At 42.6% G+C, this 144,179-nt stretch overlaps 5 protein-coding genes, 1 non-coding gene and 1 pseudogene across 6 annotated transcripts; 5 read left to right on the top strand and 2 right to left on the bottom strand.

Moving 5' to 3' along the window:
* Positions 1-5,446: 5,446 nt before the first annotated feature.
* LOC128331035 (vomeronasal type-2 receptor 26-like) lies at positions 5,447-24,021 on the top strand (annotated as a pseudogene).
* Positions 24,022-36,158: 12,137 nt separating this feature from the next.
* On the top strand, positions 36,159-47,003 carry LOC128331034 (vomeronasal type-2 receptor 26-like). The gene is made up of 6 exons (XM_053264400.1): positions 36,159-36,220; positions 36,884-37,175; positions 38,705-39,856; positions 42,854-43,261; positions 45,615-45,741; positions 46,105-47,003. Exons 1-6 carry the CDS (start codon positions 36,159-36,161, stop codon positions 47,001-47,003), a joined length of 2,940 nt encoding a protein of 979 aa, XP_053120375.1.
* Positions 47,004-60,308: 13,305 nt separating this feature from the next.
* LOC128331033 (vomeronasal type-2 receptor 26-like) lies at positions 60,309-70,339 on the top strand. The gene is made up of 5 exons (XM_053264399.1): positions 60,309-60,530; positions 62,073-62,939; positions 66,154-66,381; positions 68,951-69,077; positions 69,441-70,339. Exons 1-5 carry the CDS (start codon positions 60,309-60,311, stop codon positions 70,337-70,339), a joined length of 2,343 nt encoding a protein of 780 aa, XP_053120374.1.
* Positions 70,340-78,139: 7,800 nt separating this feature from the next.
* On the top strand, positions 78,140-92,126 carry LOC128331032 (vomeronasal type-2 receptor 26-like). Its single transcript, XM_053264398.1, has 6 exons — positions 78,140-78,159; positions 82,081-82,372; positions 83,891-84,757; positions 87,972-88,379; positions 90,738-90,864; positions 91,228-92,126. The coding sequence occupies exons 1-6, from the start codon at positions 78,140-78,142 to the stop codon at positions 92,124-92,126; spliced, it is 2,613 nt and encodes an 870-aa protein (XP_053120373.1).
* An 8,307-nt stretch (positions 92,127-100,433) lies between these two features.
* On the bottom strand, positions 100,434-107,389 carry LOC128331031 (vomeronasal type-2 receptor 26-like). Its single transcript, XM_053264396.1, has 3 exons — positions 107,312-107,389; positions 105,570-105,696; positions 100,434-101,332 (listed from the first exon to the last, which is right to left on the bottom strand). Exons 1-3 carry the CDS (start codon positions 107,387-107,389, stop codon positions 100,434-100,436), a joined length of 1,104 nt encoding a protein of 367 aa, XP_053120371.1.
* Positions 107,390-116,927: 9,538 nt separating this feature from the next.
* On the top strand, positions 116,928-117,038 carry LOC128332236 (U6 spliceosomal RNA). The gene has a single exon (XR_008310639.1). It is a non-coding gene; the product is annotated as a U6 spliceosomal RNA (small nuclear RNA).
* Positions 117,039-126,289: 9,251 nt separating this feature from the next.
* On the bottom strand, positions 126,290-142,976 carry LOC128331030 (vomeronasal type-2 receptor 26-like). The gene is made up of 7 exons (XM_053264395.1): positions 142,753-142,976; positions 141,400-141,691; positions 139,420-140,304; positions 135,786-135,881; positions 133,660-133,887; positions 128,445-128,571; positions 126,290-127,188 (listed from the first exon to the last, which is right to left on the bottom strand). Exons 1-7 carry the CDS (start codon positions 142,974-142,976, stop codon positions 126,290-126,292), a joined length of 2,751 nt encoding a protein of 916 aa, XP_053120370.1.
* Positions 142,977-144,179: the final 1,203 nt, after the last annotated feature.

Below are 144,179 nucleotides of genomic sequence, written 5' to 3'. Positions count from 1 at the left end.
GGGAGCCACTTCCTCTTCCTGGTCTGCTGAGGCTGCATCCCAGCAAGCTCCTTAGTGATCGCATCACCAGACTATGGGCAAGGCATTGGAACATCTGCATGGCATCAGCCATTGGCCACAAACTTCAAGGGGGGCGTGCCTAGCATGACTGTACCTTTTCTGAATGGACCGCCTGCCCTCAGCAAGGAATATGCATTGAAATCTAGGGGTGTGCATTTTGGAATTTTCTCATTTCAATTTATATCCGAATTGAAACATCCCCATTTTATTTTGTACCCGAATTTTCTGGATCCAAATCACCCTTGTTTTATTTTGTAGCCGAATTTTTAGAATCCGAAGCTGAATCGATTTGGATTTTTAAAAAGGGTCCCAGGGCAAAAGGTGTGGGTGGTGGTGGTAGTGTTCAATGGGTAGAAGCTACCACCCAAATTTCAAAGGAATTGGGCAAAGGGCTGATTTTTGTGTGTATTTTTAAAGTTTATGCTTCTTTAAGAATTTTCCCATAGGGAATAATGGGGATTCCAGCAAATGTATCGCTTCACATCAAGGGGAAAGGGGTGGCCCAGAGCAGAGTGTGGTGGGTGGTAGTGCCCAATGGGGGCAAGGAAGCTACCGGAATTATTTCAAAGGAATTGGGTAAAGGGCTGATTGTTTGTGATTTGTTGAAGTTTACATGTCTTTTTCTCCCATAGGGAATAATGGAGGTTTCAGCAGCCCCATAACCACTTGGGGGGCACTGGGGTTGCCCAGAGTGAGTGGTTGTGTAGTGCACATAGGGTGCCAACCACCCCATACCCACAAGCCCATGGGGTACTGGATTTTGTTGTTTCTGAGGTGTTCAGTGTAGATTCTTTGGTAACATATGAGATTTTCAGTGAAAAACAAGAATGCACTCTCATATGCTACCAGAGAATGTACACTCAGAACACCACAGAAGCAACAGAACCCAAAACACCATGGGTTAGCAACCCATGGGGGTGGTTGGCACCCTATGTGCACTACACCACTACTCGCTCTGGGCCACCCCGGTGCCCCCCCCCCAGTGGAGTTATGGGGCTGCTGAAACCTCTATTATTCCCTATGAGGAAAAATCTCAACGACGTGTAAATTTTAACAAATCACAAATGTTCAGCCCTTTGCCCAATTCCTTTGGAATCTGGGTGGTGGCAGACTGGCAGGCACCCATTAGGGCATTACCACCCAACTCACTCTTCTGCGCCTGAATCCATTCCCAGGGTGATATGCAGTAGCCATAGCAGGCTGGGCTCAGGCTGGCAATGAGGCAGGCATAGACAATGGCATGGCATCATGGCAACTTGAGGAATGCAATGCTGCAAACTAGTTCTCTCTCTCTCTCTCTCTCTCTCTCTCTCTCTCTCTCTCTCTCTCTCTCTCGGCAGAAATGCAGAATGGCGACTACTAACTTGCTGAATGAATTGAAAACCCCTCCTTGAACTCCTCCCACCCTTGCCCCTTCTTCGACCCTTCCCCTGGCCAATGTGGGGTCAGTAAAGAGTGGCAGGAAGCAAAAGAGCCAAAGGGGAACAAAGAGGGAATTGTCAGCAGGTCAGCCCATGCTTTAGGTCACCGATTGGAAGGCTGGAAGGGCAGGAAATTCAAAGAGAGGTCAAACACAAAATGGAGACTGACTCAGAGCTCACCACAAAATGGAGGTCTGAAACAACAAAACTTTTGTAGCCAAAACAGGGGTGTTTTATTTTGTATACAAAATTTTTGGATCTGGAAAATGGGTGTTTTGTTTACAAAACACCCGAAACGGGCTGTTTTGGGTACAAAACGTTTTGTATCTGAAACATTTCGCACATCCCTATTGAAATCCCTTTAAATGGCATTCAGGTCCTTATTCTGTTAGTTATTGCACCACTGCCCTTGTAAGAACCCCACACCAAAACAGTCTCACACAAGCACCATGTTTCTGTTACTCCAGGAAGTTGTCATGATGACTTCCTAGGAGAAAATATGTATATGAGGGATGGCAAAGGATTCTGGGGTCTAGTCTACTGTGACCAAGGATGCTCTTGTGGCAGCAGACCTGGGAAAAACACTCCTGTCCTTATGTCATATTGCCGGCCAGGGTTTAGCCTGTTCGTGAGAGGGCCAGCCCACTGGGTGGACCAGAGGCTCCAAGACATTTGGTCCTCTGTGGGACTGCACTTTCATGAGTTAGGCCACCCAGATCAAGGGGCCCCTGCTTGTGTGTTCCCCTCACTCTCTCAGGTAAATATTAGAACTTATACACTGTAACCCCCCCTCCTCTCCAGGGAACCTTTTCATATTCCCAAGGAGTAATGGCTGCTCATCAATAACCTGCGCTATGCTGATGACACCACTCTGAGAGCTGAGAATGTGGATAATCTGCAAGCTCTAGTAATGAAAGTCAAGGAGCACAGTGAAAAAACGGGACTACAATTTAATGTAAAGAAGACTAAACTGATGACAACGGGTACAGCAACCAGCCTCAGAATTGACACTGAAGACACTGAAGTGGTGGATAGGTTCTGCCTTTTAGGATCGACTGTCAACAGTAAAGGATCCAACAGTCAAGAAATACACCAAAGACTAGCATTTGGTAGGGTTGCAATGAAGGCCTTGGAAAGGATATTTAGATGCCATGACGTGTCTACGCCTGCAAAGGTTAGAATTGTTGGGATAATGGTTTTTCCAGTGACACTCTATGGATGCAAAAACTGGACTTTGAAGAAGCAAGATAGAAAAAGCATTACACTTTCAAACTTTGGTGCTGGAGAAGACTTTTAAAGATACGATGGAGAGCCAGGAAAACAAACGAATGGATCAGAGAACAAATCAATCCAGAATTTTCACTTGAGGCACAAATGACCAAGATCAAACTATCATACTTCGGACACATTATGCGAAGTCCTAGCTCCCTTGAGAAGTCCATAATGCTGGGGAAAGTTGATGGAAAGAGGAGAAGAAGAGGATGACCAGCAGCAAGGTGGATGGACTCAATTACAACAGCAATGAATGCACTAGGGATGTGCGAAACGTTTTGGGCACAGAACGATCTGTGCCCGAAACGACCAACTTCGGGTGATTCGGAGCCGAACCGAATCACTCCCGACAAGTTCCGATAAATTTTGGACTCGAAACGAATCACCCCTGTTTCGGGTCCAAATTGTTCGGGTGTTTCTGGTCTCCATTTTGTGCCCCAGAAAAGTGCCAGCCTTGTCTTCTTCTTCCCCCTCCATTTTCAGTTTGACGTCTCTTTGAATTTCCCGCCTTTTTGCCTCCATTGATTACAATGCAGAAACTGCTTTCCTTTCACTTTAATTGAAAAGGTCCTGGGGCCAAAAGAGTGGGGTGGGGTGGTAGTGCCCAATGGGTGGAGGCTACCACCCCAATTACAGAGTGATTGGGCAGAGGGCTGATTTTTGGTGATTTTTTGAGAGTTTTAGTGTCTATTTGGCAGATTGGGGGCAGAAAGTGGGATTTGGGGCAGAAGAGTGGGGTGGGGTGGTAGTGCCCAATGGGTGGAGGCTACCACCCGAATTCCAGGGGGATTGGTCAGAGGGCTGATTTTTGGTGAATTTCTGAAGGGGGAAAGGGGTGGCCTAGAGTGGGGTGGGGTTGGTGGTAGAGCGTGGTAGGGGCAAGGAAGCTACCTGAATGTTTTCGAAGGATTTAGGCAGAGGGCTGATTTTTGGTGATTTCATTTGTTGGAGTTTTGTTGCTTCTGAGGTCTTCTGAGTGTGGATTCTGTGATAGCAAATGAGATTTTCAATGACACACCATGAATCCACTCTCATCTGCTATCATAGAATCTAACCCTTAAAGACATGTGAACTTCAACAATTCACCAAAAATCAGCACTCTGCCCAAATCCTTTGAAAAAAATCAGGTAGCTTCCTTGCCCCTACCCGGCACTACCACCAACCCCACACTGCTCTAGGCCACCCCTTTCCCCCTGAAGTGAAGCGATACACCCTCCATTCTACCTAATGGGGGGAAACCTTAAAAACCAGTAAACTTCAGAAATTCACCAAAAATCAGCCCTCTGCCCAATCACTCTGCAATGGGGGTGGTAGCCTCCACCCATTAGGCACTACCACCCCACCCCACTCTTCTGGCCCAGATCCCACTTTCTGCCCCTGATCTGCCCCAAAGACACTAAAACTTCAAAAATTCCCAAAAAATCAGCCCTTTGCCCAATCCCCCTGAAATTTGGGTGGTAGCCTCCACCCATTGGGCACTACCACCCTACCCCACTCTTCTGGCCCCAGGGCCAGTTTTTCTAATCCAGATCAATTCGGATTCGGATTTGGATTAATTCGGCTCTGAACCGAATCGGGGGTCATTCGGGTGGGACAACTGGGACTTCACCTACTCTCTGCTGATCTCTCTGCTGCTTTGCTTCCTCTGCTTGTTGCTATTCATTGGCCAGCCTCTAACAGTGACCTGCCATTTATGACAAACTGCTTTTGGCATCATCTTCTCAGTGGTTGTTGCTTCTGTTTTGGCCAAAACCATCACAGTGGTTCTGGCTTTCATGGCCACCAAGCCAGGGTCCACAATGAGGAAGTGGACAAAGATTGGCAAACTCTATTGTTCTTGGTTGTTCCCTGATTCAAGCCAGTATTTATACTGTGTGGCTTTGCACTGCTCCTTCCTTCCCAGATTCTGACATGCACTCTCTGTCTGAAGAGATTATACTGGAATGTAATGAAGGGTCAGTCACTATGTTTTATTGTGCCCTGGGGTACTTGGGCTTTTTGGCCATTGTCAGCTTCAGTGTGGCTTTCCTAGCCAGGAAATTGCCACATAGTTTTAATGACGGAGGTGCATGGCAGCTGGGTATGGTGGATAGAGCCAGTGAAGATTAACAGGCATCTCGGCTGCTTTGTTTTTTCTTTGGGTGGGGGTTTCATTCCTCACCCCAATTTGGTTTCTTCCTGCCCTAAGTTGTTTCAGGCAGACAGGGTTAACTTTTCTCTCTCGGGTTCTTCTGCATTGTTCTTGAGGATTTAAGAAGAGGTTCCACTCTGTAATTATGCGATCTAATGTGTCTTCTCCTTTCTGGTTCAGCTCTGGGGACTTTACACGGAATACTTTAATTACCTCAAATTGATAGGTTACATCCTTCATCTTACTGAACCACAGAGGGATTTCCTGATGCAATAAACATAATAATATATATCAACATCTTCATTTTTATATAAGATATTCCATTGCCATTCATTGCTGGAGTTCGACCCTCTGAACATGTGGGAATGCATCTGGCTCATCATTATCAGTCCCCCTCTATCAGAATGTCCCTCAAACCTGGCTGAATTCAGATGAGAGATGAGCGAGACACTGGATAGTCTGAAAGAACATTTGCTCCAAGATGGGAAAGATACTTCCACTGCTGTTGCTCTTTCTGTGGCTTCAGAAAACTGGAGAAAAGGCACACAAGGTTATGCGTACCATGACTGATCTCCTCCAGATCCCATGTGAATATATTCAGGCAGGGGATGTAATCATTGGCATGATTTCTTCTCAATTTGCCTGTGCATTTGATGAAACTTATTTCAGGGAACATCCCAAATCTAAGTTTATAAATGAAATTAAGTAAGGAAATCCCCTACCCCATGGCATGCTCTGGGCTGAATGTCAAAGCGAAGCAGTAACATGTTTACATAGCCATATGATTGTTTTTATACTTTATAATGCTCTAAGTACTTCCTATGACAAGTTGTTCTCAGTATTTTCTTCATTTGGCTTTCATAGTGGGCTTCATTGCTCAGATGAAGATGAAATAAGAAAGAAGTGGTAAAATACATAGACTAATGTGATGCTTCAAGTGAAAACGTGACATATAGAATGGGCAAGGGGAGGACCTCCTGCCCATTCTATATGTCACCATTTCATTTGTGACATACATTACATTAGTCTATGTATTTTACCATGTATTTTTCTTTCTTATTTCATCTTCATTTGCCCACTATGCACCATTTCCTGCACTACTAGCTTTCTAACTTTGTTTCCCTAAAACACTAGAAATTTCCCCCATCGCAGTTCTTATTCACTGTCATTTATTCCATCAGTCACAAATGTTAAGCAGATGCTGACATTTCATTTCTTTTAATTATACTGAGCAGTTTTAAGTCACATAACGCATGGGATGTGTACCTGATATGAAAAAAAAGCTGCATAGAATAAGGTAGATCTGGAATGCAATATACGAACTTGTAATGCATTTATTAGCTAGAAATTGATGCTCATCATAGTATTGTGATTTAGACATTTTGAAACTTTTAAGAGTGTTTATCTGAGTCAGCAGTTACACATGGTGTGTGTTTTTATTGGGCTCTGTATTAATGTCTTCAGGGTGTTTATCTTAGAAGATTATTTAGTGGATTTTAAAATTTATATTAGAATTTATAGTTTACAATACTAGAGCAGTAGCTAAAAAATACATTAAATGTTTTTATATTGTATTCTTGATCTTACTTATTTGATAGAAAAAACCAAATAGCAGTTTTAAGTTCTTCTATATGCTTGCATATTTGACAATTGGGCTGCTCAGTGAGGCCCGTCTGCCGCACAACTTTTTTGCCCTAGCCTTTTTTAATGCATGGGGCATGGGGCTAGACATGCTACTGGGACTGGAAGAGGCTGAGCTTACGCGTCAGTTGTGGAAACAACCCCCTCCTGCCCATATCTGAGTGTGTGGGCTCTGCTGGTCATCCTATTGGGGGCCAGGTAGGAATTTTTTGGTCCCCTTGCCTGATCAGCTTTTTGCTGGGTCCTCCCACCACCACCTCATACTATAGTTAGGCTATTTCTTGGTCACAATGGCAGTTACAGTGTGGATTGTAGAGTTCAGTGAGCACATGTCTAGTGTAAAGAGGCAGCCAGGCCAGTCCTTAAATGCTTCATGGCTCTGGGAGCTCTGGCTTGAACTTACTCTAGACTACTGGACCATAACTTGAAAGGCTTGATGGCTTTGTGAAGGTGTGATGCCTGTTTCAGATGCTGGGCATTAGATCAGCTAAGAAGGGCAAAGTTAGCCAAAAGGCAATGAGGCTGCCTGGAGCCAAGGTGTGTTGCCCATGGTGTTTTGGGCTGCAGCTTGCACCATTGGTGGCATGCCTCTAGATGCCACACTATAAGGGAGTGGAGAGCCAATCCCCATCTGTTCCAATTAGTGTTCATTAATAAAGTTGTGGCCCCTTTACTACCAATTTATGAATCATGGCTTCATTGGTCTGGGTCTGCAACAATACATCTTTGATTTTTGATGTAAGCAAAGATCCATTCTCATCTGGTAAGCATGGTTTTCTTTTCTTTTTTAAATTTCACATTTCGTGTCAAATGTGAAATTTGACATGAGATGCTCAATGATAGGGATTAAGGAAAAAAGATGTGGCCATGGACAGTTTCCATACTCAGCTGCAGCCCAGAATTCAAGAATGAGAGGAACCCACTGTTTTCTAGCTTTACTCTCTCAGGAATCAGATGAAAGGACCCATGTTTTTAGACAATATTGGTGTCTGTGCACTTAGTTTTTTTACAGAAATGGACAGAAATGCTCTGGATAATTTTAAAAAGTAAGGATTACATGTGAGGTGGAACTGTCACACAGATCTTTACATATATTCACCTTCATTGTGAAAATATTTTCTGAAGGGGTGAATATTTATCTTGCATACTGTGCTACTTTTCCTTTAGCATCTGGCCAAAGAACTACCAGCATTCCTTGTCCTTGGTATTTGCAGTGAAGGAAGTCAATGAGAACTCCAAGTTCTTACCAAATGTCACCCTGGGGTTCCACATATATGACAGTTATTTTAATGCAAAATTTATTCATCAAAACACCCTGCAGCTTCTCTCCTCCCAAGGCATGATTATCCCCAACTTCAAGTGTGACAAACAAAAATATCTGATAGCTGTCATTGGAGGACATGATCATAAAATCTCCCTTCAAGTAGCTACTATTTTGGGTATCTACAAGATTCCACAGGTAGGATGATTGAACATAACATATGAATATAAGAACAGCCCTGCTGGATCAGGCACAAGGCCCATCTATTTTTTTAAAATAAGATTTTATTATGCATTTGTTAGTAATATAAGTAAAAACAGGAAAAGTTACATCTCTGAGAGAATACATGATTACAGACTAGAACATATCCATCATAAGAGCCTCCTCTATATGCAAGATACATTTGATAATTGTACTGTATATATTCATGTATATATGTGCATATAATTATAGAATAAGAAATGGTAACATGAGATTTAATCTTACCATCAGGAAAATTAGAAATCTAGCAGTTAAACAATATAAAGAGGGGAGAGACAAAACGAGCAACAGCAGCAACAACCCCCCCCCCCAACATATACATGAATATTATAATTGATTCAGGCACTGAATCAACTGTGGCAACTCATGAGTAGACCCCTGACCAGGAGGCTAAAAACCAGCCTCCTGGCTTGGAGGTCTCTCCAGCATGCCCTGCGCACTTGCGCAGGGCATGCTGAAACTTCAGGGGGCCGCACAGACCCCCATCCCCTCAGCCCTCACTGGCTCCATGATGGAGTCGGTAGTCGTGTGGGTGGCCAATCTGGCTGCCCAGGGCTCTGCGGGCGCTCGTCTGCTCTCCCTGCTTAACCCCATCTGGCGGTTCCCATTGATTGTGAGAACTGCCTCATACTGTATGTGGGGATTTAAGTGATTCAGCTGTCATCTGACAGGCAAATTTTTTTATAAGATGTTGGGTTTAGGGGTGTGCACGGAACCGCAGAGCTGCGGTCCGGCACTGTGTGGGGGGTTCCTTTAAGGGCGGGGGAGGGTTTACTTACCCCTCCCGCCGCTTTCCTCACTCCAGCGCGCGGATTCTATGTAGTAATTGGGGCGGCAGGATACCTCCCTGCCGCCCCTTCTCCTGCTTGAGTGCAAAAGGCTGCAAGGAGCCTTTTGCGCACGCGCATGTCACGCACACGCTTCACGTCTCCCCGTGCGCGTGCGTATCCTAACTTTCTTAGGATAGTACCCTCTGATAGTACCCTGTTTGAGGTTGAGGCAAGGGTGATTCTAATGCAGTTCCAGCAAAATATTTCTCTGTAAATGATTCAGTATGGTGCATAGGAACATAGGAAGCTTCTTTATAGTGGTTCAGCTCAGTATTGTCTGCGCTAACTAGTAGTGGAGCCTTTCTTGTGGTAGCAAGCCTGACTTGTCCCCTTAGCTAAGCAGGGTCTGCCCTGGTTGCATATGAATGGGAGATGATGTGTGAGCACTGTAAGATTTTCTCCTTAGGGGAAGGAGCTGTTCTGGGTAGAGTATCTAGGTTCCAAGTTCCCTCCCTGGCATCTCCAAGAGAGGGCTGAGAGAAATACCTGCTTGCAACCTTGGAGAAGCCACTCCCAGTCTGTGTAGACAATACTGAGTTAGATGGACCAAAAGTCTGACGTAGTATATTTCAGTTTCCTATGTTCCTATGTGTGTGATTTACTCCAAAACTTTTAAAAAAAAAAATCCATGGAGCACATTCCAGTGTAAAAATTAGTGTATTCGGCTAATTTGTGGCAGGATTGTATCTGCAAAATTTGGTATCTGTAGGTCATCAGGAAGTTTGTCATTGGGAAGTATGACTTTAGTCCCCACAAGCAAACACATCCTTCAATATATATAATAGATACATTGCACATTGAAGATCAGCTATAATGTATATTAAAAAATGCCTCACAGAAATCTTGCTATTTGCATGAAATTGAGCTCCAATATGGAACTCCAAACTGGGAGCCTCCAGATGTTGCTGAACTACAACTCCCATCAGTCCCAGATACAATTTATTGTGGCTGGGGATGATGGGAGCTGTAGTTCAGCAACATCTGGAGGCTCCTAGTTTGGGAACCACTGGACTAAGGGGATCCCCTCACAGCAGAAAGCACTCACATGTAGTCCCCATCCAAATACAAACCCAGGCAAACCCTGCTTAGCACAGGGCACTATTTATGTTTGCTACCACAAGACCAGCTTAATCCTCAAACTAATCCAAAGGAGGAATGAATGAAATATCCCCAGGTGGGGTGGCGGGGACCAAGTTGCATTTTGGTTTCTTCTTTGCAGAAACTGAGAATAGTAAGTATAAGGCAGGGCTGCACAACTTTGCCACTCCTGCAGATATTGAGCTACAAATTCTGCCATCCCAGATTCTTGGCCACTGTGATTGCAGATTATGGAAGTTGTAGTTCAAGAACAGCTGGAGGCCCCAAGTTGTGCAGCCTTGATCTAAAAGCATCATAATTTGCAGTTACTTTTTCCCTTGCTGCTTTCCATGGTCATTGCAAATACTGGTCAACAGCAGAAGGTGTATGAACTGGTGACTTCTGATGCCAGTGATGCACCTAAACAGAAACGTTTGGGAAAATGGGATAATGCATGATTGTGAATAACAACAATAATAACAATATTACAAAAACAGGTCATTCCAAGGAGAACGGATGGAACCTATTTTTCACTTTTTAAAACATGATGACATGATAACACTTTTTAAAAACATGTCTGATAGGACACCTCCATATATGCTGTGAATTTGGTTTGTATCTGACTATCAGCAGAAGAGTTATAAAAGAGTTCAAATTAAAGTTGCCTATAATTTGAATGGCCACCATTGCTAACTAGGCAAAGAGGCACTTTTTAAACATGGTGATTCTCTTTATTTAGCAGGGGGAGAGCAACTGGCCCTATCCACCCCCAGCACAGTACCCCTCCAGTGATGGTTCCTGGTGTCTATCTTATGTTTCTTTTTAGATAGTGAGCCCTTTGGAGACAGGGATCCCTCTTATTTATTTATTATCTCTCTATGCAAACCACTTTGGACACTTCTGTTAAAAAGCGGTATACAAATCGTTGTTTGTATTAAACAAGATGACACAAAACTACATTATTTACATTTGCCCTAGGTTTTAGAGCTGCCTATATTTGGAATTAATTGCTGTACTTTAGCATTAGTTCTGCCCTTCTTTATGGACATTTCTTTTTGCTTAGATTGCCTATGTTGCATTATCTCCAATGATCAGTGTTAAAACCCAGCTACCTTCATTTTATCGGATGGCTCCTAATGAAGCACATCAGTACAAAGGGATTGTCCATCTCCTTCTGCATTTCCAGTGGATTTGGATTGGAATCATCACAGCAGACAATGATGATGGAGAAAATTTTCTGCAAATATTGACACCAATGCTTTCTAGGAATAAAATATGTACAGCTGTCATTGAAAAATACCCAGAGCCATCAGATTTTATAGAGAAAATGAGTTCAGTCGAATCTCTTCGGGCTATGGCCATTTCATTAACCAGTTCCAAAGTCAAGGTATATCTTATATATGCGGATATTGTGACCATTGCATCTTTTAAATGTTTCATCTATTTCACCACACTATCTGAAGGTATTACAGAGAGTGCTTTGTACAGAGTGTGGATCATGACTGCTCATTGGGATTTTTCATCCAATGCCGTGCACAGGGCTTTTGATATACAAATCTTTGGTGGTACCTTGTCTTTTTCAACTCACTCCAATGAAGTCTTGGGGTTCAAAGAATTCCTCCAGCTCCTACAACCTAATGTGCCCAAAGGAGATGGCTTTCTCAGAGTCTTCTGGGAAAAGGCATTCAACTGTTTATTTTCTGATTCTAATATGCACAAGGAGAGTGATGATACCTGCACTGGTGAAGAGAAGCTGGAAAGCCTGCCTGGGGCTCTGTTTGAAATGAGCATGACTGGCCGAAGCTACAGCATCTACAATGCCGTCCATGCCATAGCACATGCTCTAAAACAAATATACACATCCAGGCCAAAACCCAGAGCAATGGCTGACAGGGGTAGATGGGATCTTCAGAATCTGCAGCCTTGGCAGGTAATATTTCACATCCACAGCAGCTTTCTTGTTACAGCTAGTCCACTGTATGATAGCCATAGACGTTGTGCACACAATGGCGGCATGAGCACGTATGGGCAAACCGTGGGTAGATGAACCCGAGGTTTAATTTATGTAATCATTAATTGCATCACAGATGTTTGTCCAACTATAGCCCAGCAACCTCTGGTTTTAGGATAGGGTAGCCCCTCTCACTTCCTAGTCCACTGAGTTTGCATCCTAGCAAGCTCTGTAGCACTTGCACCTCCAGTCTGTGGGCAAGGTGTCAGAACGTCTGCAGGATGGCAATGATCTTCAAGGGTGTGTGCCAACTGCGATTGCGCATTTTCATAATGGACCATCCACCCTCATCAGGGAAGGGGCATTTAAATCCATTTAAATTCTGGCTGCAATTGCACAGCTGCCCTCATAAGAGACCTGCACCAAAACAGTCTCGCACAAGCACAATTACTGGCAATGGGGGGATGCCGATGGGCACTATTTTCCTGTTACTCTGAGAAGGTATCATGATAACTTCCCAGGTAGGAATATGTATATGAGGGAGGACAAAGGATCCTGTGGTCTTCTACTCTGTGATCAAGGATGCTCTTGCGATGGCAGACCCAAGCAAAGCAGTCCAGGAACAACAAGCATACTACTGCCCTTATGTCAGCTTGCCACCAGGATATTAGTCATCTCATGAGTGGGCCAGTCCACTGGGGAGGATCAGAGGCTCCAAGATGTTCAGTCCTCCAGCAGACTGCTCTCTCATGAGTAAGGCTATCCAAATCAAGGGGGGGCACTTTTGTGGGGCTCCTATTTTCTCTGGTAAATAATACAAGGTGTACACTGTTACCTCCTCCTCTTTAGGCAACCCTTTTATACTCCAAAGGAGTGAAGAGAGCCAGCATAGTGTAGTGGTTAGAGTGCTAGACTAGGACTGGGGAGACGGGAGTTAAAATCCCCATTCAGCCATGATACGTGCTGGGTGACTCTGGGCCAGTCACTTCTCTCTCAGCCTAACGTACTTCACAGGGTTGTTGTGAGGAGAAACCTAAGTATGTAGTACACCGCTCTGGGCTCCTTGGAGGAAGAGCGGGATATACAATGTAAATTATTATTATTATTAGTATTATTATTATTATTATTATTCATAATAATAATGGCTGCACAAGAACAGGCACTAAGAACAAATGCAATAAGAGCAAAAGTAGAAAAATCAACCACAAACAGCAAGTGCCGCCTTTGTAAAGAAGCAGATGAAACAGTGGACCACCTGATCAGCTGTTGTAAGAAGATTGCACAGACTGACTACAAACAAAGGAATGACAAGGTAGCAGGGATGATACACTGGAACATCTGCAAAAAATACAAGCTACTTGTAGCCAAAAATTGGTGGGACCATAACATTGAAAAAGTGGTAGAAAAGGAAGATGTAAAAATATTATGGGACTTCCGACTACAAACAGACAAACATCTGCCACACAATACACCAGATATCACTGCAGTCAAGAAGAAAGAAAAACAAGTCAAAATAATCGACATAGCAATACCAGGGGATAGCAGAATAGAAGAAAAAGAAATAGAAAAAATCACCAAATACAAAGATCTACACATTGAAATTGAAAGGCTGTGGCAGAAAAAGACCCAAATAATCCCAGTGGTAATTGGCGCCCTAGGTGCAGTTCCAAAAGACCTTGAAGAGCACCTCAACACCATAGGGGCCACAGAAATCACCATCAGCCAATTACAAAAAGCAGCTTTACTGGGAACAGCCTATATTCTGCAAAGAAATCTATAACAACAGCAACAACATTGACAATAAAATTCAGCCATCCCAGGTCCTTGGGAAGGACTCGATGTCTGGATAAAACAAACCAGTCAATAACACCTGTCTGACTGTGTAAACAAGAAACAACAACAACAACAATAATAATAATATGAGGCACCCACAGTGAGGCACTACCTTGGCATGGTTGTGGGGCTTGTGTGCTCTGATGAAGGTGAGAGCTATGCCAGAGGTCCAACCATACTGGACAGGTCTCACCAGAGGAGCCAGACAAAGAGTGCTTCTCCCATCAACAATATGGTGAGATGTAACTTTAATAAATCTATACCGGATCGGTCATCACCCGGGTCAACAAGGACCACGCCAGATGCTATAGTCCCTGGACATCTGGTGGCAAGTGGGCAACAGGACTCAGGATCTTCAGTTAAGCAACCAGGCCTGGAGACAGCAAAGTTACTGGAAGAAACGTCGCTTAACCGAAAAAAATATACGAAAAATGCCAACAAGGAAATAATGATCTGCTATTACAAGTCTAGTCCAACTAGAAGAGGTTATTTAAAAAGAATGTACCAAATTTGGAAAGAGAAGCATCCAGATACAGAAATAACAGAACAAAGGCTAGCAGACCAGAGAAGATTCATAATAAGAAATAAAGTATTCACAGGAGTTGAGCTGGAAGAACTGCAAAGAGCAACACAGGCTCAAGATATGGAAGAAGAATTATCACCAATTGAAGAAGTTGCTCAGGTGCAGGTGGAGGAGGTGCTGGAAATAGAGGATACCACTGTTGCTGAACTGTTTCAAAATAAAAACCAGGCAACGTCCCCTTTGCCTTCACCTCAAAAACCTGAATGCCGCTTAACAGAAAAGCAACAAGAAATAAAGCAAAAAATAACTGAGCACATGAACCAAACAACCACCAGGGTTCAACTTCCAGCTCTAAAAACAGTTGCCAAAAAACAACTTGCTCAGGCATTAAAAGATGTCAATGCTGCACTTGCAGAAACAACAACCAAGAATTTGCAAGAAACAAACCAACTAATGTACAGTGCAGCAACAATAACAACACAAAAGCTCGGATATAAGATCAGTGGACCTGTCAAAAAAGAAAGCAGTACATCACCTAAATGGAAGATTAGATTAGAAAATAAAATCTCCAGGCTTAGATCAGATGCTAGTAAATTGAAAGATATGAAAGACAAGAAGCTGAAGAATGAAAACACCAAACAGTATCTGATCCAAAAATACCACCTCGATTCAAGGAAAATTAGAGAAGTCCTGGAAATAATAAAGCAGGCAATAACAGCAGTGTCAAAGAAGATTAGCAGGTATGAAGCCAGAATTACACAACACAGGCAGAATCTCCAATTCCAGTCGAATCAGAGATGTTTCTACCAAAGCATAGAAGGAGAAACTGCAAGAAACCTAGAAACACCAAATAAAGAAGAAACAGTGCAATTCTGGGGGAAATTATGGGACAATCCAATAGATTATAATAAAAAAAAGCAGGCTGGATGAAAGAGGTCAAAAAATGTAAGCAACAAATGCAAGATATAATAATAACACCAGGATTAATAACTGAAAGAGCAAAGAAAATTAAAAATTGGACTGCGCCAGGCGACCATGAACTGCATGGCTTTGGGCTTAAAGACCTAACAAGCCTTCATAAACAACTATCAAAACAGTTCAATCACATTATGAAAGGTGGTGATATTGGACAATGGCTAACAACTGGGAAAACTCATCTCATAATGCAAGACCCAGCAAAAGGTGCAGTTCCAAGTAATTATAGACCGATAACCTGCCTGCCAACCATGTTCAAATTATTAACTGGAATAATAGCAGATGAAGTGATGCAACACTTATTAACTAACAAACAGCTTCCAGTTGAACAGAAAGGAAATTGCCCGAACATCAGAGGCACAAAAGACCAGCTGCTGATTGACAAAATGATTTTAGAAAACTGCAAGAGAAGAAAAACAAATCTAAGTGTTGCATGGATTGACTACAAGAAAGCCTTCAACTCATTGCCTCACACATGGATACTAAAATGTTTAGAAACAACGGGTGTCAGCAAAAACATTCAGATATTTATAAAAAAAGCAATGAGCATGTGGAGTACACAGTTAACAATCAATGGCGAGGCACTTGGACAGGTTAGCATTAGAAGAGGCATTTTCCAAGGGGACTCACTATCCCCTCTATTGTTTGTAATTGCCATGACCCCACTTTCACAAATACTAAACAAAACAGGCCTCGGATACCAAACATCTAAAACATCAAGTCAAATCAACCATCTGCTGTACATGGACAATCTGAAGTTGTATGGAAAGTCCCAGTCAGAAATCAAATCACTGCTAAACACTGTCCGTATATTCAGTAGCGATATAGCAATGGAGTTTGGACTAGACAAGTGTGCTGCATTAATAATGAACAGACGAAAAATGAGAAAAACAGAAGGCATAGAACTGCCCAATGGAAGCAAGATCAAGAACCTGGAAGAGAAAGAACGTTACAAATACTTGGGCATTCTCCAGGCTGATAACATCACACACACTGAAGTTAAAAGAAAAATTGGAAGTGAATACATCAGGAGAGTTAGAAAAATCCTCAAGTCCAAACTCAATGGCGGGAACACCATACAAGCCATAAATACCTGGGCTATACCTCTTATCAGATACACTGCAGGAATAATAGACTGGACCCAGGCAGAGCTAGAGACGCTAGATCGTAAGACCAGGAAAATCATGGCCATCAATCATGCTCTGCACCCCCACAGTGATGTAGATAGGCTCTACCTCCCTCGCAGCTCAGGTGGAAGAGGAATGCTGCAAGTCCATCAAACAGTAGAGGAGGAGAAAAGAGGCCTTGGAGAATATATAAAGGACAGTGAAGAAGATGCACTTAAAATGTTCAAGAACGAGAAACTATTCAACAACAATGAAACAAAGCAGGCCTACAAGAAAGAACAAGTCAAGAACCGAACAGAAAAATGGAGAAATAAGCCCCTGCATGGTCAATATTTGCACAATATAAGTGGAAAATCAGACATCACCAAGACCTGGCAATGGCTTAAGAACGGCAACCTGAAGAAAGAAACAGAGGCTTTAATACTGGCTGCACAAGAACAGGCACTAAGTACAAATGCAATAAGAGCCAAAGTCGAAAAATCAACCACAAACAGCAAGTGCCGCCTTTGTAAAGAAGCAGATGAAACAGTGGACCACCTAATCAGCTGTTGTAAAAAGATCGCACAGACTGACTACAAACAAAGGCATGACAAAGTAGCAGGGATGATACACTGGAACATCTGCAAAAAATACAAGCTACCTGTAGCCAAACATTGGTGGGACCATCAAATTGAAAAAGTGGTAGAAAAGGAAGATGTAAAAATATTATGGGACTTCCGACTACAAACAGACAAACATCTGCCACACAATACACCAGATATCACTGCAGTCAAGAAGAAAGAAAAACAAGTCAAAATAATCGACATAGCAATACCAGGGGATAGCAGAATAGAAGAAAAAGAAATAGAAAAAATCACCAAATACAAAGATCTACACATTGAAATTGAAAGGCTGTGGCAAAAAAAGACCCAAATAATCCCAGTGGTAATTGGCGCCCTGGGTGCAGTTCCAAAAGACCTTGAAGAGCACCTCAACACCATAGGGGCCACAGAAATCACCATCAGCCAATTACAAAAAGCGACTTTACTGGGAACAGCCTATATTCTGCGACGATGTATATGACAATTGACAATAAAATTCAGCCATCCCAGGTCCTTGGGAAGGGCTCGATGTCTGGATAAAACAAACCAGTCATAATAACACCTGTCTGACTGTATAAACAAGAAGAAATAATAATAATAATAATAATAATAATAATAATAATAATAATAATAATAATAATAATGGACACTCCATGTGTCTGGGTGGAACTGGGTGGGCAGACTATGGAAACATCAGAACTGGAGATAGAGCTTTACTCTCATTTGAATTTCTGGCTTTGGATTGCTGTTGTGGCATATGCAGATCGGCTGCCATAGGGAATCACAAGAGAAGGGAACCCTGATTATCTCCAATGCCAGGAAAGTGGGGTTGCTGTTCAGGCAAAAAGAAATATGTATTTGTGCCAATGGATGACCAGAGTCGCAGAGGGCCTGCTTTGACAGCTTCTTCACAGCAGTTGCCAACACAGGGAAAGGTGTTGCTGGGGTACTCATCTCTGTAGCTTTCTTGTCTGGCCTGCATGCATGTCTGCTTGGCCTTTCACGCTTATGAGTGAGCAGTCCTTTGGAGAAGGGATATCGTCCCAGATTATTAGCAATTCAGCCCCAGCCCTGTGTACCCCAGGATGATTCTTCTCTTGAGTTGTGCATGGGTGTCTCCATGGCCTTTCACGCTCATGAGGGAGTGTTTCTTGAGAGAAGGGGCATCATCACACAATATTAACAATTCTGCCTGGTTCCTATGTACTCCAGGATGATTCTTCTCATGAGTAATGCCACAGAGTGCATTCTTGCATGCAGGGGAAGGGGCTGGTTCCCTTTCTCCAACTTTCTTGTACAAAAAATAGAGCAGAGACATTCAAGAACCCCTGGGAGGAGCTGTCTTTTAAAGTTGCCCTGCCATGTGTTATCTTTTCTAATTGAGTTGCCCGGTTTATGGTGCTACCGTGGCTTCATGTGCTTATGAACATACTGTTTTATCAACTTATTTTTGGTGACTTACATACATAGTGCCCATCCTTCCATCCCACCCCCATTCTCTTCTGGTTGCTGGAGGAAGGGACAAGAGACATAGTGGTAAGTGGGCACCCCCCCATGTGACTTTAGAAGCTATGTATGGGAAAAGATGGTGTCTCTGTTGCTGGGCAATGGCTTGAGAAGTGCAGAGACAGGGGGTGGGGCAAATGCTTGGAGAGGCAGCCAGCAGGAAACACAGCAGGCATGGAGTGGCTGCATTCGTTGGAGGGTTTGGGCTGCCCTTTCTATAATTTCAGCTCCAGAAACAGCATGAAACCCTGGTTAGGGTGGTGACTGCATTCAGACGTAACGTTGCCACCTTCAAATCTCAGGTTGGAGCAGCAAAACTCAAATTTGAGTTTGTTGAGGGAAATAACAGGTTGCTTTTGCCACAAAACCACAGCTTCACATATTCAGAAATACACAAATTCAAACCTCTGCCCCATTCAACTCCGGTTTGGGATTACGTGCGAATGGGGCCACTGGTACCCTTTCCTTATAGACTGTCCTGTTCTCAGATGTTTCTTTTTCTTCACACTCCACTAGGAATGGATTGAAAATACAAAGAAAGCTATGTGGGAAATTGCTGTAAGAACAGCTCACTTTATGAGGCTCCAACCCCATATACGTTCTATTCTAGGAGACACTGTATTTAATATTGCCTGAAACATTATTGCTATTGGGTTAGTAGCTGACATTCAGAACAAGGAAGTGCTGGTGCGGTGAGAGCAGTAAACGGTTTTGGATGACCTCCCATTCCCAGGGAAGCCCTCTGAGCCACCTGAAAAGATGCCCTGTGGGAACTTTCAGACTAAAAGTTCTGTTAGGCTGCTTTCTTGCTGGACCAGTGCTTCCATGCACGAATATCAACCACTTATTTGTAAAATTATAGAATAGCACTTACATTTATATACCGCTCTATAGCTGGAGCTCTCTAAGCAGTTTACAATGATTTTAGCATATTGCCCCCAACATTCTGGGTACTCATTTTACCGACCTCGGAAGGATGGAAGGCTGAGTCAACCTTGAGCCCCTGGTCAGGATCGAACTTGTAACCTTCTGGTTACAGGGCGGCAGTTTTACCACTGCGCCACCAGGGGCTCTTTATTATAGAAGATATGCTGTAAATATGCTGAGAACGTTTTCTTCACCATGAGCCCCACCACTTGTTGAGATCATCTAGAGAGGTTCACCTGGAGTTGCTGCCAACTCGCTTGGCTGCTACTCGGGAACGCGCCTTCTCTGTTGCTGTCCCTGGACTTTGGAATGCATTCCCCGTTGGAGCAAGAGCCTCCCCATCTCTGGCAAATATTAAAAAGGTGCTGAAGACACATTTATTCACCCAGGCTTTTAATTAGATTCATGGTTTAAATTTTTAATGCTGGTTTTAAATGATTTTAATGTTAATGGTTTTAATGTTTAAATGATTTTAATTGTTTGATTTAGTTTTGATTTTAACTGTTAATTGATTTTAATTGTTTTTATTTGTTGTAAACCACCCTGAGCCATTTTTGGAGGGGTGGTATATAAATCAAATGAATTCATTCATTCATTCATTCATTCATTTTAAAAAGAAGCATACATGCAATGAACCCTAAGGTAATCACATTTATGATATAGATTTTTTCTCTAGAGCAGGAAATCCATATAATTCACGTGACATGTGCTTGTAAATATGAGAGTGGAAGATCAACAGACACGCATACACACAGTACTTGTATCCATCTCTTTGTAAGATCTGCCTTTGCCTCTTTCAAATTCTGCCAAACTAATCTACTAGGGGGCTCTTCGCTCTTTTTGAAATCTCGTCATATGAATCCTCGAGGGCCTTTCATTCATCATCTTGAGCCCTGCTCATAGCCCCACTACTGACTGAAATTCAGCTGGTGGGGACAAGAGACAAGGCCTTTTCAGTTGTGGCCCTATGGCTGTGGAATGGACTCCCAGTAGAACTTCACCATGCTTCCTTCTGTAGGGTTTTTAAGAAAGATCTTCAAAACCCACCTGCTTAGACAGGATTTTAAACATCTGTTAACTATAGTCTGATGGCAGAGGCAGCCCTTGAGGGGGGAGTTTGAGTGGGTGGTGAGGGCTGGCAGGATGTACCTTTGAAAATCATTAACAGTACCACTTGTGCCATTTAAGAGTCTCCATGAGCAGCGACGCCCCACATGGCATCTTGCACCAAGGCTGCTCCACCTACGCTGCTCTTCTGGCCTTTGTGCACATGTGGCAACCATTTGCATAGTTGCTGCACATGCACAGAGGCCAGAAGAGCGCCTTAGGTGGGGCAGCCTCAGCATGAGACGCCAGACAAGACACTGCTGCTTGTGGGGGTTCGCAGGTCTGAGCAGTACCAAGGTAATGATTTTTAAAGCTACCTCCCGCTGCTCCTTGCTGCCCACCCTGATGCCACCCTCATGGGCCACCTCTGTCTGATGGCTATTATGTAGGGTTTTCATTTTTATTTGGTTTTTAAAAAATTGATTTTAAACTATGCTCTGTTTTATTTGTTTTAACGTTTCAAATTTTATATTACTGTCAGAAACCCTGAGCAGTTCTGCACTGGAAGGGTGAGATATTTATATTTTAATAAGTACACACATTTCTGTCTAGCTTCACCCGTTCCTGAGGAGCATCTCATTTAACAACAACGCTGGGGACACTGTGTTTTTTAATGAAGATGGTGAACTATTAGCTGGATTTGATGTCATAAACTGGGTTACTTTCCCAAACCAATCTTTCTGCAGAGTGAAAGTAGGAAGGATGGATCCACAGGCTTTACCAGGCCAGGAATTCACCATTAACCAGGAAGTCACATGGCACAGCATGCTTAATCAGGTGGAAGCCGACTACCAGTATGAAACAAATGGGAAATGTAACAAAATGTTGAATCCTCTCAAATTTAATACCCACTTCCAGGATATGGAATCAAGCAGGACAACTCCTCCCATGAGTTTTGTCTGTTTTTTACCAACTGCTAGTTTCAACATTCTTTATATCCTGGATCTACTAAAAATGGATAGTGGATTCAGGATATAAAGAATGTTTCATCACTAAAAATGGTTAATTCCTTTTGGTTTGTTCAGTGGTTTTGTTCTCTCTTTTGCTTTTAACTTACAGCTTCTGCATGCCTTAGGGTCACGCATACCCAGAAACAGAATTTGATGTTAGGATCAAGGAATTGTATACCAAATATCCAAAACAATTTGAACATGTTTTCCCCCTCTTTGAAAATCCAAAGTGAAGATCTATTCACTTGTCTTATACACTTGTTTGGGATCATAGAACTGTATTCCAAACTATGGCCAACTGAAATAAGTTAGTAATTTTCAACCAATCGATATTTGAGGGAGACCAGTTAGAAACATGTCCATCATTGTGAACTGTGTAGCTAACAGACATTCGTATCTTGTATGTGGGCATACAAAGTTGCACTAAAATGGAAAAAGCACGGTGCTACTGTCAGGGGTGCACCTAGGTAATTTTGAAGCCCGGACCTGAAGGGAAGCCCCCCTCTCTGCTTGAGGGCTTGGGGGACAAGTTTTTTTTTTAAAAAACTTTTAAACATCCATTACTGCGTGGCGGGGATGGCCACTCAAGGGGAGACCAAGGTGGGGGAGGTGGAGGCAGCAGCAAGAGCTCCCTTCCTGAGCCTGCCTTCCAAATGACAGATCAGGCCATTTTGGGCCCATTTCAGGCTTTTGCGCACATGCGTGCATGCGCAGAGAGCCCCTAAATGGCCTGATCTGTCATTCCTTTGTCTGTGAGAGGGCTGAAGTGCAACAGATGAGGTTTGACTGCAGCTTTTTCAGAGAAGATGCCCTTATTTGGACAGGAAACATATTCCAAAGCCCTGTGGGGGCCCACAAAGAAGGCCCGGTCCTGAGTTGCCACCAAATGAACTGGTGGCAACCATAACCACACATCCAGATGATCTTAATAGTCAGCTGGCTTCATGACAAAAAGGCGCTGTTACGTGGAGGTGTTAATTTGATAATTGTTTTATCCTTTTTGAACTGAATGCATTGAAAACCCAAATTGAAGCCTTCTCCACTTGTCTTATTCACTTATTTCCACTTCTCAGCACTGAATTTACAAAATCAACTAAGTGTTGGTCCTTACCATTCTGTTATAGCCCTCCCTCCTCCCATGAGAAGGAACTTTAGTGTTACCTCCATAGAGTATTTTGTTGACAAGATTTCTTCCTCTCTCTGAGATAGGTGCTGCCCCTTGCTGTGTGTAATGACAACTGCCATCCAGGTTACAGAAGAAAAACAAAGGAGGGGGAGCCATTTTGTTGCTATGGTTGTGTTCCTTGTCCTGATGGAGAAATTTCAGATCAGAAGGGTAAGACACATGCAGTCATTCTCCAAAAGCAGGTACACTGGTTAACACTGGCCAGCCAAAAAGAGATATCTCCTCTTGGCCAGTCTGAATTAAAATCAATGCACCCAGGACAACACAAGGCTGCAGCAGCCTCCCTTCATCCTATGTGTGCTCTGTTTATTCCTGGCTAATGAGGAGGGGGCCTCTTCTGGCCTTCGAGCATTGTGTATTAAGAGTAGAAACAGTAGAGCAGAAATCAATGTAGTTTCTGTTGGAAATACCAAACTCTAGACACAGGGTGATATTCTGCATGTAAAACAAAAAGAAGACAGGATTGTCCAGGGATTGATTTGACATCTTCTTTATCTTTCAGACTTGGATGACTGTTTCAAATGCTCAGCAGATCAGTTTCCAAACAAGAACCAAGATGGGTGTCTTCCAAAGCGACTACATTTCCTCTCTTTCTCAGAGGATTTGGGGATTGTTTTGGTTGCCTTGGCTCTGTCTTTTTCGGCGATCACAGTCTTGGTGATGACTATTTTCATTAAGAACAAAAACACTCCCATTGTCAAAGCCAACAGTCGAGAACTCACCTATGTACTGCTCATCTCTCTACTCCTCTCCTTCCTCTGCTCCTTGCTATTCATTGGCCAGCCTCAGAATGTGAACTGCTACTTACGACAAACAGCTTTTGGTGTCATCTTCACAATGGCTGTTTCTTGAGTGTTGGCAAAAACCACCACTGTGGTTCTGGCTTTCCTGGCCACTAAGCCAGGGAGCAGGATGAGGAAATGGGTTGGGAAAAGACTAGCAAACTCTGTTATTCTTGGTTGCTCCTTGATTCAAGCAAGCATTTGTACTGTATGGCTATGTACTGCTCCTCCATTCCCAGATGTGGACATGCACTCTCTGGCTGAAGAAATCATTCTGGGATGCAATGAAGGCTCAGTCGCTATGTTTTATTGTGTTCTGGGGTACCTGGGATTCCTGGCTATTGTTAGCTTTGCATTGGCTTTCCTAGCCAGGAAGTTACCAGACAGTTTCAACGAAGCCAAATTTATCACTTTTAGCATGTTGCTCTTTTGCAGTGTCTGGGTTTCCTTTTTCCCATCTTATCTGAGCACCAGGGGGAAGTATACTGTGACTGTAGAGATCTTCTCCATTTTGACCTCTGGTGCTGGATTACTGGCTTTTATCTTTTCCCCCAAATGCTACATAATGCTCCTGAAGCCTGGCTTGAACAGCAAGGACCAGCTAATTAGGAGAAAATAGAATCAAAGCCTACAGTTCGAGATGCTAAAGCATTTAGATTTTGAGGTGACCTAAGTTGGCTTCTTGCTCAAACCTGTGTTCAGTCCTGATGAGCAAAGGAAGGTGTTTACAACATTGTGCCATGAGGCACAATGTTCCACTGTCAATCAGCTCTTACAGTTCTTGACCTGCCCTCAGGAGTAAATGTCACTTCCTTCTTACAAGTGACAATTCTTCAGATGTTTTAAGGCTGTCAAATTTCCTTCAAAATCACCCTGAAACCTTGCTTGAACAGAAAGGACCACATATTAGGAGAAAATAGAGTCAAAGTCTACAGTTCTGGACACTGAAGCATTTAGTGTTTGAAATAATCTTAGGTGTCCTTTAGCTCCAACCCCTGCCAGGTTCTGGATAGTTGCCTTTTGAAATTCTCAAGGAATGGTATTTATTAACATGGCGACATGAGGCAGACTGTACTACTGTCAGACAGGTCAGACAGTTCTAATCCTGCCCTTAAGAGCAAACAAGAACATGCCAGTTGTGGACATTGTGGACATTCTCTAAACCAGAATTAGCATTTGCACAGCTAGAAAAAAAGGCCTTGGCCTTGATATTTGTGGTCACAAAATTCCATGAGTTTTCTACACTTAATTCCCTATGATTGGACATTCATGCTTATTACAGATCACAGGCCTTTGCTTCACAAGCCTCTGCTTCAGATTTTAGGCCCCAAAGTAGGAGTCCTGTCATTGGCAGCTGTTAGATCACAAGTTGGATCCTATTTCTGGCTGCCTGTTGGCAGGCGCGTAATGATGATCGGGCAAGGGGAGACAGTTGTCTGGGGGCCCCACAGCTTAGGGGGCACCCGAGAGACATGTCACGTGCCTCCCCCACCCAGCGCTGGCCCCAGCTTCCTTGATTAAGTGTATTTTTTAAAAATGTTTTTTAAAAATTCCACCTTTGTTCCGGAGAGCCGTATTTCCTGCCTGCTGCTGCCTCCGCCCGCCCTCCACCCTTTTGCTTAGTTCTGTGGCCCGGGGGGCTCCTCCTCCTTCCCCACCCATTGGCTGCTGCTGGTGCAGAGAAACGCGCATGCTCAGCTGCTGCTGCCGCCTAGCGCATGCTGCCGATCAAGGAAGGAAGAGGAGGTCGCCGAGCGTTGACTCATCTGCTGTGCTGTACTTCGAGCTGCTGCCTGTGTCTGCGTGCGTCTGCCCTGCCCGTGATCCCAGCTTGTTGCTAGCTGCTGCTAGTAGCAACTACTTATAATCTCTCTCAAGTGTCCAGAAAAAAGGTAGTCAGTCAGTTGCTTCACTTGGTTCCCCTGCCTTGAGTCTTACAATTGCACCATGTGTGTGCTGAGTGAGTCCAACCTGTGGGAGGCGCGGCGGCGGAAACCCACTCCATTCCCCCCCCCACGGTGGGGGTGTTGAAAAGACTCTTGTTTTTCTGGATTTGTGTGTTTTTGTTGTTTTTCTTTTTTTAAAAAAAAGGTTTGTTTTTTTAGGAGGCGGTGGTGGGAGGGAGGGAGGGGGTTGAGGAAACGGTTGGGGTGGCAGGGGGCGGCGGGTGACCTGATTCCTCCCTCCCTCCATTTGCTAATGAAATTGCCATCTCTAACCATCCAGTTCCGCCCCACCCCCAGCCCCTCTGCCCTCTCTGCTTTGTAATGCGCATAGACTGGAGGGACAAAGGAAGAAGCTCTTCCATAGGGGACTCTGAACAAAGAATCGGGCGGGTGGCGTGGCGGTGCACTCAACTCAAGGAAGCCCAGCGTGGCAGCCTTCTCTTTGCTGGTGAGCGGAGCAGGCACATGCGCCGAGTTGGAGAGTTGCTTAAAACTAACTCTCCTCCCCACCCCAATGCAGTCTCCCGGTCAGCCATCTCCTCCCACCCTCTGTGTGTGTGTGCTGAGCTGATGCTGCTTGATTTTTCACTTTGGTTTCTCTCTGGATCCTTCCTCCTGAGGGAATAAGAAACGAGTCCTGGCCTCACCAAAGTGTAGTGGGGTGGGGGTGGGGGGTGGAGCGAAGAGGGAGAGACTTTTTCTTTTCTGAGAAGATGACGATGTTCCTGCAGTTTCCTCAGGAAAGGGAGTCAAGTTTCTTATTTTGAAAATGTTTTGAGAAACTGAAGTGGTATCTGACTGGTGCTTTAGCAGGCTGACGCTTCCCCCTGCCCTGACCGCCCCCCGAGGATTTTATTTTAATTTTTAAAAATGTATATACAATGAAAGAAGGAAGTTGAAAGAGAACAGCCTCGTGCTGATGTCAGGACGTAGGGCTGGCTCATAAGAGGATGTGTAGAGTTTGGCTGAGCTTAGGCAGCCCTCTACCTTCAGTTTCTAACTTCCAGCGTGCTGCTGAGACGGGCTGCAAGCTGTTGAGCGAGCACATCCACCAGTGGCGGTGGGGGGCCCATTTTAAAATCTTGTCTCTGGCCCAAGCCGACCTTGTTACGCCCCTGCCTGTTGGTATGACTTGACCTTCAAACCCTCTGCCCAGCATGCAAATGCAGATGCCTTGTCACATCTACCTGTGCTAGGAGGAGCCCCACCAGTCAATATGCAGTGTCGGGTGGATTTTTTGGACCGGTTACCCTTGTCTGCCACGGAAGTGGCAGATGCTACCCAAACAGCCCCTGAAGCTCTTCTCACGATTGGCGAGAAGAGCTTTTTCTGGATCTGCGGGGAGAGCGGGCTTAGATGATCAAAAGGCAGGCCTGGGCGACTGGATTGGCTGCCCACACAATTGCCGGCTCTGCCACGGAGCCGGCAGGGGCTCTGGGGATTGGGGGGCCATATGACCCCCAGAAGTTCCAGGATGCCTTGCATGAACGTGCTGGGAATCCTGGAGAGGCCCCTGAGCCTGGGAAGTTCTACTCGGGGGTCTACTCATGTGTTGCCGCGCAGGTTGACCTGCTCATGTGGTTGGTCTGCTCATGTGACTGAAACCATGTTCCCAACTTTTTTTTTTTTTAAACATAAAATAGGAAATAATGGTAGAAAGGGGGTGCCTGCTCTGGAGATTTAGGACAGTAATTCCGATTGTGTGAATGACCTCACAGTATTCCTAAAGGAGTCTGGTCACTACAGAAGAAAGTATAACTATCACATCTCATGACACTATGCTTCTGTTAATGCAGCCCAAGAGTATATTAGCTTTTTTTGAAGCTGGATCATACTTCTGGCTCATATTCAAATTGTGGTCCAGTAAGACACCATAGTCTTTCCAGATGTACTGCTGTCCCGTCAAGTCTCCACCAACCTAGACGTCTGCATTTAATTTTTCTTACCTAAATGTAGGACTTCAATGTAGGACTTCACATTCATAACATTTACTTTCATGCTTATCTGAAAGTCAGCTTCATTGAACACATTTGATCTTAATTCGGAATTAAAGTGCACGGAGATTGATAAAACATATTTGGGGTTTAACTGGAAGCAAACATTTTTTCACAGACATATTCATGGACAACTTTCCCAGTTCACTTTTACTAACTTACCCAACACTTTCTTTAGTCTGGTTTATTTGTGCATCCATCATATTATGATTTATGCTTCAGCTCTCTTTCATTCAGATTATATTCATCAAAAGCCAACTAGGAGCAGTCCTTTATATGTGTCAGTGGTGACTACCTTCTTTCCCAAATGTTACATAATAATCCTGAGGCCTGGCTTGAACAGCAAGGGTCAGGTAATTAGGAGAAAGCAGTAAGAATCTATGGTTGCAATCCTAGACACACTTATCTGGAAGTTATCTGGAAGTGAAACGGAACAAATGTGTTCAGTTTCCCTGAACACATTTGGACTCCCTGCTGGGTTAACATGTATACAAGTGCAATGCAATCATTTCAGATGTTACTTTTGTATGCTCTTTACATTGTGATATTTAACTCAAAGTTCTATCTATCTATCTATCTATCTATCTATCTATCTATCTATCTATCTATCTATCTATCTTTCTATCTGTTTAAAATATTTATACCCCACCCTTCCAGTACACTACTGCTTGGGGTGGCTCAAAACAATAAAATATTTACAATATACAATAAAAGCAATGAAATTAACCAAATGGCGTAAACAAGTTAAAAATCAGGTTAAAAACCACAATTAGTATAAAATTTATTTTTAAAAAATGTAAAAGCCAAAAACTGAGCGTTGTAAAAACTAAAAACTAAAGAACGCAACAGATAGCATATGCATATGCTTTTGAAAGCATATGTATAGATATTTCCATTTTCTCCAGTCATTCTTACCATTCTGGCTGATGCTTCCTTTCCTATAGCTTATGGATGTACATATAAATATAATATATAAATATAAATCAATCAATCAATCAAACAAACAAACAAACAAACAAACAAACAAACAAACAAATAATATACACCATATCACAATTTCTGCTTTATTTCTCTTAAAGATTATGCTAGTTAAATGTCAGCTAGGAAGCAGCCTTTTATTTGTTGTCTGTGGTGATGGCTGAGATTTCTGTGGTAAATATTTTCCAAAGTTAAAGAAGTCAAGTAGAGAAACTCTAATCAGAAACCCAGCCTCACAACTGTTCAGTCTTCAGTCTGGAGTCTTGACTTAGAGAAACTTCTACTAAAATGCTTGCTAACATTTAGGAGTAAATGTTAGATACCAACAGTTATGCATTAAATTCACAATGCTATCCAAAAGTCCCATTATGCTGACATATGCTCTTTGATCCTATTCACTTCTACCAGAAAAGCCACATACAAAATGACACCACTTAAAAAAATACACATAGCACAGTAACCAAAAAAGATACTCTTAAATATCCATGGCAACCATCTAACAGTCATGAGTGGTTCAAGGCATGGAGAGAACCAATCCACAAAGGTGATTATGCTTCATTTCCATGATGTCACTTTATCCCACCATATAGGCAAAGCACGAGTTGTAAGACGCAGACCCATCATTGCTCACTGAGCAGTGGCCAAGGCCATAGTCAGCTTTCATTGCCAGGTGTGTTTCTTAAATTTCTAGGAAGGAATTGAAAGAGATCAGTCCAAAACTAATGTTTTCCTTCATCATCTATAGAAACATTTACAAATGGTACAAAAAATGGCATCCAGATTAGCCTCTGGGGCAACACAAAGAGACCATATTATTTTATTTTATTTTATTTTATTTTATTTTATTCTATCTATCTATCTATATATCTATCTATCTATCTATCTATCTATCTATCTATCTATCTATCTATCTATCTATCTGTCAAATTTTTACACCACCCCAAATGTTCGTCTCAGGGCAGTTAACAATAGCATAAAAACATATAGAAAAAACTTAAAACAATTTAACAATTTAACAATAAACCAGCAATTAACCCCTCCCCTTTTTTTAGGAGCTGAAAAAGCTTGGGCAAAAAGATGGGTTTTCAGGTGTTTTTTGAAAACTGCCAGAGATGGGGAGGATCGTATTTCAGCAGGGAGCGCATTCTACAATCTCGGGGCAGGGACTGAAAAGGCCCATCTCTATATAGCCACCAAACGAGTTGGCGGTAACTGGAGACGGACCTCCTCAGATGACCTCAATGGGCGGTGGGGCTCATAGTGAAGAAGATGCTCTCTTAGATACCCAGGGCCTAAGCTGTTTAGGGCTTTATAAGTTATAACTAGCACTTTGTATTTTGTCCGGAAACCTATTGGCAGCCAGTGTAACTCCATCAGTAAAGGAGTAACATGGTCTCTCCGAGAAGACCCAGAGACTAACCTGGCTGCTGCATTCTGAACCAACTGAAGTTTCTGGACTACGTACAAAGGCAGCCCCACATAGAGCGCATCACAGAAGTCAAGTCTGGAGGTCACCAACAGATGTACCACCGCTTTGAGATCATTAGTATTAAGAAACGGGCGCAGCTGGCATATCAGCCAAAGCTGATAAAAAGCACCCCTGGCCACCACCTCAACCTGAGAAACCAGGGAGAGATGTGAATCCAGAAGTACTCCCAGACTGCAAATCTGTTCCTTTTGGGGAAGTGTGACCCCATCTAGAATAGGGAGATAAAAGTCATCCCTAGAGTTCTGACCCTGCACAATAAGTACCTCTGTCTTATTTGGATTCAGCTTCAGTTTATTCTCCATCATCCAGCCCATTACTGCTTCCAGGCAGGCATTTAGGGAGGATATGTCAGCTCCTGAAGAAGTTGACATGGAGAAGTAGATCTGGGTGTCATCACCATACTGGTAACATCCAGCTCCAAATCCCCTGATGATCTCTCCCAGCAGTTTCATGTATATGTTAAAAAGCATTGGAGAAAGAATGGAGCCTTGAGGGACACCATACTTATGCTCAGATTTTGAAGAGCAACAGACTCCAATTGACACCATCTGGAATCTATCCGAGAGGTAGGAGCGTAACCACTGTAAAACAGTACCTCCCACCCCCAACACCCTCAGATATTCCAGAAGGATACTATGGTCAATAGTATCAAAAGGACCAACAGAATCACACTTCCTCTATCAATTCCCAATTGGAGATCATCCATCAGAGAGGAGAGCTGGTCTTGTGGTAGCAAGCATGACTTGTCCCCATAGCTAAGCAGGGTCTTCCCTGGTTGCATATGAATGGGAGACTTGATGTGTGAGCACTGCAAGATATTCCCCTCAGGGGATGAAGCTGCTCTGGGAAGAGCAGAAGGTTTCAAGTTCCCTCCCTGGCTTCTCCAAGATAGGGCTGAGAGAGATTCCTGCCTGCAACCTTGGAGAAGCTGCTGCCAGTCTGTGAAGACAATAGTGAGCTAGATAGACCAATGGTCTGACTCAGTATATGGCAGCTTCCTATGTTCCTATGTTCCTATCAGGCTGACCAAGGCAGTCTCCACCCCATATCTGGCCCGAAAACCAGTTTGAAATGGGTCCAGATGATCAGTTTCCTCCAAGACTGCCTGGAGCTGAGAGGCCACCACCCTCTCAATTACCTTGCCCAGCCATGGAAGGTTGGAAACAGGCCTATAATTGCTCAACTCTGAGGGATCTAATGCAGGCTTCTTTAGAAGAGGTCTAATGATTGCCTCCTTAAGACAAGGAGGCATCCTGCCCTCCCTCAGAGAAGCATTTATGATTTCCACCAGGCTGTCTACAACAACCTCCCTGCTAGCTAGAACAAGCCATGTTGGACAAGGGTCAAGAGAAAAGTGGTAGGCCTCACCGTTCCAAGCAGCTTGTCCACATCCTCAGGAGTCACAAATTGAAACCGATCCAGTCGAATCACACAAGAGGAGTTGTTTGGCACCTCCAGCTAAGGCATCAAATTAATTGTAGAGTTTCCATCTAGGTCGGCCCAAGTCCGAGAGATTTTATCTGCGAAAAACTCTCTAAACACATCATAGTGGGTAACCAATGACCCCAAATTCTGGTTCAAGGGAGGGCAAGCAGATACTAGCCCCCTCACAACCCTGAAAAACTTGGCTGGACATGAACTCACAGAGGCAATACTGGCAGAAAAGAACTGCCTCTTTGCCGCACATATTGCCTGAGCATAGATCTTTAGATGTGCCCTGTGTCACAATGTTTGCTATTACTCCCATCATAAAAGAATTGCACTGGTTGTAGGTGTGTGCATGGAACTGGACCAGTTCGGTCTGTGCCCCATCGAAACACCTCCCCCCCAGTCCAGTTCAGTCCCGGAACCGTTCGCAATTTTTTTTTTTTAAAAAAAATTGGAATTTATTGTCAAAAAATACCTTTAGCCCTTCGGGTGGCTTGTTGTAGACCGCGGGGGAGGGAGTATGTGTAGGTTCCCCCGCCACCGCCTGCCTTCCTCATCACTGCCACAGCCAGGTACGTGTATCCTTTTTGGCCCTTTCGGGCCTCTGTAATGATGAGCAGTGGCCATTCTGGCCACTGCCGCGCATGCGCAAATGCTGTCTGCGAGGCCAAGAGGTCCTCAGCCTCGTAGGGCCAAAAAGGATACACTTAGCCAGCCGTGGCAGTGATGAAGAAGGCCATCGGGGGAGGGGGAACACTCGTGTACACCCGCTCCCCCATGGCCTACAGCAAGCCTCCTGAAGGGGCTAAAGGTATTTTTTGACAATTACATTTTTAAAATAAAATTCATGATCCGGTCCCAGTGGTTCAGTTCCGATCCGGACAGACCAGGGTGAGTGGGGGTTTGGTTCCATCTCGAACCCGCAAACCTCCGGACCGAACCATCGGACCCCTGGACCATTTGCACATCCCTAACTTGGTTGTTGATATGTTTCCAAGTGAAATAAAAAGTGCTGGCAATTACCTATAAAGTCCTAAACAGATTAGATGCAGGGTATTTGTGGAAGAGATATGGTCTAGTGGTAACAAGCATGAACTGTCCCCTTTGCTAAGGAGCATCTGCCATGGTTTTCATTTGGATGGGTGACTATGTGTGAATGCTGAAAGATTCAGCATCCCCCCCTCCCCAAGAAATATCTCATGATATTTCTGACTTGGTATAAGGGAGCTTCCTTTCTTCCCATGCACACCATGTCATGCCCCTCTCCAAACCATATGGATTTGTTTCAGTGGGGGAAAGGATAAAGTTTTTCTTTTCACCCACCTTTCCTGAGACAATGCTCTTCTCTGAAAGCTCCTGAAAAGGCTACAACTGTCTTCTTTCAGTATGACTGGATCTATGATCAGAGCACCCTTGTCTCTGGGGATACAACACATTGCTTTGTTATGGATTCCTCATCTCTCATTACATGCGTGTGCATAATGTTTCGAACATCTGACAGATTGGCTGATGTCACTGAAAGCTTATAACACAGATTTGTAACCCTTTACGGTTCCACAAGATACTTGACTCTCTTTTTTACTCCATTGAAAGTATGCTGTACTATTCTAATCCTTTCCCTGTGGTAGAGAGAATGGAGAACGTAGTAGTGTACTAATGCTTCACTCCCTGAACCCTATTGACCAAAAGGTTGTGTAATCTCCTCTAAGTTCTGGAGTTTGTATATGTCCAAATGCATGAAACTAAGTTCTGGTGAAGTCTAACAAACATGGTTTCTCCCCCATTCTGCTTTCAGTAGTGTCTTGAACACTTCAGTGCTCCAGGGACATGACACTGAACCGTGAAATCATCTCACATTGCTAGGATTCAGCTTTCATGTTGTCGGTCCTCACATCAGGTAGCCATTTGAGAGAGATGGAGGTCAGAAGTAGTAATTCTCTCCCTGCCTTCATAAGTTTATTATTCTCCTTAGATTTCCGTATCTGGTCCTTATTAAGTCTACATGTCCAGGTTCCACTATGTAATTTTCAATCTAACCTGTTTTGGTTTTCTTTCAGATTCAAGTGGTGACTTGCAAGGACACAGCTTTGGAGACCTTTCACTGAATGCTGTAATTACCTCAAGGGATTTCTTGAAGCTATAAACATATTGTCTCAACATCTGAAAGCTTATATAAGATATTCCACTGTTATTCAAAGCTGCAGTTTGGCCCTCTGAACACGTGGGGTTGCATCAGTCTAACTATTATCATGTGAGGTTCCACCCGTTTAAACATGATCAGTTCCCGTCTATCAGAATGTCCCTGAAACCTGGCTGAATTCGGATGAGAGATGAGAGAGGCGTTGGATATTCTGAATCAAGATTTCCCCCAAGATGGAAAAGATACTTCTGTTACTATTGCTCCCTCTATGGCCCCAGAAAGCTGAAGAGAAAGCACTTACAGTTATATGTACCATGACTGATCTGCTCCAGATCCCGTATGAATATATTCAGTCAGGAGATTTAATCATTGGCATGATTTCTTCTCAATATACCTATGTATTTGATGAAATGTGTTTCTGGGAACACCCAAACTCTAATTTGATAAATGAACTTGTGTAAGGAAATTTTTCTTTCTGATACAGCATGCTCTGGGCTGAATATCAAAGTGAAGCAGGGATATGTTTAGATAGCGATATGATTGTTTATATTTTTTTTCTATAAATGTTATAAGCACTTCCTATGATAAGTTCTTGTTTTTCCCCTAATTTGGCTTTCCTCTTCCTCTTGCTCAATCTACATATCACCTTTTCACTTCACACATCACATTAGTCTATCTGTTTTGCCTCTTCTTTCTTGTTTCATCTTCATCTTCCCACTCTGCACCCTTTCCTACACTACTGGTTATCCAAGATAAGTGCCTTGAAGACATTAATACAGAGTCCAATAATAGATACAACATGTATAATTGGTGGCTTAGATAAAGTCTCTTAGAACTTTCTAAATATAGACACACTCTCAGGTTATTTTATTAATCTTGAAGATCCTTTTCTTTTAAAACTTGCAAGATGAGACTAAAGCGTTTCAACACGTGGGCCACATTTGCATATAAAACCAAACTGGAGATGAATGGGGCAGAGGTTGGAATTTGGATATATCCAAATGCATGAAATGGTGGTTTTGTGGCAAAAGCAACCTGTGGTTTACTTCGCCAAGCTTCAGTTTGAACCTTCAGTTTGTAGTGAGTTTCGCTACTCCAACCTGAGGTTTGAAAGTGGTAGCATTAGGTCTAAATGCAAAAAGAGTTTGAAAGCAGAGTTTTGTGTGGTTTCTGGAACCGAAATCATAGAGAGGGTGGCCCAGACCTGCCCAGCAACATGCCAGCTACATGTCTGCTGTGCTTCTTGCTGGCCCCCGCTCCAAGCACTTGCCCCGCTCCCTGTTCCATATTCCTCAAGCCGTTGGCCAGCAACAGGGACTCCAGGCTGTCCAATCCCAAGCTTCTAAGCATGTCAAAGGGAAATGTCGCATTGTGGGGTGCCCACTTTCCACTATGCCTCTTGTTCCCCCCTCTGGCAATCAGAAGAGAAAGGGGACAGGATGGCAGGATGGGCACAAGGTGTTTTGGTCTCCAGAAATGAATAGATAAAGAAGTATATTCATAAGCACATGTGGCACCATAAACCAGGCAACCTGATTAGATGGCTGCCAAGATAACATAGGGCAGGGCAGTGATACCGGAGGTCGGGTTAAAAGACAGCCCCACCCAGGAATTCTTGAATGGCTCTGATCTAATTTTTGTACAATAAAGTTGTGGAAGGGAGACCTAGCCCCTTCTCCTTGGGTAAGAGCATGCAGTCTCTGGTGTTACTCATGAAAGGAACCAGCCAGCAGGAGCAGTATTGCCTCAAGTCACAGGAGAGATTCCTTCTTTGTGATTATTATGGATGCTGCTTTGGAGGAGACCCATGCACTGGTCTCATTTCCTACCAGAGAATCAACTCTCAAAATACCTCAGACATTGAAAACAACAAAACCCAGTGCCCCATGGGCCTGTCATTTTGTGGGTGTTTGGCACCCTCTGTAGACTATACCACAACCTGCTCTGGGCCACCCTGGTGCCCCCCAAGTGGTATTATGGGGCTGCTGAAATTCTCCATTATTCCCTATGGGGGGGAAGCTTAAAGACGCACAAACTTCAGAAAAAATTTAAAAAGCATCCCTTTCACCACTTTATTTGAAATCTGAGCAGTAGCAGGCATCCTTTGGGGCACTATCACCTGACCCACTCTTCTGTCTCCAAAACCCCCTTTCTGCCCTGAATCTGCCACAAAGACATGCCAACTTCATATTTTTAAAGAACACCCCTTTGCCCAGTTTCTTTGAAATATGGGTGGCAGCTTCCTTGCACCCATTGTGCACTAGCACCCACCACAACCCACTCTGGGCCACCCTGGTGCCCCCCACATGGAGCTATAAGGCTGATGAAACCTCCATTATTCCCTATGGGGTGAAGCTTAATGATGCACCAACTTCAAAAAAATATTTTAAAAGTGCCCCTTTGACCAATTTCTTTGAAATGAGGGTTTTAGCTTCCACCCATTGGGCACTACCACCCACCCCACTCTTTTGACCCAGAACCCCTTTTTTGCCCCAAATTGATTCAGATTTGGAAAATTCGGGTACAAATCAAATCTGACGTGATTCAGGTGGGGGCAGATTTAGACCCCAAACAAATCAGGGCTGATTCAATTCATGCACATCCCTAATTTTCCTGGGAGCAACAGGCAGGAGAGGTGGCATGCCCTCACCTCTTGCCTGTAGGCTTCTCAGATGGATCTGGTGGTCCACTGTGGGAAACAGAATACTGGAATAGATAGGCCTTTGGCCTGATCCAGTAGGGTTGTTCTTATGGCTATGTTCTCAGTAGAGAGTTCTATTGATGAGTGACAGCAGAGGTTGGTTAAAAAAGTACAGTTGGACGAGGAGCAGGATTGCTGTGAGGTAAAACAGAGGCTAGGAGAGGATTTCTAAGGAAGGAATTGTATCAAGGAATTGGGAGTTGACTGAAGGAGAGTGTGGGATGAATATTGTTCTTAAGAGAATTTATGGAAATATACATTGTAAAATTAACAGAAATGCTAAGTCTGTTTGTTGATATTTAGTAAGAGTTATGGAAGTTTCTCATGATTAAGAAATCTACAGATGAAATGCTAGAAATGCCCTGTTTTAAACGAAGAAGAAAATATTCAATTTGGCTTGAGTACAGAAGACAACTAATTCCAGAGGCTATAGACACTGGCCTTCATTGATTTGAAAGGAAACTAGAACTGAACTTGTAAATAATTTTACATGTTTATTTGAACTGGGGGGAAAATCTTGGTCTAGAAAAATAAATTTCAAACCTTTTCATTCAGACCGAGATCTCTGAATGGTCCTTTCCTATGCATTGTGCCATTACCCACTACTTAGAAGGACAAAGGGGTACAGAACAGTTTGAAGAAAGTAACAGAGATATAAAGTGGAAGTACTCTGGAGAATTTTAAAAGGAAAAGATTACAAGTGAGGTGGAAAAATCACATAGATCTTTACATATCTCCAACATCATGTAAATATTTTGTAAAGGGGTGAATATTTATCTTGCACACTGTGCTACTTTCCCTTTAGCATCCGGCCAAAGAACTACCAGCATTCCTTGTCCTTGGTATTTGCAGTGAAGGAAGTCAATGAGAACTCCAAGATCTTACCAAATGTCAGCCTGGGGTTCCACATTTATGACAGTTACTTTAATTCAAGGCTTACTAATCAGAACACCCAGCAGCTTCTCTCCTCTCAAGACATGATGGTCCCCAAATTCAAGTGTGACAAGCAAAAACATCTGATAGCTGTCATTGGAGGATCTGACCATAAAATCTCCCTTCAACTGGATACTATTTTGGACATTTACAAGATTCCACAGGTAGAATTATTGTGTGGGCTATTACACGTTTCAAACAGTTATCCTTTCAACATCTCCTCAGCAGATTCACAATTTTCATTATTATTTTTTTAAGACAAGAGGCTGGAACAAGAGATATACATAACATAAAAAGGAATATGGGGAGCATCCAAACCTAGGGTGCTATCACATTCAAACTTTTCACACATGCTGCACTTTAGGGATATATTGAGGGAGGGGTCATTGAGGTAGCAGGTGGAGTGGGGATAAGGGGAAATGTGCAAATGAGAAAGAGCCTAAGTAGTTTCTAGAAGTTTTGAACCCCCCTAGGATGTCCTGTATGTTAACATCATTCTTATTCAAAACGTGGTTCCTAAGCTAAACTAGGATAAGAGAGAAAGGCAACTCCACTGAATAGGTAACGCTGGCAAAAAGAATAGTTTTTGAATATTCACCCAACAGAAAGATTCAACAACAATTGTGAACCCTACCTTCAGTAACTGGTGGCACATCCTTGAGCAGCAATAGCTAAAACTAAACATTCCCTGTAACTTATGATCTTTCTCTCACATGGGCTTGGAGGAATTTTGGTCCATTCTTCCATACAAAGCCTATTGTCAACTAGGTGGAAACTTCAAAGCAAAGTACAGTATGGATGTGGTGAGCAAAAGAGTTCAAATTAAAGTTGCCTATAATGTGAACAGCCACCATTTTTTGAATAAATCTGCAGATCAGCAAAATACACCTATTGGGGTGCCTTAGTACTTCCCATATGCTGTGAATTTGGTTTGCTTTTAGATAACACTGAGGGGACACATACATGGACATATGTATGGACATGGTGATCTCATAAAGTTTTCTTCCCTTCAGAAAGCCGGCTAAGGATCACTTTACACACAGAGACAGGCACAGAGAGACATACACAGGGGCGTAGCAAGGTTGGGGTGGGCCCAGAGACAAGATTTTAAAATGCCCCCCCCCCCCCGAAGCACAGCTCATGAAGTAAAGAAATCTTAAATGAGACTGAATATTGGTAACAAAAAGCAGAGTAAAATTACTGAAGGAAGCCTGGGTGGCTGTGAGGCTGGGGGAGTTATGTGACTTTCCTCTGGGGTGGCCCCCAAGGCAGTGGGCCCCCAGACAACTGTTTCTCCTTGCCCTATTATAGTTACGCCCCTGGACATACACAGAGGAGATGAAAAGATATTTCAAGGATGTCTGATGTTTTACGATAGAATTCAAAGAAATTGTCTTTTATCCTACCAAGAAGCTGGACATTTAAGAAACTGAACACTACACTGTGTGAGAGAAATGGGAAAAATTATGACCAGAAATGAACAGAGAGAATGACATCAATAATTAGAATAATGTGCACTTCCATGCTATACACAAGTACAATCTTGCAAATTTCTTACGAATTTCCTCCATAGAAAACACAAAATCACATTATTTACATTTGCCATAGGTTTTAGAGCTGCCTATATTTGGAATTAATTGCTGTACTTTAGCATTAGTTCTGCCCTTACTTATGGACATTTCTTTTTGCTTAGATTGCCTATGTTGCATTATCTCCAATGATCAGTATTAAAACCCAGCTACCTTCATTTTATCGAATGGCTCCTAATGAAGCACATCAGTACAATGGGATTGTCCATCTCCTTCTGCATTTCCAGTGGATTTGGATTGGAATCATCACAGCAGACAATGATGATGGAGAAAATTTTCTGCAAATATTGACACCAATGCTTTCTAGGAATAAAATATGTACAGCTGTCATTGAAAAATACCCAGAGCCATCAGATTTTATAGAGAAAATGAGTTCAGTCGAATTTCTTCGGGCTATGGCCATTACATTAACCAGTTCAAAAGTCAAAGTATATCTTATGTATGCGGATATTGTGACCATTGGATCTTTTAAATGTTTCATCTATTTCACCACACTATCTGAAGGTATTACAGAGAATGCTTTGTACAGATTGTGGATCATGACTGCTCATTGGGATTTCTCATCCTATGCCGTGCACAGGGATTTAGATATACAAATCTTTGGTGGTGCCTTGTCTTTTTCAACTCACTCCAATGAAGTCTTGGGGTTCAAAGAATTCCTCCAGCTCCTACAACCTAATGTGCCCAAAGGAGATGGCTTTCTCAGAGTCTTCTGGGAAAAGGCATTCAACTGCTTATTTTCTGGTTCTAATGTGCACAAGGAGAGTGATGATGCCTGCACTGGCGAAGAGAAGCTGGAAAGCCTACCTGGGGCTCTGTTTGAAATGAGCATGACTGGCCAAAGCTACAGCATCTACAATGCCGTCCATGCCATAGCACATGCTCTAAAAAAGATATACACATCCAGGCCGAAACCCAGAGCAATGGCTGACAGGGGTAGATGGGATCTTCAGAATCTGCAACCTTGGCAGGTAATATTTCACATCCACAGCAGCTTTCTTGCTACACCAGTTGTGCACACAATGGCTGCATTTGCACGTAACGGCAAACTGCAGATAGATAATCCTGAGGTTAATTTTTCTAACTATGAAACGCATTGCAGACATTCAATGGATCCAAGGAAGGGGAACCCCTCCCTCTTCCTGGTATGCCGAGTCTGCATCCTAGCAAGCTCAAGAGCGGTCACATCACCTGACTATGGTCAAGCCATCAGAACACCTGCAGGGCAGCAGCCATTAGCCATGATCCTCAAAGGGGTATGCTGAGCACGATCTTGCCTTTTCAGAATAGACTGTCTGCCCTCAGCAAGGAAAGGGTATTCTAATCCCTTTAAATGGTATATAAGCTATCAATCTGATTGCAATTGTACCACCACCCTGATAAAAGCCCCACAGCAAAACAGTCTCACACAGGCAAAATGTCTGGCAATAGGGAATGAAGAGGGGCACTATTCTTTTGTTACTCTAGAAAGAGATCATGATTACTTCCTAGGAGGGAATATATATAAGAGGGAGGACAAAGGATCCTCTGATCTTGTACACTGTGACTAAGGATGCTCTTGTGATGGCAGGCGCCATAAAGGCAGTCCAAGAACCCCCAAGCACACTTCTGCCCCTGTGTCAGCTTGCCATGCGGGGATTAGTCATCTCATGAGAGGGCCAGTCCACTGAGGAGGACCAGAAGCTCCACAACCTTCAGTCCTCCATTGGACTGCACTCTTATGAGTTAGTCCATGCAAATTGCATTATTTCTGGTAAATAATAGAACTTGTATACCATGACCTCCTCCTCTCTGGGGAAGCTTTTCATACTCCCAAGGAGTAATGGCCACTCCATGTGTCCAGGTGGGCTGACCAGGGAAACACCGGGACCAGGGATAGATCTTTACTCTCATACAAATGTAATGGGTTTTTACCAGCATTGCAGCATATGCAGATTGGCTGCTGTGGAGAATCACAGGAGGGGGAGCCCCAGTTATCAGTGATCCCATGAAAGTTGGGTCACCGTAACAGGCAAAAACAAACATGTGAATGTGCCAATGGATGACTCGAGTGGCAGAGGGCTTGCTTAGTCTGCTACTTCAGAGAAGACACCAAGACAGGAAAAGGTGTTGCTGGGATACCCATTGGCTTGCTTGTGTCAAGCAACCAGGCTGGGTAGCATCTGCTGTCTGGCCTGCATGCATGTCTCCATGGTCTTTCATTCTCATAAGAGTCAGCATGGTGTAGTGGTTAGAATGCTGGACTAGGACCGGGGAGACCTGAGTTCAAATCCCCATTCAGCTATGATACCTGCTGGGTGACTCTGGGCCAGTCACTTCTCTCTCAGCCTAACCTACTTCATAGGGTTGTTGTGAAGAGAAACTTAAGTATGTAGTACACCATTCTGGGCTCCCTTGGGATATAAATGTAATAATAGCGGGATATAAATGTAATAATAGCGGGATATAAATGTAATAATAAAATAATAATAATAATAATAATAATAATAATAATAATAATAATAATAATAATAGATACTTTGAGAGAATGGCTATCATCACTGATTATTAGTGATTCAGCCCCATCTGTGTGTCTTCCAGGATCGTTCTTTTCTTGTGTAGTGCATGGGTGTCTCCATGGCCTTTCATGCTGTAGTACATGAGTCTACTCCAGAGCAGCATCTATCATCACCACCACCAAACAAAGAGATGCTTACTTTGATTTAGGTTCTTATTCTCTACTACAAACTGTATTATGATTTTTTATTTGATGATTGATTGATTGATTGATTGATTGATTGATTGATTGATGTGCCATCAAGTTGGTGTTGACTCTTATCGGCACATAAATAGATATTCTCCAGAATGATCTGACTTCAACTTGGCCTATAAGGTCTCTCAATGGTGCCTTTATTGCTGTTGTAATCAAGTCCATCCACTTTGTGGATGATTGCCCTCTTCTTCTTTCCTTTAATTTTCCCCAGTGTTATGGATTTCTCAAGGGATCTGGGTCTTCGCATAATGTGTCCAAAGTATGATAGTTTGAGCCTGGTCATTTGTGCCTCGAGTGAAAATTCTGGGTTGATTTGTTCTATGATCCATTTGTTTGTTCTCCTGGCTGTCCATGCTATCTTCAAAAGTCTTCTCCAGCACCAAAGTTCAAAAGCATCAATAAGGATCTATCTATCCATGGCTTTTCACTCCCATGAGAGAGTGGTCCTTGGGAGAAGGAGCATTGTCACATATTATTGATGATTCTGCATGAACCCTGTGTACTCCAGGATGGTTCTTATAATGAGTAATGCCATAGAGCATGTTCTTGGGCTAGCCCTTTTTGTACATCATTGTACAAAAAGTAGAGCAGAGGCATTCAAAAATTCTAGGAAGGGGCGTCCTTTTAAAGCAGACACTGGGGACAGCTGTCCTGCTGTTATATTTTCAGCAGTCTAATCAGGTTGCCAAGTTTATAGTGCCACCACAATGGTATGTGCTTGTGAATGGACTTTTTATTGATTTGTGTGTGTGACCTAAACACATAGTGCCCATCCTTCCATCCTCCCTCTTTCCTTTCCGGTTGTCAGACGGGAAACAAGAGACACAGTGGAAAGCATTTAGTTGGCAGGTACAAGAGACAAAGTCTTTTCAGTTGTGGCCTCACAGCTGTGGAATATCCTCCCAGTAGAACTTCACCAACTTCACCCAGAATAACTTCACGCAGTATAACTTCCTCCCATTTTAAAAAAAAAAGTTCTTAAAATCCACCTTTTTAGACAGGCTTATAACAGTTTGTAACGGTTTGATGGAGGCACCAGGGTAGGCAGTGAGGGGCAGTGGGATGTACCTTTACAAATCCTTAACTCAGTACCACTAGGACCTGCAAGTCCCAAGATAAGGGGTAGCCCACCCATCATTTTGCACCAAGGCGCCCCATCTATGGTGCTTTTCTGGCCTTTGCCCACACACAGCAGGCATTTATGTATAGTCACCATGCATGTGCCCATGCTAGAAGAGCACCGTAGGTGGGCCAGCCTCGTTGTGAGATGATGGGTGAGGCCCCACTCTTCACGGGATAATGATATTTAAAGGTACCTCCTGCTGCTCCTTGCTGCCCACCCTGGTGCCACCCTCATGGCCCGCATCTGTCATATGAGTTTTAATAGGGTTTTTATTGATTCTATTCTATGCCCTCTTTTATTTGTTTTAATGTTTTAAGTTTTATGTTATATTAATATTTTTTAAAATAAAGAACTTAAAAAATACAAATTTGTGTCTAGGTACACCCTTTCCTGAGGAGCATCTCATTTAACAACAGCGCTGGGGACACCGTGGTTTATAATGAGGATGGTGAACTAGCAGCTGGATTTGATGTCATAAACTGGGTTACTTTCCCAAACCAATCTTTCCACAGAGTGAAAGTAGGAAGGATAGATCCACAGGCTTTACCAGGCCAGGAATTCACCATTAACCAGGAGGTCATCACATGGCACAGCATGCTTAATCAGGTGGAAGCTGACTACCAGTATGAAATAAATGGGAAACGCAACAAAATGTTGAATCCTCTCAAATTTAATACCCACTTCCAGGATATGGAATCAAGCAGGATAATTCCTCAGACGGATTTTGTCTGCTTTTTACCTACTGCTAGTTTAAACATTCTTTATATCCTGGCTCCACTAAACATGGTTAATACTTGTTGCTTGTTTGTTCAGTGGTTTTTGATCTCTGTTATGTTTTTAACTTACAAGATAAAGTACCTTTGCATGCCTTAGGGTTATGAATACCCAGAAACAGCATTTGCTGCTAGGATCAAGGCACTGTATTCTAAATATTCAAAATAAGTTGAACATTTCCCCCCTCTTTGAAAATAGTCCTTTGAAAACCCAAAGTGAAGATCTATTCACTTGTCTTATACACTTGTTTGGAATCACAGAATTGTATCCCAAACTATGGCCACACTAAATGGTCATAGAGGCAAGTTTTGGGCGGTATAGAAATATTTTGAATATTTATTTATAAATAAATGAATGAACGAATAAATAAATAAATAAAGTGTTAGTTTCCCATTTATCGATATTTTAGGAAGACCAGTTAGAAACTGTGCTACTAACTGACAATCATATCTTGTATGTGGGCACACCAAGTTGCACAGAAATGGGAAAAGCATGGTGCTATCGCAGCAGCATTAATCTTAAGGAGTTGTGGAACAGCATTCTTCAATAGGATCGCTAGGGCTATCTTTGATGAGCAAAGCAGCCCCAGTGCATTGGTTATGCCAATGGAAGCCTGCCAAAAAGGAAGGCCAGTCAAAAGCTTCTCATTTTAACCATTCTTCAAAAACCCTTTTCAAAGCCATGCTTTTAATGGGTTCTTTGCGGACTTGGACTCCACTGTTTCTACAGTGTCTATTAAGGTGGTGTCCCACAATCCCTCTTGCAGTATTAGATTGGATCAGTTTCAATCTGTGATGCCTGATGACGTGGACAAGCTGCTTGGGGCGATGTGGCCTACCAATTGTTCTCTGGATCCTTGCCTGACTTGGCTGCTTTTATCTAGCAGGGAGATTGTTGGGGATGGCTTAGTTAATATCATTAACTCATTGCTGAGGGAGGGTAGGATGCCTCCTTGTTTGAAGGAGGCAATTATTAGACCACTTCTTAAGAAGCCTTCCCTAGATCCTTCAGTGATGGACAGTTATAGGCTGATCTCCAAACTCCCATGGTTGGGCAAAGTAATTGAGAGAGTGGTGGCTAACCAGCTCCAGTTTTGGAGGAAAACGATTATCTAGACCCATTTCAAACTGGCTTTAGAGCGAGCTATGGGGTTGAGTCTGCCTTGGTCGGCCTGATGGATGACCTTTACAAGGGAATTGACAGAGGGAGTGTGACTCTGTTGGTTCTTTTGGATCTCTCGGAAGCATTCAATAACATCGACCATGGTATCCTTCTGGATCGCCCGAGGGAGTTGGGAATAGGAGGCACTGCTTTGCAGTGGTTCCACACCTATCTCTCAGGCAGATTCCAGATGGTGGAGCTTGGTGTCAGTTCCTCTTTAAAATGGGAGCTATTATATGGAGTCCCTCAGGGCTCCATTTTGTCACCAATGCTTTTTAATATGTACATGAAACCGCTGGCTGAGGTCATCAGGAGATTTGGTGCAGGGTCTTATCAGTATACATTATCTTGGCCAGCTAAAAGCTTCTCATTTTAACCATTCTTTGAAAACCTTCTTAAAAAACCAAACCAAACCAGTGAATTTCTTGTTTTCCCCAGGATTTCCTTTCATTTCAGTATAGAAGAAAAGCAAATGTGCTCAGGACTGACTTCTAAATGGATTTTCCATTCTTTGCTTCCTACACAGGACTAATGAGCTGACTTCTTAAATTTTATTTATTGACTCGTCATATTTATATACCGCCTGATATGTGTAACTCTAGGCAGTGTACACAATTAAAAACAACAAATACAAAACAGAGTAAAAACCATTAGAACACTTTCAAAGAATAAAAAGATAAAACAATTTCATAGGATAAAAACAATTAAACAGTTTTAAATTAAATTCAGTTAAAAGCCTGAGAAACAGGTGTCTTGAGGGTCTTCCTAAAAGCAATCAGAGATGGAGATGTCCCTTTTTTGACAGAGAGTATATTCCAAAAGTGTGGGGCAGCAGCCACGGACAAGGCCCATTCCTGAGTTGCCACCTAATGAACCAGTGGCAACTGTAACTGGACCTCCCTAGATGGTTTTAAGAGGCGGCTGGGTTCATGACAAACATGGTGATGTTATGGGGAGGTGTTAATTTGAGGGTTCTTTATCCTCTTTGAAAAGAGTCCTTTGAAGCCCAAGTGAAGCCCTATTCACTTCTCTTTTTCACTTTTTGGGGATCTTGTTTCCATTGTCCAGCACTGAATTTACAAAACCAACTAAGTTTGGGTCCTTACCATTCTGTTATAGCCCTCCCCCCTCCCACGAGAAGGAACTTTGGTGTTACTTCCATAGAGTATTTTGTTGATAAGATGTATTTTTCTTTTCTGAATAGGTGTTGCCCCTTGCTGTGTGTAATAACAATTGCCATCCAGGTTACAGAAGAAAAACAAAAGAAGGGGAACCATTTTGTTGCTATGATTGTGTTCCTTGTTCAGATGGGGAAATTTCAGATCAGAATGGTAGGAGACATGAGAACTCTGCAGTCATTCTCCAAAAGCAGGTACACTGGTTAACAGTGGCCAGCCAAAAAGGGATCTCTTCTCCTGGCCAGTGAGAATTAAAATCAATGCACTCAGGAAGCTGTTTCAGGCTTCCTTCATCCTATGTGTGCTCTGTTTATTCCTGGCTAATGAGGAGGGGGCCTCTTCTGGCCTCCCAGCATTGTATATTAAGAGTAGAAACAACAGAGTGGAAATAAAAGTGGTTTCTGGTAAAAGTAGTTGGAAATACCAAATTCTAGACACAGGTGGATATTCTGTATGTAAAACAAAAAGCGGACAGGATTGCCCAGGGATTGATGTGACATCTCCTTTGCCTTTCAGACTTGGATGACTGTTTCAAATGCTCAGCAGATCAATTTCCAAACAAGAACCAAGATGGGTGTCTTCCAAAGCGACTACATTTCCTCTCTTTCTTGGAAGTTTTGGGGATTGTTTTGGTTGCCTTGGCTCTGTCTTTTTCTGCAATCACAGTCTTGGTGATGACTATTTTCATTAAGAACAAGAACACTCCCATTGTCAAGGCCAACAATAGAGGTCTCACCTATGCTCTGCTCATCTCTCTACTCCTCTCCTTCCTCTGCTCCTTGCTATTCATTGGCCAGCCTCGGAATGTGAACTGCTACTTACGACAAACAGCTTTTGGTGTCATCTTCACAATGGCTGTTTCTTGCGTGTTGGCAAAAACCGCCACTGTGGTTCTGGCTTTCCTGGCCACTAAGCCAGGGAGCAGGATGAGGAAATGGGTTGGGAAAAGATTGGCAAACTCTATTGTTCTTGGTTGCTCCTTGATTCAAGCAAGCATTTGTACTGTATGGCTATGTACTGCTCCTCCATTCCCAGATGTGGACATGCACTCTCTGGCTGAAGAAATCATACTGGGATGCAATGAAGGCTCAGTCGCTATGTTTTATTGCGTCCTGGGGTACCTGGGATTCCTGGCTATTGTTAGCTTTGCATTGGCTTTCCTAGCCAGGAAGTTACCAGACAGTTTCAACGAAGCCAAATTTATCACTTTTAGCATGTTGCTCTTTTGCAGTGTCTGGGTGTCCTTTTTCCCAACTTATCTGAGCACCAGGGGAAAGTATACTGTGACTGTAGAGATCTTCTCCATTTTGACCTCTAGTGCTGGATTACTGGCTTTTATCTTTTCCCCCAAATGCTACATAATCATCCTGAAGCCTGGCTTGAACAGCAAGGACCAGCTAATTAGGAGAAAATAGAATCAAAGCCTTCAGTTCTAGACACTGAAGCATTTAGAGTTTGAGGTGACCTTAGCTGTCTTCTAGCTCTAACCTGTGCTCAGTCCTGAGGAGCAAGGGAAGGTGTTTACAACATTGTGCCATGAGGCACAATGTTCCACTGTCAATCAGCTCTTACAGTTCTTGACCTGCCCTCAGGAGTAAATGTCACTTCCTTCTTCCAAGTGACAATCCTTCAGATGTTTTAAGGCTGTCAAATTTCCTTCAAAATCACCCTGAAACCTTGCTTGAACAGAAAGGACCACATATTAGGAGAAAATAGAGTCAAAGTCTACAGTTCTGGACACTGAAACATTTAGTGTTTGAAATGATCTTAGGTGTCCTTTAGCTCCAACCCCTGCTAGGTTCTGGATAGTTGCTTTTTTAAATTCTCAAGGAATGGTATTTATTAACAGGGTGACATGAGGCAGACTGTACTACTGTCAGACAGGTCAGACAGTTCTAATCCTGCCCTTAAGAGCAAAGAAGAACATGCCAGTTACTTGTTCTCAAGTGACAGCTGTTCAACTGTTTAAAGATGGCTATCAAATTGTCTTCTCGAGGCAAAACATAACCATCTCCTTTAAGCATTCCTCATTGGTTCTGGTTTCCAGAAGCCTCACCATTTTTGTCTAGTGAAGTGCATATACAGAACTGTGGGAAGTGGAAAGCTTAAAACAGACCTGTTATATATCTAAAGAAGAAGTAATGGTTGGCCATCTGTGAGAAAGTAATAGAAGCGTCAATGAACTCTAGTAGAGCCTTGTGTGTATGCTGGTAACCTCTAGGCTTGACTACCGTGATGCACTCTATATGGGGCTGCCTTGGTATGTAGTACAGAAACTACAATTGGTAGAGAATGCGGCAGCCAGACTGGTCTCTGGGTTTACCCAAAGGGACCATATAACACCAATTCTAAAAGAACTGCACTGGCTGGCAATGGGCTTCCGAACAAAATACAAAGTGCTAAGCTGGTTATTACCTATAAGACCCTTAACAGCTTAGGTCTGCGGTATTTAAGATAGTGCCTTCTTTGTCATAAACCCTGTCGCTTATTAAGATCATCTCAAGAGGTCTGACTATGGGTGCCACAAACTCGTTTGGTGGCAACTCGGGACTGGGCCTTCTATGTGGCTGCCCCAGGGCTTTGGAATGTGCTCCCTGCTGAAATAAGAGCATCTCCTTCTCTGTTTGCTTTTAGGAGGACCCTGAAGATGTACCTGTTTTCCCAGGCCTTCAATTGAGACTCGATTTTTAAATTTTTATGTGTTTTTAATGTGTTTTTATCTATGATTTTTATCTTTTTATGAATTTTAAATGTTTTATATTTTATATTTTAATTCTGTACACCGCCTAGAGATTTTTATACTAGGTGGTATATAAATTTAATAAATTAACAACAACAACAACAACAACAACAACAATAATAATATGATGGATCCGGTGTTACAATGGCTGTCAGGGGTCATATGCTATTTAGATGACATCTTCGTGACTGGAAAAGATTTGACATTATATTTTAAAAATGGAAGCAGTGTTTCAGAGGTTGAACACTTCTGGGCTAAAAGTAAACAGGCAGTGGTGGGTTTCCCCCCCAAGACCAGGTTAAATATTTGGGTCTTGTAGTTATAGCCAGTGAATTTCCTCACATTACGAAAAAGTTTGTACTATCATAGAGGCTCCAGCCCCTGCCAAAGTCTCCGAGTTGTGTTTATTTCTGGAATTGCTGACTTATTTTGCATGATTTATCCTGATGCTTTCCCACCGTGGACTGCTAGATCAAGGACCATTCTGGAGTTCTTACCCCACTTGTCAGCAGGCATTTCGTGTAGCCAAAAAGGCCCTAACTAGTGCCTCTCTGTCCGTCCACTCTGATCCTTCTCGTCTAGTGCTGCTAGCTTGTGATGCTTCACTTGTCGGGGTGGGGCCTGTGATTTCTCACAGGGTGCCAAATGGGTCAGAGTGGTCAATAGTGTATGCATTGTGGACATTCTCTAAACCAGAATTAGCATTTGCACAGCTAGAAAAAAAGGCCTTGGCCTTGATATTTGGGGTCACAAAATTCCATGAGTTTTCTACACTTAATTCCCTATGATTGGACATTCATGCTTATTACAGATCACAGGCCTTTGCTTCACAAGCCTCTGCTTCAGATTTTAGGCCCAAAGTAGGAGTTCTGTCATTGGCAGCTGCTAGATCACAAGTTAGATCCTATTTCTGGCTGCCTGTTGGTATGACTTGACCTTCAAACCCCCTGCCCAGCATGCAAATGCAGATGCCTTGTCACATCTCCCACTGCTAGGAGGAGCCTCACCAGTCAATATGCAGTGTCGGGTGGATTTTTTGGACCGGTTACCCTTGTCTGCCACGGAAGTGGCAGATGCTACCCAAACAGCCCCTGAAGCTCTTCTCACGATTAGCGAGAAGAGCTTCTTCTGGATCTCCGGGGAGAGCAGGCTTAGATGATCAAAAGGCAGCCCTGGGCAGCCGCATTGGCTGCCCACACAATTGCTGGCTCCGCCACGGAGCCAGCAGGGGCTCTGGGGATTGGGGGCCACATGGCCCCCAGAAGTTCCAGGATGCCTTGCATGAACGTGCTGGGAATCCTGGAGAGGCCTCTGAGCCTGGGAAGTTCTACTCGGGGGTCTACTCATGTGTTGCCGCACAGGTTGACCTGCTCATGTGGTTGGCCTGCTCATATGACTGAAACCATGTTCCCAACTTTTAACATAAAATAGGAAATAATGGTAGAAAGGGGGTGCCTGCTCTGGAGATTTAGGACAGTAATTCCGATTGTGTGAATGACCTCACAGTATTCCTAAAGGAGTCTGGTCACTACAGAAGAAAGTATAACTATCACTTCTCATGACACTATGCTTCTGTTAATGCAGCCCAAGAGTATATTAGCTTTTTTTTTAAAGCTACATCACACTGGTGGCTCATATTCAATTTGTGGTCCAGTAAGACACCATAGTCTTTCTAGATGTACTGCTGTCCCGTCAAGTCTCCACCAACCTAGACGTCTGCATTTAATTTTTCTTACCTAAATGTAGGACTTCAATGTAGGACTTCACATTCATAACATTTACTTTCATGCTTATCTGAAAGTCAGCTTCCTTGAACACATTTGGTCTTAATTCTGAATTAAAGTGCACATTGATTGATAAAACATATTTGGGGTTTAACTGGAAGCAAACATTTTTTCACAGACATATTCATGGACAACTTTCCCAGTTCACTTTTACTAACTTACCCAACACGTTCTTTAGTCTGGTTTATTTGTGCATCCATCATATTATGATTTATTCTTCAGTTCTCTTTCATTCAGATTATATTCATCAAAAGCCAACTAGGAGCAGTCCTTTATATGTGTCAGTGGTGACTACCTTCTTTCCCAAATGTTACATAATAATCCTGAGGCCTGGCTTGAACAGCAAGGGTCAGGTAATTAGGAGAAAGCAGTAAGAATCTATGGTTGCAATCCTAGACACACTTATCTGGAAGTTATCTGGAAGTGAAACGGAACAAATGTGTTCAGTTTCCCTGAACACATTTGGACTCCCTGCTGGGTTAACATGTATACAAGTGCAATGCAATCATTTCAGATGTTACTTTTGTATGCTCTTTACATTGTGATATTTAACTCAAAGTTCTATCTATCTATCTATCTATCTATCTATCTATCTATCTATCTATCTATTTAAAATATGTATACCCCACCCTTCCAGTACACTACTGCTTGGGGTGGCTCAAAACAATAAAATAGTTACAATATACAATAAAAGTAATGAAATTAACCAAACTGAGTAAACAAGTTAAAAGTCAGGTTAAAAACCACAATTAGTATAAAATTTATTTTTAAAAAATGTAAAAGCCAAAAACTGAGCGTTGTAAAAACTAAAAACTAAAGAACCGAACAGATAGCATATGCATATATATTTCCACTTTCGCCAATCATTCTTACCATTCTGGCTGATGCTTCCTTTCCTATAGCTTATGGATGTACATATTCATCATATCACAATTTCTGCTTTATTTCTCTTCAAGATTATGCTAGTTAAATGTCAGCTAGGAAGCAGCCTTTTATTTGTTGTCTGTGGTGATGGCTGAGATTTCTGTGGTAAATATTTTCCAAAGTTAAAGAGGTCAAGTAGAGGAACTCTAATCAGAAACCCAGCCTCACAACTGTTCAGTCTTCAGTCTGGAGTCTTGACTTAGAGAAACTTCTACTAAAATGCTTGCTAATATTTAAGAGTAAATGTTAGATACCAACAGTTGTGCATTAAATTCACAATGCTATCCAAAAGTCCCATTATGCTGACATATGCTCTCTGATCCTATTCACTTCCACCAGAAAAGCCACATACAAAATGACACCACTTAAAAAAATACACATAGCACAGTAACCAGAAAAGATACTCTTAAATATCCATGACAACCACCTAACGGTCATGAGTGGTTCAAGGCATGGAGAGAACCAATCCACAAAGGTGATTATGCTTCATTTCCATGATGTCACTTTATCCCACCATATAGGCAAAGCACGAGTTGTAAGACGCAAACCCATCATTGCTCACTGAGCAGTGGCCAAGGCCATAGTCAGCTTTCATTGCCAAGTGTGTTGCTTAAATTTCTAGGAAGGAATTGAAAGAGATCAGTCCAAAACTAATGTTTTCCTTCATCGTCTATAGAAACATTTACAAATGGTACAAAAATGGCATCCAGATTAGCCTCTGGGGCAACCCAAAGAGACCATATTATTTTATTTTATTTATTTTTTTATTTGTCAAATTTTTACACCACCTCAATCTTTAGTCTCAGGGTGGTTAACAATAGCATAAAAACAGTTAAAAACATATATAAAAAACTTAAAAACATTTTAACAATTTAACAATAAGCCAGCAATTAAACACCCCCCCCCCCTTTTAGGAGCTGAAAAAGCTTGGGCAAAAAGATGGGTTTTCAGGTGTTTTTTGAAAACTGCCAGATGGGGAGGATTGTATTTCAGCAGGGAGCGCATTCTACAATCTGGGGGCAGGGACTGAAAAGGCCTGTCTCTGTATAGCCACCAAACGAGTTGGCGGTAACTGGAGACGGACCTCCTCAGATGACCTCAATGGGCGGTGGGGCTCATAGTGAAGAAGATGCTCTCTTAGATACCCAGGGCCTAAGCTGTTTAGGGCTTTATAAGTTATAACTAGCACTTTGTATTTTGTCCGGAAACCGATTGGCAGCCAGTGTAACTCCATCAGTAAAGGAGTAACGTGGTCTCTCCGAGATGACCCAGAGACTAACCTGGCTGCTGCATTCTAAACCAACTGAAGTTTCTGGACTACGTACAAAGGCAGGCCCACATAGAGCGCATCACAGAAGTCAAGTCTGGAGGTCACCAACAGATGTACCACTGTTTTGAGGTCATTGATAGTAAGAAACGGGGGCAGCTGGCATATCAGCCAAAGCTGATAAAAAGCACCCCTGGCCACCACCTCAACCTGAGAAACCAGGGAGAGATGTGAATCCAGAAGTACTCCCAGACTGCAAATCTGTTCCTTTTGGGGAAGTGTGACCCCATCTAGAATAGGGAGATAAAAGTCATCCCTAGAGTTCTGACTCCGCACAATAAGTACCTCTGTCTTATTTGGATTCAGCTTCAGTTTATTCTCCATCATCCAGCCCATTACTGCTTCCAGGCAGGCATTTAGGGAGGATATGTCAGCTCCTGAAGAAGTTGACATGGAGAAGTAGATGTGGGTGTCATCACCATACTGGTAACACCCAGCTCCAAATCCCCAGATGATCTCTCCCAGCAGTTTCATGTAGATGTTAAAAAGCATTGGAGAAAGAATGGAGCCTTGAGGGACACCATACTTAAGCTCAGATTTTGAAGAGCAACAGACTCCAATTGACACCATCTGGAATCTATCCGAGAGGTAGGAGCGTAACCACTGTAAAACAGTACCTCCCACCCCTCAGATGTTCCAGAAGGATACTATGGTCAATAGTATCAAAAGGACCAATAGAATCACACTTCCTCTATCAATTCCCAATTGGAGATCATCCATCAGAGTGGAGAGCTGGTCTTGTGGTAGCAAGCATGACTTGTCCCCACAGCTAAGCAGGGTCTGCCCTGGTTGCATATGAATGGGAGACTTGATGTGTGAGCACTGCAAGATATTCCCCTCAGGGGATGAAGCTGCTCTGGGAAGAGCAGAAGGTTTCAAGTTCCCTCCCTGGCTTCTCCAAGATAGGGATGAGAGAGATTTCCTGCCTGCAACCTTGGAGAAGCTGCTGCCAGTCTGTGAAGACAATAGTGAGCTAGATAGACCAATGGTCTGACTAAGTATATGGCAGCTTCCTATGTTCCTATGTTCCTATCAGGCTGACCAAGGCAGTCTCCACCCCATATCTGGCCCGAAAACCAGTTTGAAATGGGTCCAGATGATCAGTTTCCTCCAAGACCGCCTGGAGCTGAGAGGCCACCACCCTCTCAATTACCTTGCCCAGCCATGGAAGGTTGGAAACAGGCCTATAATTGCTCAACTCTGAGGGATCTAATGCAGGCTTCTTTAGAAGAGGTCTAATGATTGCCTCCTTAAGACAAGGAGGCATCCTGCCCTCCCTCAGAGAAGCATTTATGATTTCCACCAGGCTGTCTACAACAACCTCCCTGCTAGCTAGAACAGGTCATGTTGGACAAGGGTCAAGAGAAAAGTGGTAGGCCTCACCATTCCAAGCAGCTTGTCCACATCCTCAGGAGTCACAAATTGAAACCGATCCAGTCGAATCACACAAGAGGAGTTGTCGGGCACCTCCAGCTAAGGCATCAAATTAATTGTGGAGTCTCCAACTAGGTTGGCCCGAGTCTGAGAGATTTTATTTGCGAAAAACTCTCTAAACACATCATAGCAGGTAACAGATGACCCCAAATTCTGGTTCAAGGGAGGGCAAGCAGATGCTAGCCCCCTCACAACCCTGAAAAACATGGCTGGACATGAACTCACAGAGGCAATACTGGCAGAAAAGAACTGCCTCTTTGCCGCACATATTGCCTGAGCATAGATCTTTAGATGTGCTCTATGTCACAATGTTTGCTATTACTCCCATCATAAAAGAATTGCACTGGTAGTAGGTGTGTGCATGAAACCGGACCAGTTCGGTCTGCGCCCCATCGAAACACCTCCCCCCCAGTCCAGTTTGGTCCTGGACCGGTTCACGATTTTTTTTTAAAAAAAATTGGAATTAATTGTCAAAAAATACCTTTAGGCCCTTCGGGGGGCTTATTGTAGACCGTGAGGGAGGGGGTACGTGAAGGTTCCCCCACCGGCCTTCCTCATCACTGCCACGGCCAGGTACGTGTATCCTTTTTGGCCCTTTTGTGCCTCTGTAATGATGAGCAGTGGCCATTTTGTCCACTGCTGCGCGTGTACAAATGCTGTCTGCGAGGCCGAGAGGTCCTCGGCCTCGCAGGGCCAAAAAGGATACACTTAGCCAGCCGTGGCGGTGATGAAGAAGGCCATCAGGGGGAGGGGGAACACTCGTGGACACCCCCCCCCCGTGGCCTACAGCAAGCCTCCTGAAGGGGCTAAAGGTATTTTTTGACAATTCCCTTAAAAAAAAAAAAATTCATGATCCGGTCCCAGTGGTTCAGTTCCGATCTGGACAGACCAGGGTGAGTGGGGGTTTGGTTCCATCTTGAACCCCCAAACCTCCGGACCGAACCATCGGACCCCTGGACCATTTGCACATCCCTAACTTGGTTGTTGATATGTTTCCAAGTGAAATAAAAAGTGCTGGCAATTACCTATAAAGTCCTAAACAGATTAGATGCAGGGTATTTGTGGAAGAGAGATGGTCTAGTGGTAACAAGCATGAACTGTCCCCTTTGCTAAGGAGCATCTGCCATGGTTTTCATTTGGATGGGTGACTATGTGTGAATGCTGAAAGATACCGCCCCCCTCCCCAAGAAATATCTTATGATATTTCTGACTTGGTATAAGGGAGCTTCCTTTTTTCCCATGCACAGCATGTCATGCCCCTCCCCAAACCATATGGGTTGGTTTCAGAGGGGGAAAGGATAAAGTGTTTCTTTTCACCCACCTTTCCTGAGACAATGCTCTTCTCTGAAAGCTCCTGAAAAGGCTACAACTGTCTTCTTTCAGTCTGACTGGATCTATTATCGGAGCACCCTTGTCTCTGGGGTTACAGCACATCGCTTTGTTATGGATTCCTCATCTCTCATTACATGTGTGTGTATAATGTTTCGAACATCTGACAGATTGGCTGATGTCACTGAAAGCTTATAACACAGATTTGTAACCCTTTACGGTTCCACAAGATACTTGACTCTCTTTTTTACTCCATTGAGAGTATGCTGCACTATTCTAATCCTTTCCTTGTGGTAGAGAGAATGGAGAACGTAGTAGTGTACTAATGCTTCACTCCCTGAACCCTATTGACCAAAAGGTTGTGTAATCTCCTCTAAGTTCTGGAGTTTGTATATGTCCAAATGCATGAAACTAAGTTCTGGTGAGGTCTAACAAACATGGTTTCCCCCCCATTCTGCTTTCAGTAGTGCTCCAGGGACATGACACTGAACCGTGATATCATCTCACATTGCTAGGATTCAACTTTCATGTTGTTGGTTCTCACATCAGGTAGCCATTTGAGAGAGATGGAGGTCAGAAGTAGTAATTTTCTCAGTGCCTTCATAAGTTTATTATTCTCCTTACATTTCTGTATCTGGTCCTTATTAAGTCTACATGATGTCCAGGTTCCACTATGTAATTATGCAATCTAACCTGTTTTGGTTTTCTTTCTGATTCAAGTGGTGACTTGCAAGGACACAGCTTTGGAGACCTTTCACTGAATGCTGTAATTACCTCAAGGGATTTCTTGAAGCTATAAACATATTGTCTCAACATCTGAAATCTTATATAAGATATTCCACTGTTATTCAAAGCTGCAGTTTGGCCCTCTGAACACGTGGGGTTGCATCAGTCTAACTATTATCATGTGAGGTTCCACCCGTTTAAACATGATCAGTTCCCGTCTATCAGAATGTCCCTGAAACCTGGCTGAATTCGGATGAGAGATGAGAGAGGCACTGGATATTCTGAATCAAGATTTCCCCCAAGATGGGAAAGATACTTCTGTTACTATTGCTCCCTCTGTGGCTCCAGAAAGCTGAAGAGAAAGCACATAAAGTTATATGTACCATGACTGATCTGCTCCAGATCCCGTATGAATATATTCAGTCAGGGGATTTAATCATTGGCATGATTTCTTCTCAATATACCTATGTATTTGATGAAATGTGTTTCTGGGAACACCCAAACTCTAATTTGATAAATGAACTTGTGTAAGGAAATTTTTCTTTCTGATACAGCATGCTCTGGGCTGAATATCAAAGTGAACCAGGGATATGTTTAGATAGTGATATGATTGTTTATATTTTTTCCTATAAATGTTATAAGCACTTCGTATGGTAAGTTGTTCTTGTTTTTCCCCTAATTTGGCTTTCCTCTTCCTCTTGCTCAATCTACATATCACCTTTTCACTTCACACGTCACATTAGTCTATCTGTTTTGCCTCTTCTTTCTTGTTTCATCTTCATCTTCCCACTCTGCACCCTTTCCTACACTACTGGTTATCCAAGATAAGTGCCTTGAAGACATTAATACAGAGTCCAATAATAAATACAACATGTATAATTGGTGGCTTAGATAAAGTCTCTTAGAACTTTCTAAATATAGACACACTCTCAGGTTATTTTACTAATCTTGAAGATCCTTTTCTTTTAAAACTTGCAAGATGAGACTAATGCGTTTCAACACGTGGGCCACATTTGCATATAAAACCAAACTGGAGATGAATGGGGCAGAGGTTGGAATTTGGATATATCCAAATGCATGAAATGGTGGTTTTGTGGCAAAAGCAACCTGTGGTTTACGTCGCCAAGCTTCAGTTTGAACCTTCAGTTTGTAGTGAGTTTCGCTACTCCAACCTGAGGTTTGAAAGTGGCAGCATTAGGTCTAAATGCAAAAAGAGTTTGAAAGCAGAGTTTTGTGTGGTTTCTGGAACCGAAATCATAGAGAGGGTGGCCCAGACCTGCCCAGCAACATGCCAGCTACATGTCTGCTGTGCTTCTTGCTGGCCCCCGCTCCAAGCACTTGCCCCGCTCCCTGTTCCATATTCCTCAAGCCGTTGGCCAGCAACAGGGACTCCAGGCTGTCCAATCCCAAGCTTCTAAGCATGTCAAAGGGAAATGTCGCATTGTGGGGTGCCCACCTTCCACTATGCCTCTTGTTCCCCCCTCTGGCAATCAGAAGAGAAAGGGGACAGGATGGCAGGATGGGCACAAGGTGTTTTGGTCTCCAGAAATGAATAGATAAAGAAGTATATTCATAAGCACATGTGGCACCATAAACCAGGCAACCTGATTAGATGGCTGCCAAGATAACATAGGGCAGGGCAGTGATACTGGAGGTCGGGTTAAAAGACAGCCCCACCCAGGAATTCTTGAATGGCTCTGATCTAATTTTTGTACAATAAAGTTGTGGAAGGGAGACCTAGCCCCTTCTCCTTGGGTAAGAGCATGCAGTCTCTGGTGTTACTCATGAAAGGAACCAGCCAGCAGGAGCAGTATTGCCTCAAGTCACAGGAGAGATTCCTTCTTTGTGATTATTATGGATGCTGCTTTGGAGGAGACCCATGCACTGGTCTCATTTCCTACCAGAGAATCAACTCTCAGAATACCTCAGACATTGAAAACAACAAAACCCAGTGCCCCATGGGCCTGTCATTTTGTGGGTGTTTGGCACCCTCTGTAGACTATACCACAACCTGCTCTGGGCCACCCTGGTGCCCCCCAAGTGGTATTATGGGGCTGCTGAAATTCTCCATTATTCCCTATGGGGGGGAAGCTTAAAGACGCACAAACTTCAGAAAAAATTTAAAAAGCATCCCTTTCACCACTTTATTTGAAATCTGAGCAGTAGCAGGCATCCATTGGGGCACTATCACCTGACCCACTCTTCTGTCTCCAAAACCCCCTTTCTGCCCTGAATCTGCCACAAAGACATGCCAACTTCATATTTTTAAAGAACACCCCTTTGCCCAGTTTCTTTGAAATATGGGTGGCAGCTTCCTTGCACCCATTGTGCACTAGCACCCACCACAACCCACTCTGGGCCACCCTGGTGCCCCCCACATGGAGCTATAAGGCTGATGAAACCTCCATTATTCCCTATGGGGTGAAGCTTAATGATGCACCAACTTCAAAAAAATATTTTAAAAGTGCCCCTTTGACCAATTTCTTTGAAATGAGGGTTTTAGCTTCCACCCATTGGGCACTACCACCCACCCCACTCTTTTGCCCCAGAACCCCTTTTTTGCCCCAAATTGATTCAGATTTGGAAAATTCAGGTATAAATCAAATCTGACGTGATTCAGGTGGGGGCAGATTTGGACCCCAAACAAATCAGGGCTGATTCAATTCATGCACATCCCTAATTTTCCTGGGAGCAACAGGCAGGAGAGGTGGCATGCCCTCACCTCTTGCCTGTAGGCTTCTCAGATGGATCTGGTGGTCCACTGTGGGAAACAGAATACTGGAATAGATAGGCCTTTGGCCTGAACCAGTAGGGCTGTTTTTATGGCTATGTTCTCAGTAGAGAGTTCTGTTGATGAGTGACAGCAGAGGTTGGTTAAAAAAGTACAGTTGGACGAGGAGCAGGATTGTTGTGAGGTAAAACAGAGGCTAGGAGAGGATTTCTAAGGAAGGAATTGTATCAAGGAATTGGGAGTTGACTGAAGGAGAGTGTGGGATGAATATTGTTCTTAAGAAAATTTATGGAAATATACATTGTAAAATTAACAGAAATGCTAAGTCTGTTTGTTGATATTTAGTAAGAGTTATGGAAGTTTCTCATGATTAAGAAATCTACAGATGAAATGCTAGAAATGCCCTGTTTTAAACAAAGAAGAAAATATTCAATTTGGCTTGAGTACAGAAGACAACTAACTCCAGAGGCTATAGACATTGGCCTTCACTGATTTGAAAGGAAACTAGAACTGAACTTGTAAATAATTATACATGTTTATTTGAACTTAAAAAAAAAAACTTGGTCAAGAAAAATAAAATTCAAACCTTTTCATTCAGACCGAGATCTCTGAATGGTCCTTTCCTATGCATTGTGCCATTACCCACTACTTATAAGGACAAAGGGGTACAGAACAGTTTGAAGAAAGTACCAGAGATATAAGAAGATATGGAAGTACTCTGGAGAATTTTAAAAGGAAATGATTACAAGTGAGGTGGAAAAATCACATAGATCTTTACATATCTCCATCATCATTATGTAAATATTTTGTAAAGGGGTGAATATTTATCTTGCATACTGTGTTACTTTTCCTTTAGCATCTGGCCAAAGAACTACCAGCATTCCTTGTCCGTGGTATTTGCAGTGAAGGAAGTCAATGAGAACTCCAAGTTCTTACCAAATGTCACCCTGGGGTTCCACATATATGACAGTTATTTTAATGCAAAATTTATTCATCAAAACACCCTGCAGCTTCTCTCCTCCCAAGGCATGATTATCCCCAACTTCAAGTGTGACAAACAAAAATATCTGATAGCTGTCATTGGAGGACATGATCATAAAATCTCCCTTCAAGTAGCTACTATTTTGGGCATCTACAAGATTCCACAGGTAGGATGATTGAACATAACATGCGAATTTAAGAACAGCCCTGCTGGATCAGGCACAAGGCCCATCTATTTTTTAAAATAAGATTTTATTATGCATTTGTTAATAATGTAAGTAAAAACAGGAAAAGTTACATCTCTCAGAGAATACATGATTACAGACTAGAACATATCCATCATAAGAGCCTCCTCTATATGCAAGATACATTTGATAATTGTATATATTCATGTATATATGTGCATATAATTATAGAATAAGAAATGGTGACATGAGATTTAATCTTACCATCAGCCAAATTACAAATCTAGCAGTTAAACAATACAAAGAGGGGAGAGTCAAAACGGGCAACAGCAGCAGCAGCAACAACAAAAAACAAACCCCAAAACATATACATGAATATTATAATTGATTCAGGCACTGAATCAACTGTGGCAACTCATGAGTAGACCCCTGACCAGGAGGCTAAAAACCAGCCTCCTGGCTTGGAGGTCTCTCCAGCATGCCCTGCGCACTTTCGCAGAGCATGCTGAAACTTCAGGGGGCCGCACAGACCCCCATCCCCTCAGCCCCCACTGGCTCCATGACGGATTCGGCAGTTATGTGGGTGGCCAATCTTTATGACAGTTACATTAATTCAAGGCCCACTGATCAGAACACCCAGCAGCTTCTCTCCTCTCAAGACATGATGGTCCCCAAATTCAAGTGTGACAAGCAAAAACATCTGATAGCTGTCATTGGAGGACCTGACCATAAAATCTCCCTTCAACTGGATACTATTTTGGGCATTTACAAGATTCCACAGGTAGAATTATTGTGTGGGCTATTACACATTTCAAACAGTTATCCTTTCAACATCTCCTCAGCAGATGTTCATTATTATTTTTTTAAGACAAGAGGCTGGAACAAGAGATATACATAACATAAAAAGGACTATGGGGAGCATCCAAACTTAGGGTGCTATCACATTCAAACTTTTCACACATGCTGCACTTTAGGGATATATTGAGGGAGGGGTCATTGAGGGTAGCAGGTGGAATGGGGATAAGGGGAAATGTGCAAATGAGAAAGAGCCTAAGTAGTTTCTAGAAGTTTGTGAACTGCTTAGGATGTCCTGTATGTTAACATCATTCTTATTCAAATCTTGGTTCCTAAGCTAAACTGGGATAAGAGAGAAAGGCAACTCCACTCACTGAATAGGTACCTTAGGCAAAAAGAATAGTTTTTGAATATTCACCCAACAGAAAGATTCAACAACAATTGTGAACTCTTCCTTCAGTAACTGGTGGCACATACTTGAGCAGCAATAGCTAAAACTAAAACTAAACATTCCCTGTAACTTATGATCTTTCTCTCACATGGGCTTGGAGGAATTTTGGTCCATCCTTCCATACAAAGCCTATTGTCAACTAGGTGGAAACCTCAAAGCAAAGTACAGTATGGATGTGGTGAGCAAAAGAGTGATAAAAGAGTTCAAATTAAAGTTGCCTATAATGTGAACAGCCACCATTTTTTGAATAAATCAGCAGATCAGCAAAATACACCTATTGGGGTGCCTTAGTACTTCCCATATGCTGTGAATTTGGTTTGCTTTCAGATAACACTGAGGGGACACATACATGGACATACGTATGGACATGGTGATCTCATAAAGTTTCCTTCCCTTCAGAAAGCCGGCTAAGGATCACTTTACACACAGAGACAGGCACAGAGAGACATACACAGGGGCGTAGCAAGGTTGGGGTGGGCCCAGAGACAAGATTTTATAATTCCCCCCCGCCCCGAAGCTCAGCTCATGAAGTAAAGAAATCTTAAATGAGACTGAATATTGGTAACAAAAAGCAGAGTAAAATTACTGAAGGAAGCCTGGGTGGCTGTGAGGCTGGGGGAGTTATGTGACTTTCCTCTGGGGTGGCCCCCAAGGCAGTGGGCCCCCAGACAACTGTTTCTCCTTGCCCTATTATAGTTACGCCCCTGGACATACACAGAGGAGATGAAAAGATATTTCAAGGATGTCTGATGTTTTAGGATAGAATTCAAAGAAATTGTCTTTTATCCTACCAAGAAGCTGGACATTTAAGAAACTGAACGCTACACTGTGTGAGAGAAATGGGAAAAATTATGACCAGAAATGAACAGAGAGAATGACATCAATAATTAGAATAATGTGCACTTCCATGCTATACACAAGCACAATCTTGCAAATTTCTTACGAATTTCCTCCATAAAAACACAAAATCACATTATTTACATTTGCCATAGGTTTTAGAGCTGCCTATATTTGGAATTAATTGCTGTACTTTAGCATTAGTTCTGCCCTTACTTATGGACATTTCTTTTTGCTTAGATTGCCTATGTTGCATTATCTCCAATGATCAGTGTTAAAACCCAGCTACCTTCATTTTATCGCATGGCTCCTAATGAAGCACATCAGTACAATGGGATTGTCCATCTCCTTCTGCATTTCCAGTGGATTTGGATTGGAATCATCACAGCAGACAATGATGATGGAGAACATTTTCTGCAAATATTGATACCAATGCTTTCTATGAATAAAATATGTACAGCTGTCATTGAAAAATACCCAGAGCCATCAGATTTTATAGAGAAAATGAGTTCAGTCGAATCTCTTCGGGCCAAGGCCTTTTCATTAACCAGTTCAAAAGTCAAAGTATATCTTATGTATGCGGATATTGTGACCATTGGATCTTTTAAATGTTTCATCTATTTCACCACACTATCTGAAGGTATTACAGAGAGTGCTTTGTACAGAGTGTGGATCATGACTGCTCATTGGGATTTCTCATCCAAGGCCGTGAACAGGGCTTTTGATATACAAATCTTTGGTGGTGCCTTGTCTTTTTCAACTCACTCCAATGAAGTCTTGGGGTTCAAAGAATTCCTCCAGCTCCTACAACCTAATGTGCCCAAAGGAGATGGCTTTCTCAGAGTCTTCTGGGAAAAGGCATTCAACTGTTTATTTTCTGAATCTAATATGCACAAGGAGAGTGATGATACCTGCACCGGCGAAGAGAAGCTGGAAAGCCTGCCTGGGGCTCTGTTTGAAATGGGCATGACTGGCCAAAGCTACAGCATCTACAATGCCGTCCATGCCATAGCACATGCTCTGCAAAAGATATACACATCCAGGCCAAAACCCAAAGCAATGTCTGACAGGGGTAGATGGGATCTTCAGAATCTGCAGCCTTGGCAGGTAATATTTCACATCCACAGCAGCTTTCTTGCTACACCAGTTGTGCACACAATGGCTGCATTTGCACGTAACGGCAAACTGCAGATAGATAATCCTGAGGTTAATTTTTCTAACTATGAAATGCATTGCAGACATTCAATGGTTCCAAGGTAGGGGAACCCCTCCCTCTTCCTGGTATGCCGAGTCTACATCCCAGCAAGCTCCAGAGCGGTCACGTCACCTGACTATGGGCAAGCCATCAGAACACCTGCAGGGCAGCAGCCATTAGCCACAATCCTCAAAGGGGTATGCTGAACACGATCTTGCCTTTTCAGAATGGACCATCTGCCCTCAGCAAGGAAAGGGTATTCTAATCCCTTTAAATGGTATTTAAGCTACAAATCTGATTGCAATTGTACCACCACCCTGATAAAAGCCCCACAGCAAAACAGTCTCACACAGGCAAAATGTCTGGCAATAGGGAATGAAGAGGGGCACTATTCTTTTGTTACTCTAGAAAGGGATCATGATTACTTCCTAGGAGGGAATATATATAAGAGGGAGGACAAAGGATCCTCTGATCTTGTACACCGTGACTAAGGATGCTCTTGTGATGGCAGGCGCCATAAAGGCAGTCCAAGAACCCCCAAGCACACTTCTGCCCCTGTGTCAGCTTGCCATGCGGGGATTAGTCATCTCATGAGAGGGCCAGTCCACTGAGGAGGACCAGAAGCTCCACAACCTTCAGTCCTCCATTGGAATGCACTCTTATGAGTTAGTCCATGCAAATTGCATTATTTCTGGTAAATAATAGAACTTGTATACCATGACCTCCTCCTCTCTGGGGAAGCTTTTCATACTCCCAAGGAGTAATGGCCACTCCATGTGTCCAGGTGGGCTGACCAGGGAAACACCGGGACCAGGGATAGATCTTTACTGTCATACAAATGTAATGGATTTTTACCAGCATTGCAGCATATGCAGATTGGCTGCTGTGGAGAATCACAGGAGGGGGAGCCCCAGTTATCAGTGATCCCATGAAAGTGGGGTCACCGTAACAGGCAAAAACAAACATGTGAATGTGCCAATGGATGACTGGAGTGGCAGAGGGCTTGTTTGGTCTGCTGCTTCAGAGCAGTCACCCAGACAGGAAAAGGTGTTGCTGGCATAACCATTGGCTTGCTTGTGTCAAGCAACCAGGCTGGGTGGCATCTGCTGTCTGGCCTGCATGCATGTCTCCATGGTCTTTCATTCTCATTAGAGTCAGCGTGGTGTAGTGGTTAGAGTGCTGGACTAGGACCGGGGAGACCTGAGTTCAAATCCCCATTCAGCTATGATACCTGCTGGGTGACTCTGGGCCAGTCACTTCTCTCTCAGCCTAACCTACTTCACAGGGTTGTTGTGAAGAGAAACTTAAGTATGTAGTACACCGCTCTGGGCTGCCTTGGAGGAAGAGCGGGATATAAATGTAATAATAATAATAATAATAATAATAATAGCAGTCTTTGAGAGAATGGCTATCATCACCGATTATTAGTGAATCAGCCCCATCCGTGTATCTTCCAGGATGGTTCTTTTCTTGTGTAGTGCATGGGTGTCTCCGTGGCCTTTCATGGTGTAGTGCATGATTCTACTCTAGAGCAGCATCTATCATCAGCACCACCAAACAAAGAGATGCTTACTTTGATTTAGGTTCTTATTCTCTAATACAAACTGTATTATGATTGTTTATCTGATGATTGATTGATTGATTGATTGATGTGCTGTCAAGTTGGTGCTGATTTTTATCAAGCACATAAATAGATTTTCTCCAGGATGATCTGACTTCAACTTGGCCTATAAGGTCTCTCAATGGTGCATTCATTGCTGTTGTAATCAAGTCCACCCACCACCTTGTGGATGATTGCCCTCTTCTCTTTCCTTTAATTTTCCCCAGTGTCATGGATTTCTCAAGGGATCTGGGTCTTCGCATAATGTGTCCAAAGTATGATAGTTTGAGCCTGGTCATTTGTGGTTCGAGTGAAAATTCTGGGTTGATTTGTTCTATGATCCATTTGTTTGTTCTCCTGGCTGTCCATGCTATCTTCAAAAGTCTTCTCCAGCACCAAAGTTCAAAAGCATCAATAAAGATCTATCTATCCATCTATCTATCCATGGCTTTTCACTCCCATGAGAGAGTGGTCCTTGGGAGAAGGCGCATTGTCACATATTATTGATGATTCTGCATGAACCCTGTGTACCCCAGGATGGTTCTTATAATGAGTAATGCCATGGAGCATGTTCTTGGGCTGGCCCTACCCCAACATCATTGTACAAAAAGTAGAGCAGAGGCATTCAAGAATTCCAGGAAGGGGCGTCCTTTTAAAGCAGACACTGGGGACAGCTGCCCTGCTGTTATATTTTCAGAAGTCTAATCAGGTTGTCAAGTTTATAGTGCCACTGCAATGGTATGTGCTTGTTAATGGACTTTTTATTGATTTGTGTGTGTAACCTAAACACATAGTGCCCATCCTTCTATCCCCCCTCTTTCTCTTCCGGTTGTCAGATGGGAAACAAGAGACACAGTGGAAAGCATTTAGTTGGCAGGTACAAGAGACAAGGTCTTTTCAGTTGTGGCCTCACAGCTGTGGAATGCCCTCCCAGTAGAACTTCACCAACTTCACCCAGAATAACTTCACGCAGTATAACTTCCTCCCATTTAAAAAAAAGTTCTTAAAATCTACCTTTTTAGACAGGCTTATAACGCTTTGTAACAGTTTGATGGAGGCACCAGGGTAGGCAGTGAGGGGCAGTGGGATGTACCTTTACAGATCCTTAACTCAGTACCACTAGCACCTGCAAGTCCCAAGAGAAGGGGTAGCCCAACCATCATTTTGCACCAAGGCGCCCCACCTATGGTGCTTTTCTGGCCTTTGCCCCCACACAGCAGGCATTTATGTATAGTCACCATGCATGTGCCCATGCTAGAAGAGCACCGTAGGTGGGCCAGCCTCGTTGTGAGATGATGGGTGAGGCCCCACTCTTCACGGGATGATGATATTTAAAGGTACCTCCTGCTGCTCCTTGCTGCCCACCGTGGTGCCACCCTCATGGCCCGCATCTGTCATATGAGTTTTAATAGGGTTTTTATTGATTCTATTCTATGCCCTCTTTTATTTGTTTTAATGTTTTAAGTTTTATGTTATATTAATATTTTTTAAAATAAAGAACTTAAAAAATACAAATTTGTGTCTAGGTACACCCTTTCCTGAGGAGCATCTCATTTAACAACAGCGCTGGGGACACCGTGGTTTATAATGAGGATGGTGAACTAGCAGCTGGATTTGATGTCATAAACTGGGTTACTTTCCCAAACCAATCTTTCCACAGAGTGAAAGTAGGAAGGATAGATCCACAGGCTTTACCAGGCCAGGAATTCACCATTAACCAGGAGGTCATCACATGGCACAGCATGCTTAATCAGGTGGAAGCTGACTACCAATATGAAATAAATGGGAAACGCAACAAAATGTTGAATCCTCTCAAATTTAATACCCACTTCCAGGATATGGAATCAAGCAGGACAATTCCTCAGACGGATTTTCTCTGCTTTTTACCTACTGCTAGTTTAAACATTCTTTATATCCTGGCTCCACTAAACATGGTTAATACTTGTTGCTTGTTTGTTCAGTGGTTTTTGATCTCTGTTATGTTTTTAACTTACAAGATAAAGTACCTTTGCATGCCTTAGGGTTATGTACACCCAGAAACAGCATTTGCTGCTAGGATCAAGGCACCGTATTCCAAATTTTCAAAATAAGTTGAACATTTCCCCCCTCTTTGAAAATAGTCCTTTGAAAACCCAAAGTGAAGATCTATTCACTTGTCTTATACACTTGTTTGGAATCACAGAATTGTATCCCAAACTATGGCCACACTAAATGGTCATAGAGGCAAGTTTTGGGCGGTATAGAAATATTTTGAAAATTAATTAATTAATTAATTAATTAATTAATTAATTTATAAATAAATAAATAAATAAATAAATAAATAAATAAATAAAGTGGTAGTTTCCCATTTATCGATATTTTAGGAAGACCAGTTAGAAACTGTGCTACTAACTGACAATCATATCTTGTATGTGGGCACACCAAGTTGCACAGAAATGGGAAAAGCATGGTGCTATTGCAGCAGCATTAATGTTAAGGAGTTGTGGAACAGCACTCTTCAATCGGATTGCTACGGCTATCTTTGATGAGCAAAGCAGCCTCAGTGCATTGGTTATGCCAATGGAAGCCTGCATATTATCTTGGCCAGCCAAAAGATTCACATTTTAACCATTCTTCAAAAACCCTTTTCAAAGCCATGCTTTTAATGGGTTCCTTGCGGACTTGGACTCCACTGTTTCTACAAAGTCTATAAAGGTGGTGTCCGCAATCCCTCTTGCAGTATTAGATTGGATCAGTTTCAATCTGTGATGCCTGATGACATGGACAAGCTGCTTGGGGCGATGTGGCCTACCAATTGTTCTCTTGATCCTTGCCTGACTTGGCTGCTTTTATCTAGCAGGGAGATTGTTGGGGATGGCTTAGTTAATATCATTAACTCATTGCTGAGGGAGGGTAGGATGCCTCCTTGTTTGAAGGAGGCAATTATTAGACCACTTCTTAAGAAGCCTTCCCTAGATCCTTCAGTGATGGACAGTTATAGGCTGATCTCCAAACTCCCATGGTTGGGCAAAGTAATTGAGAGAGTGGTGGCTAACCAGCTCCAGTTTTGGAGGAAACCGATTATCTAGACCCATTTCAAACTGGCTTTAGAGCGAGCTATGGGGTTGGGTCTGCCTTGGTCGGTCTGATGGATGACCTTTACAAGGGAATTGACAGAGGGAGTGTGACTCTGTTGGTTCTTTTGGATCTCTCGGAAGCATTCGATACCATCGACCATGGTATCCTTCTGGATCCCCTGAGGGAGTTGGGAATAGGAGGCACTGCTTTGCAGTGGTTCCGCTCCTATCTCTCAGGCAGATTCCAGATGGTGGAGCTTGGTGTCAGTTCCTCTTTAAAATGGGAGCTATTATATGGAGTCCCTCAGGGCTCCATTTTGTCACCAATGCTTTTTAATATTTACATGAAACCGCTGGCTGAGGTCATCAGGAGATTTGGTGCAGGGTCTTATCAGTATACATTATCTTGGCCAGCTAAAAGCTTCTCATTTTAACCATTCTTTGAAAACCTTCTTAAAAAACCAAACCAAACCAAACCAGTGAATTTCTTGTTTTCCCCAGGATTTCCTTTCATTTCAGAATAGAAGAAAAGCAAATGTGCTCAGGACTGACTTCTGAATGGATTTTCCATTCTTTGCTTCCTACACAGGACTAATGAGCTGACTTCTTAAATCTTATTTATTGACTCGTCATATTTATATACCGCCTGATATGTGTAACTCTAGGCAGTGTACACAATTAAAAACAACAAATACAAAACAGAGTAAAAACCATTAGAACACTTTCAAAGAATAAAAAGATAAAACAATTTCATAGGATAAAAACAATTAAACAGTTTTAAATTAAATTCAGTTAAAAGCCTGAGAAACAGGTGTCTTGAGGGTCTTCCTAAAAGCAATCAGAGATGGAGATGTCCCTTTTTTGACAGAGAGTATATTCCAAAAGTGTGGGGCAGCAGCCACGGACAAGGCCCATTCCTGAGTTGCCACCTAATGAACCAGTGGCGACTGTAACTGGACCTCCCTAGATGGTTTTAAGAGGCGGCTGGGTTCATGACAAACATGGTGATGTTATGGGGAGGTGTTAATTTGAGGGTTCTTTATCCTCTTTGAAAAGAGTCCTTTGAAGCCCAAGTGAAGCCCTATTCACTTCTCTTTTTCACTTTTTGGGGATCTTGTTTCCATTGTCCAGCACTGAATTTACAAAACCAACTAAGTTTGGGTCCTTACCATTCTGTTATAGCCCTCCCCCCTCCCATGAGAAGGAACTTTGGCGTTACTTCCATAGAGTATTTTGTTGATAAGATGTATTTTTCTTTTCTGAATAGGTGTTGCCCCTTGCTGTGTGTAATAACAATTGCCATCCAGGTTACAGAAGAAAAACAAAAGAAGGGGAACCATTTTGTTGCTATGATTGTGTTCCTTGTTCAGATGGGGAAATTTCAGATCAGAATGGTAGGAGACATGAGAACTCTGCAGTCATTCTCCAAAAGCAGGTACACTGGTTAACAGTGGCCAGCCAAAAAGGGATCTCTTCTCCTGGCCAGTGAGAATTAAAATCAATGCACTCAGGAAGCTGTTTCAGCCTCCCTTCATCCTATGTGTGCTCTGTTTATTCCTGGCTAATGAGGAGGGGGCCTCTTCTGGCCTCCCAGCATTGTATATTAAGAGTAGAAACAACAGAGTGGAAATAAAAGTGGTTTCTGGTAAAAGTAGTTGGAAATACCAAATTCTAGACACAGGTGGATATTCTGTATGTAAAACAAAAAGCGGACAGGATTGCCCAGGGATTGATGTGACATCTCCTTTGCCTTTCAGACTTGGATGACTGTTTCAAATGCTCAGCAGATCAATTTCCAAACAAGAACCAAAATGGGTGTCTTCCAAAGCGACTACATTTCCTCTCTTTCTTGGAAGTTTTGGGGATTGTTTTGGTTGCCTTGGCTCTGTCTTTTTCTGCGATCACAGTCTTGGTGATGACTATTTTCATTAAGAACAAGAACACTCCCATTGTCAAGGCCAACAATAGAGATCTCACCTATGTTCTGCTCATCTCTCTACTCCTCTCCTTCCTCTGCTCCTTGCTATTCATTGGCCAGCCTCGGAATGTGAACTGCTACTTACGACAAACAGCTTTTGGTGTCATCTTCACAATGGCTGTTTCTTGCGTGTTGGCAAAAACCGCCACTGTGGTTCTGGCTTTCCTGGCCACTAAGCCAGGGAGCAGGATGAGGAAATGGGTTGGGAAAAGACTGGCAAACTCTATTGTTCTTGGTTGCTCCTTGATTCAAGCAAGCATTTGTACTGTATGGCTATGTACTGCTCCTCCATTCCCAGATGTGGACATGCACTCTCTGGCTGAAGAAATCATACTGGGATGCAATGAAGGCTCAGTCGCTATGTTTTATTGCGTCCTGGGGTACCTGGGATTCCTGGCTATTGTTAGCTTTGCATTGGCTTTCCTAGCCAGGAAGTTACCAGACAGTTTCAACGAAGCCAAATTTATCACTTTTAGCATGTTGCTCTTTTGCAGTGTCTGGGTGTCCTTTTTCCCATCTTATCTGAGCACCAGGGGAAAGTATACTGTGACTGTAGAGATCTTCTCCATTTTGACCTCTAGTGCTGGATTACTGGCTTTTATCTTTTCCCCCAAATGCTACATAATCATCCTGAAGCCTGGCTTGAACAGCAAGGACCAGCTAATTAGGAGAAAATAGAATCAAAGCCTTCAGTTCTAGACACTGAAGCATTTAGAGTTTGAGGTGACCTTAGCTGTCTTCTAGCTCTAACCCGTGCTCAGTCCTGAGGAGCAGGGGAAGGTGTTTACAACATTGTGCCATGAGGCACAATGTTCCACTGTCAATCAGCTCTTACAGTTCTTGACCTGCCCTCAGGAGTAAATGTCACTTCCTACTTCCAAGTGACAATCCTTCAGATATTTTAAGGCTGTCAAATTTCCTTCAAAATCACCCTGAAACCTTGCTTGAACAGAAAGGACCACATATTAGGAGAAAATAGAGTCAACGTCTACAGTTCTGGACACTGAAACATTTAGTGTGAAATGATCTTAGGTGTCCTTTAGCTCCAACCCCTGCCAGGTTCTGGATAGTTGCTTTTTGAAATTCTCAAGGAATGGTATTTATTAACATGGTGACATGAGGCAGACTGTACTACTGTCAGACAGGTCAGAAATTCTAATCCTGCCCTTAAGAGCAAACAAGAACATGCCAGTTACTTGTTCTCAAGTGACAGCTGTTCAACTGTTTAAAGATGGCTATCAAATTGTCTTCTCGAGGGAAAACATAACCATCTCCTTTAAGCATTCATCATTGGTTCTGGTTTCCAGAAGCCTCACCAATTTTGTCTAGTGAATTGTATATACAGAACTGTGGGAAGTGGAAAGCTTAAAACAGACCTGTTATATATCTAAAGAAGAAGTAATGGTTGGCCATCTGTGAGAACGTAATAGAAGTGTCAATGAACTCTAGCAGAGCCTTGTGTGTATGCTGGTAACCTCTAGGCTTGACTACCGTGATGCACACCAGGCCTTCAATTGAGATTCGATTTTTAAAATTTTATGTGTTTTTAATTTGTTTTTATCTATGATTTTTATCTTTTTATGAATTTTAAATTTTTTATATTTTATATTTTAATTCTGTACACCGCCTAGAGATTTTTATACTAGGTGGTATATAAATTTAATAAATTAACAACAACAACAATAATAATAATATGATGGATCCGGTGTTACAATGGCTGTCAGTGGTCATATGCTATTTAGATGACATCTTCGTGATTGGAAAAGATTTGACATTATATTTTAAAAATGGAAGCAGTGTTTCAGAGGTTGAACACTTCTGGGCTAAAAGTAAACAGGCAGTGGTGGGTTTCCCCCCCAAGACCAGGTTAAATATTTGGGTCATGTAGTTATAGCCAGTGAATTTCCTCACATTACGAAAAAGTTTGTACTATCATAGAGGCTCCAGCCCCTGCCAAAGTCTCCGAGTTGTGTTTATTTCTGGAATTGCTGACTTATTTTGCATGATTTATCCTGATGCTTTCCCACCGTGGACTGCTAGATCAAGGAACATTCTGGAGTTCTTACCCCACTTGTCAGCAGGCATTTCGTGTAGCCAAAAAGGCCCTAACTAGTGCCTCTCTGTCCGTCCACTCTGATCCTTCTCGTCTAGTGCTGCTAGCTTGTGATGCTTCACTTGTCGGGGTGGGGCCTGTGATTTCTCACAGGGTGCCAAATGGGTCAGAGTGGTCAATAGTGTATGCATTGTGGACATTCTCTAAACCAGAATTAGCATTTGCACAGCTAGAAAAAAAGGCCTTGGCCTTGATATTTGGGGTCACAAAATTCCATGAGTTTTCTACACTTAATTCCCTATGATTGGACATTCATGCTTATTACAGATCACAGGCCTTTGCTTCACAAGCCTCTACTTCAGATTGTAGGCCCAAAGTAGGAGTTCTGTCATTGGCAGTTGCTAGATCACCAGTTAGATCCTATTTCTGGCTGCCTGTTGGTATGACTTGACCTTCAAACCCTCTGCCCAGCATGCAAATGCAGATGCCTTGTCACATCTCCCACTGCTAGGAGGAGCCTCACCAGTCAATATGCAGTGTCGGGTGGATTTTTTGGACCGGTTACCCTTGTCTGCCACGGAAGTGGCAGATGCTACCCAAACAGCCCCTGAAGTTCTTCTCACGATTAGCGAGAAGAGCTTCTTCTGGATCTCTGGGGAGAGCAGGCTTAGATGATCAAAAGGCAGCCCTGGGCGGCCGCATTGGCTGCCCACACAATTGCTGGCTCCGCCACGGAGCCAGCAGGGGCTCTGGGGATTGGGGGCCACATGGCCCCCAGAAGTTCCAGGATGCCTTGCATGAACGCGCTGGGAATCCTGGAGAGGCCTCTGAGCCTGGGAAGTTCTACTCGGGGGTCTACTCATGTGTTGCCGCACAGGTTGACCTGCTCATGTGGTTGGCCTGCTCATGTGACTGAAACCATGTTCCCAACTTTTAACATAAAATAGGAAATAATGGTAGAAAGGGGGTGCCTGCTCTGGAGATTTAGGACAGTAATTCCGATTGTGTGAATGACCTCACAGTATTCCTAAAGGAGTCTGGTCACTACAGAAGAAAGTATAACTATCACTTCTCATGACACTATGCTTCTGTTAATGCAGCCCAAGAGTATATTAGCTTTTTTTTAAAGCTGCATCACACTGCTGGCTCATATTCAATTTGTGGTCCAGTAAGACACCATCGTCTTTCTAGATGTACTGCTGTCCTGTCAAGTCTCCACCAACCTAGACGTCTGCATTTAATTTTTCTTACCTAAATGTAGGACTTCACATTCATCACATTTACTTTCATGCTTATTTGAAAGTCAGCTTCCTTGAACACATTTGGTCTTAATTCTGAATTAAAGTGCACAGAGATTGATAAAACACATTTGGGGTTTAACTGGAAGCAAACATTTTTTCACAGACATATTAATGGACTACTTTCCCAGTTCACTTTTAACTCTTACCCAACACTTTCTTTAGTCTGGTTTATTTGTGCATCCATCATATTATGATTTATTCTTCAGTTCTCTTTCATTCAGATTATATTCATCAAAAGCCAACTAGGAGCAGTCCTTTATATGTGTCAGTGGTGACTACCTTCTTTCCCAAATGTTACATAATAATCCTGAGGCCTGGCTTGAACAGCAAGGGTCAGGTAATTAGGAGAAAGCAGTAAGAATCTATGGTTGCAATCCTAGACACACTTATCTGGAAGTTATCTGGAAGTGAAACGGAACAAATGTGTTCAGTTTCCCTGAACACATTTGGACTCCCTGCTGGGTTAACATGTATACAAGTGCAATGCAATCATTTCAGATGTTACTTTTGTATGCTCTTTACATTGTGATATTTAACTCAAAGTTCTATCTATCTATCTATCTATCTATCTATCTATCTATCTATCTATCTATCTATCTATCTGTCTATCTATTTAAAATATGTATACCCCACCCTTCCAGTACACTACTGCTTGGGGTGGCTCAAAACAATAAAATAGTTACAATATACAATAAAAGTAATGAAATTAACCAAACTGAGTAAACAAGTTAAAAGTCAGGTTAAAAACCACAATTAGTATAAAATTTATTTTTTAAAAATGTAAAAGCCAAAAACTGAGCGTTATAAAAACTAAAAAAACCCAACAGATAGCATATGCATATGCTTTTGAAAGCATATGTATAGATATTTCCACTTTCTCCAATCATTCTTACCATTCTGGCTGATGCTTCCTTTCCTATAGCTTATGGATGTACATATTCATCATATCACAATTTCTGCTTTATTTCTCTTCAAGATTATGCTAGTTAAATGTCAGCTAGGAAGCAGCCTTTTATTTGTTGTCTGTGGTGATGGCTGAGATTTCTGTGGTAAATATTTTCCAAAGTTAAAGTGGTCAAGTAGAGGAACTCTAATCAGAAACCCAGCCTCACAACTGTTCAGTCTTCAGTCTGGAGTCTTGACTTAGAGAAACTTCTACTAAAATGCTTGCTAGCATTTAGGAGTAAATGTTAGATACCAACAGTTGTGCATTAAATTCACAATGCTATCCAAAAGTCCCATTATGCTGACATATGCTCTCTGATCCTATTCACTTCCACCAGAAAAGCCACATACAAAATGACACCACTTAAAAAAATACACATAGCACAGTAACCAAAAAAGATACTCTTAAAATATCCATGGCAACCATCTAACAGTTATGAGTGGTTCAATGCATGGAGAGAACCAATCCACAAAGGTGATTATGCTTCATTTCCATGATGTCACTTTATCCCACCATATAGGCAAAGCACGAGTTGTAAGACGCAGACCCATCATTGCTCACTGAGCAGTGGCCAAGGCCATAGTCAGCTTTCATAGCCAGGTGTGTTTCTTAAATTTCTAGGAAGGAATTGAAAGAGATCAGTCCAAAACTAATGTTTTCCTTCATCATCTATAGAAACATTTACAAATGGTGCAAAAAATGGCATCGAGATTAGCCTCTGGGGCAACCCAAAGAGACCATATTATTTTATTTTATTTATTTATTTATTTTTCAAATTTTTACACCACCCCAAACTTTAGTCTCCGGTTGGTTAACAATAGCATAAAAACAGTTAAAAACATTTACAAAAAACTTAAAAACATTTTAACAATTTAACAATAAACCAGCAATTAAACACCCCCCCCTTTTTAGGAGCTGAAAAAGCTTGGGCAAAAAGATGGGTTTTCAGGTGTTTTTTGAAAACTGCCAGATGGGGAGGATCGTATTTCAGCAGGGAGCGCATTCTACAATCTTGGGGCAGGGACTGAAAAGTCCCGTTTCTGTATAGCCACCAAACGAGTTGGCGGTAACTGGAGACGGACCTCCTCAGATGACCTCAATGGGCGGTGGGGCTCATAGTGAAGAAGATGCTCTCTTAGATACCCAGGGCCTAAGCTGTTTAGGGCTTTATAAGTTATAACTAGCACTTTGTATTTTGTCCGGAAACCGATTGGCAGCCAGTGTAACTCCATCAGTAAAGGAGTAACATGGTCTCTCCGAGATGACCCAGAGACTAACCTGGCTGCTGCATTCTGAACCAACTAAAGTTTCTGGACTATGTACAAAGGCAGCCCCACATAGAGTGCATCACAGAAGTCAAGTCTGGAGGTCACCAACAGATGTACCACTGTTTTGAGGTCATTGATAGTAAGAACCGGGCGCAGCTGGCATATCAGCCAAAGCTGATAAAAAGCACCCCTGGCCACCACCTCAACCTGAGAAACCAGGGAGAGGTGTGAATCCAGAAGTACTCCCAGACTGCAAATCTGTTCCTTTTGGGGAAGTGTGACCCGATCAAGAACAGGGAGATAAAAATTATCTCTAGAGTTCTGACCCCGCACAATAAGTACCTCCGTCTTATTTGGATTCAGCTTCAATTTATTCTCCCTTATCCAGCCCATTACTGCTTCCAGGCAGGCATTTAGGGAGGATATGTCAGCTCCTGAAGAAGCTGACATGGAGAAGTAGATCTGGGTGTCATCAGCATACTGGAAACACCCAGCTCCAAATCTCCTGATGATCTCTCCCAGCAGTTTCACGTAGATGTTAAAAAGCATTGGAGAAAGTATGGAGCCTTGAGGGACACCATACTTAACCTCAGATTCTGAAGAGCAACAGAGTCTAATTGACACCACCTGGAATCTATCCAAGAGGTAGGAGCATAACCACTGTAAAACAGTTCCTCCCACCCCCAACACCATCAGATGTTCCAGAAGGATACTATGGTCGATAGTATCAAAAGGACCAACAGAATCACACTTCCTCTATCAATTCCCAATTGGAGATCATCAATCAGGCTGACCAATGCAGTCTCCACCCCATATCTGGCCCGAAAACCAGTTTGAAAAGGGTCCAGATAATCAGTTTCCTCCAAGACCGCCTGGAGCTGAGAGGCCACCACCCTCTCAATTACCTTGCCCAGCCATGGAAGGTTGGAAACAGGCCTATAATTGCTCAACTCTGAGGGATCTAATGCAGGCTTCTTTAGAAGAGGTCTAATAATTGCCTCCTTGAGACAAGGAGGCATCCTGCCCTCCCTCAGAGAAGCATTTATGATTTCCACCAGGCTGTCTACAACAACCTCCCTGCTAGATAGAACAAGCCATGTTGGACAAGGGTCAAAAGAAAAGTGGTAGGCCTCACCATTCCAAGCAGCTTGTCCACATCCTCAGGAGTCACAAATTGAAACCGATCCAGTCGAATCACACAAGAAGAGTTGCCGGGCACCTCCAGCTCAGGCATCAAATTAATTGTGGACTCTCCATCTAGGTTGGCCTGAGTCCGAGAGATTTTATCTGCAAAAAACTCTTTAAACACATCATAGCGGGTAACCGATGACCCCAAATTCTGGTTCAAGGGAAGGCAAGCAGATACTAGCCCCCTCACAACCCTGAAAAACTTGGCTGGACATGAACTCACAGAGGCAATACTGGCAGAAAAGGACCGCCTCTTTGCCGCACATATTGCCTGAGCATAGATCTTTAGATGTGCTCTATGTCACAAAGTTCTCTATTACTCCCTTCATAAAAGAATTGCACTGGTTGTAGGAGTGTGCATGGAACCGGACCAGTTCGGTCTGCGCCCCATAGAAACACCTCCCCCCCAGTCCAGTTCGGTCCCAGACCGGTTCACGATTTTTTTTTTAAAAAAGAAATTAATTGTCAAATAATACCTTTAGCCCCTTCGGGGGGATTGTTGTAGTCTGCGGGGGAGGGGGTACATGAAGGTTCCCCCTCCCCTGCCAGCCTTCCTCATCACTGCCACGGCCAGGTACGTGTATCCTTTTTGGCCCTTTCTGGCCTCCGTAAAGATGAGCAGTGGCCATTTTGGCCACTGCCGCGCAAGCGCAAGTGCTGTCTGCGAGGCCGAGAGGTCCTCGGCCTCACAGGGCCAAAAAGGATACATTTACCAAGCCGCAGCGGTGATGAAAAAGGCCATCAGGGAAGGGGAACCCTCATGGACACCCCCCGCCCCGTGGCCTACAGCAAGCCTCCTGAAGGGGCTAAAGGTATTTTTTGACAATTCCATTTTTTTTAAAAAAATAAAAAATTCATGATCCAGTCCCAGTGGTTCAGTTCCGATCTGGACAGACCAGGGTGAGTGGGGGTTGAGTTCGATCTCGAACCCCCAAACCTCTGGACCCATGGACCATTTGCACATCCCTAACTTGGTTGTTGATATGTTTCCAGGTGAAATAAAAAGTGCTATCAATTACCTATAAAGTCCTAAACAGATTAGATGCAGGGTATTTGTGGAAGAGAGATGGTCTAGTGGTAACAAGCATGAACTGTCCCCTTTGCTAAGGAGCATCTGCCATGGTTTGCATTTGGATGGGTGACCATGTGTGAATGCTGAAAGATACCACCCCCCTCCCCAAGAAATATCTTATGATATTTCTGACTTGGTATAAGGGAGCTTCCTTTCTTCCCATGCACAGCATGTCATGCCCCTCCCCAAACCATATGGGTTGGTTTCAGAGGGGGAAAGGATAAAGTGTTTCTTTTCACCCACCTTTCCTGAGACAATGCTCTTCTCTGAAAGCTCCTGAAAAGGCTACAACTGTCTTCTTTCAGTCTGACTGGATCTATTATCGGAGCACCCTTGTCTCTGGGGATACAACACATCGCTTTGTTATGGATTCCTCATCTCTCATTACATGTGTGCATAATGTTTCGAACATCTGACAGATTGGCTGATGTCACTGAAAGCTTATAACACAGATTTGTAACCCTTTACGGTTCCACAAGATACTTGACTCTCTTTTTTACTCCATTGAGAGTATGCTGCACTATTCTAATCCTTTCCCTGTGGTAGAGAGAATGGAGAACCTAGTAGTGTACTACTGCTTCACTCCCTGGACCCTATTGACCAAAAGGTTGTGTAATCTCCTCTAAGTTCTGGAGTTTGTATATGTCGAAATGCATGAAACTAAGTTCTGGTGAGGTCTAACAAACATGGTTTCCCCCCCATTCTGCTTTCAGTAGTGCTCCAGGGACATGACACTGAACCGTGATATCATCTCACATTGCTAGGATTCAACTTTCATGTTGTTGGTTCTCACATCAGGTAGCCATTTGAGAGAGATGGAGGTCAGAAGTAGTATTTCTCTCCCTGCCTTCATAAGTTTATTTTTCTCCTTACATTTCTGTATCTGGTCCTTATTAAGTCTACATGATGTCCAGGTTCCACTATGTAATTATGCAATCTAACCTGTTTTGGTTTTCTTTCTGATTCAAGTGGTGACTTGCAAGGACACAGCTTTGGAGACCTTTCACTGAATGCTGTAATTACCTCAAATTGATAAGATCTAGCCTTCATTTTACTGAACCCGAGAGGGATTTCTTGACGCTATAAACATATTGTCTCAACATCTGAAATCTTAAATAAGATATTCCACTGTTATTCAAAGCTGCAGTTTGGCCCTCTGAACACGTGGGGCTTCATCAGTCTAACTATTATCATGTGAGGTTCCACCCATTTAAACATGATCAGTTCCCGTCTATCAGAATGTCCCTGAAACCTGGCTGAATTCGGATGAGAGATGAGAGAGGCACTGGATATTCTGAATCAAGATTTCCCCCAAGATGGGAAAGATACTTCTGTTACTATTGCTCCCTCTGTGGCTCCAGAAAGCTGAAGAGAAAGCACATAAAGTTATATGTACCATGACTGATCTGCTCCAGATCCCGTATGAATATATTCAGTCAGGGGATTTAATCATTGGCATGATTTCTTCTCAATATACCTATGTATTTGATGAAATGTGTTTCTGGGAACACCCAAACTCTAATTTGATAAATGAACTTGTGTAAGGAAATTTTTCTTTCTGATACAGCATGCTCTGGGCTGAATATCAAAGTGAACCAGGGATATGTTTAGATAGTGATATGATTGTTTATATTTTTTCCTATAAATGTTATAAGCACTTCCTATGGTAAGTTGTTCTTGTTTTTCCCCTAATTTGGCTTTCCTCTTCCTCTTGCTCAATCTACATATCACCTTTTCACTTCACACATCACATTAGTCTATCTGTTTTGCCTCTTCTTTCTTGTTTCATCTTCATCTTCCCACTCTGCACCCTTTCCTACACTACTGGTTATCCAAGATAAGTGCCTTGAAGACATTAATACAGAGTCCAATAATAAATACAGCATGTATAATTGGTGGCTTAGATAAAGTCTCTTAGAACTTTCTAAATATAGACACACTCTCAGGTTATTTTATTAATCTTGAAGATCCTTTTCTTTTAAAACTTGCAAGATGAGACTAATGCGTTTCAACACGTGGGCCACATTTGCATATAAAACCAAACTGGAGATGAATGGGGCAGAGGTTGGAATTTGGGTATATCCAAATGCATGAAATGGTGGTTTTGTGGCAAAAGCAACCTGTGGTTTACTTCGCCAAGCTTCAGTTTGAACCTTCAGTTTGTAGTGAGTTTCGCTACTCCAACCTGAGGTTTGAAAGTGGTAGCATTAGGTCTAAATGCAAAAAGAGTTTGAAAGCAGAGTTTTGTGTGGTTTCTGGAACCGAAATCATAGAGAGGGTGGCCCAGACCTGCCCAGCAACATGCCAGCTACATGTCTGCTGTGCTTCTTGCTGGCCCCCGCTCCAAGCACTTGCCCCGCTCCCTGTTCCATATTCCTCAAGCCACTGGCCAGCAACAGGGACTCCAGGCTGTCCAATCCCAAGCTTCTAAGCATGTCAAAGGGAAATGTCGCATTGTGGGGTGCCCACCTTCCACTATGCCTCTTGTTCCCCCCTCTGGCAATCAGAAGAGAAAGGGGACAGGATGGCAGGATGGGCACAAGGTGTTTTGGTCTCCAGAAATGAATAGATAAAGAAGTATATTCATAAGCACATGTGGCACCATAAACCAGGCAACCTGATTAGATGGCTGCCAAGATAACATAGGGCAGGGCAGTGATACTGGAGGTCGGGTTAAAAGACAGCCCCACCCAGGAATTCTTGAATGGCTCTGATCTAATTTTTGTACAATAAAGTTGTGGAAGGGAGACCTAGCCCCTTCTCCTTGGGTAAGAGCATGCAGTCTCTGGTGTTACTCATGAAAGGAACCAGCCAGCAGGAGCAGTATTGCCTCAAGTCACAGGAGAGATTCCTTCTTTGTGATTATTATGGATGCTGCTTTGGAGGAGACCCATGCACTGGTCTCATTTCCTACCAGAGAATCAACTCTCAAAATACCTCAGACATTGAAAACAACAAAACCCAGTGCCCCATGGGCCTGTCATTTTGTGGGTGTTTGGCACCCTCTGTAGACTATACCACAACCTGCTCTGGGCCACCCTGGTGCCCCCCAAGTGGTATTATGGGGCTGCTGAAATTCTCCATTATTCCCTATGGGGGGGAAGCTTAAAGACGCACAAACTTCAGAAAAAATTTAAAAAGCATCCCTTTCACCACTTTATTTGAAATCTGAGCAGTAGCAGGCATCCATTGGGGCACTATCACCTGACCCACTCTTCTGTCTCCAAAACCCCCTTTCTGCCCTGAATCTGCCACAAAGACATGCCAACTTCATATTTTTAAAGAACACCCCTTTGCCCAGTTTCTTTGAAATATGGGTGGCAGCTTCCTTGCACCCATTGTGCACTAGCACCCACCACAACCCACTCTGGGCCACCCTGGTGCCCCCCACATGGAGCTATAAGGCTGATGAAACCTCCATTATTCCCTATGGGGTGAAGCTTAATGATGCACCAACTTCAAAAAAATATTTTAAAAGTGCCCCTTTGACCAATTTCTTTGAAATGAGGGTTTTAGCTTCCACCCATTGGGCACTACCACCCACCCCACTCTTTTGACCCAGAACCCCTTTTTTGCCCCAAATTGATTCAGATTTGGAAAATTCGGGTACAAATCAAATCTGACGTGATTCAGGTGGGGGCAGATTTAGACCCCAAACAAATCAGGGCTGATTCAATTCATGCACATCCCTAATTTTCCTGGGAGCAACAGGCAGGAGAGGTGGCATGCCCTCACCTCTTGCCTGTAGGCTTCTCAGATGGATCTGGTGGTCCACTGTGGGAAACAGAATACTGGAATAGATAGGCCTTTGGCCTGATCCAGTAGGGTTGTTCTTATGGCTATGTTCTCAGTAGAGAGTTCTATTGATGAGTGACAGCAGAGGTTGGTTAAAAAAGTACAGTTGGACGAGGAGCAGGATTGCTGTGAGGTAAAACAGAGGCTAGGAGAGGATTTCTAAGGAAGGAATTGTATCAAGGAATTGGGAGTTGACTGAAGGAGAGTGTGGGATGAATATTGTTCTTAAGAGAATTTATGGAAATATACATTGTAAAATTAACAGAAATGCTAAGTCTGTTTGTTGATATTTAGTAAGAGTTATGGAAGTTTCTCATGATTAAGAAATCTACAGATGAAATGCTAGAAATGCCCTGTTTTAAACGAAGAAGAAAATATTCAATTTGGCTTGAGTACAGAAGACAACTAATTCCAGAGGCTATAGACATTGGCCTTCATTGATTTGAAAGGAAACTAGAACTGAACTTGTAAATAATTTTACATGTTTATTTGAACTGGGGGGGAAATCTTGGTCTAGAAAAATAAATTTCAAACCTTTTCATTCAGACCGAGATCTCTGAATGGTCCTTTCCTATGCATTGTGCCATTACCCACTACTTAGAAGGACAAAGGGGTACAGAACAGTTTGAAGAAAGTAACAGAGATATAAAGTGGAAGTACTCTGGAGAATTTTAAAAGGAAAAGATTACAAGTGAGGTGGAAAAATCACATAGATCTTTACATATCTCCAACATCATGTAAATATTTTGTAAAGGGGTGAATATTTATCTTGCACACTGTGCTACTTTTCCTTTAGCATCCGGCCAAAGAACTACCAGCATTCCTTGTCCTTGGTATTTGCAGTGAAGGAAGTCAATGAGAACTCCAAGATCTTACCAAATGTCAGCCTGGGGTTCCACATTTATGACAGTTACTTTAATTCAAGGCTTACTAATCAGAACACCCAGCAGCTTCTCTCCTCTCAAGACATGTTTGTCCCCAACTTCAAGTGTGACAAGCAAAAACATCTGATAGCTGTCATTGGAGGATCTGACCATAAAATCTCCCTTCAACTGGATACTATTTTGGGCATTTACAAGATTCCACAGGTAGAATTATTGTGTGGGCTATTACACATTTCAAACAGTTATCCTTTCAACATCTCCTCAGCAGATGTTCATTATTATTTTTTTAAGACAAGAGGCTGGAACAAGAGATATACATAACATAAAAAGGACTATGGGGAGCATCCAAACTTAGGGTGCTATCACATTCAAACTTTTCACACATGCTGCACTTTAGGGATATATTGAGGGAGGGGTCATTGAGGTAGCAGGTGGAGTGGGGATAAGGGGAAATGTGCAAATGAGAAAGAGCCTAAGTAGTTTCTAGAAGTTTTGAACCCCCCTAGGATGTCCTGTATGTTAACATCATTCTTATTCAAAACGTGGTTCCTAAGCTAAACTAGGATAAGAGAGAAAGGCAACTCCACTGAATAGGTAACGCTGGCAAAAAGAATAGTTTTTGAATATTCACCCAACAGAAAGATTCAACAACAATTGTGAACCCTACCTTCAGTAACTGGTGGCACATCCTTGAGCAGCAATAGCTAAAACTAAACATTCCCTGTAAATTATGATCTTTTTCTCACATGGGCTTGGAGGAATTTTGGTCCATTCTTCCATACAAAGCCTATTGTCAACTAGGTGGAAACTTCAAAGCAAAGTACAGTATGGATGTGGTGAGCAAAAGAGTTCAAATTAAAGTTGCCTATAATGTGAACAGCCACCATTTTTTGAATAAATCTGCAGATCAGCAAAATACACCTATTGGGGTGCCTTAGTACTTCCCATATGCTGTGAATTTGGTTTGCTTTTAGATAACACTGAGGGGACACATACATGGACATATGTATGGATATGGTGATCTCATAAAGTTTTCTTCCCTTCAGAAAGCCGGCTAAGGATCACTTTACACACAGAGACAGGCACAGAGAGACATACACAGGGGCGTAGCAAGGCTGGGGTGGGCCCAGAGACAAGATTTTATAATGCCCCCCCCCGAAGCTCAGCTCATGAAGTAAAGAAATCTTAAATGCGACTGAATATTGGTAACAAAAAGCAGAGTAAAATTACTGAAGGAAGCCTGGGTGGCTGTGAGGCTGGGGGAGTTATGTGACTTTCCTCTGGGGTGGCCCCCAAGGCAGTGGGCCCCCAGACAACTGTTTCTCCTTGCCCTATTATAGTTATGCCCCTGGACATACACAGAGGAGATGAAAAGATATTTCAAGGATGTCTGATGTTTTAGGATAGAATTCAAAGAAATTGTCTTTTATCCTACCAAGAAGCTGGACATTTAAGAAACTGAACACTACACTGTGTGAGAGAAATGGGAAAAATTATGACCAGAAATGAACAGAGAGAATGACATCAATAATTAGAATAATGTGCACTTCCATGCTATACACAAGCACAATCTTGCAAATTTCTTACGAATTTCCTCCATAGAAAACACAAAATCACATTATTTACATTTGCCATAGGTTTTAGAGCTGCCTATATTTGGAATTAATTGCTGTACTTTAGCATTAGTTCTGCCCTTACTTATGGACATTTCTTTTTGCTTAGATTGCCTATGTTGCATTATCTCCAATGATCAGTGTTAAAACCCAGCTCCCTTCATTTTATCGCATGGCTCCTAATGAAGCACATCAGTACAATGGGATTGTCCATCTCCTTCTGCATTTCCAGTGGATTTGGATTGGAATCATCACAGCAGACAATGATGATGGAGAAAATTTTCTGCAAATATTGACACCAATGCTTTCTAGGAATAAAATATGTACAGCTGTCATTGAAAAATACCCAGAGCCATCAGATTTTATAGAGAAAATGAGTTCAGTCGAATCTCTTCGGGCCAAGGCCTTTTCATTAACCAGTTCAAAAGTCAAAGTATATCTTATGTATGCGGATATTGTGACCATTGGATCTTTTAAATGTTTCATCTATTTCACCACACTATCTGAAGGTATTACAGAGAATGCTTTGTACAGAGTGTGGATCATGACTGCTCATTGGGATTTCTCCTCCTATGCCGTGCTCAGGGATTTAGATATACAAATCTTTGGTGGTGCCTTGTCTTTTTCAACTCACTCCAATGAAGTCTTGGGGTTCAAAGAATTCCTCCAGCTCCTACAACCTAATGTGCCCAAAGGAGATGGCTTTCTCAGAGTCTTCTGGGAAAAGGCATTCAACTGCTTATTTTCTGATTCTAATGTGCACAAGGAGAGTGATGATACCTGCACCGGTGAAGAGAAGCTGGAAAGCCTGCCTGGGGCTCTGTTTGAAATGAGCATGACTGGCCAAAGCTACAGCATCTACAATGCCGTCCATGCCATAGCACATGCTCTACAAAAGATATACACATCCAGGCCAAAACCCAGAGCAATGGCTGACAGGGGTAGATGGGATCTTCAGAATCTGCAACCTTGGCAGGTAATATTTCACATCCACAGCAGCTTTCTTGCTACACCGGTTGTGCACACAATGGCTGCATTTGCATGTAACGGCAAACCGCAGATAGATAATCCTGAGGTTAATTTTTCTAACTATGAAACGCATTGCAGACATTCAATGGTTCCAAGGTAGGGGAACCCCTCCCTCTTCCTGGTATGCCGAGTCTGCATCCCAGCAAGCTCCAGAGCGGTCACGTCACCTGACTATGGGCAAGCCATCAGAACACCTGCAGGGCAGCAGCCATTAGTCACGATCCTCAAAGGGGTATGCTGAACACGATCTTGCCTTTTCAGAATGGACCGTCTGCCCTCAGCAAGGAAAGGGTATTCTAATCCCTTTAAATGGTATTTAAGCTGTCAATCTGATTGCAATTGTACCACCACCCTCATAAAAGCCCCACAGCAAAACAGTTTCACACAGGCAAAATGTCTGGCAATAGGGAATGAAGAGGGGCACTATTCTTTTGTTACTCTAGAAAGGGATAATGATTACTTCCTAGGAGGGAATATATATAAGAGGGAGGACAAAGGATCCTCTGATCTTGTACACCGTGACTAAGGATGCTCTTGTGATGGCAGGCGCCATAAAGGCAGTCCAAGAACCCCCAAGCACACTTCTGCCCCTGTGTCAGCTTGCCATGCGGGGATTAGTCATCTCATGAGAGGGCCAGTCCACTGAGGCGGACCAGAAGCTCCACAACCTTCAGTCCTCCATTGGACTGCACTCTTATGAGTTAGTCCATGCAAATTGCATTATTTCTGGTAAATAATAGAACTTGTATACCATGACCTCCTCCTCTCTGGGGAAGCTTTTCATACTCCCAAGGAGTAATGGCCACTCCATGTGTCCAGGTGGGCTGACCAGGGAAACACCGGGACCAGGGATAGATCTTTACTGTCATACAAATGTAATGGATTTTTACCAGCATTGCAGCATATGCAGATTGGCTGCTGTGGAGAATCACAGGAGGGGGAGCCCCAGTTATCAGTGATCCCATGAAAGTGGGGTCACCGTAACAGGCAAAAACAAACATGTGAATGTGCCAATGGATGACTGGAGTGGCAGAGGGCTTGCTTGGTCTGCTGCTTCAGAGCAGGCACCCAGACAGGAAAAGGTGTTGCTGGCATATCCATTGGCTTGTTTGTGTCAAGCAACCAGGCTGGGTGGCATCTGCTGTCTGGCCTGCATGCATGTCTCCATGGTCTTTCATTCTCATTAGAGTCAGCATGGTATAGTGGTTAGAGTGCTGGACTAGGACTGGGGAGACCCGAGTTCAAATCCCCATGCAGCCATGAAACTAGCTGGGTGATTCTGGGCCAGTCACTTCTCTCTCAGCCTAACCTACTTCACAGGGTTGTTGTGAAGAGAAACTTAAGTATGTAGTACACCGCTCTGGGCTGCCTTGGAGGAAGAGCGGGATATAAATGTAATAATAATAATAATAATAATAATAATAGCAGTCTTTGAGAGAATGGCTATCATCACCGATTATTAGTGAATCAGCCCCATCCGTGTGTCTTCCAGGATGGTTCTTTTCTTGTGTAGTGCATGGGTGTCTCCGTGGCCTTTCATGGTGTAGTGCATGATTCTACTCTAGAGCAGCATCTATCATCAGCACCACCAAACAAAGAGATGCTTACTTTGATTTAGGTTCTTATTCTCTAATACAAACTGTATTATGATTGTTTATCTGATGATTGATTGATTGATTGATTGATGTGCTGTCAAGTTGGTGCTGATTCTTATCAAGCACATAAATAGATTTTCTCCAGGATGATCTGACTTCAACTTGGCCTATAAGGTCTCTCAATGGTGCATTCATTGCTGTTGTAATCAAGTCCATCCACCACCTTGTGGATGATTGCCCTCTTCTCTTTCCTTTAATTTTCCCCAGTGTCATGGATTTCTCAAGGGATCTGGGTCTTCGCATAATGTGTCCAAAGTATGATAGTTTGAGCCTGGTCATTTGTGGTTCGAGTGAAAATTCTGGGTTGATTTGTTCTATGATCCATTTGTTTGTTCTCCTGGCTGTCCATGTTATCTTCAAAAGTCTTCTCCAGCACCAAAGTTCAAAAGCATCAATAAAGATCTATCTATCCATCTATCTATCCATGGCTTTTCACTCCCATGAGAGAGTGGTCCTTGGGAGAAGGCGCATTGTCACATATTATTGATGATTCTGCATGAACCCTGTGTACCCCAGGATGGTTCTTATAATGAGTAATGCCATGGAGCATGTTCTTGGGCTGGCCCTACCCCAACATCATTGTACAAAAAGTAGAGCAGAGGCATTCAAGAATTCCAGGAAGGGGCGTCCTTTTAAAGCAGACACTGGGGACAGCTGCCCTGCTGTTATATTTTCAGCAGTCTAATCAGGTTGTCAAGTTTATAGTGCCACTGCAATGGTATGTGCTTGTTAATGGACTTTTTATTGATTTGTGTGTGTAACCTAAACACATAGTGCCCATCCTTCTATCCCCCCTCTTTCTCTTCCGGTTGTCAGATGGGAAACAAGAGACACAGTGGAAAGCATTTAGTTGGCAGGTACAAGAGACAAGGTCTTTTCAGTTGTGGCCTCACAGCTGTGGAATGCCCTCCCAGTAGAACTTCACCAACTTCACCCAGAATAACTTCACGCAGTATAATTTCCTCCCATTAAAAAAAAAGTTCTTAAAATCTACCTTTTTAGACAGGCTTATAACGCTTTGTAACAGTTTGATGGAGGCACCAGGGTAGGCAGTGAGGGGCAGTGGGATGTACCTTTACAGATCCTTAACTCAGTACCACTAGCACCTGCAAGTCCCAAGAGAAGGGGTAGCCCAACCATCATTTTGCACCAAGGCGCCCCACCTATGGTGCTTTTCTGGCCTTTGCCCCCACACAGCAGGCATTTATGTATAGTCACCATGCATGTGCCCATGCTAGAAGAGCACTGTAGGTGGGCCAGCCTCGTTGTGAGATGATGGGTGAGGCCCCACTCTTCACGGGATGATGATATTTAAAGGTACCTCCTGCTGCTCCTTGCTGCCCACCGTGGTGCCACCCTCATGGCCCGCATCTGTCATATGAGTTTTAATAGGGTTTTTATTGATTCTATTCTATGCCCTCTTTTATTTGTTTTAATGTTTTAAGTTTTATGTTATATTAATATTTTTTAAAATAAAGAACTTAAAAAATACAAATTTGTGTCTAGGTACACCCTTTCCTGAGGAGCATCTCATTTAACAACAGCGCTGGGGACACCGTGGTTTATAATGAGGATGGTGAACTAGCAGCTGGATTTGATGTCATAAACTGGGTTACTTTCCCAAACCAATCTTTCCACAGAGTGAAAGTAGGAAGGATAGATCCACAGGCTTTACCAGGCCAGGAATTCACCATTAACCAGGAGGTCATCACATGGTACAGCATGCTTAATCAGGTGGAAGCTGACTACCAATATGAAATAAATGGGAAATGCAACAAAATGTTGAATCCTCTCAAATTTAATACCCACTTCCAGGATATGGAATCAAGCAGGACAATTCCTCAGACGGATTTTCTCTGCTTTTTACCTACTGCTAGTTTAAACATTCTTTATATCCTGGCTCCACTAAACATGGTTAATACTTGTTGCTTGTTTGTTCAGTGGTTTTTGATCTCTGTTATGTTTTTAACTTACAAGATAAAGTACCTTTGCATGCCTTAGGGTTATGTACACCCAGAAACAGCATTTGCTGCTAGGATCAAGGCACCGTATTCCAAATTTTCAAAATAAGTTGAACATTTCCCCCCTCTTTGAAAATAGTCCTTTGAAAACCCAAAGTGAAGATCTATTCACTTGTCTTATACACTTGTTTGGAATCACAGAATTGTATCCCAAACTATGGCCACACTAAATGGTCATAGAGGCAAGTTTTGGGCGGTATAGAAATATTTTGAAAATTTATTTATTTATTTATTTATTTATTTATTTATTTATTTATAAATAAATAAAGTGGTAGTTTCCCATTTATCGATATTTTAGGAAGACCAGTTAGAAACTGTGCTACTAACTGACAATCATATCTTGTATGTGGGCACACCAAGTTGCACAGAAATGGGAAAAGCATGGTGCTATTGCAGCAGCATTAATGTTAAGGAGTTGTGGAACAGCACTCTTCAATCGGATTGCTACGGCTATCTTTGATGAGCAAAGCAGCCTCAGTGCATTGGTTATGCCAATGGAAGCCTGCATATTATCTTGGCCAGCCAAAAGATTCACATTTTAACCATTCTTCAAAAACCCTTTTCAAAGCCATGCTTTTAATGGGTTCCTTGCGGACTTGGACTCCACTGTTTCTACAAAGTCTATAAAGGTGGTGTCCGCAATCCCTCTTGCAGTATTAGATTGGATCATTTTCAATCTGTGATGCCTGATGACGTGGACAAGCTGCTTGGGGCGATGTGGCCTACCAATTGTTCTCTGGATCCTTGCCTGACTTGGCTGCTTTTATCTAGCAGGGAGATTGTTGGGGATGGCTTAGTTTATATCATTAACTCATTGCTGAGGGAGGGTAGGATGTCTCCTTGTTTGAAGGAGGCAATTATTAGACCACTTCTTAAGAAGCCTTCCCTAGATCCTTCAGTGATGGACAGTTATAGGCTGATCTCCAAACTCCCATGGTTGGGCAAAGTAATTGAGAGAGTGGTGGCTAACCAGCTCCAGTTTTGGAGGAAACCTATCTAGACCCATTTCAAACTAGCTTTAGAGCGAGCTATGGGGTTGAGTCTGCCTTGGTCGGCCTGATGGATGACCTTTACAAGGGAATTGACAGAGGGAGTGTGACTCTGTTGGTTCTTTTGGATCTCTTGGAAGTATTCGATACCATCGACCATGGTATCCTTCTGGATCGCCTGGGGGAATTGGGAATAGGAGGCACTGCTTTGCAGTGGTTCCGCTCCTATCTCTCAGGCAGATTCCAGATGGTGGAGCTTGGTGTCAGTTCCTCTTTAAAATGGGAGCTATTATATGGAGTCCCTCAAGGCTCCATTTTGTCACCAATGCTTTTTAATATTTACATGAAACCGCTGGCTGAGGTCATCAGGAGATTTGGTGCAGGGTCTTATCAGTATACATTATCTTGGCCAGCTAAAAGCTTCTCATTTTAACCATTCTTTGAAAACCCTTCTTAAAAAACCAAACCAAACCAGTGAATTTCTTGTTTTCCCCAGGATTTCCTTTCGTTTCAGCATAGAAGAAAAGCAAATGTGCTCAGGACTGACTTCTAAATGGATTTTCCATTCTTTGCTTCCTACACAGGACTAATGAGCTGACTTCTTAAATCTTATTTATTGACTCGTCATATTTATATACCGCCTGACATGTGTAACTCTAGGCAGTGTACACAATTTAAAACAACAAATACAAAACAGAGTAAAAACCATTAGAACACTTTCAAAGAATAAAAAGATAAAACAATTTCATAGGATAAAAACAATTAAACAGTTTTAAATTAAATTCAGTTAAAAGCCTGAGAAACAGGTGTCTTGAGGGTCTTCCTAAAAGCAATCAGAGATGGAGATGCCCCTTTTTTGACAGAGAGTATATTCCAAAAGTGTGGGGCAGCAGCCACGGACAAGGCCCATTCCTGAGTTGCCACCTAATGAACCAGTGGCAACTGTAACTGGACCTCCCTAGATGGTTTTAAGAGGCGGCTGGGTTCATGACAAACATGGTGATGTTATGGGGAGGTGTTAATTTGAGGGTTCTTTATCCTCTTTGAAAAGAGTCCTTTGAAGCCCAAGTGAAGCCCTATTCACTTCTCTTTTTCACTTTTTGGGGATCTTGTTTCCATTGTCCAGCACTGAATTTACAAAACCAACTAAGTTTGGGTCCTTACCATTCTGTTATAGCCCTCCCCCCTCCCATGAGAAGGAACTTTGGCGTTACTTCCATAGAGTATTTTGTTGATAAGATGTATTTTTCTTTTCTGAATAGGTGTTGCCCCTTGCTGTGTGTAATAACAATTGCCATCCAGGTTACAGAAGAAAAACAAAAGAAGGGGAACCATTTTGTTGCTATGATTGTGTTCCTTGTTCAGATGGGGAAATTTCAGATCAGAATGGTAGGAGACATGAGAACTCTGCAGTCATTCTCCAAAAGCAGGTACACTGGTTAACAGTGGCCAGCCAAAAAGGGATCTCTTCTCCTGGCCAGTGAGAATTAAAATCAATGCACTCAGGAAGCTGTTTCAGGCTTCCTTCATCCTATGTGTGCTCTGTTTATTCCTGGCTAATGAGGAGGGGGCCTCTTCTGGCCTCCCAGCATTGTATATTAAGAGTAGAAACAACAGAGTGGAAATAAAAGTGGTTTCTGGTAAAAGTAGTTGGAAATACCAAATTCTAGACACAGGTGGATATTCTGTATGTAAAACAAAAAGCGGACAGGATTGTCCAGGGATTGATGTGACATCTCCTTTGCCTTTCAGACTTGGATGACTGTTTCAAATGCTCAGCAGATCAATTTCCAAACAAGAACCAAGATGGGTGTCTTCCAAAGCGACTACATTTCCTCTCTTTCTTGGAAGTTTTGGGGATTGTTTTGGTTGCCTTGGCTCTGTCTTTTTCTGCAATCACAGTCTTGGTGATGACTATTTTCATTAAGAGCAAGAACACTCCCATTGTCAAGGCCAACAATAGAGATCTCACCTATGCTCTGCTCATCTCTCTACTCCTCTCCTTCCTCTGCTCCTTGCTATTCATTGGCCAGCCTCGGAATGTGAACTGCTACTTACGACAAACAGCTTTTGGTGTCATCTTCACAATGGCTGTTTCTTGCGTGTTGGCAAAAACCGCCACTGTGGTTCTGGCTTTCCTGGCCACTAAGCCAGGGAGCAGGATGAGGAAATGGGTTGGGAAAAGACTGGCAAACTCTATTGTTCTTGGTTGCTCCTTGATTCAAGCAAGCATTTGTACTGTATGGCTATGTACTGCTCCTCCATTCCCAGATGTGGACATGCACTCTCTGGCTGAAGAAATCATACTGGGATGCAATGAAGGCTCAGTCGCTATGTTTTATTGCGTCCTGGGGTACCTGGGATTCCTGGCTATTGTTAGCTTTGCATTGGCTTTCCTAGCCAGGAAGTTACCAGACAGTTTCAACGAAGCCAAATTTATCACTTTTAGCATGTTGCTCTTTTGCAGTGTCTGGGTGTCCTTTTTCCCATCTTATCTGAGCACCAGGGGGAAGTATACTGTGACTGTAGAGATCTTCTCCATTTTGACCTCTAGTGCTGGATTACTGGCTTTTATCTTTTCCCCCAAATGCTACATAATCATCCTGAAGCCTGGCTTGAACAGCAAGGACCAGCTAATTAGGAGAAAATAGAATCAAAGCCTTCAGTTCTAGACACTGAAGCATTTAGAGTTTGAGGTGACCTTAGCTGTCTTCTAGCTCTAACCTGTGTTCAGTCCTGATGAGCAAAGGAAGGTGTTTACAACATTTTGCCATGAGGAACAATGTTCCACTGTCAATCAGCTCTTACAGTTCTTGACCTGCCCTCAGGAGTAAATGTCACTTCCTTCTTCCAAGTGACAATCCTTCAGATGTTTTAAGGCTGTCAAATTTCCTTCAAATTTTAGGGAATAGGGCATCTGCTTGCATGTAGAAGGTCCCAAATTCATTCCCTAGCAGCATGTTCAGGAGCATTTCCTATCAGCAGGCTTTACCATGGATTTACTGTGAGACTATAATGGAAGTTCAAATTTGCCCCCCCCCCAATGATTCAAAAAGTTGGGTTTTTTTCACCTGAACATAAATTGAGCTATCTAACATGCAATGAAAACCCTGAATTGTGTCTGGAGTGCTCCCTGATATCTTGCAGGGACTTTGGGGTAAATCTGGCCAATATGTGAACACACACCCTCAATTCATGAGGAGAAGAAAGCTGAAATGCTCCAAGCAGAGCTGGGAAAGACTCCTGCCTGGGATCTTGGAAAGCTGCTGCCATTCAGTGCAGACAATACTGAGCTAGATGGACCAATGTTCTGGCTTGGAAAAAGGCAGCTTCCTATATTCTTATGTTCCTATATATTTAAAGGGGTGCCTTCTTCGTGAGCATCACTGCTGACTAATATCATCTGGGGAGATCTGGAGGCAACCTAGAGCCCGGCCTTCTCGGTAGCTGCCCCAAGACTTTGGAACACATTGCCAGCTGGAATTAGATCTTCAGCATCTTCAGAAAGAACCGGAATACATACCTGTTTGGCCCAGCCTTTGGTTAGACTCGTTCTAATTCATTTAAAAATGTTTGTGTGGCTTTAAACTGTTTTGTTTTATGCTAGTTTTAATTTTTGCATTTTTAAAAATTTTAAATTCCCCGAACAGCCATGAGACACAGTTTTTTGGCAGTTTAAAAATGCTCTAAATAAATGAATAAGAATACATTTGTCTCCCAGCTCAGTATCATGGTGTACTTCAGTGTCTATGGAGTATTCGCATCAGTTTTCTGTAGAAGTTTTAACCAACTTTTGGGATCAGATTTTTAATAGAAAAATCTTGGTCATCTGCCAGATTAAAAATTATGTGAGAGGAACCCTTTCACTTGCCCCTTCCCGATGTAGCCACCTGTGCCTTTCAAAAATATGTCCCTGAGACTTTGAGGATGAAGGGTCTCCCTATAGAGTGGACCAGTACTTCCACCAAGGCCCAAGAACACAGCCCTGCCATCATCCTCTGATTCAGAGCAGTCCTTTGAGGCCCAACTGGTCATATTGGAACCACCCCCCCTCCGCTCCACCCAGCATCACCAGAACAAGGAATTGGAAAATCAGAAGATGCCCCTTTAAGAAGCAAAGCTTCCTTATGGAAGTGGCAGGGACAAATCACCTTGTGTAACCAGAGGGCTATAACTCCCAGCAGTCTGCTGGAATAACATTTCCCACCCAGCTCCTCTATTTCCTGATTGGTTCTGGCTGAGGTCCTGACCTTTCGCCCTTGGTGCTGTCTAAGGTCTGGTGCAGGGCTGCTCAGTTTTGGTCCTCCTGCAGATGTTGGCCTACAACTCCCATAATCCCTGGCCACTGTGGCTGGGGATTGGCCACTTTGGCTGGGGATTATGGCAGCTGTAGTCCAAAAACATCTGGGCGGGGTCTACATTGAGCAGGCCTGGTCTGGTGCATCCCTCATCACTTCTGGTGAGGTGGTAGCTCCGCCTGGAGCAGAATGCTTCCTCAATGAACCCTGAACAATGTACAAAGTTGGCCAGAGCCCTGCACAGAAGTACTTCTGTTGGGGGCTGGTGATATGTCACCCAGCATGTTATTTTGTTGCATTTCCTCACTTCATGTATACATGTGCCTATTATAGCTAATCATCTCACATATCTGGCAAAAGACAGTGAACTCAATTCACAAAAGGTTTATACCATAAGAAAGTTGTAAAGAGAGCCAGCATAGTGTACTGGTCAGAGTTAGGCTACTTGTAGTGGGACTAGGAGTGGGGAGGTACAAGTTCAAATCCCTGTTCATCTATTGAATTTACTGGGTGACACTGGGCCAGTCATTATTCTCTCAGCCTAGCCTACCTCACAGTCCTGTTGTGAGGATAAACATAGCTATATACAGTGCCCTGGGCTTCTCAAAGGATGAACAGGATATAAATGTATAATTTTAAAAAAAGTAAAGTCTCAAAGGTGTCACAGGATTGCTGCTTTTGATACAACACTCTTACATGCCTATTCCTACTGCCAGATCTAATGATAGGCTTCCTGATGGTTCTCTTTTCTATTAATTATATTATTTCTCTGAACCATGGTGTATCTACCTGAGCTGAGACCAGCCACATGGAGAAAGCCTTTATATTATTCTAGCCCAGGCCTGGGGGCTGGATCTGACCACTGGAGACTTTTCTGCTGGGCCACAAGTAGGAATATCCTAGTTGGCCACTTGAGACCAGATGTCCCCCAACCCTGGGCTGGAGTCCTGGGATGTACCATCCATCTTCCTCCTTGCCTTCCTCCCAGACTTCTGCATCCTCACTTTTATTAATATTTTTAATACTTCCTTTTAACGTCATTGTTAATATACTTAAAATCGACCTCGGTTCCCGCACACCAAGTCAGAGTTGGTTTCAGCCCACCAGGGTATTTGAGTAGTGTACCCCTGCTCTGGCCTTTGGCCAGAAGATGGGGAAAAGGAAAATCAGATTTATCACTGTCAATTGTATCACAGTCCTATCAACCTCCTGTGCCTTCATCCAAGGACCATGCTGTTCTGCTGCCATGTCTTTCTCTGGGTCCTATTGAGCCTGCATGCCAGATGAGTCCCACTAAGTTATGATATTTGACAAACATCTCTTGCTTTGTTCTACTGCTGTAAATGGTTCTCACATACCACAAAACTCTGGGGAGATCACTTTGAACCCTGTGATTATTTAAGACTGCTAGGAGAGATCCTATCAAATCCCACACCAATTTTCTGAACCACAAACATTATCTTGTATTGATTGGATAAGACAAGAGTCTGGAAACTTATTAAAAATATCATTTTGCTATTCAGAGCTGGGGTTCCAGCCATCAACTGTGAACAGGCATGGATACAGTCTGCTGATTGGCAGCTTCTATTTTCCAGAATGATCCAGATTCATTGAAAGAAAAGTGTGGAAAAAAGGATGATGCTAAATGAAAAACTGCAGCTGGACATTCTGTGTGAAGATTTGCCTTGAGATGGCAGGCATATTTATCTTGCTGCTGCTCCTTTTCCTTTGGCTGCAGCTCCCTCACACTGAATATGAGGGTGCTCCCTCACAGATTCCTCACACTTCAATGTGCGCCATGACTGATGTCCTTCAAATTCCACACAAGTACTATCACTGAGGGGACCTCATCATTGAAGCAATGATTTCTCAGTTTGGCTGCATTTTTGACAAAATATCTTTCTATGAATGTCCCCCCCAAAAGTTTGTAGCTGAACTTTTGTAAGGAGATTATTTCTTTTTATCTGTTTTTTTTAAAAACATCTCTGGAGTTATGGAAATACACACAAACAGACAGACAGACAGACACATACTTGCTCTTTCACCCTCCTTTTGGTGTTTTCCTCATTGTGCTATGCTGCTGTTCTCGTCCACTCTTTGATTCTCTGCATGTTTGTGACATCAAATTATTATATGCCTTTCACTACTTCCTCCCTATTAATCTGCATTTTCCCATGTGAAGTCCATTTACACAACCAGCTCTACAGCAGTTGGAGAGGGCTACTCCAGGTAGGGTTGGCCATATGCTACACTGGGATTGCTCCCAATCCTGATGCTTCACTCCCAGGTAGCCCTGCTTTTATTCCCAAGCTAAAAGTGAGGTAGGAGGATGAGCACAACCTGCTACCTCATTCTGGGGTCATGTGGGCACTTGGGCTGCCGGAAGCTCCTGCTGTGCTTCTGGCAGCCATTTTTTCCAAAGAAGCATGGAGAAGGAGCATCCTGTTAGTAGGGTCTTTCTCAATGCACTGGAGTGCTTGCAGTCCTGGAGGCCTGGATTCCTTCGCTTCACTCCAGCTTGCTACACAGCTTCTCTGGGCACATGGGCAGTGGAGAGAAGTTTGGACTCACAATATGTGGGGGAAGACAGGTAGGCTCCTGCCTTACCTCCAACCCTTCCCAGCCCCAGCCCCATTGGTTGCGATAATGATCTCTATGTGTCCTTTATTGCACTTCTGGTTTCCTGCAGTTGTTTCATCCTCATTACATCAAAGCTTCTCCTCCAAATGTTTTCAGACACTATGATTTAATGCCCTTTCCTATCAATGAGAGACATTACATATCCTCATATCTCACTGGATTACTATGGTTTATCTCCTCCTGTACATATACCTATGGAGTATGAAAATGACAGGACAAACATCAGATAACAAATATCCTTTAAGGAGTGGCAAATTGACCAGGGCTCTATTCCTGCCGGTAACCAATAGTAACCTTGGTTACTATTTGGGTAACCAAGTTTCAAGTTTTAACCCTGCTAGATATGTTAACTTGATTTCAATACCATAATACCAGAGAACTCAAAACATTGCAATGATTTACAAACAGCAGTTCTGGAAGGGAGTATTTTTTTTAACCCTATAAAGAACATTTCTGTCACGGTAATTTGAGAGAGATAGGAATTACAGCTCATGTTCTCCTTTATTGTCAATTTTACCAAGTTTTATGGCACAAATATATAACTCCTTTTATAAATTGCCAACCAGGTTGTACAGACTCTTCTTATCTTGGTTATCTTCTAGCTGACCAGAATGATTTAATATCTTATAATGTGGCTATGTTTTGTTTGGTAGCCAGTAAGATTCATCAGGCGCTCAGTATGAATTTAAATTTACCTGTTCTGTTTTGAGGTTTACCTTGCTAATATTATATTACAAATTGTATTATTTACTCTGTTGGGCTTCTGTGTGAGTATTTATGATAATTATACTGGTCTGTGACTGTAATAAAGTATTTGAGATCTTTGAGATATACCATTTGGATTCTATAGGTCAATTTACATCACACAAAGTTTCTGGGTTTTTGTCTATCATCTCTTAGTCTGTACTTGGACCATGCCATACTGTTTGCTGGACTTCTAGGAACATAGGAAGCTGCCATATACCAAGTCAGACCATTGTTCCATCTAGCTCAGTATTGTCTACACAGACTGGCGGCAACCTCTCCAAGGTTGCAGGCAGGAGTGTCTCTCAGCCCTATCTTAGAGATGCCAGGGAGGGAACTTGGAACCTTCTGCATGCAAACATGCAGATGCTCTTCCAAGAGTGGCCACCCATTCCTTAAGGGGAATATCTTACAGTGCTCACACATGTCTCCCATTCAAATGCAAACCAGGGTGGACTCTTCTTAACAAAGGGGACAATTCATGCTTGCTACCACAAGACCAGCTCTCTTCCTTCTGCTGTTGATAAATTAATTGTACTGGGCTCCATATGGTTTTCTTTATAATTATGTTTCCTGTTATACTTTTTAGTGACAGTCAATAGTAAAACCAGAGTTGCCAATGTTGTTGCAAAGCCAGCAACATTTTTAAGAAACTAGCATTGAAGAGAGTGACAGCAAGATCTATCTTTGCTTGAAGAGGTTATGTCCTTGCTGGTGCATCTTTTCCTCATTCCCCTCATGTCCCCACTCTTTACTCAGGCAAGGGGCATCTGGTTGAAATGTTTGATCATCCAAATGTGTGCAACTGCAGCTCAGACCAAGAATGTACACACGGTTTCCCTCCTGAGGCTCCAGTTTGTGCCTTCAGTTTCTAGTACATTTCACCACCTTTAAATCAGGTTTTGCAGTGCCAGCATTACATCCAAATGCGGTTCCCACTCTTCAGCAGTCTGTGTTGAGGAAGGAAGCTCCTCCCTTTCTCCAGCTGTCATTGTCAGTGTGGTCTGTCCTTCATGAAAGATGGAAGCCCTCACAGCCAGTTTCCCCTCCACTCTGCAGCCTTGCTGACTGCAGGCTTCCTGCTCTCCATTTCATCTGAATTCAGACAGGCATGTGCAGCAGGGTCGGGGGGAGCACAACCATGGGTCAATTAGACCCGCAGTTCCAAATTATGCATGAATGTGTCGTATGTGATAAGAGGCTACAGAGACTGAAAGCAGATCAGGAGCAACATCTTAGTTTGTAAGCAATGCAATACTCGTAATGGGGTTTCTGCTTCAATGTGGATTTGATTAACATTCCTAAAACACAACTAGCACAAGGAGTCAGTAAGTACATATGACTGAAGTGGGATACAAATAACTGAAGCAGTTCCTAGATGCTGCTACAAGAGGCTTCTATGTATGACTCTGTATGTCTGAATTCTTTTCTGAATGTAGTATTATTTGTTTGTATGCACATCTGATCAATGATCATAATAAAGCTATTCATTCATTCATTCAATAACTGAAACAGGATTAGGACATTCATGGGCAAAGCCTTTTCTGGACCAAAACCATTTTTGAAGAGATGTCTGGCACTTTCAAGGACTGTGTGCTTATTTCCAAGACTGCCCACCCTCTGCCATCTCTGCATTCCTCTTGCCATTGCCTGGCTAGTGCCCCTAGCATCTATCAATTTAAAGGGAGAGAATCACATTGGAGAAACCCCACTTTCAACTTCAGCTTATAGGGACCCCTCGTCCATATCAACAAATAGGATGGGATGACAAGATGGGCATAGGAAGAGAGGACTGAGTGGAGAGGGGAAGGTATAGAATAGGGATTCTATTATTAACCAGAGATATCAGGAGCCCCATATTAATGGGGGGCCCTATAGTTGGATGGCCCGCCTAATGAGAGTGCAGTCTAATGAAGACAGAGGCACATGGTGCCTCTGGTCTTCTCCAATGGACTGGGCCTCTCATGAGAGGGCTAATTCTTGGTCGGTGAGCCAAAGGGGGGGCAGGAGTTTTGAGGGCTTCCTGGACTGCTTGCCCTGGGTCTACGAGTCCAAGAGTGTCCTTTGTTGTCATGGGCCAAACCCCAGGATCCTTTGCCTGCCCTCATATACATAATCCTTCCTAGGAAGTCATCTTAATCCCTTCCCAGGGTAACAGAAAACTAGTGCCCCCTCAATCCCCCAATACCATCTAATGTGTGTGTGCGAGAATCTATGGCTACAGGGCTCTTGCAAGGGCGCTGGGGCGAGTGGTGTGAGTAAAGGGTTTAAATGCCATTTCCAAGTAGAGGGCAGGCAACTGATGCCAAAAAGGAATGATCACACTGGGCATGCCCCTCGAAGATCATGGCCAATGTTTGCCACTTTACTGTCGGCCTGATGCCTTGCCCACTGTCTGGTGACTTGAGCATTAGAGAGCTTGCTGGGATGCAGCCTCAGCAGACGAGGAAGAGGGAGGGGTCCCTCTGCCCAGAAGCCAGAGGCTGTGAATCTGCAGCTGGACAATCATCTACAAGATGATTCCCAGGTTCAAAGATTAACCACAGGTTCATCTACCCGAGCTTTCACCCTGATGGAGGCCAATGGTTTTCTGTTGGTTAATAGTCCACATGATGTGAAGCATTATGGAGGCATGATGCTGCACTGCAAGGATGTTGCAGACATCAGTGGTAGCACGGGAGCTGCTCAGAATGGTCACACAAATGGCCTCCACGCATGTGCAAAGGACCACACTGGGCCAAGGAAGGTTCAAACCAGGCTGCCACCAAAACGGCCTACTCTGGGGGAGGCTGGTGGTGGGGAGCTGCTGGTGGTGGTTGGGAGCTGCTGCTGGTTTTGTTCAGTTTGACTCCCAGCTGGTGAGCCCAGCTCAAACTGAGCCGGCTCGCACACCACAGATTACACCTGGTCACAGGGATTAAAGGAAAAGTGTAAGTGGCTACACAGATGTTATTATGGGCTTCTGTCTATGTGCTGTGAGGCTTCAAGACTATTTCTGCCTTGTCTAGGTTAATTGACATGTTCTGACATGTCAACCCTATCTAGGTTAATTCACACTATGGATTCATCCAGGGAACAATTTATATATCCACAATTCCTTCACAGACACCTCATTGTAATTTTTCTCTCTTTTTGCCCTTTCCTAATGTTTCCTGCTCTGCAGTTTAGCTCTCCCAAAGCCTCAGGGTCAGTGCTGACCAGAGCTTCTGTAAAAGGCTGGTTTATGAGGCCATCCTCCTCTCTGAATAGGACATGGATGACCTTTTAAGGATCTTACTAATGTCTTCTGATTAGTTGTTCCTTGCAATTTAATCCAGGCTTCATAATGATTATGTAGCATTTTGGAAAAAAGATAAAACCCAGCAACCCAGCACTAGAGGACAAGATGGAAAATATCTCTACAGCTACCATGTATTTGCCTTTTGTGCTAAGGTAAGATGGAATAAAGGACAACCAGACACTGCAAAAGACCAACATGCTGAAAGTGATGAACTTGGCTTCATTGAAACCATCTGGCAACTTCCTTATTAGGAAAGCCACAGTGAAGCTGACAAAAGCCAAAAATCCCAGGTATCCCAGGACACAATAAAACATAGTGACTGAGCCTTCATTGCATTCCACTATGATTTCTTCTGCAAGAGAATGCAGGTCAAAATCTGGGAATGGGGGAGCAGTACATAGCCATGTAGCACAAATTCCAGCTTGAATAAAGGAACCACAAAGAACAATGCTGTTTGCCATTCTTCTCCCTACCCACTTTCTAATCCTGGTTCCTGGTGTAATAGCCATGAAAGCCAGTTTTACCATAATAGTTTTTGCCAATATGCAAGAAACAGCCACTGAGAAGATGATTCCAAAACAAGCCTGTCGTAAATAGCAAGAAACTGCCTGAGGCCGGCCAATGAAGAGCAAGGAGCAAAGGAAGCAGAGCAACAGGGAGACAAGCAGAGAGTAGGTGAGGTTCCGATTGTTTGCTTTGACAATGGGTGTGTTCTGGTTCCTGAAGAAAATTCCAAGCATCAAAGCTGTGATTAGAGAAAAAAATAGAGCTAAGAAAGCCAAAATGTTCCCCAAACATTCTGAGAAGGAGAGGAAGTTTATCATCTTGGGAAGGCATTGGTTTTGGTTCCTGTTTGGATATTGGTCTTTTGGGCATGTGAAGCAGTCATCCATGTCTGGAAAACAGAAAACATTTTCTATTACTCCCTCAATCTCACCCTCACTTTTCTTCTCACACTAGTCCCGTTACATGAATGTTTCTTTCTCCACTTATTAGAATTTATAACATTCCTTTACAAAAGGTTGCCATGGTATAAATGCAGAGATTTCAGCCACTGTAGGAAATAAGAAATAAAGAAACAAATAATCAAAAAATTATTATGGGCATTGGATTTTAATCTGCCCAAGTCCTGCAATCCTAACTGGGTTCTTCCTCTGGGTCCCACTTTTCTTTAGTTGTGACCATGACAGGGTCTTTTCTGCCATGGCAGCTGGGCTGTTGAATGCCCTCCTGATAGAAATGAATAAGTTGCCATCAGTGGCCATCATTGGCTGTCAAGTAAAATGGGTGTTTCCCCATGATGTAGCTGCTTGTTTGTATTCTGCTTTTGTATTCACAAGCTGCTGCTTGTTTGTATTATCTTGTAAAATACTGCATTTAATCTGTGCTGTTAAGTTTTGTACAAAAGTTTGTGCTAAGTATGCTGCCTAACTATGCTGCCTCATCATGGCAGGGGGGTGTTCCTGGGAGGGATGAGCGAAGTACGTCAGGAGGTATACTCCCAGTAGGGTCACCCAAAGCGTGAAGGTCATCCCAGCTGCCCAGCTAAAGCAAGCAGGCCCCTATATTGGGCAGCAGCGATATAGGAAGGTGCTGGACGTGGATGATCACTTCAGTGATAATTATAAAGGCATCATTTCATACTGTGCGGGAGAAGGCAATGGTAAACTACTCCTGTATTTTATCAAGAAAACCACATGGATAGACAAAATGGAATGACTGCTGATGTAGTGCCAGATGATGGGCCCTTCAGGTCAGATGGTACTCAACATGCTCCTAAGGAAGACTTGAGGATCTCTCAGAGTACTGATGGTGTTTATGACGTGGTTAGGCTAAAGCCTTTTGGACGTCTAGCAGCTGATGTTGCTGTAAGGGAAAAGAAAATCTGAAGCTGCAAAGACAGAATTACAGTGGGAACATGGAATGTAAGAAGCATAAATATGGGAAAGCTCGACACAGTGAAAGAAGAAATGAATCAACTACAGACAGACATCTTGGGCATCAGTGAATTAAAATGGACTGGAATGGGTGTTGCTTTCATAGTCAGGAAGGATATAGCAATGACGGTACTTGGATACAATGTGGTCAGTGACTGACTAATATCAATTAGATTTTGTGTTCTTCAAGTCTATGCCCCAACAACTGTTGCAGAAGAAGAGGTAGTTGATGAGTTTTATGCTCAAGTCCAGTCTGAAATTGACAGAACATGCAAGCAAGATGTGATGCTGGTGACTGGAGACTGGAATGCCAAAGCTGGAAAAGGTAAGGAGGAAAACACAGTCAGCCTATATGGCCTAGGAAACAGAAATGAAGCATGAGAATGACTTATTAGTTTCTGCCAAGCCAATGATCTCTTCATTGCTAACAGATTCTTCAAACAACCAAAGCGGTGCCTATACACATGGACATCATCAGATAGAGTACATAGAAATCAAATTGATTACATTATTGGTGCAAGGAGGTGGAAGAGCTCAATTATAATAGCAAAGACATACCCGGGGGCTGATTGTGGAACAGATCATGAACTGCTCATGTGCAAGTTCCAAGTCAAGCTAAAGCGGAAAAACAAAGCTATTCAGCTCCCACGATATGATCTTGAGAATGTACCCACCATTTTCAAGGAGAACATCAGGAACCACTTTGAAGTTCTGAACCTCATTGATCGGGAACCAGAGGAATTGTGGAATGAAATCAAAGAAGTTGTTAAGGATGAATGTGAAAAAAGACTGCCAAAGACCAAGAAACAGAAGAAAACAAAATGGATGTCAGAACAGACGGTGGAAATTGCCAAGAAGAGGAGAGAAGCCAAAGTCAAGAAAGATAAAGACCTCAGTAAGGAACTTAATAGGGAATTTCAGAAAGCTGTTGGAAGAGACAAGAAGCAGTACTACAATGACATCTGTAAAGACCTTGAGGATGGAAATAGACATAGAATAACAAGGCAAGTTTCCCCAAAGATCTCTGAACTCAGAGGGAGGTTCCAGCCTCAAATTGGTATGTTAAGGGGTGCCAAAGGACAGATAGTAACTGATTCAGAGAAGATCAAACAGAGATGGAAGGAGTATACTGAAAATCTGTACAGCAGGGACGTCAACATCCAAAATACTCTAGAAGATATTCCCTACTTGCAAGAACCTCTAGTACGGGAAGATGAAGTTAGATCAGCACTCCGGTCATTACTAAGTTGGAAGGCTGCAGGAATTGATGGAATAGCTACAGAAATATGGCAGGCAAAAGAAGAAGAATCAGTCAAGGTTCTAACCAAACTATGCCAGCAAATTTGGAGAATGACACAGTGGCCAACACATTTGAAGAGCTCAGTCTACATACTCATACCAAAGAAAGGAGACTTAACAGATTGCACAAACCATTGTACAATATCCTTAATTTCACATGCTAGCAAAATAATGCTCTGGATCATTCAGCGCAGATTTCCTGTGTGGAAAGGGAAATGCCGGATGTTCAAGCTGGTTTCAGAAAAGGCCGAGGAACAAGAGACGTCATTGCTGATGCACGCTGGATAATTTAGAAAGCCAAAGAATACCAGAAAGAAGTCACTATGTGCTTTATTGACTACAGAAAAGCCTTTGACTGTGTGGACCATGTCAAGTTGCGGAACAACCTTAGGAAAATGGGTGTCCCAGAACACCTCATTGTTTTCATGAGAAACCTATACACAGGACAGGAAACCACAGTCCAGATGGAACCTGGTGAGACTGGTTCCAGATCGGCAAAGGAGTAAGACAAGGCTGTATACTTTCTCTTTCTTTATTCAATGTATATGCTGAACATATACTGAAAGAAGCTGGATTGGACGAAGATGAGCATGGTTTTATAGTTGGATGAAGAAACATCAATAACCTGTGCTATGCTGATGAAACCACTCTGATAGCTGAGAATGCAGATGATCTGCAAGCTCTAGTAATGAAAGTCAACGAGCACAGTGAAAAAATGGGACTACAATTAAATATAAAGAAGACTAAACTAATGTCAATGGGTACAGCAACTAGCCTCAGAATTGCCAATGAAGACATTGAAGTGGTGGATAGCTTCTGCCTCTTAGGATCAACTGTCAACAGTAAATGATCCAGCAGTCAAGAAATACGCCACAGACTAGCACTTGGTAGGCTTGCAATGAAGGCCTTGGAAAGGATATTTAGATGCCGAGATGAGTCTATACCTACAAAGATTAGAATCATTCAGACAATGGTTTTCCCCCATGATACTCTATGGATGTGAAAGCTGGACTTTGAAGAAGCAAGATAGTAAAAGTATTGACACTTTTGAACTTTGGTGCTGGAGAAGACTTTTGAGGATACCATGGACAGCCAGGAAAACAAACAAATGGGTCATAGAACAAATCAATCCAGTATTTTCACTAGAGGCACAAATAACCAGGCTCAAACTATCATATTTTGGACACATTATGAGAAGATCCAGATCCCTTGAGAAATCCATAATGCTGGGAAAAGTGGAAGAAAAGAGAAGAAGAGGATGACCAGCAGCAAGGTGGGTGGACTCGATTACAACAGCAATGAATGCACCACCGAGAGACCTTAAAGGCCTAGTTGAAGACAGATCATCCTGGAGAGAATCTATCTATGTTGTCACTTAGAGTTGATACCGACTTGACGGCACTTAATCAATCAATCATTCAATCAATTTTTGGAAAGCCAATAGAAACATTTTTGAAATGGCTCTTTAAAAACATAGCTGTGTTTTTATCAGGCTCTTTAATTAAGTTTTAAAATTGTTTTTATCTCATTGCCAACCACCCTGGGGACTTGGAACCAAGGGCACTATAAAAGTATAAATAATAAACATAGCAGTAGTATTAGTATTAGTAGTATTAGTAGTAGTAGTAGTAGTAGATACATCAATGGGGGGATCCTCCTAGAGATGATGTATCATGACTTTGCCCAGTATCATCACTGTTTTGAATTAAATGTGTGTTCCCCAGCCAAGTTCCTGGGTCATTTTGTCAGCCAGTGTCACAGGAATAGACCTCATTCCTTTTATCTTGGAGGCATATGGGCTCATTTGTAGTGTTATTGCTACAACACACAAGATCTCCCTCTTCTGAGTGGGAAAACCAATGTAATATATAGTGCATTGTACATTATATCTCATACCATTGTGATCTGAAACTTCCCCATCTGGACATGGAGTACAGTCATAGCAGCAAAATGTTTTTCCCTCCTTCATTTTCCTCCTGTAACCTGGATGACAATTGTCATTGCACACAGCAAGTGGCAGCACCTACTCAAAAAAACAGAAGAGCATAATAGGTTATTCTAAAGGATGTTTTCCAGTTGCTTTCTTGAGGAAATTCGTAGCAGAACATATGGTCCTGCTTCCCAGAGGATGAGATTCTAAAAACTACATAGATATCAAGATATGGCTGGGAAACAGGGGTGGAAACATTGCACGAAGGGGTTCAGAGAACCCAGGCTGCTGCACTCAGGGGCCACACCTCATGAGCCAGCCACACCCTCTGCATCTGAAAGATGCAGAGGGCATGGTTTCACTCACAAACGGGGTAGCGCTGTGTGATTCTGTTTTTCATAAACTTAGCCAGTGCCAGCTTCTCAGCCTGGCTATGAATGCATCTTCTTGCCTTTTAAAGCAGGGAGCCACTCCCAGCCACACTGAGAACACAGCACTGGCTGGAATTTGCTCGCATACCATGTCCAGTATCTGGGCATGGCTAGGGGGGCCACTGGTGGCAGGTTGAATCAGGGCCATTGCTGGCCTCGCTATGCCGCTGCTGGGAAATACTGAAACCCTTGAGCTACTCCCAGGCAATGAGGGAATGCTGAGCTTGATGAACCAATTATTTGATTCACTATAAGAAAGCTTCGTATGTTATCGATGGCTGTGTGTGCTTGACAATATGTTTTCATTCTAGTGGTTTGCATAAGAAGTACATGAATATCCTTGCAAACTGTATATTTAAATATGCCTTTCACTGAAGTCAGCAGAATCAGGGGCGTAACTATAATAGGGCAAGGGGAGACAGTTGTCTGGGGGCCCACTGCCTTGGGGGGGCTCCCAGAGGCAAGTCACATGACTGACTCCCCCAGCCACGCAGCTGCCCGGGCTTCCTCCAGTTGTATTCATCCTCCGAAATTGATGTGAGTGTTAAGACCTGGAGCTACCAGAACAGCATTTCTTTCTCTGGTACCATTAAATGACTTGCATCATCTACATTTTTAAAAATAATTTAAGATGATGTTCCATTGTGGCACATAGGTTATATATACATTTTACTATGCTTTTTGTTACCACTATTCAGCCTCATTTAAGATTTCTTTACTTCATGGGCTGAACTTGGGGGCCTGGGGTGTGTGGAGGCCCTGGACTTTGGGGGGGGCATTTTAAAATCTTGTCTCTGGGCCCACTCCAACCTTGCGACGCCCCTGAGCAGAATGGAAATCAAAAGAAAACAGGCATAGTTGGGATGGAATGGAAACAATGAGATCCATCCATTCATAGCCCTTGCATTCTACATAGGTAACTCTGGATTTGTTTTTCTCATGTGAAAGGAAGTGAGGAGGGTTTTAACCAAATATAATTATTAATGGATTTTAGAAATTCAACACTTATGAAACCAGATTGAAGGATACAAATGCAGATTTTACAAAAAGATAATAATGCACAACATTGAAGAACTGGGATTTGGAATGGTTTCAAAAATGCCAGAAAAAACACCCAAAATCATGCTTAAGTATATTCCTCTGGTGCTTCATCCTTAATCATACATGAGTGATGTGACTGAGATGCTTGATGCAGTCCAGGATGAGTTTACCAGTGGTCAAAATTTGAACATTTCCCCATATAGTCTTGCACCTTAGAACCAATAGTGGGATCCCACCTCATTAAAAATGCTGTGCCATGTGATGGGCTCTTCATTCATGATGAATTCTCTGCCTGGTAAAGCCTGTGGATCCATCTTTCCTACTTTTACTCTTAGGAAGGATTGGTTGGGGAAAGTAACCCAGTTGATAATATCAAATCCAGCTGCTAATTCACCATTCTCATCAAAGGACACTTTGTCTCCAGCACTATTGTTAAATGAGATGTTCTTCAAGAAAGAGAGAAGCTAGATTGGAAGATGCAAACAAAGATTTTAGAAAATGATGAGAAACAACAGCATGACTTATTTCATCTTTCTCACAGTAATATTTACTAGGGATGTGCAAGAACCAAGGTTTGTGCACAAGTTCGGCACTGCGGACAGGTGGAGGGCGAGTGGGATCTTTGAGAAAAAGGAAGGCAGGTCCTCTCCTGCTCTCCACCCACCTGCTGCGGTAGTAGTGCCTGTCCCAAGAACCCCTGTGGGGCACCAGCATGCCCTCTGCACATGCTATTGTGTGAGTTCTTTGAATGAAAAACCAACAGGCTGATGGCAGAACTGTCTTTAAGTTCAAAGTAATGGCAATGCTTAGCATTTATATAGCTCTTTTTGACTATCCAGAGTAAATGACATACATGTTTAATATTTTATATTAATATCAAATATTTATATTTAATATTTAATATATGTATATTAATAGTATTTGGATATGAATTTGTATAATACTATTTGTATAATATATGGAATATTTACATGAACTCTTAAAGATGACTCAAAATAATGGTTTTCATATAGCAGCTGGAGGAGGCAAGAATGAATTTTTGAGCGGAAGTGTTTTGCATATGTTCAGCCAGTGAGTTGCTGCTTGACATAAGCAATGAAGGAAGGGTTTACTGGATCATAGCTCAAGCTCACTCATAGTCTTGGGAACATTTCTAATACTACATCAGTCGAGTATTTGTCACTGTACTGTGTCACATTTAAATGCATCTCTGTTAACATCAGAATCCCAGATTCAAATGAGAGAATGACATTCTTTTCCATGACTGTCCCCACTTCATAGAGCAGGAAGGGATACTGATGTGACAAGTAGCTGCAGCCACAGAATCTTTGTGTCCTTGGACTCCCAATAGGGCCAGAGATGTGCTGGAGGGAGACATACAGCTCCTATGCGGCATGCCCAATATGTCCATGAAGAAACAAAGCATGAGGACTACCTCAGTATCTGGACTCATTGGCAACTTTCAACAAATGGGAAAAGAAATTATGGGGGCATAGAAAATATGGTAGTTTTTAAGGAAGGAGGGATGTTCTGTGCAGTTGGAGTCTCTGGTCCATTCCATGAATCACACACCATCATACACTGGACTCGCCTGTAGAAAGGAGCTGATTTTGATATGAAATATTACCTGCCAAGGTTGAAAAGTTAGAAGATCCAGTCTGTCTCTGCCCACCAATGTTCTGAAAATGGGCCTGGATGAAATCACCTCATGTAAAGCATGTGATATGATATGTATTGCATTGTAGATGCTGTAGCTTTGCCCAGTCATGGTCATTTCAAAAAGAGTCCCAGGGAGGCTGTCTAATTTCTCTTGGCCACTGCAAGTCTCTTGGCCATCTGTAACCTCATTAAAATCAGAAAATAAGCAGCCGAATGCCTGCTCCCAGAAGATCCTGAGGAAACCATCTCCTTTGGGAGAGTTAGGATGTATGTTCTGCAGGAATGTTGGGAACCCCAGGACTTCACTGGAGTGAATTGCAAAAGACAAGGCACCATGGAAAACCTGTACATCAAAAGCCTTTAGCATGTTATTGGATGAGAAATCCCACTGGGCCGTCATAATCCATACTTTGCCTATTGAAGTCACTGGGACATCTTCTAATACTGTGTATATGTACACAAACCATTTTAAAGATGCCATGGTCACAGGTTCTGCATTTATAAGAAATACTCTGACATTAGCATTCATTAGTGAAATGGCCTTGGCAATAATGGGTTCTGCTGCTTGGAGGGTCTGAATTGATTGGCTTGTCTCTATAATTTGAAACATTGCTGGTAATTTTTCACTGAGGGCAGTACAAATTCCATGTTTGGAAAGCAATGGAAGCAAGGTTTGCACAAACCTTTCTCCATTATCATCATCCAATGCAATGATCCCCACCCATACCCAATGGAAATGCAGAAGTAGATGGACAATCCCCCTGTACTGGTGTCCTTCATGGGGGACCATTCGGTAGAAAAAAGGGAGCTGGACTTTAACTCTCTTCGGTGGAGCTAATATACAATAGGCAACCTAGAGAGAGAGAGAGAGAGAGTTCTTAACAGCTGAACTGTTGCTAAACTTTAAGAAATCATCCCAGATATCTTAAAAGATTAAGCCAAAGGGGTGGATTCTGGAGAGAGAGAGAGAGAGAGAGAGAGAGAGAGAGAGAGAGAGAGAGAGAGAGAGATCTTAAATGTTTTTACATGGAAGGAATGTGAATGAATTTAAGGCAAATGTGCTTGCATTAAGGGCATTCAATCTGAAAGTATGACAAAGTGATGCCATTCAGACCAGATCTTAGGGCCCAAATCCAAGCCTCTGCCTCACTGGGACACTCTAGCAGCCCTCTTGGTTGTGGGTAGAAGCTACCCTAGGCAGCAATCTCCTCCCCTTTTGGTCAAGCATGGCATGAATTTCAGCTCAGAGACAGTGCTGAGATGCAGCCCACAGCCACTGCCAGCACGCCTCCTTACCACACCCCCTCCTGTGCTTCAGCTCTCTCCATTCTGCACATCACTGCACAGGACTTCTGACTAGTTTTTTTACTGGGGCACTTGGGTCTCTTTTTTCACACAATTTTCAGTTGCTTTTGCAGCATGCAAGAGCGGAGCTGAGAGAGTTCTAAGTGACCGGCCGTGATCATATTGGAAGGCACAGGAGCAGGTAGAAACAGGTGCCCACCACCAATGCTTTGAGACCTGGTCTTGTGGTAACAAGCATGACTCGTCCCCTTAGCTAAGCAGGGTCCACCTGGTTGCATTTGAATGGGAGACCACATGTGTGATCACTGTAAGATATTTCCCTCAGGGGATGGAGCCACTCTGGGAAGAGCATCAAGGTTCCAAGTTGCAGGCAGGAATCTCTCTCAGCCCTATCTTGGAGATGCCAGGGAGGGAACCTGAAACTTAGATGCTCTTCCCAGAGTGGCTCCATTCTCTAAGGGGAATATCTTACAGTGCTCATATGTAGTCTCCCATTCATATTCAACCAGGGTGACCCTGCTTAGCTAAGGGGACAAGTGCTTGCTACCTCAAGACAAGCTTGCTACCACAAGACCAGCTCTCCTCCCACTTCAGTTGAGATCTGACTAGTGAGGAAGAAAGTTGGACTGTTGCCTCTCATGATTTGGAAATGATGGGCTGGTTCACATGATCAGGATAATGTTGGTTTAACGGTAAGCTAGGGGTTCTCCAGTTGTGTAGGCATCCATGGAGCATGTTGTGTGAACTTGAGGGGAAATTGACAATGTTGACTTGCCAGTGTGCCAAACTGACATCAAGCAGAGATTGGTTATCTGAGTAATGTGTAGATTCGAGTTAAACCTGTTAAATTGATAGGATCCCGGTAAGCCGATCTGATCCTGATAATGTGAACTAACCTTGCTATTCTATTAATGCAACCTATTATCACATTAGCCATCACATTAGCCTTTTTCCCCACCGTCATCATATTGGTGGCTTGTATCCTTGTACTTATATATTCACATAATATAACTTTATCAAGTACAAGAAATGTAGCAAGAATCCAGCCCCACATGCACATTTTGATGGAACTGCATATTTTCCCCAGCTAGGTAATGGACAGTTATAATGAGATGTAAAAGTTTCGTGCTTAGACACTCATCGTACCTGTGGAAACTTGTAGATGCTTAACATAGTATCCATTTGAAGAGAGATTTCTGAGTCAAGTCCCCCAATGACAGCTACCAAATTATTTTGCTTATCACAGTGGAAGTTAGGAACAATCCTTTCTGAACTGGAAAGTAATTTCAGGGTGTTCTGATGAATCATTCTTGCATTTGAGTAACTGTCATAGATGTGGAATCCCAGGCTGATATTTGGTAGGATCTTGAGATTCTCATTGACCTCCTTTATAGCAAACGCCAAGGAGAGGACATGCTGGTAGTTTTTTGGCACTGCACTAGAGGAAGAGGTGGATTATGTCTAAGTATTTAAAGTATGAATATTTTTTCATTAAGTACTGTTTTGTCATTATGTACATCATTAAAACTACAGATGTTATTAGCAATGAAGTTTACATATCTCTTGTTACATGAAGATGAGGTCATAAGGGAGTGGGGAAAGATTAGAAGTAATGTGATGTGATGGAGGAAGAGGAGGAATATAGAATAATATAGGACGACAGGAAAATGTGGAAAACACCAAAAACATCAATTAGAAGATATGCACATGGAATGGTTAATAAGCCTGCTTCTAAGTCAAAATTAATATGTAATTTAAAAGTAATATGCGGACTGTGTTCTTAAGAGTGCTTGTATAACATATTTGTAGTGGATAAAATCTGAAGTAGTACATGTTAATGGAGGAGGAAAAAATGGGTTTTCTTACGGAAGTTCATCTATAAACTTGGTTTGGGGGTGTTCACTGAAGGATATTTCATCAACTATGCAGCCAAATTGAGTAGCAATTGCTCCAACTATTAGGTCCCCTGCCTGATAATATTTGTGTGGAAGCTGGAAGAGATCATTTCGAGTACACATAACGGTTTGTGCTTTGCAGTCAGTTCCAGGAAGATGCAGCCAAATAATGAGCAGCAGCAACAGCAGTACACCTGCCTTCTTGAGGATATATTGACACATCACACTTCTCCATCTGTTGTCCACCAGTAATCTGACTACAACATCCTTCCCCAGAGGAGAGCTGGTCTTGTGGTAGCAAGCATGACTTGTCCCCATAGCTAAGCAGGGTCTGCCCTGGTTGCATCTGAATGGGAGACTTGATGTGTGAGCACTGTAAGATATTCTCCTTAGGGGATGGAGCCACTCTGGGAAGAGCATCTAGGTTCTAAGTTTCCTTCCTGGCATCTCCAAGATAGGGCTGAGAGAGATTCCTGCCAGCAACCTTGGAGAAGCCGCTGCCAGTCTGTGTAGATAGACCAATGGTCTGACTCAGTATATGGCAGTTTCCTATGTTCCTATGTTCCTAGTTGCTCTTGATACGCTTGATAAATGAAGACGGATCAGAGAGGTGGAAACCTGCCACTATTCAGATGCTCACTCTAGCTCAGAATGGCACAGGAGCATTTTATATAACATTTTGGATTGTTTTGTTGACTGTATTTAGGACTTTACAAAACCTATGTGTGACTGGACAAGATGAAGGATGATTCAGAGTAATTTGAAATAATTACAGCGTTCAAAGTCACCACCCCCGAGTATCATACTGGGAATAGTGCCATCTGCTGAAAAGCAGAGGAAAACAAGTTGTTTGGATCACACCACAAATGAGTGGAAAAAGTAGAGAGAAAACAGTAAACCCTTAGGATGGAAACACACAATGAGGTGGCACATCTGAGACAGAAATGTTAATGCTGTTACTGATCTCCCGCCTCTTCCTTGCTGCATTGTGCAATGCTGTAGTAGTGTAAAGTCTTCCCTTTGGGTCCAGACAGGCTTGGACTGGCCCACAGGGCAACAGGGCATATTCCCAGTGCGCCCCATCCTTGGGGTGCCCATGCGCACTGCCGCACTCGGCAGCAGTGAATACCCCCACCCTTAATTACCCATTCCGCTCAAAACCCGGCACCCTCCCCACATACATTCCACCACCCTCTCAGTGCCCCCAGTCAAGTCCTGGGTCCAGATGCTTCTGTTGGTATAGAATAGGGCTGCCTGCATCCTATATTGTGTAAGATTGTAGTGGAGTGTAGCTGTGCTGACTGAGCTGTGAACCATAAAGCACAACTCCCATTCATCTCACAGAGGTGCAGCCATGTTAGTCTGGCACCACAAGGAATAACAGATCTGGCATGGCATAAACTTTTGTAGCTGTGAGCCAGTTTTGTAAGTGAGAAGGTCTGTGCTTTTCTTCCTTTCTTTCGAATTGTAAGCAGGGGGAAAGACAAGCATATGTAAGTGGTACACTCAGAGGTCAATCACACAAGTGGAAACTGTGTGCTACCCAGGTTTGGGAGCTGTATGCAATCTCAATTTTCAGTTGTGTGGGAGCAAAAAAGTTTTTAAAAGGAGGGAGAAGTTATTGTGTGGAAGTAAGGTAGGAGGATAATCTGGGTAGCTTTTCCTCCTACCTTGCTTCCACACAATCACTACTCCTATCTGGCTGTTTGAACCCACACAACCAAAATTTGGGAGCACACACAGCTCCCAGACCTGGGTAGAACACAGTTTTAGATTGTGTGAATGACCTCACCGTCTGTGATATTTCTCTGACATGCTCAAAGACATACAAGATTCAAAGTTCATTCATGCAATAAAAATAGGAGTAGATGCAAAGGTGTTTTACTCTTTTCAAAATTCAAAATTCAAAAACAAAAGTCCATTTGCAGAGCACTTTTGCCTCTGAGATTCAGGAGCCATAGAATCATCAGCGCATGTTCTATTATATTGTAATTTTTATAGGGACATTCATAATATGCACATTACTCCATATTTATTAATTTTTTCTGGCTGTTCTGATGATTTCTACATGTGTTATCTTTTATCAGATCATGATGATAAGATTTCTTATGCGGTTGCCAAGTTTTGCCTAGTTGCCAGTAGAATTCATAAGACCATGTAATATATTTGAACAACTAAATATTATTATCTATTAAGGATAGTTGTTATATATTGAGTTGGTTTTTTCCTTTTTTCCCTGCTTCCCCATAATCAATGTTGGTGTTTTCCCCAATATGTTTAAATGTTTCTAGGAACCCTTAGGAATTTTATGTGTTTTCATCTTTTTATTTTATTTTATTTTAGTTTAGTTTTAACTTTTGCTCTTCTGTATTTGCTGGTAGTAAAATATTAGTACTACTACTCCATGTTAGACAGGTCACACACTTCCAAGGACCAGTTCCTTGCCAGGTTGTCAAGGGCCACCTCCTGCTCCAACAGGTGCTGGAGCAAGAGGTAGGTGGAGCTTCAAGTGCTGGAGCAAGAGGATATCTACATCTCCAGGGATAAGATGTTGAGGGAGTCCATGCTCATACTGCCACTCATGGAGCAAGCGCCTGGGCCTTTCACTGGTGAAAATGAGCTGCAATCGCTCGGCAATATGGCATCTTAACGGGAGCTGCCAAGGTTTGCTTCACCTATTTGGTCCATCTATCTCCAATCGGCAAGATTGAAGATAAGGGAGCAAGTGGAGTTTGACCTTCCCTCTGGGTGATGTCTAGGAAGATTCCAGGTTTGATAAAGCCTGGAAAATGGCCGACCAACTCAGGGGAGGGATCTTTCCACACAAGCCCTGGACTGAATAGGATGAAGCAAGATCACCAGCCTTCCGAAAGACAGCCTGCCTCCTTTTCTTTACTCTTTTTTTCCCAATTCTCTGAACCTACAAGACTTTTCTCCTCTTTTTCGCTCATGTATTTTAGACCTCCTCCTCCTCCTTCTAACCTCCCATGGACTTTTTAGCAGATCATTATGGTGCACTACATTTTGAGAAGAGAAGAGAATCAGATTGAAGAAACAAAGAATTTTATGGTCTTCCTACCTTTAATTTGGCTGTACAGCATGACTGCAGAAATCTGTATCCATTTCAGTTTCTATTCTGGTGCCCGCTGACGGATTGTCAAGGACTGGATTGTTTACACTACAGACAAAGTGTTTTATTGCCGATCACAATTAACAGATAAGAAGATTTAACAACATCAATGAAACCTTGATCGGAAAGTTTATAAGATTTACGGCTTACTCTCGACTAGGGGTGTGCAATTCGGATTTTTGGGTGATTCGGCTCGGACCCAAGCTGAATCACCCCCGTTCTGTTTTGTGCCCGAATCTGGGTCACCCGAATCACCCTTGATTCGGTTCGGATTCAGATTTAATCTGAATCCGAATCGATTCGGGGGGTAAAAAGGGGCCCAGGGGCAAAATTTGGGGGTGGGGTGGTAGTGCCCAAAGGGTAGAGTCTACCACCCCAATTTCAGGGGGATTGGGCAAAGTCCTGATTTTTTGTGAATTTTTAAAATTTTTAGTGACTTTGGGGCAGTTCGGGGGCATAGCATGGGATTTGGGCAAAAGGAGTGGGGTGGGGTGGTAGTGCCTAATGGGTGCAGGCTACCACCACAATTTCAGGGGGATTGGGCCAAGGGCTGATTTTTGGTAAATTTCTGAAATTTTCATGTCTTTGGGGCAGATTGGGGCATATTGGGGCAGAAAGTGGGGCCTGGGGCAGAATAGTGGGGTGGTGTGGTAGTGCCTAATGGGTGCAGGCTACCACCACAATTTCAGGGAGTTTGGACAAAGGGGTGATTTTTTGAGAATTTTTGAAGTTTTGGTGACTTTGGGGCAGTTTGGGGGCAGAAAGTGGACCTGCCCCAAAAGAGTGGGGTGGAGTGGTAGTGCCTAATGGGTGGAGGCTACCACACCAATTTCAGGGGGATTGGGCACAGGGCTGATTTTTTGAGAATTTTTGAAGTTTGGGTGTCTTTGGGGCAGATTGGGGGCACAAAGTGGATCTGCCCCAAAGGAGTGGGGTGGGCTGGTAGATAGTGCCTAATGGCTGGAGGCTACCACCCATCCCCAATTTAAGAGTGATTGGGCAGAGGGGGGAATTTGGTGAATTTATTTTTATGAGGTTTGTCTTCATAAGGTGAAGTGTGCTAAATTGATTACTTCCTCATATTATTCATAGTAAAGGAAAGTGTGAAAAAGTGAAAGTGGGGTCATGAGAGTTGTTTAATTGAAAAAAATCTCATTTGCTATGATAGAATGAGAATTCACACCTCAGAAGGACTCTAATTAGCTGAAGGAAATGACTGGATTGAGGTAACTGAAAATTTATTTTTTATTTACTATGTATGATGGACTATAATTTTAGTTTTATTGGTTTGGTTTGTTCAGGAATTTGAACCTTATGAAGGTTTCTGTTACAGCTATCTCGGAATGATTTACAGTAATGAGTCTGGATACTTTTTTCTGCAGCGTGGAGAATTACATTATCCCATTGGATCTTATTTTAATTGTGGTTTGGGAACTATTATTCACAGAGATAAGCTCTTTGTACTAAATCGGAAGGATCTCATCGTTAACAGGTTTGGACATTTCCTGGGCACAGGATTTAATCCTCTCACTGGATCTTGTTATTGCTGTGTTTAGTCTTTCCCCCTCCTTTACTTTGAACATAGATGGCACTTTTTGCAAGTTGTAATTTCAACCTTTTGCCACAAGAGGGGATTAGAGTGTGATAGATTAAATTATTAAATCACTGAATCATTAAATTGAATCTATTGTAATTGAATCTATTGTAATTGTATACTTTACCAATATTGCTTTTGAAAATTACTATTTTTCTTTAGAGTTGAAAATTCTTTTTAGACTTGGACAAGTATTTGGATGTATCTTTTCAGTTTGGACATATTGTAATATGGAGAACTACATTCGATGTGTTATGTGGAGAACTATATTTTCTGGACTAAAATTGGGGGGATATAAAGAAGATACAGAGATATGGAGAAGTTTAACATGGCCCCTGTGCAAAGATGACATGCAAATTTTTGAAGTGTTTCATATTCTTTATCCTAGACCTTTCTATTATGGTTTCTTACGGTGGTTTGGATAAATTTTCAAGCTTTTATTGTTCTGTCTATTGTCATGGTTGTGTCTGGATTACATGGATTTCTTTGGAAACTAATACCAAATGAGCTATTTGTTTGTTGATGTTTCTTTCTTTCTTCTTTTTATTGATTGGCAATTAATTTAGGGATTCTATCGTGGCTCCTTTTGATAATAATGTAAGAAGTATTTTTAATACTGTGACCTTTCTTTTGCATTCCCAATGTTAAATTAATCATGGTCTTACATTTAATGTTTAGGGAATTTAGTACTGGCTTCATTCCTTACATTCCCGAGGGTAAACTAACTACTGTCTTACTTTTATTTAGGGAGATCTATTTTGTAATACTGATTATAACCCAATCTGATTTTTGAACTGCTTAAGATGTTCCCGATATTTTAAATAGCTTTGTAATCTTTTTTACTCTCTTTTAAAGAAGAAATATGTTTAAGTAAGAACATTAATACTTTGAAATTTTTGGCTCGCAAATACCAACAACATTTTTAAATCTAGGAAGAAAGTCTGCTTTATGGGGCTTGTTAAGCTGATTTGAATTATATGAAATCTTATAGACTTACTAAGATATGAACCGGCTGAAGGTAAACCAATTGCATATCGTAAGAGATATTTGAGATGCCTCAAAGTTTCCCCTTCCTCTCAAAAGGGAGGAATGGAAAACCTTGGGACACTCAGCAGAGGGATGCTGGTTCTTGCCAAAAGCTGACTGTTATGATTTCCCAAAACAATATCTTAAAACAATTATTCCTTTTATTAGATTATCCTAGTCATTAGGTGATTAACAGGTCCATTGGGGGGTTGCTCAAGTTTCTGTATTGATAGATATAGTGTTAGAAAAGATTAATAAGCTCTATTCCTTTCCCCCCTTTTATCTTTATATCTGAGATGCAGGCATTTAAATTTGGAAGATAAAACTAAGAAACTTTTTAAAGATTAATGATTCATTTTTTGTTATTTTTATCCTCTTTGGTTTGTTAGTCTTTAAGGCAAATTACATTTGGAAATTAAAACTCTTTTTTGGTTACCAGATTTTAGCTATCAGAAAGGACTTGTAATTACATTTTATAAGACTGAAATACCAGAAAAACTTTTTATATCTCAAAACATTTGAATTATTATCATATTTTTGTTACAAGAGTCTTTTGGGACTCCTATAGAACACCCCCACCCCCCGTGTAAGCTAAGAGACAAGAAACTAACTAATAATAAAACAGCTGTGAAAGGTTGCCTTGGAGAAAGAAAGAAAATTTCAACAATGGCTGGGCAATTGTCCAGTGCCAATGAACAGTGCCAGATGTCTGTGACCAGATTAAGGAAGTCTGAGATGATGAATTGCACACATCAGAGTGAAACTGAAATACCCGCTGTCAGAAATTCTGAAAATCTTCAGGAGCTTTAGAGAATACTGTAGCTCCTGGAATATGGTGCAACAATTAGCCAACCAGATCCCAACAATGGCCAAACAGAGCGATTGTGAATTGGCAAAAGTAAATTGGCAAAGTGGGCAGACAAAAATTTTCTGAGGCAGGACCTGATTCGGTTCAGAGATAAATGAGGAAACTGTGATGACATTAGCACTTAATAATACCTCCAAACTAAGAAAGCATTCAGCCATAGGCCCTATGGAAACAAGGAGCTCTTTACTGATTTAGCTGATTAAGAGTTTCCCCCGCAAAATTTGGCTTCAAAAGTGATGAACAGAGCAGCCAATCCACCCAGAGGCATATCTATGGAAAATAGCACCTAGGGCAAACACTGAAATTGAGCCCCCTGTCCAAACATCTGACACCCATCTTTCAGATAACTTTACCATAATATCAGCTGAAAAATACAAGTCAAGCTCGTTCATCTTTTAATATTTCAAAAACTATTTAGCAGTGGGCATAGACAGACCAAAAAGGGCTGGAAAACTACAAATTTCAGTATGCTGGACCTCATGAAATACCCAAATACTATGTGGAGGTTTACTTGGAAAACTAAACAGAAGTGCCTGTCTAATTCTCTACTATGCATTGTAGCATCACTATTACATAAGTTTTAAAATTAAATGGAGAATTGGACTTTTCCCAGATACTCTGGAAAATAATTAAAGGATATGCAGAGTAAACTGTCTCACTGCTTGGAATATATTCTAGTCTTTCAGAAAGACAGTTAAAATGAGAGAAAGAGAGCAAGAAACTCCCAGTGGGCGTTAATACTAAGGATTTTACATGGATTCAAAGACAAACTCACCATTAATAGCCATATTATTAAGACATCACTTAACTCTCTTATCACAAGAAGCAAAGTAAGAGCAAATGAATACAATTCTAGCTCATAAGCTTCAGTATTCACAAGCCCTGATTCTCTGTACATAGTGTCAATCTGAATATGTGTACAGTGTCATATATATATATGTATATATATCTGTAGCCTCTTCAGGGGGCTTCCTAAAGGCTGTTGGGGGGTGTCTGCAAAGGTTCCCCCTCCCCCCGCTGGCCTCTAGGGCCTCACAGGGATCAGTTGAGGATGTGCAGTGGCCATTTTTAAAAATAATCTTTTTTTTAAAAAAAATGGCAGCTGAAAACAAAATGGCCACCGTGCATGCTCAAATAGCCTCTGCAAGGCCTGGCATGACCTAGGGCCTCACAGAGACCATTTGACCATGTGCGGTGGCCATTTTATTTTCGGCAGCCTTTTAAATTTTTCTTTAATGTTACAAAATGGCGCCCCCCCTTCAAGTGGCACCCAGGGCATGTACCCTGCCTGCCCCACTCTAGATATGCCCCTGAATCCACCACGTGTTTTTTCACCCCATCCAAAGAATCACCTTCAAATATCCTTGTCTCTGAGCTGACAGGAAGGAACTGTCATCATACAGATTTGACTCCATCAGGCTGTGTAGCTGAATGCAGTTCATCTGGCCATGCAGAAGTAGTAGAACAGACTCAGGCAACCCTTATTGAAGGAGAGGCATTAAAGGAGGTCCTGTCTGAAGATTTGGACCCCAGAGATACCCATGCAAGCCCATTGGATATTACAAAGAGGCAACCTAGTGCCCAGCATGACTATGAAATAGAAATCTGTGCATTATGTCTGCAGCTGGGTTTGGATCCTATACGGGAGGCAGATTTGACAAAGCCTCTGGCCCAGAAAATACAGGAGGCAGGTGAGCAGGAGGTGAATATCCATCTATCACTTGGCAAGGTGGAAACCTTGCAGGATTTCCATGATCAACCTATTCACTACTCATCTTTGATCTTAAGCCCTGGAAATCCACCCTTGCCACAAACCTCTGACCCCTTGTTTGGGCTGAACCAGCATCTGGTGCCTTTAATGCTTCCATCTGATCTACATGTGAATTCAATAGGTGTCCCCATGTACTGGGCAAAGACTGTAATAAGGTCTATCTATCTATCTATCTATCTATCTATCTATCTATCTATCTAGTCTCCCCAGTGGCTCTCACATCGAGGTTTTAATAGGTGAGTTTCCAGCTACTGCCCAGAATTGACTCTGAATCACAATCTCTCCTTGCTCTCATGGAATGTCACGAGGTGGGGCTCGAAAAGTTCTGATTTAATCTTTTTAAAGTTTATAAGACAATTTGACATTATTTTTATGCAGGAAACTTGGATGTTAGAAAATTTTTATATACCTAATTATCATTATTGTTTAAATTATGCGTGTCCAAGCCAGAAAAGTGGCAGGCCAATGGGTGGCCTATGTCTTTTTATTTCCTTGGATTTAAAAGCGGTGATTACTAAATCAGAGTGGGTCATTGCAGCACTGTTGGAATTTGGTAGCTTTACATTGTTGTATATTAATTTATATCTACCCCCAGAACATCTTTGTGCTCAGGTTAGACATCTTTAGAAGCGAGTGGAACAGTATCTTGAGACATGCGACCCCTGCTAACTTGGCAAAGAGGCACCTTTTAACATGGTGATTCTCTTTATTTCGCAGAGGGAGAGTGACTGGCCCTATCCTATGCCTCAAGTGACTGTTGCTGGTGTTTATCTTACATTTCTTTTATATTGTGAGCCCTTTGGGGACAGGGATCCATCTTATTTATTTATTTTTCTGTGTAAACTGCCCTGAGCCATTTTTGGAAGGGCAGTATAAAAACTGAATTAATTAATAATAATAATAATAATAATAATAATAATAATAATAATATTAATAATAATAATAATAATAATAATAATAATAATAATAATAATAATAGACCTTGAAAAGCACCTCAACACCATAGGGGCCACAGAAATCCCCATCAGCCAATTACAAAAAGCAGCTTCACTGGGAACAGCCTATATTCTGCGACGATATCTATAACAACAGCAATAACATTGACAATAAAATTCAGCCATCCCAGGTCCTTGGGAAGGACTCGAAGTCTGGATAAAACAAACCAGTCAATAACACCTGTCTGACTGTGTAAATAAATAATAATATGTAGACAAGAATCCCTCCACATATATCATCTTAGGGGGAGATTTTAATGCCAGAATGGGTGCCAATAATACTACCTTGTTTTCAGCCTATTATGAATGCCCACCAGGAGATGAGCATAGTTCTCCCCTCTTTCTTAGGACATCCAGGGATGTAATAAGTAATGTGGCAGGTTTATGTTTGGCCCATCTGACCAATGCACTGGACCTGTTTATTTTGAATGCCACAGTTCCAGGTGATTATCCAGGCCAGTTTATGTTCTGGTCCAATCACAAATTGTCTACTATTGTCTATCTGCTGATTTCCTGGAATTCGATCTTACACACTTTGAAGTGCTGCTCAGACCGAAAAGTGACCACCTGTCAGGCAGTGATCTGATTCAGAAGATTTTGAGGAGGAACAGCCTGACCCACAGTCTTCTGATACGGTCCTGCTACGGGACACTGAGGAGGAAGCTCATGGTCAGAGAGCTTACCTATTATGGAACAGCAGGACGTTGCCGGGGAGCCATTGTCCTCTTCAGATGGGGAGGAGCCAGGACCATGCAGCAGACCATTGAGCTATGTGGAGCATCAGCGTGACCGCAGAAAGGAGCACATTTTGTACAGAGAAGAGGCAGCCGTTTAGCTGCAAAGTCTGACCAGGGAGGCATCTGAATCTGTAACTGCAAAGGCAGGCGGGACCTTAATTGGCTTCACCTGGCAGTTAACCTTGAAGAGGTACAAATTCAGACCTCTCACTCTGTACCACACTGGTTTCAACTGACCACTTTGGTGTGCATTTCCAGCTCCTTGCTTTGTGCAACTTGTTCCTGATTACTCCTGTGATCTTGATCCTGTAACTGGCGATCGACTTGTGACTCTCTTCGGAACCCCCTGTACTATGGAACTGGCAACCAACCCCTCCCCTGGCACTGACCCTATTGGACTTGGCCCCCAATTATGATTTATGGACTGGTGATTTCTAGGTGGTAATTTCCATGATCAGCGTGGAGAGAATCCATCTATGTGGTCACTAAGAGTTGACACTGACTTGATGGCACTTAATCAATCAGTTTCCCTTGACTTGTCTTTGCTACTAGTAAAAGCTTATCCTACACATTCCTGCTGTTGCTTGATTTATTGTTGGAGCATGTGCTCGTGACACCACCTACCATTGGTTTTCATCTTTAAGCCCCTGGTGAGTAATGTCAAGGCCACTTACAATCAACAAAGTGATGCTTTAGAGCAGGGTTTCTCAACGTGTGGGTCCCCAGATGTTATTGGACCTCAATTCCCATAATCCCCAACCCTAGTGGCCTTTGGTTAGGAATTATGGGAGTTGAAGTCCAGTTACATCTGGGGACCCACACATTGAGAATCCCTGCTTTAGAGGAAGCTGGGCCCCTTAGAATTAGGTGGTGTGGACAAATTAGTGAACTGGTGAGCAGTTGGTTAAAGTTAACCCTGCTAACTTGGCAAAGAGGCACCTTTTAACGTGGTGATTCTCTTTATTTAGCAGGTGGAAAGTAACTGGCCCTACCCACCCCCAGCACAGTACCTCCTGTGACTGTTGCTGCTGGTGCCAATCTTATGTTTCGTTTTAGATTGTGAGCCCTTTGGGGCAGGGATCCATCTTATTTGTTTGTTATTTCTCTGTGTAAACCACCCCGAGCCATTTTTGGAAGGGCAGTATAGAAATTGAATAAAATCATCATCATCATCATCATCATGGAAGAGGATTCCTCACTGCATTTAGCAATGCTGAATGCTGAAGCAGACCCTCCTTCAGATTCTATCTTGGATCTTTATTAAATCCTTATTGAAAAGTCACAAGTATTCATTATGAGAAGTACACCTACATCACCGCAGAACAGATCCAGATCCCAAGGATGATTTGACTATGAATGTTGCAATGCAAACAGGGAGTTAATTAATATTTTTATTCAACATAGGAGGGATCCCTCATCTGAGTCTAACCAGATTATAAAGGAGGCAAAAAGACAGTTTAATCACTGCAGAGCAAGAAAAAAAAAAAACTAGCTTTGGAGCAATCCTGGCAACAGCTGATAGAAGTAGCCAGACTTAACAAATTCTTCTTTATTCTGGTGAATTATTTTGGGTTGCTCTGTTCAGGACTCAACATCCCTGACTTGTTGCATTCCAGTTATGGTATGGGAGGCACATTTTAATGCACTTTTTGGTTGTGCCAATCATCCCAGTCCTGAGTCAGAGCTCTCACTCAAAAGTACTCTGTATCAATTGCAGAGGTCAAACAACTTATTGATCAACATAAGAGTGGCAAAGCCCTTGGAAAAGATTTTATCCCAGTTGAGATGATCAAGGCTAATCCCGAGTGGTGGGCACAAGTGTTGGCAGCCACGTTTACCTATTTAAACAACTCAGCCCATATTCCAGAGGACTGGCAATTGTGGTAACTATCTTTAAAAAGGGTAATAGAAATGTGCTATCTAATTACAGAACCATAAGACTACTTAATATTATTAGCGAAATGTATGCTAGGTTATTAACTCAGAAACTCGTGGACTGGTTAGAGCAGGAGCAATTCCTGGAAGATGAGCAGACAGGTTTTAGACTAGGGTATTAAACAATTGACCACTGTCTGGTTGTACAACATCTAGTTGAGAAATATACAAGATCCCCCAAATCTTACCATATTTGCCACATTAGTAGACTTTAAGGCAGGCATTTGATTCAATTTCTAGAGTACACTGATGGTCCAGCCTGCATAGCACCTCGATTAATAAGAGGATCTTGCTGCTGCTGATCAAATTTATGACAATACAAGCCTTAGAGTGAGATTCAACTGGCAGGGCCAGTTATCTAGGCCTATTATTATTTCTAGGGGGTCAAGCAGGGGTGCATTTTGGCCCTTTCATTGTTCAATATCTATGTAAATTCTTTAATCAAGTGCCTGCACGGCTTAGATATACACACCCCAAAGTTGGCAGATAGACAGCTTCCTGTACTTTTAGATGTGAATGATGCAGTCTTTTTGTCTCAGTCACAAGTGGGGATGAAAAGCGTTCTTAAGGCCTTAGCACTCTATTGCAAGGGAGAGTAACTGAATATTGATCAGAAAACCAAAATCTTGGCCTTCTCTAACAGGAGGAAAAATAAATAAATGGAGGATTGACAATCACAACGTAGAGCAGGTTAAATGTTTTAAGTATTGGGGGGCTGTATTTCAGGAATCTGGGATGAAGACTGCCCAAGTCAGTTATGCTGCTGCTCAGGCACAGAGAAGTGTCTCAGCAATTTTCAACTTCCACAGGTGGCAAGGAAGGATGTTCATTCTGACTGCCATCAACTTATTTAAGACAGTCGGCTCAAAAGTTGTATGGGACTCAGCGGGGACCCTGTTCTAACTATTCCCTCCTGGAGTGGGTCCAAGACAGGTTCTTAAGAACATTATGAGGCTATTCACATGATGGGAGAAAACCAGGCTAGCGGAGGCTAGCCCGATTTTCTCTCATTGTGTGAACCACTGGGCTTGGCTGCGAGCCTGGTGGTTCTTAAGCAGGTCATCCACTAAAGTACCCCTCCCCTTAAACCGGGTTTGCAGAGAGAGCGCTCCGCAAACCCAATTTTTGTAATTGTGAGTTGCCACGGCGCGACTCCGTGCTGCAGCAACTCACGAGTAGACCCCCAACCTGGCTTCGGGGGTCTCTCCAGCATGCCCTGCGTGCTTGCTCAGGGCATGCTGGACCTTTTGGGGCCCACGCGTTCCCCGATCCTCCCAGCCCCCACCAGCTCCATAACAGAGCTGGCAGTCATGTGTGCAGCCAGTCTGGCTGCCCAGGGCTGCTGCCCTGCTTGTATGCAGGGAGAGTGGGCTAAGCCTGCTCTCCCCGCTAACCCTCCCAAGGCTCTTCTCACGGATCATGAGAAGAGCCTTTATATTTGACCCCCAAATGTATTTCTAATGCCACTTTGAGATTGGAATTGGGTGTGATCTTGATAGAAGCCAGAGCTTGGTATCTAATACTAATAAACTAGGCAAGAATCAACTTATTGCCCCCTTGTCTCCTTCCCTTGCTACTATTGGATAGGCACTGCTTGATCTGGGGAGATAATTGTGTTAGAAAAGTCCATAACTATGGTCTTTCACCTGATGCAATCCTCTCTGTGGGTTTGGACAGGGCCCAGGAACTTATGAAACAAAGGATCTGAGGTACTAAGTTTCAGAAAGACCTGTCAAAGACATCTAGGTCATTCCATCTGCTCGGTGGTGGGATGAGAATTCACCCAGCAGATTATCTACTTCTCTTTACTTTCCTCAAATGTAGAGCCTTTTCAAGGGTCCATATGAATGTCCTCCCTTCAGAATTTTTGGCTGGTAGATACAGTAGAATTCTAATTGAGCAGAGATATTGGCCCTGTAACCCTGATGAGACTGAGTCAGTTGCAGATGTGCTCCTGCAGTGTGTCTTTTATATAGACCTTAGGCGAAGGTTAATTGACCCTCTTTTACATAATCTGCCAGGTCGATCAGATGAATTCTACATAAAATATTCGCGTATAGATGTGGATTTGTCTATCACACAAACAATTGCAAAATTCTGTTGTTCTGCAATATGGGTTTGTTGCACTCTGCTCGCTAATGGTTAGATCCAATGTACAGTTATGTTATTAAGATGACTAAAATCTTATATTGTTTTAGATGATGTGTTACTGTAAAACGTTTTTGGAAATTGGCTTCAAAATGACCACCATAAGAGAAGAAAAATGCAGAATTATTCATCCAAACTCTTTGGAAACCTATTAATTTTTCCTTATTAGCTGGTTCTTGGTGTTCAACTGAGGCCTCCTGATAATTATGTAGCATTTGGGGAAGAATATACTACTCAGTAATCCAGAACTAGATGCCAAGATGGAGAAGATCTCAACTGCCACCATATATTTGCCTTTTGTGCTCAGGTAAGATGGAATAAAGGACAACCAAACACTGCAAAAGATCAACATGCTGAAGGTGATGAACTTGGCTTCATTGAAGCTATCTGGCAACTTCCTGCCATAGAAAGCCACAGTGAAGCTGACAATAGCCAGAAATCCAAGGTATCCCAGGACACAATAGAACATCCTGACTGAGCCTTCATTGCATTCCACAATGATTTCTTCAGGGAGAGAGTGCATGTCAAGATCTGGGAATGGAGGAGCAGTTGATAGCCACATGGCACAAATGCTGGCTTGAACTAGGGAGCAGGAAAGGACAATGGAGCTGGCCAGCCTTTTCCCCACCCATTTCCTCATCCTGGTTCCTGGTCTAGTAGCCATGAAAGCCAGAATGACAGTGATGGTTTTTGCCAGTATGCAAGAAACAGCCACTGAGAAGATGATGCCAAAAGCTGTTTGTCGCAAATAGCAGGTCACTGCCTGAGGCCGGCCAATGAAGAGCAGGGAGCAAAGGAAGCAGAGCAATAGGGAGATGAGGAGGCAGTAAGTGAGGCCCCGGTTGTTGGCTTTGACAATGGGTGTGTTCTGGTTCTTGATGAAAACTCCTAGCACCAAAGCTGTGATCAGAGAAAAAGAAAGAGCTAAGAAAATCAAAATGATCCCCAAGGGTTCAGCAAAAGAGAGGAAGTTTGACATCTTGGGAAGGCATTGGTCTTTGTTTCTGTTTGGATATTGATCTTCTGGGCATTTGAAACAGTCATCCATGTCTGGAAAATAGAACACATTTCCTTTCAATCCTTCAATCATGCCATCACATCTCACAAGCGCCCCATTCTCTGGTGTTTATAAACTACATTTTTGAAATGTTGCTGTTTTATAAATGAGACAATGTATAGTAAACTATTGAAAAATAATGAGTTTTAATGGATATTGGATTTTCTCCCATGAAGTTTAAGCATGGAGGCAGAGTGGCCGTTATCTTGCCACTATCATACATGCCTTGCTTTCCTCTCTCTGTGATAGCCCATAAAGAGTGTTCCTTAACTTGATCTAGCTGAAAATGTGGCAGCTCCGACTGCCAGTGCCCTCCAGCTGATCTTGACATACAAATCCTATCATTCCCAGGCACCATATATTGTGGCTGGGAAGGATGGGAGTTATAGTTCTGAAATTACTGGAGGGCCAATTTTGCCGAACCCCTGTCCTATATGAACCTGCCCATTCTCCGGGTACATCCTTGATCTTGATCTGAATCTTATTTTGTCAGGGATAGATTTCGCAGTGACCTTGGATAGGGCATTTTCTGCAGTGGCACCTAGACAGTGGAATATTCTTCCCCTAGACATATGACAGATTCCTTCTCTTTGACTGTCAATTAAAAACATTTTTGTCAGTCACTAGCATAGAGGATGTAGCTAACTTTTGTTTCCAGATTATTATTTTGTGGGCAATACAGAACAATCACTAGGTTTATGGCATGAACATCATGGACCATTGAACTGACTTACTTTTTTGAACTCAGTTGGAGTTCCCACACTCATACGGTAACTAACTTTATAAACTGAAGTGTTTTCAAAATGGAATACGTGATGCAGTTTTCTAGAGATTGGCAGGGGGAGGGGGAGGACCAATGTGTCGGGTTTCACTACTTTTTAACTAGCTATACTTGTGTACTTTTCAATCAGTATCTAGTACATAAAACATGTGAAGTTTCAAGTCACTAACTCAAACATGTCATATTTATAAGCAATATAATTTTTTAAATTATACTGGTCGAACCTTTTTTTATTTTGCTACTCAAGTTAACTTAAGCGGCACTCCCATGCCCATTTAATGAGGAAGCTACTGGGTAGTTTATTGAAGACATTGACAATTAGGCATCACTTTTGGAATCTCTGTCATTAATGTTTTTGTCATTGTCTCTGATTTGTTTTGGGGAAATTAACAAATTAACTGGCAGAGAAAGAAAACCCATGGAATATATGATAAAAAATTTAATAGCATTGTACATTATTTATCCTACCATTCCGGTCTGAAATCCTCCCATTTGGACATGGAACACAGTAGTGGCAACAAAATGGCTCCCTCTCCATCTTCTCTGTGCGATAACCTGGAAGGCATTGGTCACTACACACAGCAATGGGTACCAGCTATGGTCAAAAAGCATAAAAATTATTTGACTTCTGCCAGAAATGCTTCAGTTTCCCTGTTTACTATTTCATGACAGATGGTTCCAGACATCTCCCACTCCCTGAGGGATCCAATTTTATAAAAAAAAAACCCCAGAGATGTCTACGTTCTATACATTTGTGAGAGAAAACACATATTTAAAAATATAGTTTGCAAAGCATTATGACATTGAGCCCTTTCTCACGATCATGTGAGAGGGCCTGAGTGTGGGCGGTGAGGAAGGCAGCAGAAGCTCACTTTCCCTTCAGATAATATGGCTGCCAGGTCTCGGCTGGTCAGGGATGTGTGGATTGCATGCCCAGATGGTCAGCTGCTGCCCCAGGCAGTGAGGAGGTCTGTGGGTTGAGACGCTTTTTCCAGCAATGACTAGGAGCCTGCCTCTGTGCCAGCAAAGGGTAGGAGCAGCTGGACCTCACACACGAGCAGTTAGCCTGAGTTAAGTGAGCACTTAACTCCCTAGGCCAACTGGTGGGTTCCGTAGGTTGGTTTGCTGCTGCAACACCACTAGGAAAGACACAGTTCCCTCCCATTTTCATGGGTAGCCCAGCCTGGGCTTAGGTGCTCAAGCCTTTTCTTGGCTGCTCGTGAGGAGAGCCTTATTATCTATCTCGTGAAACGTGAAAATATGTTACCTATTAACTATATTAATTATCCATTATCTCTTGAATTATCTATATTCAGATATGGAATAACAATAATCTGTGCTCACTTTGGCACCACATATACTAAATAATCTGGGGAGATTTATCAGTAGAGAGCACAATGGAAACAAATGAAAACAGGCAAAGTTCAGATAGAATTGAAACAGAGATTTATCCCTTCATTTCTCTTGTAGTCTAACCAAAAAATTCCCTTTGCAGGTAGTTCTGAAGTTTCATTTCCTCTGGGAAAGGGCAGGGATGGTTATTATTTAAAAGAAGCAACTACAATCTAGGAAGGAAGACAAAAGGTAAACACAGGTTTTGAATAACTAGGATAAGCTATTTCAGAGAAACCAGGGGAAAATGCACAAATCTCTCTCTCTCTGTATACATGGAGGGGGGGAATAGATGGACAGAGAGCTGTGAAATATGTAAAACACATAGTGGAGGTATGTTTTTTTTTAATTTCAAGTGAATGCAGCCTACCCTTAATTTTTACTTTTAATTAATTTTTAAACGTAGTCTGGAGCTGGTATTTGCATATGAGAATTACAGGGGAAGTGATGTAACATCTGAGAATTTACCACTTGGTATTTACATTGATAAGCAATAATCAGATTGATTATAGATGCACAGGCAGGCAGGCAGGCAAATAGAGATCAGAAGATGGGAAATTTTTTTCTAGCTGTGATCGCAAAAAAACCAAAACATCATTCGTTGACTCCATTTTGTATTTGTGCCATTTGCAGCCATATTGTATTCTAATATTCCACTAGTGGCTCTGATAGTTTCCCCAGTAACCCCAACATCTGATCGGATCATTCCAATCCGATATATGTGTCTTTATATTGGATTGGAACTATTTCCGATTATATGTGATATCACCAAGTTCTTTAATGTTACAGCCACAAGCCAACAGGCTTGTGGCTGTAACATTAAAGAACTTGAACTATGTGATATCACCTATATTGTTCTGATATCCATTATTGGATATATACAATGCACAGGCCTAATACACACACAGACAGACAGAGACACAGACACAGACACAGACACACAAAATGGCTTGCAGTTTGCAAGCCCATGAATATCTTATCTCTCTGTGATTTAAGGCATTTCTTGCTTTAGGAGGTCTCATTCCCCATGCTTTCCAATGGGATAGTGTGTCTATAATTTCCAGGATATTCATGAATTTTTCAGGGAGGTTGGAATTTTTTAGTTGGTTGGGGGCGACAGTCTGGTTGAAGTCTGGAATCAATCTGTAAGAATGACATGTCTTTGTATTTCATTGTGTGGTCTGGGAGTTTAATGTCAGTCAGTGAGTGATTGAGGCCAAAGCAGGTTTTTATATTTATAGATTTATATACATAGTAGAGGGCTTGCGCTTTACAAGTTGGCTTCTGTGGGCACCTCATTGTAGTCTTTGAGTAGCTCAATGAGGACTCATGGCCCATGGTTTCCAGTGGGAGAGTTTGGTTTTATTTAGAAAGTAGCAGATATTTCTGTGAGTCTGGATTTCTTTGGTGGCCTGGGCGAGGTCTGGAACCCACATGCAAAAACAACATGTCTCTCTCTGTTGCCCCTCCCCTCCTGCCACATTTCCCCCACCGGCACGCTGTCATTTTGAAGCCCCTCGGGGCGGCAGCATTCCTCCCTGCCGCCCCATTTCCCCCGTTGGCCGGAAGTCAAGAGCGCACGTGCACCCATCGTGTGTGCGCCCTTCTGCCATGTGTGCGCACACGCACGATGGGCACACACGCGCTCACGACTTCCGGCCACTTCCAGCCGACGGGGGAAATGGGGCGGCAGGGAGGAACGCTGCCGCCCGAGGGGCTTCAAAATGACAGCGTGCCGGCAGGGGAAATGCGGCGGGAGGGGTGAGTACACCCTCCCCCGCCCTTAAAGTGCTACCCCCATTGGCACCAAAGATCTTCGTGCACATCCCTAGTTCATTGTAGTCTTTGGCCTGGTAACATGAATTGCGACTTCTCCCCCTGCTCTCTTGTCCATGTTTGGAAATTGGAGAGAGGAGCCTCTCTGCCATCACTACTTTCCAAGAAAAACTGCAGAGAGGCTGGAGATCTGGCTGTGTGGGCTTTATTCTTTCCTGAAGAGCAGTCCGCACATCAATAGTAACTGGAGCAAGGGAGGAGCTTCCTCCCTCAACTACAGTTTCAGAGGGGTGAAACTATGGTGTTGGCATTCAAATGGAGAGAGAGAGAGAGAGAGAGAGAGAGAGAGAGAGAGAGAGAGAGAGAGAGAGAGAAGTTTATTTTGATCATTGACCAGTAAAAGCATTCAATTGTTACACTGTAAGGTGAGGCCACAAAACTTATAGATAACCAAAGGTGACAAATGGCGTTTGGGTTGAAACCATGTGTCCAGTTTCTTCTTTAACTGTAGTTTCCAGGTTCGGACATTCGATTAGCAAAACTGGAGGTGAAGGGACCGCCAGTTTCATATTACTTCTGAACCCAGCCTTTGTGTAGCTTAATAGCTCTCATTGCCCATTGATTGATCTGGAAGTTTCATGTCAGTGAGTGAGTGAGGCCAAATCAGCTTTATATAATGTGTGTCTGCCCAAACCAGAAGAAATATTAGTTACTCCCCCCCAAAAAACTGGACCAACTCTCCCAATGGAAATAATGAAGAATCATACCTCATTGAGCATCGTGAAGGCTACAGTCACAGATGTCCTCTGGAAGCTGGAAAACTCTTTGCTGCATCTATAGTATAAAGGTGCTTTGGTCTCACTCACTCACTACTGACATGAAGCTCCCAGACAACAGCATAAAAGATAGAGAGTTGCCCAGGCCTCAAGAAAAAGACAAGCCCCAACCCCCAGAAAAATTCATTACCTTCCTGGAAAAACCAAGGGGAAAACTCTTCCATAGAAACCATGGGGAATGAGACCTCAATGAGCTACATGAAGAATATGGTCACAGAAGCCCCCTGGCAGATGGCATACAAGTTGCAAATATTTTTCTGTGTATATATAGCTGCTTTGCCCTCACTCACTCACTGAGGTGCCTCACATGATTAGGCTTCCGCGGCGAGAGAGGGAGAAGCCTAATCTACAGGCTTCTGCAGCGAGAGAAGGCTTAGCCCAGTCTCCCACAGACGAGTAGGCTTTATCATCATCATCATCATCATCATCATCATCATCAATAATACATTTTTATACCGTCCAACACTCACATCTCTGGGTGGTTTACAACAGAACAAAAACAAAGTAAAACATTCGTTAAGACACATTACAACAATTTAAACACGCATTACAACAATTTAAAATTTTTTAAATAATATTTTAAAAACAGCATTAAAACCATTAAAACAACATTAATTAAAAGCCTGGGTGGAGAGATGTGTTTTTAAAGACATTTAAAAAGCTGTCAGAGATGGGAAGGCTCTTATTTCACTAGGGAGCGCATTCCAAAGCCTCAGGGCAGCAGCGGAGAAGGCCTGTCCCTGAGTGGCCACCAGACGAGCCAGTGGCAGCTGCAGACGGACCTCTCCAGCAGATCTCAGTGGGCGGTGGGGTTCATGCCGAAGAAGGCGTTCTCTTAAATACCCAGGGCCCAAACTGTTTAGCCCTGGGTGGCCGGATAAGCTTGCCCATATGACTACCAGCTGCAGGGATCGTAAGCCGCCCAGCCCCCGGAAGTCCCAGAATGCACTGCGTGAGTGCATGGGGCATTCTGGGGAGACCTCAGAGGTTGGAAGGCTTATTTATTTATTTATTTAGTGCCTAAAACCTGACTGGTTTTAGCCTACCAGTCAGGGTCTCCTCGCGGGTCACCGTGTCACAGAGACGTGGTGCGGCGTCTCACAACCAAGAAAATCTGGTTAACGGAGCGCCCGGTGGTTTTTACGATGGGGGTGAACCGGATTAGGCTCCCTTAGTCCACATCTCCGCCATCATGACAATAGCCTCACTCACTCGCTGACCTTAAATTTTCAGACCAAACCAGCAAAGTTAGAAGCATCCATTTTTTGCAGGTAGGATCCAGACCTTGCCCAGAATATTAAACACACGCAACAACAACAACCCCAAACCCTGCAAAAATGAATTACTTTCCTAGAAAATGCAGAAAAGCTCTCCCATTTGAAAGCATGGGGACAGGGACCACATAGACCTAGAAAAGACTAGAGTCACAGGGAGATAAGTTAATAGGTTTGCAGATTGCAAGCCCTCACTGACTCTGACCCCTTACTGCCATGACTAGAATCACAGACATTCATGGCATGCAAACTTCAAGCCCATTTACTAGTATATATTTAATCATTATACATAAGGGAGGTGACTCAGATGCTCACTGCTACTGAATGGAATTCCTGAGGAAGGACATGTCAGTTGAATATTTCCCCATTTAGCCTTGCACCTCTGAACCTGAAATGGGATCCCACCTCATTAAATGTGCTATGCCATGTGATGTCCTCCTCATTAATGATGAATTCTCTGCCTGGTAAAGCCTGTGGATCCATCCTTCCTACTTTCACTCTTAAGAGACTTTGGTTTGGGAAAGTAACCCAGTTGATAATATCAAATCCAGCTACTAATTCACCCTTCTCATCAAAGGACACTGTGTCTCCAGCGCTATTGTTAAATGAGATGCTCTTCAAGGAAGAGAGAAGCTAAATTGAAAGAGGGAAAGGCAAATTTTAAGGAAGGAAGAAAAAAAGAAACAGCTGTGATTTTGATCCTTGCCTCCAACATTTAAAAGCAGCAGTTCACTGAAACATTTGGTTTTCTTTATCAAGAGATAGAAACATGAAATAAATCAGACCACACCAGAAGTGAGAAAATGGCTGCTCCTCGACATGTTTGACAGGACAAACATTGTGATGAATTTTTCAGTTCCCACAACAAACCATTTTTCATTGCAGCAACTGATACTTTCCCCAATTTAGGGAATTGGGTTTGCTTCTCTGCTTTTTCAATGTAACCATTTATTAGCCAGCTATATGTTCATATTCCATATTCCTATGTTCATGATCCGGCCGCCCAGGGCTCCCTCCCCACTCATGTGCGGGAAGAGTGGGCTTAACCCGCTCTCCCCATGCACCCAGAAAACCCGGGTCTCACTGATTGTGAGACCTGGTTCACTGGCTATCTGTTTTGTACTGCTTTGCAACCATTATACTTAATCTGAAAAGATGAATGATCTGTGATAGAGGCAATTAAACTTTACAGGTTTGCATAAATCTTTGATTTGTGAGTGCCACTATCACCTGCCACCCTCACCAAATCCTTTGCAGCGAACACTTATTGAGACTCAACACACAATAACACTAACCCAGGTTAGTGGTGGACTAACCTTGGTTACCCTGTTTCCCCGAAAGTAAGACCTACCCCGAAAGTAAGACCTAGCAGTAATTTCTGATGTACTGCTAATTGCCCTAGTGCATTTTTGGGGGCTAAAATTAATATAACACACTGTCTTATTTTCGGGGAAACACGGTAGCTGGTCGTGAAAATGAGGGGTAAACTCCCAAACCCAGACTAGTCAAAGGCCATTAACCCTAAAAATAAACCCAGGTCTTAACCAAGGTTAGTGCCCAGCAGGGCACGCAGAACCTGGGTTTTGTGAGTATGTGTCTATTTCCTGAGCCGTCCTCAGGTTCTGGCAGCTGTCTGCCATGTTTTCCAGAGAGGCCTGTGGCTGCCGGGGCTGAGAGCAGGGAATGTGCTGCTCTGCACAGCCCCTCTCTATGATCTTGTACTGGCATGAATGGCACTTGCCCCCACTCCTGCCCCTGCACAGTGTGGCTGTGACAGTGTGAGGTTTTCCCCTTCTCCTGCCAGTGTGGTGCATAGCAGGAAGCTTTCCCTAAATCCCACATTAACGTCCATGAGCCACCACGGCCACTGCTGTGATCATGTGTGTGGGAGTTTTGCAGAGCCAGATGGAGGCTCTGCTCATGCCAGTGCTCTAGAAAGGATTAGGCTGCTGTCTAGCCCCATATGATCATGTGCTGAGGATCATTGTCAGCTATTGTAGATTTCAAACTATTGCAAAGATGTTATACTTTTTTCATTATAAGCCCTACAGCTGACTTGAAAACTTGAGCTCTCGTTTCTGATTCGCACTAAACTCAGTTTCTGTTCAACTCACATTTCTTCATTGATCATTAATATCCAGTGATTAGGATCATCATCCTCATCATCACCATCCTTTATTACAGTCATAGACCAGCATAAAAATACATGTTAGAGAATACGAGTAAAAGTGGAAATGGAAGGTAGTTAAATATGTGATGTTGTATATTTAACATTAGAAGAACTAATAGTACTTAGAATATATGAGGGTGTTAAAAATGTGAATGCTAAAAGAGCTAAAAGTACTAAAATACTAAAAATGTAAATGCATATTATAATAATACTATTACTATGTTTAAAAGTCATAAAAATGCACAAAAGACATTAGAAGTGGACATAAAATAGTAGAGTTTAAAAAACGTAATATAATAGAGCTGCTGAGATCAGTTTGGATCTCAATGTCTGTAATGCGCTGCTTGATGGTTGCTTTTGCCTGATCATAGCCCATGCTGAGCAGGGTCAGGGTGGAGAGGCCCAGTGTAGCCATTTTAGCCTCAATTGTCTGTATCCAGCTAGAATGGAAGTCGTCCTGTAGGATTAAGGGGGCAAGGCCAATTGGTATTAGGAACATAGGAAGCTGCCATATAGCAAGTCAGACCTTTGGTCCATCTAGCTCATTATTGTCTACACAGACTGTCACCAGCTTCTCCAAGGCTGCAGGCAGGAATCTCTCTCAACCTTCTCTTGGAGAAGCCAGGGACGGAACCTGGAACATTTTGCATGCAAGCATGCAGATGCTCTTCCCAAAGTTTTACACTGTTCAAACATGTAGTCTCCCATTCATATGCAACCAGAGTGGACTCTGCTTAGCAAAAGGGGCAATCCATGCTTGCTAACACATGACCAGCTTTCCTCCCTGTTGAATGGATCTTTATGTAATGTGTAACCATTCAGTTGATATACAAAAACAAATATGTTTTAATATGGAAAGTAACCAATGAAGTTATTTCTGTTAGCATATCTGCTCGCTTTGGCATTTTGTAGTGCTTCAATGCCCTTCCTAAACTCAAGCCTCGGCCATTTTCTGTCCCTATGATTTCTTGGAAGAGAAACATTGGATGAATTCCAGGTAAATGATCATTCTGACACGGGCTTTTCCTAAAAAGTCAGTAATCAAGTACATTTGCAAAAGACTTGTGACAAACCCAAGAAAATGCCCTCACTGATTGCATTATGGCATAAGTAGGTGAAATACAGAACAGACCTGCCTGAACACTGCATGAAGGAACAAAAGAGAAATGAATGCTAGCCTGTTTCAATCTAGCCCTGCTGCTGGAGCTTTTGCTCCTGCAACTGCCACCACATGCTTTCTTGCCAATCATCCTTTTGTTTAGTTGGAGATCTGCATTTCATCACAGCCACCTAGCCTGGTGCATGTGCCATCGGACCTTGCACCCCGTGCTGTCTGGAGCATGAGCTTGCTCTGTGGTTGAGGTCTCTAGAAAGGAGAATTCCCTACAGCTAGATTCAGGTACTTATGAAGAATGCCTTTCTCTTTCTCTTTCCTTTCAATATTTCTCTATCCCCCTTCCGATTATAGTAATTTGGTAATGTTCCCAACCAATCACGTTTTTCATTCCCTGTACCCCTATTACCCATCAATAAAACAACTCTTGTTTTCAAAGTCATGTCTCCATCCCCTTTCTTCCCCCTATCCAGTATGTCCACATCATGGCCGCATCTCTCACACAGCTTGTGAAGCATGTTTAATTACTGTTCATGGGCCTGCACCATTTGATGTTAATTTTCCCCACTCAAGCCAAAACCTAGTCATGGAGGGTGGTAGCTTATGCTTCATGCAGGCCTTGTAACAATTTACATATAAGCTGTAACATGATTATTATGGCTTGATTCCTAGGGATGTTTCTGGATTCCTCTCTTGCAAAATGAGACTTGAGGGATCAAAGCTTACACTTTTTGGCTCTCTGAATATTGCTTCAATGGGGTGGAAACCAGAGTAGGTTTTCACCTTCCCATTCATCTCTGGTAAAATCAGAATCAGAGCATTCAAGCTAGCTGCTCCTTTCCAAGGAAGCATTACACACTCTAATGCTATGTGGTTATGTCAGTTTTTTAATTTCATGTTCTTCCTGAATTTTCAGTTTATATTTATATTTATTGTTAGCAATTCCTAGTTAAGTCTTTGATTGGTTCTGTATGTGACTGGTGTTTTATTGTTTTCTAGCAACTGTTAAGCTTCGGTAGGATTTTTATTTATTCTACTATTTCTAGGTGATTTGTAAGCTGACCATGGGTAGTAAATAAAATCTCTATCTATTCATCTCTGGTAAAATCAGAATCAGAGCAGTCAAACTAGCTGCTCCTTTCCAAGGATGTATTACACACCCTCTGGAGAAGAGTCAGTGATTTCGGAAGTAACAGTTTAATTTATCCTTCCAAGCATCCCTCGGCACCATAAATTGCAGAAGATGCCCTAGAAGGTGCCACAATACAGCAATACCTAAATCAACATTCCTAAAGGTTCCAGCAGAAGGGAAAGCATGTTGGACACTTTGATTGGTGCTGTACAGTGGGGTCTTCAAATGGTAGGGGAGATAATGTATCTGAAAACAGGCAAGTTGGAAATTTTCTATAGAGAACCCTCTGTGCAGATATCTTTTCATTGGTGCTCTCCTCAATTTGAGGGTCACCATATCCAGTAATATGCTGGTTTTAATCTTTAAACCCCTAAACAGGCAGGGACTAGACTATCTAAAGGACTACCTTCTCCCATAAAAAGATCTGCCCAGAATTTGAGTTCTAATGTCAAGCATAATTGAGTGTCCCTGATATGTGAGGTTAGGTGGAGGTAAACTAGGAAAAGGCCTTTTAATTGGTTGTATCAAAAAATGCTTTTAACATTCAGAAGACTAGTTATTCTCCAAGGCTTGTAAGGAGAGGAGAGCTGGTCTTGTGGTAGCAAGTATGACTTGTCCCCTTAGCTAAGCAGGGTCCACCCTGGTTGCATATGAATGGGAGACTTGATGTGTGAGCATTGTAAGATATTCCCCTCAGGGGATGGAGCCGCTCTGGGAAGAGCAGAAGGTTTCAAGTTCCCTCTCTGGCTTCTCCAAGAGAGGGTTGAGAGAGATTCCTGCCTTCAACCTTGGAGAAGCTGCTGCCAGTCTGTGTAGACAATACTGAGCTAGATGAACCAATGGTCTGACTCAGTATATGGCAGCTTCCTATGTTCCTATGATGTTTAGCATCTTTTAATGAATTTTATTTATATTGCTTTTATCTTGACTGGATCTTATTACTCATTGTCAATGGTTGAATATGTAAAATACACTATTTATTGTGTTCCTTGCTTCATATATTTTATGCTTCATATAGGTTTGTTTTATTATTTTAAATCTTGCAAGCTGATTCCCCCCTTAAAAATGGTTTTGAAACCATTGAGATAAAGAAAATGAAAACCACATGACAGACAAGAATGGACAGGGCTGCTGCTCTGTATGTGAAATATTATTTACCAAGACAGTGGATTTGAAGTGTATCTCTCTGTCCTCTATTTTTTGGAGTTTGGTCCTGAATAAATAAACTTTATGTAAGGCATTATGAACTGCAGTGCAGATGCTGTTGTTGTGAAGATAGCTTTGTCATTTAAGCTCTTTCGTCTTGTTTCTGCTGAACATGATAGCTCTCTATGTCCCTTATTTTCCCCTTGATTTATCAACTTTTGCAATATTCAGTAGTTGAGTGAATGGTATGTTAGCTGATTTTATGATCAACTGATAAAATATATCAGTTTGCTTCCATTGTACTGTATGTCTTTGGCCCTCCAACATTTCCAGTGAAGCCCAGGAAGGAAACATATGTCATTTATTCCTATGCCAATTTACCCAACTACTTCATAAGAAGATTATGCATATGGAATACTTTGACATTTGAATGCCTTGGGAGCACTCTGCAAGTGGAGAAAGAAGTTATCTCAGCCTAGGATTTTTTTAAGGCAAGGCAATTGTTATGTGCAGATATGGGACTGTCATGCATTCCATGAATCATATACTACTACACATTTGACTAGACATAACCAGAGAGCTGCTTTGGATGAGAAATATTACCTGCCAAGGTTGGAGACTCGGAAGATCCAGTCTGCCATTGCCCATGATTGATCTGAGTTTGGGCCTGGATGAAATCACCTCATGTAAAGCATGGGCTATGGCATGGACTGCATTGTAGATGCTGTAGCTTTGGCCAGTCATGCCCATTTCAAAAAGAACCCCAGGCAGGCTCTCCAGCTTCTCTTGGCCACTGCAAAGCTCTTGGCCCTCAGTGACCACATCACTATCAGAAAATAAGCAGCGGAATGCCTGTTCCCAGAAGATCCTGAGAAATCCATCTCCATTTGAAGAGTTAGGATCTATGCTCTCCAGGAATGTTGGAAAGCCCAGCACTTCCGTGAAGTGAATTGCAAAAGACAATGCACCATGGAAGACTTGTACATCAAAAGAGCTTTGCATGTTATCAGAGGAGAATTCCCATTGGGCCGTCATGATCCACAATTTACCTATAGAAGTCAGTGGAACATCTTCTAATACTGTGTATATATACAAAAACCATTTCACAGCGGCTGTGGTCAGAGGTTCTGCATTGATAAGAAATATTTTGACTTTGGCATTCATTAGTGAAATGGCAGTGGCCAGAATCGGTTCTTCAGATTCTAAGTTCTGAAATGATTGGACTGCTTCTATAATCTGAGATGCACATGGTAATTTTGCAATGTGGGCAGTACAGATTCCACGTTCAGAAAGCTTTGGTACCAAGGTTTTCAGAAATATTTCTCCATTGTCATCATCCAACGTGATTATCCCAACCCACGTCCATTGGAAATGTTGAAGTAGCTGGACAATCCCTCTGTACTGATGTTGTTCATTGGGGACCATTCGATAGAAATAAGGGAGATGGTTTTTAACTCCCACCAGTGGAGCTAATACACAATAGGCAATCTATTTTTATTTTTTTAAAAAGCCCAGTTTCAAACAATTAAACTGTGAAACAAATACTGAAGTGAAAGTATTTCTAGCTGTTTTTACAGAAGAGAAATCCAAAAGAATATATTTACATATGTGCTTGTGTTAGGGATATTAGAATTGAAGGCATTAGATCTTCAATATTTTTCTTAGAATCAAAGAGTTGGATGGAGAATTATAGGCCATCAAATACAACAACAGGATAGGTGAGGACATTTCAGAGCTACAGATTCCTGAACAGATGACTCCCCAGCCTATGCTTAAAGAATTCTAGTGGTTAGGGGATTCCACCACGTTCCTATGTCATGGGTGATATGTGCTTACGAATGGGTACCAAATTCTGAAATGAACTCTGCTCTTTTAGAACTGCACATCGTACTCCAGATATGGTTGGGCTAGTGAGCAATGAAGACAGTCTACTAGTTGTGGTAGCTTGTCAACTCCAGTTGTATTAATACAACCTTAAAATGTTTTACCCTTCCCCACCCCAGCTGTAATACACTGTCAGCTGGCACATGAATTTGGATGGAATTGTGCAACTGTTTCCAGCAGCTGGAATATGTCCTGGAAAAACAAGCAAGGTTTGTATCTTTTGCATCAGTTACACATCTATGAGGTCTTATGCACAACTGAAAACTGGGTAGTACAAGTGTCCTACCCAGGTTTGGGAGCTGTGTGTGCTCCAAAATTTTCGGTTGTGTGGGTGCAAACAACTAAGTTGGAGTAGGGAGAAGTGATTGTGTGGAAGCAAGGTAGGAGGAAAAATTGGGTAGGATTTCCTCCTACCTTGATTCCACACAATCACTTCTTCCTCCTCCCCACTAGTTGTTTGCACCCACACAACCAAAAATTGGTAGCACACACAGCTCCCACAACTTAGTAGTACACTTGTCCTACACTGTTTTCAGTTGTGTGAATGACCTCTATGTCATGCTCACTCTCTCTTTCAAAAAAAAAAAAAGAAAGAAAGAAAAGAAAGAAAGAAAGAAAAGAAAAAAAGGAATGCATAATGAGCAAGTGTCACCTCTCATCTGAGATGAAAAAGCTTTGTGGCCCACACACTCATTTTACCTGTGGAATCCTGTAAATGCTTAAGAGAGTTGCCATTTGGAGAGAGATTTCTGAGTCAAGTCCCCCGATGACAGCTACCAAATTATTTTGCTTGTCACATTTAAAATTGGGAACAATTTTTTCTGAACTGGAAAGCAATTTCAGGGTGTTCTGATGAATCATCCGTGCATTTGTGTAACTATCATAGATGTAGAATCCCAGGCTGATATTTGGTAGGAACTTGGGGTTCTCATTGAGCTCCTTTAAAGCAAATATTAAGGAGAGGACATGCTGGTAGTTTTTTGGGTATGTACTAGAAGTAAAGTTAGAAAACATATAAGACTGATATTAAACACTTAAATTTATTTTCATCATGCAGTTGTATACATTGTAAGAGCAATCAATATTTTTGTGCTTTGAAGCAAAAAATTAAAAAAAAAAAACACTCCTTCATGCCCATTCTTCTGGGACTCCATCTCTCATGCACTTCATCCATGACCCCTTGTAATTTTGTCTAAAAATAATACCGATATTAGGGTATCAAAAACCCCTATTGCAGTTCATGTTAATTGAAAGGATTATGCATTTACAGGGCTAGTGGTCAATGAGATCCCACAAAATGGTACTATCATACTGCAAGCACATGTTATATCCAGAGATGGTTACACAAGAACCTCTCTCTCTCTCTCCCTCCCCTGCCCCCACACCACCTCTCTAACACACAGACACAACTATTTACCACTGGTGCTTGCTGGTTCCTGGGTTGCTGAGGAGAACAGTACATAGATTCCTCCTTGAAATCACACTCATCTTATTACCATGGGTTTCGTTTACAACAGAAATCAAGTGTATATTATTGTCAAATTAACCAGACATAGATGATAGTCAAACAGAACAGTATCACTCTATTATTTAAAATAAAACCAGATAATCAAAAGATATATCAAGGAAGATGTGGCACTGTGTCTGTGCCTAACACAGTAAAAGCAATGGTGTCTGAGGATCAGTGAAGCTCAGAAGTTATGTGGAACCTGACAAACATTGCCAGAGGAACAGGAAAGGGCATGTAATAGAAGAGATGAAGATGATCTAGTAAGGAAACAGTGCAATGCATGAAAGAACAAATATCCTATGACAGAGAAAGAAGAACATAGTATAGCTAAGAGGGAACCCAACAAAATGAAGATAACAGCAGGTACATAATTTATAGAAGTGCATGTGCAGTTTCCAAAATGTTTGCTACAAAGTCTTAACTAATATTTAGGGGGAAAGGTACTATGTGGATAGTTTCCTGAAGTGCTTTTATGACATATGTGCAGTGGATAAGATCTGGCTTGGTGTATGGTATGAAGCAAGAAGAAATGATTTTCTTACAGAAGTTCATTGATAAATGTTGTTTTGGGGTGTTCACTGAAGGATATTTCATCAACCATGTAACCATATTGAGTAGCAATTGCTCCAATGATTAGGTCCCCTGCCTGATAATACTTGTGTGCAAGTTGGAATGGATCAGTTATGGTACATGCAACACTTTGTGCTTTGCTGTCATTTTCAGGATTCCGCAGCCAAATAATGAGCAGAAGCAACATTGCTATCATCTTGGGAAGATGTTGACACATCTAGTTTCTGTCCAGTTTCAGTCAGTCAGCCAGAAGCAGTTGCTACCCATGCGTTCAATAAATGGAAACTGTCACAAAGAGCAGACTGGTGCAGTCCTGCCTGTTCACAGTCACTCATCCCCAGCTCTGAATCGCACGGGAATATTTTCAATAAGCTTTTGATCTTTTTTCTTCATGGTGTTTATGGCCTTTGAAATCTTTGTGGGATTGGTCAAAGCTCAGGATGATTCATTCTAATTTGACATAATTATATCATTCAAAGTTATCACCCCAGAGTATAGAGACGGGAGAGATACCACTTACAGGAGACAAGTGGAAGAAAGAAGTCATTTAGATTTCATCATGAATTAGGGAAACACAATGGAAGAGAAACAGCAGCAGGACTGTAAGACCATGGGATGGAAACATAGTCAAGCTTGGAGAAGCCGCTGCCAGTCTGTGTAAACAATACTGAGCTAGATGGGCCAATGGTCTGACTCAGTATATGGCAGCTTCCTATGTTCCTAACTGACAAACTTGGGATAGAAGTGGGAGTGGTATTACTCAGAGGCGTAACTAGGGAAAATGGCGCCTAGGGCAAGCACTGTAATTGCGTCCCCCTGCGCCCCTACCCGTCCAAACATCTGACATGCATCTTTCAGAAAAGAACTTGTCTTTTACCATAATATTAGCTCACACTGCCAAAACATTTAAAACTAGCTTTCATTTCTGAACAATGATGCATTTCCCCATAGAAACCTCAAATATACACTTGCATAGGTGAAAAATCAAGAGAAAATCAAGTTGAAAGCCTTGCCAGTACAAATGAACTAAAAAGAATGGAGGGAGTTTTCTACTGCTTCTGAAGCTCTGCAGAAGCGGTTTCCCACCCCTGAATCTGCTATTGCACTACAACTCCCATCATCCGCTGTCTTTTGCCATTGTGTCTGGGGATAATGGGAGTTGTGGTCCAACAACATCTGGGGAACAAAGTTTGAGGACCCCAGGTCTAGACTATCAGGAAGCTCTACGCGAGTTTCTCAATCTTTAAAAAGATTTAATTTAATGTAATTCAATTTATACTTTAAAAAAAATCAAAACCACCACCCCTGCGGCAATTATTTATTAATAATTTACTCAGAAAACTAGGTCTTAAAACTAGGGGTGTGCAATTTGGATTTTCGGGTGATTCGGCTCGGACCC

Source organism: Hemicordylus capensis, chromosome 6 (assembly GCF_027244095.1).
Source record: "Hemicordylus capensis ecotype Gifberg chromosome 6, rHemCap1.1.pri, whole genome shotgun sequence".
Classification (NCBI taxonomy): Eukaryota; Metazoa; Chordata; class Lepidosauria; order Squamata; family Cordylidae; genus Hemicordylus; species Hemicordylus capensis.
Note: the sequence above shows the minus strand (reverse complement) of the source record. Positions and strands in the feature narration are given on the sequence as shown.

Excerpts from the sequence above, each read along its gene's own strand:
- LOC128331034 (XM_053264400.1), top strand. The coding sequence starts at position 36,159 with ATGAGTGACAGCAGAGGTTGGTTAAAAAAGTACAGTTGGACGAGGAGC. Across the intron at positions 36,221-36,883 it reads AGGAGCAGGATTGCTGTGAG|CATCCGGCCAAAGAACTACC; the intron begins GTAAAACAGAGG and ends CTTTCCCTTTAG. Across the intron at positions 39,857-42,853 it reads TAGCCATGATCCTCAAAGGG|GTACACCCTTTCCTGAGGAG; the intron begins GTATGCTGAGCA and ends ATTTGTGTCTAG.
- LOC128331033 (XM_053264399.1), top strand. The coding sequence starts at position 60,309 with ATGACGGATTCGGCAGTTATGTGGGTGGCCAATCTTTATGACAGTTAC. Across the intron at positions 62,940-66,153 it reads AGAATCTGCAGCCTTGGCAG|GTACACCCTTTCCTGAGGAG; the intron begins GTAATATTTCAC and ends ATTTGTGTCTAG. Across the intron at positions 69,078-69,440 it reads GGAAATTTCAGATCAGAATG|ACTTGGATGACTGTTTCAAA; the intron begins GTAGGAGACATG and ends TTTGCCTTTCAG.
- LOC128331032 (XM_053264398.1), top strand. The coding sequence starts at position 78,140 with ATGCATGAAACTAAGTTCTG. Across the intron at positions 84,758-87,971 it reads AGAATCTGCAACCTTGGCAG|GTACACCCTTTCCTGAGGAG; the intron begins GTAATATTTCAC and ends ATTTGTGTCTAG. Across the intron at positions 88,380-90,737 it reads TCCTGGCTCCACTAAACATG|GTGTTGCCCCTTGCTGTGTG; the intron begins GTTAATACTTGT and ends TTTTCTGAATAG.
- LOC128331031 (XM_053264396.1), bottom strand. The coding sequence starts at position 107,389 with ATGGATCCACAGGCTTTACCAGGCAGAGAATTCATCATGAATGAAGAG. Across the intron at positions 105,697-107,311 it reads GGCACAGCATTTTTAATGAG|GTGCTGCCACTTGCTGTGTG; the intron begins GTGGGATCCCAC and ends TTTTTTGAGTAG. Across the intron at positions 101,333-105,569 it reads GGAAGTTTCAGATCACAATG|ACATGGATGACTGCTTCACA; the intron begins GTATGAGATATA and ends TCTGTTTTCCAG.
- LOC128331030 (XM_053264395.1), bottom strand. The coding sequence starts at position 142,976 with ATGATAGCAATGTTGCTTCTGCTCATTATTTGGCTGCGGAATCCTGAA. Across the intron at positions 135,882-139,419 it reads CGAGTCTCCAACCTTGGCAG|GACGACTTCCATTCTAGCTG; the intron begins GTAATATTTCTC and ends TTAATCCTACAG. Across the intron at positions 128,572-133,659 it reads GGCATAGCACATTTAATGAG|CTGGTACCCATTGCTGTGTG; the intron begins GTGGGATCCCAT and ends TTTTGACCATAG.